The following is a 144,179-nucleotide window of genomic DNA, read 5'->3' on the forward strand; positions in this document are numbered from 1 at the left end:
TAGATAGTACATACATTTGAGTATTTTTCGACATAATCTCCTATCTAACACTTCTTGCATCCTGGGATCAGTTTGAAGATTTCCTCTTGGTAAAAATCCTGTCCCTGCGTGTTCAGCCACGTTGTCATAAAGTGTTTTCACCTCCTCGTCTGAAGCGAAGCGACGGCCTCCTAGATGTTCTTTCAAGTGCGGGAACAGGTGAAAGTCGTTTGGAGCGAGATCTGAACTGTAGGGAGGGTGTTCAGTGATATCTCAGCTGTGTTCAGATTCGTTGATGACGTGCTGGGTCGGCCACTACGCTCCTCGTCGCCGCAAACTTTCGACACCATTCTGCGACATGCTGACCAGGCATTACAGTTTCTCCGTAAATCTCTACTAGCTGCCGGATGAATTTCAACCGCGGTTACATGTTTCGCCCACAGAAATCGAATAAACTTTTAGAAACTTCTTAAAAACCTTGGGGGGAGGTATAGAAAATTGACCTATTAACCTTCTCCTCCTACTACATGGACTGAAACCGATATTTTCTCCGAAATCCGATGTTGCCAAGGAATTCAAGCTAGCTGACAATTTCTCGACCAGAGGAGTGAGTATTCTTCTCCTTCATTTGAGAAAGGTTTTGGCGAAAAAGAAAAAAAAAGTAGCGTAGAAACTCCGAATGGTTTGTGTTGTTTTGTTATTTGACACTTTGAGTGGAAGAATCTTCCTCCTTCCTTTGGAGAGGAACAAAATTCGAACTGGACGGCAGCTCTCAGCAAAAATAGGGGGTGAGCAAAAGCTGATCTTCTCCGTCATATGAATATGGAATGGAATGTCTCAAATGTTTTGGCGAAGAAAAAAGTAGTCTAGAAACTCCGAGTGCTTGATGTTGCTTTGTTATTTGACACTTTCAACCTGCTTTCAACAGAATATTTCTTTTTCCATTGAGAAGGAATGATCTATATATGCAGGCAAATTGGTCAGTGTTTGTTTATTTCCCCCCTTCTCTATATAGAAAGAAAGAACCCACATGTGTAAGCCATTAATCACAGTGTAATGGGGACCAAAGCTATGGCAACGTCGTTGAACATAAGTTAAGTTACAATGTCACTAGTAAGAGAATATGATTATTCGGACAGTTCCGATTACCACCCACTAAGGTTTTTAAGATCCTACCAGTTCTATAACAGCGGACTTCTTCGGGAGAGCAGTTTTCCAGACGAGTCCCATTTGTGTTTATGGCAGATTCTGAAACTACACAGTTGCCAACTCCATGTATTAAAATTACCGCACATTCCTCATTCCACTATAATTCCCGTATATCGGTCTTGTAACCTTATTTCTTATCCTACCTCGTAGCACATTAGTTACTTTTTCCCCCTTAGCTTGTAGGAATAATATTTAAATTTTTACCAAGGTCATTTCCCTCAAGAGACGCAACTAGTTGTATTAGGAAAACCATGAGGGGTATGGGTATAGTAAGAAGTCCCTTTACTATAAAAACCGTTCTTCCTTATCTTGACGCCTTTTTGAATATAGTAACGTTAACTGTTAAAAGCTTTCGGTAAATTGAAGCAAACATAAGGGGAATAAGGAAGGAAGAAAAAACTAAGAAAAGTACAATAATTTTTTAAAAAAATAAAGGGAAAAAATGACCCACAACCTCTTTGGTAACACATCTCTTGCATTTCCAAAACGCAGAACCACTGGTAGCTCTGAAAATAGGCAACACCAGAGGAAAATATTGAAACAAAGTCTTTGTCAAAACGTTTTTCAGTAAAATTACCTATACGTGGGACGAGCAGGTTTTCCTTTTAATTTTGATGTTGATACTAGTTCCTTTTTTCTTCCATATTCCTTCAGAACCCAAAGGCGGACCCAGTGTAGATTCGAAACGGTTATTTTTTGCAAAAATTTGCAAACGTTAAATGTAAAAATAATTTTTTAGTCGATTACAAATACTAGTCATACCTAATACAATAAAAATGTGTTATTACTCATTTAATATTTCGTACATACGTATGTAGTGATTATTTTGTAGTTAATAATATTATATACCCAAGTATTTCGTTGGAATATGAATGTCATTAAATAAATTAACTATGAAATGCTTTCTTATAGACAGAAATCTGTTACGTGTTTTATGATGCCACAATTGCAAAGTCCTGAAAGGAAGGCTATGAATAAGCCATAAAAGTTTATTTAATGACACCATAATTATCGAGTCCCGAAAGAAAGGCTATCGTAAGTCATGAAACTCGACTCCGTGTAAAAATCAATTATTGTATCTCGAGAGTCTGTAGTAAAAGAAAAAGCACATTGCTTATTTGATGAAAAATCATTTGCCTAAATTTTTTACACAAGTATGAAAATAGCTTGGACAGTAAATCACAGGGATGCAATTGGTCAGTAAAGTCAGTATTTTAGGCTCTTTGGGAAGTTAAACAAAAATTTTCAAATTTTAAAAGCAATTTAAATGTTTTGTGTATGTTGAAGCTTTGCCTATTCCTTACAGAGAAGCACCATAGCAGAACATGCCGCGATCTGCGATGTAATCGCAGAAAATTTGCCGCGCCTGTGCAGAAAAATTGTCAGGAAAAAAAAAAAAAAAAGATAGCCAACAGAAAAGTATAAAAACATGCCTTCTATGTGTAGATGTCTTAAATGCACGGACGATTCGCATAAATATAGTTTTTAACTGTTTTTTTTTTTTTTTTTACGTCTTGTATAGCGTATTTTTAACCATCACAAGTGTTTCTTCTGCAGAGTTTCTGCAGAAAATTTTTGACTTACAAAAGCTCATCGCAGAAAGATAAAAGAAGTTCTGCCATCGGGCAGAGAAGATACACTTGTGGATGAGTGGAGACTATTAAGGTTAGAAGACGATGAGATAACAACTAGTGGAAAAAGAACAGATGTGTACTGGAACCAATTTTTCCAAAAGACTAACATGTTAGGACAGCATAAATTTCCAACGGTGTTAAAAATAGTGAAATCAGCCCTCTCACTTTCACATGGCTCAGCTGAAGGAAAGAGGGTTTTCAATGCTCATTTCCACATTAAGAGAGCTCTGCATGAGATATATATATACTATGGGAAGGCACATCTTGTATATGTATCTAAAGAGCTGTCAGATCTGGCACATACTGCTTACAAGAGTTATAGAGAGTTCTGTGAGCACCAGAGGAAATTGAAGAAGAAAGAGAATATAAAAACAAAAATAACGGGCAGCTGAAGAAGAATTGAAAAAAAAAAAACTTAATTGAGAAAGGAACAACTGAAGGAAAAGAACGTACTTTAAAACGTCTAAGGGATGAAGAACATCTGATAGGTTACAGAAGGAAGAAAATGAACGGTTGAGAGAGGCCATTAAGAACACGGATCTTGTTGGAGCCGATGTAGCACAAGTAATGCGTAACAGTCCCACAAAGATGAAGAAAGAAGCTGATGAAAAGAAATTAAAGGCTAATAAAATTCAGAAAAGTGTAGAAAAACGAGTCTTCATTAATTACTATATTTTTCAACCAAAAAAAAAAAAAAAACAGTGATCATCATAAGAAAGTTCTTAAGTTTGTATGAGTAAACGGAGGCAAGGGAAATTGGCCTGAGCAGCTGTAATTATTTTTCATCTTATTAAAATGAGTTTACTACAATTCAATTGGTTTTGGTAAAACTGTTGCTTGGTTTTGCTTAGTTTTACAAAGAAAATCGTGATATTTTTTCATCTCTTGAATTTAATATACTTATCATATTATATTGCAAGATTTGGTAATAACTGAATTAACATATGCTTACAGCTGTTCAGTGGAGAGTAGAATGGCCAATTTAACATAATATATATATAACTCTCCACTGAACAGGTGTAAGCATATGTTAATTCAGTTATTAACAAATCTTGCAATATAATATGATAATAAGTATATTAAATTATATATAGTTAGTAAATATATATAGTTAGTAAATATATATAGTTAGTTAGTGTTTTCAGTATTTAGTCAGTATTTTCAGATTTAAAGTCAGTAATTTTGACCTCAAAAGTAGTTTGCATCCCTGAAATCAAGACTTTATACGGTATTTGTAAGCAGTAACCTACTATCATGAACATTTTCAAACTGCCGAGTAAGATTGCTGTAATCTAAAAAATCTTCATTGTTCACTTTGCAAAAGCTTCAAAACAACCTCATCTTATCGTCGTGACTAAGATTTGAGATTTTCAGCCGAAATATTAAAGCAATTACATTTACTCACACACAGAGGGTATAGTGTAGTAAAACTATTTTATTGTTTTGCATCCTGAGCGTATATATTGAAGATATAGTTCACTCTTGAAGTACAAGATAACCAAAAATGTTCTTGCCGCTTTTGATGTTCCATTTAATAAAGCGCTCACAGAGAGGAAACAAAAGTGACGCCCGGAAAAGCATGACGGGTTAGTGTGATGCACAGCTCGTTTATTGTGGGTGGTGTTGAAGGAACTCACCCACGGTTGTTTCCTGTAAAGTGCATCTGTCAGGAGCTGCATCAAGTCGAACGCGTCACGCATTTGGGAAGGATGCCGTGAACGAACGCATCGCCAGGAATTGGTTCCAGCAATTGAGGTCGGGAGATCTGACCCTTTATGATAAACCTTACAGTGGGCGACGGCATATGTTGGATGTGCAGAGGGAGCCCTGATGTGTTTATTTGATGATTAGGGCCTAAACGCAGCCATAGAGGAGGACAGCACTCAAACATGTGGTGAACTTGCCCATTGCTTTTAGGTTTCCGAGTAAACCGTCAGACTTCACCTGCACTGCACACGAAAGGTGTACAAGTTGAGCAAGTACGTAGCCTACACACTGTTGGAAGCCACTACGAACAATGAGGGACAGCTTGATTGTTACAGTGCTGTCGCGGCACCATAACACACCCGTATTTGGTCGAGTGCTCACGAGTGATGAAAATGGATCCAATATGACAAACCAAACCAGACATGCGTTATCACAACGTGATCCTGTGCCTAATACCTTACGACCACCTCTGTGTCTGGTGATTAGTCGCCAAGTGGTGCATTACGAGCTCCTATCACCAGCCCACACCATCACTACAGATCTGTACTCGCAGCAGTTGCAACTGATGCAACATGCATTGCAGTCGGAGCCAGCATTGGTGAATCGGAAGGATGTGCTCCACGACAATGCGAGACCATGAATGTACAGGACGACCAAGGATGATATTCAGAATCTTGAGTGGGAGAAACTGCCATCCATCATACTCGCCGCACCTAGCCCCATCAGATTACCATCTATTCCATTTCCTGGACAACCATCTCAGAAAATGAGGCAGGCCTGCGCGCGCATTCACAATCTTCTTTGCGTCCAAGGCTTCCGAATTTTATCACCAGGACGTTGCGCAGCTACAGGAATATTGGCAAAGGGTGCTGGATGCTAATGAAGATTACTTCGAGACCTACGGTAAGTATCATGCACTGTCTGTTTCTGACGACTACGAACCGGTCCAATCAATCAGCGAACGTTGGAAAATTCGTACTCCAGATCTTATCTAGGACCTTACCTTTGCAATCAATACTGTCTTGCGAAGGAAATGATTCTTGTAAGCGTTATTGGAACCTCCTTCACACTTCCATCCACTCCCCGTCTATCGTCAACCAATCAGGAGCATGGGAAATTTTGCACGTAGAACCGACCTTTTCTATGAACCGGCGTATAGACTACGGGTACCTAATTCCTTATGTGTTCTGACGTCATAGGTCACCTAACTTTAAAAAATGGTGAAAGTGGCAGAATTCGTCCGAAAAAGTGGCCTAGAACTGCCCTTTTCCGCTTACTTCCCTCTTTAAAAATTCAATCGTTGATTTTCCTCATAAATGACTTTGTTTTCTCTGTTATTGAAATCTATAGATGAAACATCATCTTGTATTTTTTTTTTACATAGATTTATTTTTTATAATTTATTGATTTCTTTCCTTTATGTACTACATAATGAAATCAGCTGGTAACTTTTCGAATAGTTTTTTATAAGTGTTAAACAGACTATTTTCCAAATTTATCGCATTATTCACTATTATTTTCTTATTAATAAAACTTCTGAGAAAGAATTGTAGAGTGTAACGAAGAAATTTTAGAGTTCCCGACATGAACAAGTGTATGATAACCACTGCTGCAGGGATTTCCTAAACAATAGCATATTTTTATAGTGTATTTTGTAATACATATAAAATTCGTAAATTGCATAATAAAACAACTTAATGTCTTTATCATTTCAGGTGCGTGATACTCTTGAATGTGTAATTGCTATAGCTGCTTCCTCGAAAGCACCATCAAAAACATTAGCATTGTCTGTTCTCAGGAATATAGCCTTTAATACAGTGAATCGAGCAAGACTTTTATCGTCAGGTAAATATTCTTTTCTTTCTGTCTGCCTTGATTTAGTGACAAAATAAACGAGTGTCCAGTAAAGTCACTTTACTATATATACAGTGAAATTCATAAGTTTTAAGACTAAGTTGATTGAAACAAGGTAAGCTTGATTAGCTTAGTTCAGGACCCGACAACAGATGTCGCTGTTTCGGTTAAATCTAGTTAGAAAGCCGTACAGTTTACATATATCAAAATAATGGACACTTGTAGTTTACAACACACAAGTTGTGTAGCACCTGACGATATGTGTTCAGTGATCATGTGTTGTATGTCAGGCAGGGTAGAACAGAGGCGTGTATCGAAGCGGCAGACAGTTGTGATATAGAATTAGAGCTCTTTGTGCGTTTCAAAGAGGTCAAATTGTGGATGCACAGTTACCTGGCGAACATGTTAAGATGCCTACTGTCTTATGTGTGTCGCGAGTTTCATGGTTCCACGCTCAAAACTTTCAGACATTTTTTGTTAATGAAAAAAAGGTCTGTTTTTAAGGATAGCACTTCTCAAAACCTCGTCTTAAATACAGCGTAGGGTGCAAAGAAAAGATTTATACAGAACTTCGAGGGTTTTCACCTAATAGCTTCGGAGATACGGAGGACGGCAGAAAAAAATCATTCAAGCCTTTCGCTTCCTAGAGCTCCATTTCGTAAAACCCCATCGCATCTACAGCCTAAAGTGCATGAGGTCCTGGGTTCGATCCCAGATCGCGCCAAGTGAGCTGTGTGGTGGGCAAACACCGTGTGCGTGGGTTTTCTCGGGGTTCTCCCACTTTCTTCATTCCACCATTTCATTCATTTCTCATCATCAGCGTCTTCTTTAGCCTAGCTGACATAACTGTGGGACATAAAACTTAAAGATTCATTTCATCTCATTTCCTAAGGAGCAAGAAAAACATTTATATAAAATTTTTGGAGGTCTGGAGAACGAAAAAAAAAAAAAAAAACATTCAAGCCCCTTATCCTTCTTGGGGCTCTCATATTGCAAAAACCCGTCTGATTTACAGCGTAGGCTGCAAGCATATTTATACAAAATTTTAAGGATCTACGCTTAATACTTTCGGAAATCTGTTGATGACTGAATCAATGGAGTCATTCTTTTATAAAGATTATTTTCACTTAGCAAGTGTCGTGATTCTTGTATAGCATCAATTTTCGTGTTTACAAAAAAAGTAGTTTTTTGTGTATTTTCTCGAAAACTACGCATGAGAATTCACTCTCAGACATGTAATTTTGTTCAGCTTAATGAGATCTATTCATTGATGTGTGTTTGTCACCTTTGGACAATATCAGTGACTTATAGAAGGGGGTGTTTCAGAGGTTTTGATCCATTTCCTTGCGCAAGATATGAAAAAATAGGAACATTTACGTTTTAAGATATACTAAAAAACGGGACAATGGAAAGCTTTTAGGGTTAGATGGTCTTCAATCTAAAATGGGGGAATCCTTTCAGTCCACCAGTCATTCCGAGTCCACACTGGTAAGGTGCGTTATAATAATAAAACGCTTCCAGCTGAGCAAGCTGTTCGAACGGATCATAAGGACACGGGGAACGCGCATATTGTTATGTGAAAGAATATCTCGTATCCGTTTTCCAAACATTGTCTTGGTATGACGTGGGTCCAAGAGGACAGCTTGCAGAAGTGACAACGTTGCTGTTTCATTTAACATCTGGCGCCTTAAGGGGACTTACATCCGCGTGGTCCCGAGTTCGATTCCCGGTTAGTCCTTCCCGATTTTCGGCGTCCTTCCAGCGTCGTGAGCCAAACTGGAGAGTGAGGTGAATGAAAGACGTGACGACCACCAGGTCCAGGAAGCTCCTGAATACGCCTGTTATAGACAGAACGACGCAGCGCGTTGACCACGTGTTCGTTGCTAGATTGGACGTAGTTCAGCCAGTCGCTAACAGATGGCGTTGGAGCGGCTTACGCCCACAAAAGAGCTGTTACGCCAAGGTATTTTTTTTTCATATGACGCCTTACCAATTTGGAGAACAAACGGCAGACTTGATGGGAGAGATTCCACCATTTTAGATTGAAAGACCACAAATTTTCAACAACTTTTCTTTTTCCTTTCCACATCTGTTCTCATAGTAGAGTTGGCCTATGACCTCGGACTTTTGATACACCCGGTATATATATACGAAAATCACACGGTATCCTGAAAGGACGTTAAGATTGGTTGAATACCTCCTTGATGAAATCCTGCATACGCCACTGGACACTATTATAGTTTTTAAATACAAAAGTTCGAGTTACTCATAATTGTATGCTATATCTGGGTAGCCATAAAGAAAAGCTTGACGAGAATAGTATCGATTTCATTTCAACAGATGGCGTGATTATCATATAGTGTCAATTGTTAAGTTCGTATAAGAATCCTTTTTCTCGAAAACTAGACATCTTACATAACTTTGCTCAACTAAATGAAGTATCAATTGGTATGTCTGATCTTTTAAACATTTATATAGCCTTTCATTTATTGGTTCTCATTGTATTTTTCAGCTCCATTTATGAACTTAATAGGCCAGACATTGGAGGATGGAACAATTGACGATAAAATAATTGTAACAACAGCGATTTGGTCGTTGATAGCGAACAATCAAAAAGCAAAATTTACAGTGAAGTCATTTGGTCTCGACACGAAACTTCAAGACTGCTTGAACCATTTGATTATAATGTCCGAAGTTGAAGAGACAAAACTACATGTATTGAGTTACGTTTGTAGTATATTAGGAACAGGGGACAAATCGAAACCTCAACTTCCTATTTAACGTTGTTTCTTAATTTTGTAATGAAAGACTGTTTTAACTGTGATTTCAGGATAATTTTTAGTTTGTAATATATATTACTATTTATTGTCAAGAAATGAATTTGTGTTCACAAAGAAGCATTCCTGTGTACAAATGTTGGTTGTATTTATTGTTAAGTGTTCATATTGAACGTTTTGTATTATTTCTTGTAATTAAAATATGTCAGGTAATGACTCTAAATAAATATAAACTAAGATTCTATATTTTTAAAAGTCGTTTGCTTCAATGAAGTTAGTTGTTCCGCTCGCTGTACATTTAACAGGTTTTTAGTTTACTCAGCAATTACCCTAAACTCGACACTAGTTTTAAGCAATTATTCAAGAACTGTTATCGCCCTTCGATTCCCGGTAATGTCAACATGTCGACCATTCGGTAGAAAAGGTTTAACCAGGGTGTCTACTAAAATTTCAAAATGAAATTTCGTGACTTTTTCTTTACCAAATCATAAAATTTTCTAACATTTTGAAGAGCGAATTTGGGTACGAATTAGGCCGAATTTTCATCCATGCGATAGAAACGTACTTTGCTTGCGATTTGGTAGCGTCTAAACCCGACCATAGACATTTTTGGTGGTGAATTTTGACGTTTTATAGAACAAAATTTTCCAATCTGTACTTACATTTGTACAGTTTTAAAAAATCGTGACCCAAAAGCTAAATTTCGTGACTTTTTCGTGACTTTCATGACCGTTTTCTGATTTCGTGACTTTTTCGTGACTTTCGTGACCGATAGACACCCTGGTTTAACAGTTTTTTTCAGGCCAGGCATCCTGAGTGAGGATTCTTGGGTTTTCCTCATTCACACCAGGCAAATGCCGAGATGATACCTAACATACCGTAATAGTTCCAGGTCACTTCCTTCCTTCCTTTTCCTCGGAGAGTGTGATCGCCGAAGGATGTCATCCCTCATATGTGAGACGGGCTACTACGACCATAGATCCCAAAATCGTAGAAATCTAATTCGTAATCCTAATCAAGGACTGTTATAGAAAACAACCACATAGGTAGCGACATCCCTTAGTGTGACGCACTGAAGTGTTTGCCATTTATTCTCAGGAATTGCCATTGTCTTGACTCCATGATCGGATACGTGTAACAATAATTGTATTGTACGTCCTTAAATTAGTGCAAAAAGCATAAGTAGAAATTTATCCAAGGGTGGACACTTATCATTACCCGTTTTTTTTTTTTTTTTTTTTTTTTTTTTTTTTTTTTTTTTTTTTTTTTTTTAATGAATTTTTTCCCTGCCAATCTCAACCAACAGAGGTTAATTATTTACTCACAAAGAAAACACACACTTTCATGAAAATCAAGTACTTTTTTTTTAACGAAATTTATTGTGGATCTTTTCCTTTTAAGGTAAGGTACATTTACCCCTTTACTTTAAACTGACGCCAGCTCCAGACCAATTGTCAAACAAAGCACACACCAAGCTTCATTAAAATCAAATCAATTCTACAAAAGCTATCGCAGAACAATGACCTACCGTAGCAATAGAATTACTTCTTTTTTTAGGGTTCAGATAAGATTGTAGTATGAATATGTCCGTTACTCCACAGGACGCGATAATTCTTGAACAAAAGCGAATTTTCAAATTCTGTAGTTTGCAATAGACAGCTTGAGCGATTATTTCGACCAAGTTTTTAGTGGAATCAATGTGTTAACATTTTCACAGGTAGTTGTGGCTATCCATGGCATGATCCTCTTTACTCTCCTTATTTAGTCTACATTGGATTAAAAAATTGAAAGGAAGCTAACGTAACAGCCTAACCAACTCAAACTCGTGGCATTAGAATCCGTAAAGAGCTATGTCCGGCATGGATTTTAGTTTGAGTTCGATTCCGTCGTCTGCGAAGACCAGTGTTCCACAATTGGTGCAAAGTCAAATGCGAACTTTAACCCAATATTATTATTATTAAATAGTCTGCCTCTTGGCATTTCCTGGGACTAATGAGTTTTTTTAAAATATCAGGTTGGGTCTTCCACATTTTTCGACCTTTAGCTTCCTCTTTTAACTCCCAATATTTTTTCCTATTTTTTAAATCATCGATAAGTTGTGTCCTTCTTCCTACTCCTCATTTTCCTTCCATCTATCTTTCCTCCTAAATGGTATTGAAGAAGACAGTTTTTTTCCGCAAGATGTGTCCAATCCAATTGGTCTTCCTACCAAGAATGCTGGCTAAATGCGTCCTCTTCTCTCCTATTCGTTTTAAAACACCTTCGTTTGTAGCTCTCTCTGTCCATTTTATCTTCTTCATCTTTCTCCAACGCCACATTTCGATGTTCTCTAAATATTTTTTCTCTAACTTCCGTAATATTCAAGTCTCTGAACCATAAAGTTCAATACTCCATATATAGCACTTGACCAATTTCTTCCTTAGTCCAATATTAAGCCTGCTTAGTTAAAAGTGATCTTTTCTTGAATGCTTCTTTGGCTATGTCTATTTTTGACCTGATCTCTGGTGCAATTAGCATCTGTCGTCAAAATATTTCTCAGATACTTGAAATGATCGATCTCTTCAAGCTCTCTGTGTTCTTCTGTATTGTAAGAAAATAATTGTCGAGCTTTTACTATTATTACTTATGCTTATAAAGTATATTACTCCCTATACAGTATTTTCGTTAGCTGCAGGGACAAAAACGAAAATCGGACACCACGAACGTCCATGAGTGTTAGACTATTAGTTTCAAGAAAAGTACAGGAAGTTAGTTATAAAGTAACTGCATTTGCCGTTAAGGTTAAGGAACCATAACAATAACTCAAACGTTCTTAATGCCTGTTTGTAAAAAGATTGTGAAATAAGTCCTGGGTTCAAATAATGATAATGAAGTTTCAAAAATTCTCTCACTGCTGATACAATCAGTCGCCGAATTAATTTTCAACTGCATGTGTATGTGAACTCTGCTTCTTGATATTGACTGACAAAACATGAACAGGGATAGACTCAAGCCCGTTGGTGAAGAAATTACTTTCATTGCTAAGGCTCCTTCCATGGCTCAACTATCTGTGTGCAGTTAAGCAGACGTATCACATTGAAAATATGAATAATGGTAATAGAAAAGTGTACTTTTTTGTAAGCTTAAATCCATTGCACTTTTCTGCATATATAAAGAAATTAACACTTGGCAATCCAAGGGCAGGAATAGATCATTTCTATTGTGTGTTGTGTTTTGATACTATTCTGATTTCCTACTTTGGCTGCACTGTTTCGACATTGTCTTTGTCCGTTATCTTGGTTCACCTATCAGTGAGTATATTCTTGCGTATGTATTTTGGTTTCAATGAGTCCAAATAGTGCACTGTACTTATTTTTATAAACCGGAGATTTAGTACCTTTGTAATTCATATATCTTTCAAAGTTAGCAACATTGTGCATCGGATTTCACACATTAGTTTGTAATTGAAAATAGGTTCTCTGTACGTTATATAATTCGCACCTCGTGCAATTTAACGACTTTCCTGTGTGTTTAGTTGGCAACATTGCGTTATATACGGCGACGTTGAGCACGTTTGGGGGTACAGTGTATGCTTATTATACTGTTGTACAAGTTTCCTTTTGATCACTTCAACCATTTTGAAAATATTCCTGCGTAAATGTATATTTTGCAGTGCTCTTTTGACGTGATTATTTATCCTTCTTTCCTCTCTATCTTCTGTCGTCAGCACAAAAAAAAAAAAAAAATCCTCTTTTTAACTTCATCTTTCTGTCTATCGATTGTAAGCTGTTTGCGAAATGCCACTATCAATATCAGATGTTCCCTTGTGAGTCATATTTCTTACATAGTTATTTTTATCATTCTATGATTCCCTTTACAGGGTGTCTACTAAAACTCCAAAATGAAATTTCGTGACCTTATCTTTACCAAACCATAAAATTTCCTAACATTCTCAAGAGCGAATTAAGCCGAATTTTCATGCATGCGACAGAAGCGTGCTTTGCTTGTTTGGTAGCGTCTAAAGCTGACCATAAACATTTTTGGTGGTGAATTTTGATGTTTTATAGAACAAAATTTTACAGTCTGTACTTAATATCTGTACAGATAAAAAAAAAAAAAAAAAAAAAAAAAAAATCGTGACTCAAAAGCTAAATTTCGTGACCGATAGACATCCTGCTTTAGTATGCCAAAGCCTGTCTCAGACAGGACTGAAGTAAGGATTCGATTCACGATCTAAAACTCATGAGCTCACTTAATAATCGTGTGAGAAATGACTTGCCTTTATTCCAGGTTGAAATTTTCTGCTGTCCTTATTTGGATCCTGACTTGGAAGAAGTAGAAGCTGTTTCTATTTTCTCCTGAACTTGCATACCACTACCAATCTGAAAATAATAGCGCCTTACGACATTCAACTTTATTTCTCGCTGTCATTTCAAAACATGGCTACCTGGACAAGAGAAGCATTAATGGTATTAATAGAGTCATACGAAAAATATGATTTTTTTGTATAACGTGAAGCACTATTTGTATTATTTTAAAAAAAAAATACTGCAAGAATAGAGGCCTTAGAGAAGGTATGCAGTGAAGTAAGTAGTATCCGCCTGAACACTACAGGTGTGAAGAAATGTAATTAAATATTTTAAAAGATTAAAAATAGGTGATTTAAGTATATTGTGTAATTTGTATACCAAAAGATAGTGTAACGTTAAAAAAAAAGAAACAATGAGAGAGAATTATCATCAGTGTTGTGTGGCCTTCGTGCAATTTTAGGGAAGAGTTCTAGAATGATGGCGCAATACAAAAAGTCCGGGTGTAGTGCATGAGAAGGCCCCCGGCGCGGTATAGATTTACTTTATGGGGTATGTGGGTATCTTTTGAGGGTAGTGAGCTGAGCGCATACCCTTATTATCTATACTAGAAAATTGCTCTTCCTCCTTTATTTTAGCTTTCCGCGCCTGATAACAGCCCTCATTTACATATTTGGCCAAGTCCTTTGATTTTCAGTTCTACAGTCTGGCGGATGCAAGAATCTACAAACCTTTTTTCAGCTGGTTGAGACTCCCTCATGTTCGTATCTTGCTTCCGAATTTTCGGAGATACTATTTCCAGTAGCGTATGGAATTCTGAATAGTCCATTCTATATTTTTTTTATTTAAAGGAACGGGGATCTTCTGCAAGTAGTTCATTATCCACTATTGAAAATACGGAGCTTTCCTGTGCATTATTGCGGCGAAGAATCCACTCCCTGGCCCAGCACTCCTATTTTTTCTCTATTTCTCTTTTTTTTAGGGGAGGGGGGAACTTTTGTGGCACCAACGTCTGAGATCCCTACATCACATCAGGATAAAAGAGATTGCAGGAAGTTTGAGTTAAGCAACACTGTCAAATTGTAACCTGGGGTTGAGGCTTCGGTTCAGGTCCATTGGAGAAGGGCTTAATAAACACCTCCGCCAGGCCCTTAATGCAGAGTCGTTTTGACGTATGATTAACGTCATACTAAATGCCCGACTGCTGCAGGAAACAAATGTTAGTCGAACTCTTTAGTATGGCACTAATCTCGCTTCAGAACGACTCTGCATAAGGCCCCCAGTGATTTCTGAAAGTAGCCCTTCATTAAAAAAAAAAAAAAAAAAAAAAAAAAAAAAAAAAAATGACCATCCCTGTCTTATATGGTCAGCATTATTTGTTTTTCAAAATATTTACAACTTACAATCGAAACGAAAGTTTCAGTACTGATTTGGTAGAGCGCTGCCTTAAACAAGCTTTATTGCTTTAAATGCATCTCAAATTGGAGTATGTATATTTTAAATAGTGGTTCTGTATTAAGAAGTAAATTATTCATCACAGCTTTGGAAAATTCAAGATTACTAATAAAACTCCAACTGACCAAAGCAATATATATATTTTAAGATTATGTATTTGTGTTACAGTTTCGGCTATGTAACATAGTCTTCCTCAGACACATTATCCTCTAAAAAGTAAATTTTTAATTAGTGTGGTCACTTTCTTTTTTTGCGTACCTATTATGAAAATCTTAATTAGGTGTTTGTCGCTTACATTTTCTATTCGCTATTGCCCATCTGCCGTTCTCCAACAGCTTGTGTTGATCCTTTCTTTCTATTTTGTCTATAGTCTTTTTCCATAATTCATGCATTACAAGTCCACTAGACCAATTCATCAACTTGTTCTTCCCATATATCTTAATCCACTGGGTTTCTTTCCACTTTCTCATCACACTCCTTTTCTCCCTTTGTAATCCTTTTATTCCTTCCCAATCTATCTCATGTCCCGTTTCTTTAATGTATTTATATATTACGTTGTTCTCTCTTTTTAGTCTGACATCCTCCTTATGTTGTTTTATCCTTTGTTCTAATCTCTTTCCTGTTTCCCCTATGTACTTCTTGGTACACTACTCCTTCCTCTTCTGATCTTATCTCATTTTCTTTCTTCTTTATTTTCTCTCTCACTAAGTCTATTATTCTCTTTCCTCCTTTCGTGTAGGTTTTAATCCCTTCCTTCCTCAACAGGTTCTTCAGGATCTCCGTTTTCTCTCCTAAACTTTCAATACCAAACCATCCTTTTCCTTCTTTCTCTGTTTTTCACTCTTTTCCTTTCTTCTAAATCTTCTCTTCTCTATCCGTTTCCCTTTAATAACTTGCACAGTTTTTCTATCTTCTGTCTTTTTTTCTTCGTTGCTATCTATCATTTCTATTCTCTTTTTCATGTTCTGTATAAAATTCTTAGTTCCCCTGTTTACTTCTTTCCTGCACCATCTCGTTTCGAATTTTCCTCCTATTTTCTCTATAATCATGTCCATAAAATTGATTTTCCTCTCTTCTTCTATTCCCATTTCTAGCCCAATCCCTTTTTCTTCGTCCTCAATTATTTTAACAAATTTCTCCAACTGTCTCTTAGTTCCTTTCCATATTCCAAGGCAATCATCTACATATCTACAAAACATTATAAGCTTTTGTCATTCTTCCTTTCAATATTCCAATGCAATCATCTACATATCTACAAAACATTATAAGCTTTTGTCATTCTTCTTCTTTTACTTTCTGTTCCCATCTGTTCATTACAATTTCTGCTAGTCTCGAACCTATACTTAACCCCTCTTTTTATAATGTGTCTGAGGAAGGCTATGTTACCTGACCAAAACTGTAATACCAATATATAATCTTAAAATATATATACTGATTTGGTCAGTTGGAGTTTTATTAGCAATGTATCAAGAAACTATGTGTTCAGCAAAATGGAAATGTCGGTTGGAAAACAGTGAAACTAAGACAGAAAACATGAACGGAATATCAATGCAGCAGGTGATAAAAGGTCAAGAGTAAAATGCGATACAGAGTGAGACGCAAATTAGTTATAGTGCATTTTTGTTGTGATGGGTGTTTGGTCGTGAGAATTTCATTTTCATCACTTTGGTAATCAATTTATTCTTCTAAATTCTCAATATAATCCTCATTAGCTGAAGAATCACATGCAAGAAGTTCAGATTCTATTTCTTGTTCGGTCAGGGCTACACAATTCATTTTGAAGCTTCAGCTAGCTGTTACATAATGATATTCAATGCCAAAACAAGTTCAATGTTTACATCATTCTTCTCAGAATGTATTATGTTGTTACGAAGCAGTAGTGCCAGCCCAAAGGTAAGAGAATGCGCATTGCAATTATTTCTACGGCATGGCGAGTGGAATACATTTTGGACCCTTATCTTATTTTTCGTTATTAAAAATATATATACCAAAATTATTTCATTGCTATATTCATCATTTATGTAAAGTCAGCTAAGAAAGAAATGGAAAACTAACAGTCATTATTTACAGACTATCATGGAAAATATAAGTCGGATACAATTTCCTCGTAGGGTAAATAAAAATAATAATAATAATGAACCACAAAAGATAAAATCTGTCGTACATGACGGATAAAACTCATCGCATCTTAACTAACCTTGACTTATAGGTCGACCTTAGCGAAGCATGTATGTAAAATGGCGAGCAAGCAAATTGTCCAGACAATGGGATAATCAAATCTCGTAACACTGTATATACAGTGACGTGAATACATTTTTGCCACTTTGTAATGAATATGAGAAGTACCTAATATTTTTGAAAATACGTATGCAATTACCTTATGTTTCCCTTTTTCTCTGAAATAATACCAATAAAGTGTGGTATAAAGGAAAAATAACTTGATTCCTTTTATTTCATATAAATTTTTGTAGAGATTTCTTTGTTTGTACCATCTCTTATCCAAGCACTCAAATACGGTGCGAAAATTTCCAGACCACGTGAGTTTGTAAGTGAATCGCTTCAAGAAATAATACGTTAAATGTAAGTTCAACACCCGAGTAACAATCCAATCATAGACGTTTCAGCAATAAATTCTCGCCATCATTCGTACGTTTTTTTTTTTCTTTCTTAAAAAAAAAACACACTTGTGACAAATCATTCTCTAGACACAATAATTATGGGTTAGTAAAGGATTGCTCTTGAGTGTCTTTACTTCATAACAGTCTGGAGTTATTCATGTGGGCGCGCCGCGCGTGTATAATGAAAGTGACTTCAGTATATGTGTCAATAGTATGGGAACAGTTAGATATACGCCATTAAGGTCTAAAATTGATTTTTGTATAGTATATATATATATATATATATATATATATATATATTAGGGTGGGCCTTATTTTACAACATTGTAATTTTTTTCGGGACACCCCTTCATTTGGTGTCACTTGTTAAAATACTATCCTGTGCAAAATTTCATTCCAATCGAATGAGGATAAATGGTGCCGCAAAGAGCCTAAAGTTTTTGTTCATTTCTTGGGAGCTTTTGAATTATTCAATAGATGGCAGCACCTATAAAGATATAATTACAAGCACTTACAAGCGACATTTTCAATATTTCCTGTGATTTTCCAAAAAAAAAAAAAAAAAAATTGGTAAGTTAAGATGTGCTACGGTAATAAATTAATTTTATTGGATACATGTCATATTTAATATGTTTTCTGGCATAAAGTTTATTTAATCATATGCGCTTGTTTCTGCTTAGTTCCTCCCAGTTCTGTTTTTAGTTGAAGGCCAGTGAAGTAAAAGCGAATATCTTAGATCAATGGTTATCTTTTAGAGATGACAATTGCCAAATTATTGGTTCCAAGTTACCATCAAATGTGCAAGCGCTTAGGGTGTTATTTTACAACCTTAGAAAATTTATTTATTTGCCATCAACACAACAGGCATAAGCCCAATTATAGTGTTGGTGTATTACATAATACATTTACAATAGTTTTCTTAAACATAGAGTTCATATTGCAGATGTCAATTTCTTTGTGTTTGATACATATTTTGTTATAAGTAGAACACATTCTCCAAATTGGTGATTTCAATAATACGTTGGTCCTTGCTTTTTTGCAATAAAACAGACCAGAGTTATTAGCACGAGTTTTAAGTGTTGGGACATGAAAATTTAATGTTGATATGAGATCTGTACAATTAAATTCGTTTTGTACTATTTTATGGAGAAAAATCAAATCTGTCACATTTCGCCTTTGTTCAAGTGTAGGGATACAGAAGTTGTCTATTAATGTTAGATAATTTTCATAATATGGATAGATTCCAGTTGTCTTGTACGTCAAGTATTTGATAAATTTAGATTGGACCTTTTCCAGTTGGTGTCTGTATTGCTGTTGTGATGGGTTCCAAATCACAGCAGCATATTCCAGTTTTGATCGCACATAGGCATAATACATTTTTGTTAGTGTAGTACTATTGTTAAATTCCTTTCCAATTCTAATTATGAACCCTAACATCTTGAAAGATTCGTTAACTATGTTCTCTATATGGTTATTAAATGTCAGTTTCGTATCAAATATAACTCCAAGATCTCTGACTGAATTTAATCTATTTAGTAAGATCTGATTCATTGAGTAATCAAACTCTATTTGACTTTTGAAAAGTAAAGTTTACGTCATAGTGCATCTTTAGTGATGATCTCCTGTTCGGCGAACTGAATTACAAAAAGAAAAAGGAAGATTTTCTGGAAAAAATGAATGACCTCTTCGACATTACTCATTCTTCTGCTTTGGATCTCATTAACAATGAGGAAGATAAAATTTCCTTCTTAGTCAAAGGAAAGAAGGACGACCTAGATGCATGATTGGAGCTGACATTGTCCTACCGGAAAAAGAGAGATCGAAACTTGTTGCAGTTTTGGATAAATGCAAAGTTAGTGACAGAGATGTGGTTCATATTTTAACTGCTGTTGCAGAAGCATTGAATCAAGATGCAGATGCCTTGCTTATAAATAGATTATCTATTCGCCTTTATCGTCAACATTTGTGTCAGAAGTTGCAACTTGCAAGAATTTTTTAGGGGTGAAATTGAAAAAATAAATACTGTTACCGTGCATTGAGATGAAAAGACGCTACATGCATTATAGTCTGGTCTGTTAAGGCTAGGATCGTGACAGACCGGACACAAGTATGAAACTTGGCAGACTGAAAGAACTTCGGTATTCAATTCGTTTTAGGGTCGGGTGCCAACATTTTCTGGCCGCCATTTTGAAATATGCCGCCATATTGGATTTTATGTAATGTTCTCTTAAAAGATCATTATCTCGGTAACCAATGGCCCGATTTTGATGATTCTTTTTCTAAATTATAAGTTAAGCCCGAATTTAATCGATTATAACAGTAATAAAGTCAAGGCAATATGATAAAAACGAGAAAAATAGAAATATTTAAGATTTTATGAAACATATTTACATATGAATGAGTTTTTCTCCAAAATGGTCCATTTTATGAAAGCATGCACCCTATAACGTTTGAAAGAGCATACAAAGAGCTTTAGTTTGATGTATAATACGTTAAAATGCAATGAGAAATAGTCGAAACATAAGTCTTGAAAACAAACTCAATGCAAATAGGAAATCTGCGTAATCGGTCAACTTTGTGAAATTTAGCGGTGTCTGGCAGAAATTTTTTATCATTAAATTATCTAGTTATTATTCTTGTCATAATTACTTAATAATAACTGCATTTAATCATTACTTAGTATTGTTATGAGAGTTTTCATTGCAGCAATTCTATGTAAACATGAACATTTTTTTCATAATATTGGTTATTATAATGTAACCGTGAACACATTAAAAGTGTATTGTGCCTTTTAAGTTGAAAAATATCATTCCTTGCAGTACTTGAAATAATATGTTTATTAAGTCTTTTTCTATGCGATTCGTGTTCAGAATTCCTGAGGATCTATAAAGATTTCGATAACTTAGAAGGAATCTGTGAAACTTGTCACTGGAAAAGAAGAATTAGTAAAAACACTAATTGACAATGCAGCGAAGTGGCATAAACAGTGCAGGCTGAAGTTTGTTGTCTCAAAACTAAAAAGGGAAATCGCAAAAGAATAGAAAACAAAAAGTAAACAGAAATCAACAGAAAATAATGAACCAAAGCGTAAGAGGCGAAATGAAAGTAGAGGAAAATTAATTCCAACGTTTTATATTTTTTTGTAATTCTGGGAAAGGGGTTAGAAGAAACTTACGTTTGACAAAAAACTTAAGGAAATGGTTTAATAATTACAGGATATATTTCTGCTTTCAAAAATTTCCGGAGGAGACTTGGTAGCAATGAAGGCTACATACCACATACATACCACACATAGAAGATGTTCATTTCATTTTCAATTTGTCAGAGCTGCACAGTCTATATGAAAACAAGTTGAGAGCGGTAGGTTTATCAAAAGCAGTGAATAAAACAAGACTAAAGAACAAAATTCTCGTTCATTTTAGTTCTGATTGTACTAAACAGTGATGGCAAAATATGTTATTGGCATTTAAAGAAAGGACGCTAGAAATTACTCAAGGATTTCATGTCTAAACGATCAAATGAAGAGAGAGTTTTGCCTTCTCAATGTGTTCAAAGCCTTTAAGAAGAAATATGATAAACTGGGAGTGCCAAACATTTTCAGGATACTTTACAGAAAACTGTCAAGATGAAAGTGTTCCAGAAAGTCTAAAGAATTTCGTCCAATTGCTGCTGTATGGATCTAACATAGAAAAAAATCTATAACATATTCTCAAACTGCCCGAACAATAAGACAATTAATATATTTTAATTTTAAGAACAGAAGATTAGCACCACGAAAAAAAGGCACAACATATTTCATGAACCGCCGCTTCCACTGTATGTAGGTTTACAGGTGCACACTCTTACTTGCTAGAAAAAAAGATTGTCAGTAATTTACATAACTTAGACATTTTTGTAACATATAATCGTGTGATCCAAATTGAAGATCAAATAGCAGCAGTGACATGCAGACGTTACAAATTAGAGGGTCTTGTGTGCCCCTTTCCATTAATGACTAATGTGTACACCATCGGTGCATTGGACAACTTAGACCACAACACATCATCAACTTCTTCGACAGGATCTTTCCATGGAACAAATATTAGCGTATTCCAATTGCCTTCCGATTCCAACCCTGGTTTACCCCCAATGCTAATTGAAGTTTCTTCATCAGTATAAGATTACTTATTACCAGATATCTATGTTATTGTGCCATCAGTATCATCATGTGATTTTGACAAACTGCAAGTTCCTATTACTGTTCAAGAACAAATACGGTCAGGGCTCGAAGAAGCACTTTAGACAGAGAAGCGGTGGATTGAAAGAAATTCTCCGCTAGGTGAAAATAAATGCTTGTGGGCAGAGTATCATTTCACTCAATCAGGAAGTGTACGTTCTACTAAAGGTACCAATGTCATGTTGCCAATTTTTACTGAAAAGCGGAATCTCTTTCAATGGTGAAGCATGGTATGTCTATCATAAAGAAAATTACTGATCGATGTAATCCTAATCAAATACGGGTTATTTTCCTTGAGCAACCTCTCTTTGCAATAGCAAAACAAATAAAGTGGAGATGTTCCGATTCATACTATGGAGAAGTTCTATCGTTATGTTTGGTGGACTACAAATAGAAATGGCCCTTTGAAGAGTGTTAGGCTACATACTAAATGGTACTGGATGGACATCGTCCTTAGCTGAGGCAGGAGTAGCAGGTTCAGAGTCAGCTGATTCATTCCTTGACTGCTCACACTTAATCAGAACCAGAAGAGCACAGCAGAAACCAGCTGAAGTTCTAGGCTTTCTTCAAATGGCAGAGTTTCATACAGAACAAGAGTCCAGAAACTGTAAACAAGAATTCCAACAGTGGCGGAAAGGAATGATTTAGAAAAGATCTATGTTTTCATATTGTGATCTTGTACTGGAATTGGCACTTCTAATTTTGATATTTGTTAGAACTCACCGACAAAGTAACTTCCTATTATATGTAACTGTGTTGGAGCGTCTTCTGCCTCTATCTGTGCATCTCAGGGACATGAAGAGTTTAAATGAAGAAAAGGCAGAATTTAAGAGAACTGGGTGTTTTCAAAAACTAACCAAAAGTTTTGTTTCATGCCGTTCGACCAAAATAACACAAGTGTTAGAGACTCCAGTGGACCATTGCTAAAAATCCACGTGCTTTTCAATGATGGATGCTCACTGCTCCTGAGTTATGCAAACCCACAAAAGAATCTGAAGATACTGCACACATTGAGGAAATAATTAACGAAAATTATGTTGGAAGTGATGTAATTTTTAAGAATCTTTGTCAAAGATTGCATGACACAATTTCCTATTTTAGATACGTAACAGGTAATGAATCTATCATCACATGCGTATGCCTTACAAGATCTTCAGAAACTGTTGCAGAAAGAGAAGTGATTAGTAAAAGCCAATATGAAGAGTATGTTCACTCGGTGTTTGTAAAACGAAGCAAGTCAATTTAGTCTCCTATAAAAAGGAATAGTTTTTTGTCTTGAGAAAACTTATAGAAGGGTAGGAAATCATCCTAACAGAAGATAAATGAATTGAGAAATGATTACAGTTTGTTCAGTGGGCTGTATATGTCATGCAAACCGCGTGAGGATGATCTGCAAGACTGTTTTCTCATGAAAATCGTAGTTGGCTATCATCATTGATCACGAGAAACTTTTACTGTCGTCAAACAAGTCTGAACTACTGAATATTTTCAAGTCCAGGAAACTTCGGCTGGGTGAAAAAAGGTGGATCGTGGAAGCCCTTACGGATGACCAAACCAGAAGTTTCTAAAAGTTCAAGAGAATTTATAAAGTATGGCTGCAAAGCTCTTCCTCTTTGCACAAAACAGTGCGTTTGTTCAACGAATGGAGTTCAATATACAGATCTTTGTTGCTGCGGAAGTTCCTGTGATGAACAGCGATGTGACTAAGAAGTATTTTTTCTTTGTGGAATAGGCGATTGGATGTTATCAATTTTTGGTCTTTGTTAGCATTTTGATTTGGAATATTCAGTTTTTCAGTAGCTATTTATTATATTTGAAAGAGATAAATTTAAAAATTGACATACATGCAAAGACGTATTTATGATGTGGTTTTTTTAGTGTCTTACATAATATAATTTATATGAATAGTATAATGTTCATTTAATAACAATAGCAATAATGCAAACAATATTGATTTGAATAACAATTTACAAAAGTGGAGAAAAAATATTAATTTGCCAGGTTCCGAGCATGCTTATTATCACATAGCATCAAGATTCGTCTAGTTGATTCTCTGCACACTCTTTGTATTCTATTGTACTGATTTCTTAATTTAACTATATTTCGGTTATTTTGCATCGCACTTTAACGTATTATACATCAAATTGAAGGTCTTTATATGCTCTTTCAAATGTTGTAGGGTACATGCTTTCATAAAATGGACCATTTTGGAGAAAAATTCATATGTAAATATGTTTCATAAAATCTTAAATATTTCTATTTTTCTCGTTTTTATCACACTTTCTTGTCTTCATTACTGTTATAATCGATTACATTCGAGCTTAACTTATAATTTAGAAAAAGAATCATCAAAATCGGACTATTGGTTACCGAGATAATGATCTTTTAAGAAAACATTACATAAAATCCAATATGGCGGCATATTTCAAAATGGCGGCCAGAAAATTTTGGCACCCGACCCTAAAATTAATTGAATACCGAGGTACTTTCAGTCTGCCAAGTTTCATACTTGTGTCCGGTCTGTCACGATCCGAGCCTTTTTTGTTGTTAAGAGACCAGACTATTAACAAAGACCGAGTTCGTTGGCAGATTACCGGTTATTGTTTCTTTCAATGAGAGAGAACGATTACTAACATTTCCGAAATTACCATCTGCCACAGAAGAACATCAAGTGATTGCTGTGCATAATACTCTGAAAAATGTGGTCTTGTTGATAAAGTCCAAGATCTTTGCTGTGACCAACCTTCGCAAATACTGGATAAATAAAACATGCCTGCATCTAGTGGGAACAATATTTGGGAAAAGATATTTTATATTTGTTATGCAAGCATCACATTTATGAACTTGTTTTAAAACCTGTTTTCGAGTCAAATATAAATTATCGTTCCGGACCAAACATTTCTATTTTCAATCGTTTTCAACAAGCTTAGAGTGATATTGGGTGATATCAATAAAACGGAGAAGTTACTCATTATTCCCAATTTTGTAGTAGTTACTCTCACTGGTATCAATAAAAAGAGAACTGAGCGCTACTCGTCTCGGCAGACCTTGGAGAAGCCCCGCCCTTTTGAAGTAACCACACCTCCATTCTCGAGCCGAGTAACTACTCCGCGTTTGATATCAATAAAAATCAAAGACTCCTCTGTGGTGCTAGTAACTTCTCCAAATTTGTGGAGCAAGCTAAATAGGTGACTCCGTGCGAAATATGGCAAAGTATATGATTGTTTTGCTTCGTAGAAAGACTTATAAACTGCATAGAATTGTTGCAAACTGAGATTACAAAAACATTATAGGTTCATGAAAGAAAATGTAGAGTGGTTGGCACAACATTTTTTAGGAGAATCAACCGATATTCGGGGTGGTGCACTATGTAATGACGAAAACATGCGGGTTTTCTTGCGTTACGTGAGTGATCCGGGATTCCAGGTCGGAATGTCAGGGGATTCTGGTATGGCTCAAAGTACTGTGTCTATGACTACTACAAGTTTAATGGATGCGTTTATTGCGAAATCTGAAAATGGATTGTTTCCGAAAGTGTGCGTAATATGCAAACAGAAAAGCAGAGTACCAAGAACAATATACATTTCCGGGTGTTATCGGAGCACTTGATTATACACACGTGGCAATAAAGAAACCTAGTATTTTGGAGACGAATACGCTAATAGGAAGAGCTCCTTCGTGGCTAAGCGGTTAGCGTACATGCTTTGGCATGAGAGACCCGTGTTCGATTCCCGGTGGGAGCTCATGTCGTTCAGATTCCACGTTAATCAGTGGGTCCCGTCTCATATAGCCTCGCTACTGAAATGGACTTAAAATCAACTCAACTCAATGTTGATAGGAAGGGTGTATACAAGAGAATGTATTTTGTTTATGTCGAGGCGAAAGGAGACACGTATGGTGTGGGAAAAGGCAATCAGATGGACATGCTTTATGATGTGACTGGCTGGACTTTTATTAAAAGAAAACAAAGGGGCCAAGTGTCTGATTTCGTTCTTAAAGCCAAACAATATACAAAGACCTTGGACAACACGTGATATGTGCTTGTTGTCAGGGACGTAGCTAGGGAGGGGCACGGGAGGGCACCGCCCCCCCAAATCTTGGTTTGGCCCTCTCAAATATGTATTTAAAATTATGTTACAAATTGTTTTTATCCAACAATAAATGAAAAAATTATCCATAGTAAACTGAAATTATTCGTACTTCTAAGAAAAGATTATTTTTTAAACCCATTTATAGGCTATTTCTTAAACATTAAGTGAACGGTAATGTGAGTATACAATCAGTAGCTTTGGGGCTGGGAGTCGTCATTTTTAACATTGCTACGTTCCTCCAGCCCATAATGATTCCAGCCTTATAGTCGCCTTGAGGTACCAAGGACTAAAACTCTATGCAAAGCACTTTTTATAACCGACTAACAAGTAAAGGGTCCAAATGGATGAGGTGAGATGCAGGATGAGACATAGTGCACCTGATAGAGTATGTGAAAATATTTTAATGTGCAAAATTATAGCGGCTGAGCGCCACAAGGAACGGAGGGGGAGGGGGTCAAATTTGGTATGAGAAGGGCTATGTTATATTATAGAAATATATCAAATAAACTGTTGAATCGTAATAAATAGTGAAAGATAGACAATTCAAACAGTGGTAGTTTCACATATTGACAAGAGAAAAATTGGCAAAGTAGATCAGGAACCTCCGCCGCTAGTTTGAAATCCGTCATTTTGAAATATGTGATATCTTTTAAAATGGAAAGGTACTCACGTGATATATCAGTTAGACAGACTACATATTCTTAAACAGTCAATTATGAACTTTAGTGATCGTTATCTGTACTTGTTTGCAAAATTTAGGACCATCTTTATAGTTATTTACGAAAATTTAGGAGAATGATGACAACATTGTGAACGAGTTTGTCAGAAGATTCTGCAAGGAAAATATATCTGTGATTGGTGGCATTCAAGCATGTCATCCTAAAACAAAACTGATCTTGATGAAGGAGGCAATGGAAGAGTTTGCTACGCAATTCGAAATAGATTTTCCTGAATATTAATTCGTTATTGTAAAAATTACGTAGAATCTCTTACGGAGAAATAAATTAAAAATATCTCGGACCTGCGAATTGTTCTGCTCAAGGCAATTTTCCCCAAATTACGAATTTGCTGGAAATAGTCTTGACGCTACCTGTGTTATCAGCTTCTTGTGAGTGTTCTTTCAGCTTGCATAAGACTCTCTCAAATCCAGTGGCGTATTTACGATTTTGTTTCGGGGGCTAACTTTAGTCCTGGAAATATGAAAATTCTGCAAGATATGTCATTTACTTTAATATAGTAAATACATTTTTGGGGGAAGGGCTTAAGCCCGGAGCCCCCCTAAATACGCCACTGATCAAATCATATCTTCGTTGTAAGTCTGTTCAGTACAGAACATCAGCATTAACCGCACTTGAAATAGAACAAGAGATAGCCTCTAAGCTTGAAGAAGATAAAATTTTTGGCATAGGCCTATTCAGAAAGTCGTCGCAGATGCGCTACAGTTTGTGTCCGGCAAGTAATTTGTAAATGCAATGTGGCAGAACCTTGTCAGATGGATGCAAGAACAGCATAAAAAGTGGTGGTGTAATATTATAAAATAATAATTGGTAAAATATTGTCTATGTACTTCGTTGATTAGATTTTTTATGCCTACGGACGTTCAAGTATTGTAGGCCTCTTTAATATTCATATGTTTGAGACGCATGGAAGACGTTAACGATTTTGTGAACAATAAAAATGTATATGAAGGAACTCAAGATCTTTAATAAATGCTAACCAGCGGCGTGCCGTCAAGGGGACTAGGGGACTAGGCTAGTCCCCTGGCGTTTTAATTAAAGTATTTTGTGATAAATATATACCAAAGAAAACGAAAACATTGTTTGTATTTCTCTATTTTCGTAAAATAACACTATTTCAATTGTTCTGACACAACTATAGTCAGCGCCCGTGTGCTGGGTGCGACAGCGAAGTGGAGATCGGAAACGCTCGGGTTTTAATCGGCTCTTCTCGGGGAAGGGAACAGGGTCCAGCCAGCTAGTCCTCATATTATGTTGTCTAAGCTCTAAGCACGGGCGTTCTGTCGTAAGCGAATTTAATGCTCGTTTGCTTTTTACAGTTAATAGTTTTAACGCAATTAAATTTACAGTATTAACCTTGACACTTTAAGAGATCTAATGAAGTGTGAACTTTTTAGATTATCAATATATTTTGAAAATGACTCAAAGAATAAAATATGGAAGGGGACTCGTTTGAGAAACCGAGTCCCTTGCAGCAAAGCGATGGCGCAAGCAGTGATATTACTTCAATTGGTATAGGGGACAGTAGGGGTGGGAATCGGCCGTTTCAGTGTTGTATTCTGGACCAATTATTCATGGTATCATTTGGATTCCTTAATTTTCAAGAAAAGCAACAAATAATAACCAGTGGTAGAACAACTCCAAGCATTTCCATTTAGACAAAAATGAAAGATTATATACATAATATCAAAACGGATTATTTTGCTTGTTCGAAATAGTTAACTGCATGTAAGACAAGAAACAAACTGTATTGCTGGCCTTGTATTCTGTTCTACATAGAAAAGGACGTGTGGAAGAATGATGGCTTTTGTGACATGAACAATTTTCACAAACCCAAGTTGCGCCAAGAAAAATGTTATTCATACCTGTCCACAATAACTAAATTGAAAACTTTCGGGAAACCAGAATTGATTTTCAATTGAGCAAGCAATGCAGAAGTTGATTCAAACCGGGAACTAATGAACCGATTGATTTATTCCTCTTGTTTTATGGCTAAACAAGAGCTGTCATTTAGAAGTCATAACAAACAGGAAGATTCTATCAATTAGGGAAATTATATTGAAGTAATTCAGTTACTTACTAAGTACGACACTAAATGGACTTGCAGGGGCGCCTGAAGAAATTTTTCTAGGGAGGGGCCCATCTCCATGGTTGCTATGTTGCGTCTGGTGTTTCTGGTATTTAATGTACGTGGTTTGCCGTATTACGTATACATTTTCGTGAGCCAGAGGAAGGTCCGGGCCCCACCCTGCCCTTTCGTTGGGGCGCCCATGTTGACTTGTCATCTTCACAGCATGGGAGTGTTTAAAGGAACATCAAGCAGAATTCAGAATTATATTATTAAATGTGTTGGTGAGTAATTCTGGATAAAATTAAGTCAGAAATAAACAATACACTTCTTACAGCAATAACGTTGGACAAAACTACGGACATTGCAAAGATCTCTCAACATTCAATCGGTACGTGAAAGACGGCAATTCATGAAAGATTTATTTGTTTTGCAGGTGTTGATGATTGCACTGCGACTGCACTAAGTGAGCATGCTTTCCAAGTTCTCTCTCACTTTAATTGTAAGCAAAAGCTTGTAGCACTAGGTTATGGATGGGGCTGCCACATTTTCTGGACATTTGAACGGTTTGCAATCTTATGTGAAAAGGTGTTTGAGTGCACTCACCATACACTGGTATGCTCACAGTCTAAATCTCGCTGTTCCACAGTCTCTTAATCACATCAAGGAATGTAAAATATATTTTAGAATAAGTGGCATTCCAAATTTCTTTTCATATTCATCGAAACGCTGTAACGCGCTTGCTGAATCAGAAGTAACTAAGCGATTTCCAACGGTTGCCACTACAAGATGGAATTACAATTCCAAAATTGTGAATGCAGTAAATGAAAATCAAATAGAACTCTTACGGTGTTCTAAGAACATTGTAGAAGATTCAGATAATTGCGACACCGAAGCTTTCAAGACTACAAAAAAGAAAAAAATGTGTGAGTTATCATTGAAGGATTTCGATTTTGCATTTCTACTAAAAGTTTTGTCATTTTTTTTTCGCACACGGATATACTATTCAACATTGTTTAAAGTAAAACCTTGGATGTGAAATATTGTATCCAGAAAGTACAAAAGATGGTATCACAATTTAGAAATGCAAGAAACGATTTTTAAGATTTATAGAAAAGTAGAATTGGATGACAATGGGAACCTTCTAATAAAAGACGTAAAGTAGATGACTCAACAGATTCAGAAATTAAATACGTGCGTCTCTTCAATGACATTATTGATACTGTGATTTCAAGATCTCAGTGAGTTACAATTTCTTGAGCTGTTAGATTTAAAGAATTTTCAGTGCTTGAAATCTCGATTTCCTGATTGCTTGTTTTTGGCCCTTAAATCAATTTAGGGGAGTTCTTTTTATTTTAATTTTAACAATTTGCGGAGTGAATTAATATAGGTTTACAGACTTAGATTTTTCAAATAAAACTGTGACTGAAATTATCAATTTCTTGAAAGAAAGAGCCTTGGTTCAAGAAGCGTTTACAGAAACATATAAATTGTGTTATTTGGTGTCAACAATATTACTCAGGACCTCCACTCTACAGCACACATTCTCTTCGAACCTAGTCCCCTGTGAGAAAAGTTACGGCACGCCACTGATGCTAACGTTTGTTAATGCTTATTAAATTTACACGATAGTCAGTTGAAATTATATTGAAGTTTATTAGTCTAGTATAGGCTATAATGTTTCTTTAACTATGTAGAATAAGCTTATTACATTTTAACGCAAAAATATGTCTTGAGAGCTTGTGTGCTCAGGTTAGGTAACCTCTTGGAAATCATGTCACTTTTTAGGGTAGTTACTGTATTACCTGTTACCTATTACTTACTATATTATTTGTAACTATTTTCTCAAGCTACAAAGCATATAAAGGTACAAGGCAAAAATGTACAGTATATACAAGGTGTTTCAAAACAACACCGACAACATTTGGGAGGTGACACCAAGATAAGACAAAAAAGTATAGACCAACCTGGGTGCACAAATGCTTCCTTTCGGAGTTATAGGCTGCCGAAAATGAATTTTGAAGGTCCATAGTTCAAAAACTATGCGACCTACCGTAGTCGGCTCAAGACTTTACTTAGGAACTAGTATGTGCCCTGACCAAATATCCAAGTTTCAGAATCCTACGGTGCTTCCACAACAATTTTTATATAGGGAGTTTGGCTACGTGCATATAATCTGAAGTACTCACGAACTACATCTATAAAAATTGGATTCTGAAACTTGGGCATATAGTAGTTCCTCAGTGAAGTCTTGACCCGACAATGGTAGCTCCCATAGCATTGGAGCTATGGACCTTCAAAGTTCTTTTTTTTTTATGTTTTCGGCAGCCTATAACTCCGAAAGAAAGCATTTGTGCACCCAGGTTGATCTATACTTTTTGTCTTATCTTGGTGTCAGGAATCACCTCCCAAACGTTATCGGTACTGTTTTGAAACACCCTGTATAAATGTATCAAAAAGTATTTATATGAAGTATTGAGGTTTTTTAATGTTCTAGTTGTATGTCCTTGCATAAGTAAACCACACTATTAATACATAGTTTTTAAATTATTGTTTCATTATCGCAGTTCGTAGGAGAGGTTCACTTTTCTCTTCTAACCCCCGAAAGACTAGTTAAAGTTTAATTTAAAAACATTATTGGTGAGTTCTCCATACGATGTTTTCGTGTTGATTATCCGCGGTTGCCGCGCCACCCGATTCAGCGAATTATCGTGAGTACACAATATAATACACACACACACGCACACATTATATATATATATATATAAATGGGTTATTTCATTTGCAAATATGGCCCCCGCAAACTCAGAACTCTGGCTACGTCCCTGCTTGTCGTATTAATCTTGATATTGCTAGATTCGAATCGACATCCATCAGCTCCAATAGATTCGTTCCCATGGTTTCAGTGTTACTTTCTTATTTCCCGTTTTTTTTTCTTTTTCTTTTTTAATTTTGTTTTATTCTCGCTCGAATATTAAAGATTCTCTTTTGGATTTGTGTCTCAGTCGTAGATGTATTTCATATTTCGTTGCATTTCACTGTAATTACCTTCAAAGTTTCGGCTTTCCTTCGTTTACTTTCTGGTAGCTGTGAGTTTGAAATTACCACTGGAAACTTTTATAACATCCACAAATGCACTTTGATTGAAACTGTCGTTGCTACTTGCCCGTTCCATGGCGTTTAGGACACTACACCGTAAGTTAAAAACGACGAAATGACCACGCGACGGATGGGAGAAATGAGTAATCACTTCTTTTATTGATACGACTCACTGCTACGCGCAGAGAAAACGCGAGTGAACGTTCATAAAGTTGGAGCAGTCTAGACCTGAGTAGTGGCTTGTTTTATTGATACGGGAGGAGATTACTCCAGATGTAGTTACTCCGATTCTTAAGCAGGACTTCTCACGAGTAGTTACTTATTTTTATTGATATCACCCATTGACAAAACTAAATTCAAGCCCGGTATACAAGACAAACTACACGACACTGCGAATTACGTTCTTCAGATTGCTATACAGAATATCTAGAATAACTTACCCACATAAGACTGCCTTGAACTTGTTATTTTCTCGGAGAAGTTCCACCCAGAACAATATCATAATGTTTCCCAGGAGCTTATCATCATCATGCCAGATGAATGGCAAAAGCCTAGAAGAGTTTACTCTTCGGTGATACATTTTCACTGAAGTAAAAGCCTGATTCACTTTCAATTATTATTTTTTCTTGAAAATCACAGGAAAGTTTGAAAATGTCGCTTGCAAGTACTTGTTATTTTATCTTTATAGGTGCTGCCATCTATTGAATAATTCAAAAGCTTCCAATAAATGATCAAAACCTTTAGGCTCTATGCGGCACTATTTATCCTCATTCGATTGGATTGAAATTTTGCACAGGATAGTATTTCGACAAATGGCACCAAATGAAGGGGTGTCCCGAAAAAAGATTACGTTGTAAAATAAGGACCACCCTATATATATATATATGTGTGTGTGTGTGTGTGTAATACGTTGACGTTTATTCACCTCTAATTACAGGCGGGACTCGGCACAAGTTCTAAACGGCACTAGACCTAAAAAATATCTTGTGGCGCTACCATCGCGTCCGTGCCAAGAATACTATCACAATTTGTTAGTCAAAGTTTCAGACATACTGTTTCATATTACAGAACCAGGTCCTAGCTTAGTTCTTACAAGTAATTTGTATAAATACATGTTCTCTCGTTCTGAAATATAAAAATAACTAAATAAAGCCTGTTGTCCTTTCTTGCTCTTTGCATGATAGCATTTGTGTGGTGACAAAATTTTAACTGCCTATCAAATCTGATTCCCAGATCTTTCAATTTTTTTTTTCACACCATTTATCTCGCATTAGTAACATAATATTGTGATTTAGTTATATACGTCATAAAGTGTGCTTTCTTTGAAATAAATTATTTTTACATATATATTTATTGTATTCAAGTCTTTCTATAGTTGTCATACTCGTAGTTAACTACTCCTTACTCGTTGCCCTTATTAATAATAGTTTTAGTATTACTAACATAGCTGTTACTGTTGAACTATTATTAGTAGTAATAATAGTAGTATATTTCAGACATGCTACATTTTTGAGACCTGAGCCTTGATTGTACGTCAAGTTAAAATCAAAGCTTATGTCACGGACGGCAAATGATTACTTAACACCGAAAACAAACCCCTCCCCCCCAAATGGGGGGTTAGTCTGTATGTTTATTAAACATGTGTAATAATTACACCAAATTAAGAATGCTTATAATAGAATGTGAAAGAAAACACTTTTTAAAAAATAAAAAATAAACTCCGTCAACATGTTAAAATAATTAAAAGAACCTAATTAATCATCCACTTTGTACTCTCATTTGCTGAACCGGATGAACCGAGACCTGAAGGAAGAGTTTTCTGCCCAAATCTCATAAGTGGGAAATTTTAATATTATAGAAATTGACTCTCCTTCCCTCTTAGAAGTGAATTTTCAAGACACTGAAACATATATTTTATTACTTCTAGTTAAAAGTACAAATACCGAGTTTCACGCATCCAGCTTAAGCAAATCCCTCCTTATAAATATTTTCTAAGTAAGTAATGGGGAATTCGAATATTAAAGAAAGTGCCCTTTTGTTATTTCTCTTTTGTGTTGTGTAAATAATTTTCAGTTATTTAAAGTTTACGTCAAGTTTCATTTTACCAGCATCAGTGCTTTGCGAGATACAGTAACAAATTGGAAATGTAATAATAATATATGTATTTATGTACGTGTGTAATATGCATATATTTGTCTTATTGAAGCTTTCGTAATTTGGAAATACACTTTTGGTTTGCTTTGGAGAAAAAAAAAAAAAAAAAAAACCTGCTCATCTAGAAAAGTTTGCAGGCTACGCCCCTAAATGACTACGTATTGGTTTCTGCAAACGTATTGTGTTGCATATTACATTAGTAATTTAGCGGTATTTGTTGATTTTTTCTTGTTTATACATATCAAGTCTATCAAAACACACTGTGAAACATACCAACTGTATCGCATAATAAATGTTCTTTGTTCAATTTTAAATTTACTGTTCTTAATGTATGCAGTCGGTATTTAATGTTCACTTGTGAAACATCTAGTGGGCTTTTGTCCTACTCTTAATAAAATATACACTCCACAGAGTATATGTAGCAACTCTGAATGTTTGCCTGGTTTCAGAAAAGTCTGGTAAAATATGCTTTTTAAACATTTTTATTTAATTCTCTTTCAGGAATTTGTCATGGGATTCTCGTATCTCCATTTGAAAGAAACGAATTTCTTAACCAATTATACAATGAATTCTTGCAATAAAATACGTTATATTATGTAATTCATGTATAACTGCAGAACAGATACTGATGATAATTTCAGTAGTACAAATATAGCTGTTACCGTTGGAATTACCTACGTTCGTAACATTATTGCCAACCAGTTACTACATCGTCGCAATCTCAGGTGGTGGTGGCGAATTTCAGAACTAGGCAAGTGAATGAAAAAGGTACAAGACCTAAAATTTAAGTCTTATGCCGTTTAGAACTTATGAATGTTATCCATTACAGGTAATGGAAAGACAATACAGGTTATAAATTAACGCAATATTATACCCTGTTCGGTGTAAGCTCTAAACTGCGATAAACAAAGCCACGTAAAACTAAATCTCGCTGATTTGCTGTTGGCCTCCTCCACAAAATAGTTCATGTGATTTGATTATTACTTTTACTATGAAGCTCCATATAAAACTGCTACATTATTATAAATGACAAAAAATATAATCCGGATTAACTAATAATACTGCAATCGAGTGTAGTTAACGAAACAATAGAAATAAACACTAAGCATGCGCAGTAATTATGGCGCTGATTCAACTATGAATGCGTGTTCTGCTTTTAAAGTCTGCAAGATGGATGGCATGTATTCCGATTCCGCGAATGTTGTGGTGAAACATTAACAAGGTAAACCTTTACTCACTAAGGAACAATTGTTTACCTGCGAAATTCAAATATACTTTTTTTTTAATCTTTCCAGTGTTTTTTCTTTCTTTTCTGCTGCTGCTGTATCTGGATAACACGAGACAGTATTATCGAAATTAACGTGTATAATTTAATCCTCCTCGTGGGGAGTGATACATCACTAGCCAATCGTATTTGCGACAAGCGGAAGGATACAAATATTTTGTTTATCGGAGTTTAGAACTTACTCTGAACAGGGAATAAGCTTGTGTTCCAGCAATTGTGATGAGCAATATCTAAAACTTAGTCAATATTTCAAGCGTAAATACTGAACATCTTTCATCGGGATGTATGCTATACGCTAAATTCACACATTATTATTGTTATTCACATTTTATATATACTGTACACTACTGAAATGTTACATATAAAGCAGGAATGTGAGAAATTACTGTACATCATCTTGCTTAAGAGGGCACGGTGGCTCAGTGATAGAACGCTTACATCTGGTGCGTGGGGTTCCTGGTTCCATCTCCGGGCAAGTTTGTGGGTTATCTCGATGTACTCCCGTTTCCTCCCACTTCATCATTCACTTACTTTAATCATAGTCTCCCTTAACCTCAAGGGCTTTTTTAACATTCCGAGAATTGACATTCGGTATTTACACCTGAAATATTGATGAGAATTCAAAAGTAGGTACTTTTCATTACTGTCGGAACACATGAGGTTAGTACTGTGCTAATCAAAAGCAAGGTCTTAGTAATCCACAATCAGAGATTTATCAAAAATTTAGTTCTCCCACTAAGCTAAGATTATTAAAAATAAATACACACTGACGAAGGCGAAAATTTACCCCTGAAACGTCTGTGATTTGATTGTTATTAGGACAAAGTTGGCACTGAAGCGGAAAAAGTTATTGAATTTTAAGTACGGACTTTTACTTTGCAGAACCATTTTTTCTTTTTAGCCTTTCCCAGCTATTTGGTAGGGGTTATTTTATAAAATTAATTTGTTTTGCAAAACTTCTCTACCTATACATATACAAACTGTACATGTGTAGCGATGAGGAACATCCCGGTCATTTTTTTTTTTTTTTCATTCATTATATACAGAGACCTGGAAATTTGTAAATCATACCTAGAAAAGTCAGGGAATTCGTGCTCGCCAAACCAGTGGAAACCCTATAAGAAGGCGTTGAACTTTTTACTATTGTAAGGGAACTTTCCCATTTTTCTATCATTCACTTGCATCTATCAGTCCCCTTTAGCCTTTAAGAAGTTTAAGGTTAAACTCCCATTTCATATTTACGAATATTGAAGTTTTGGTTTGTTTACATACTTACCTTTCGATGTAAATACTTACCTAAGTGACCACAGAGGCAGTGACCTAAGTGACTACTGCCTTATTTCCATAGACACTAGATGCAGTCAGAAAATTCCACTTCTCAAATTCGAATGCCCACTCAGAAGAATCGCTTCTTGCAGATAGTTAAGGGTCAGAGCACTTGAGTTATCCAGCAAAGAAAACTATCAAAACTGTGCTACTCAATCAATCAACGTTAACTGAAGAAGTTATTTTCAAAATGGAACTATTTCACTTCTCTTTGTAATTTACTTTTAACGGTTCCTGAATCTCTGGCCTCTCACTACTTTCACAGCAGAAGTCAATGAACGAGGCGTGTATCCCCTTTTGATAGAAACTACCAACTACATTGTGATTTATATCGAAAACTTTCCCGTTTGCATAATCCGACAGAGCTCACCCCAAAGATTCACAAACTGTGAATTTCGAATAAAATTGGAAATGTACCTTTTTGAAAATAAATTTCTGAATTCGCTATTAAAGAGATATAAAAGTGAAACTGGAATCTTCATCCTGTAATTATGAATTCGTTTCTCCAATGAGCTTTCAAGGTAATTCTTCAGTATAACTGATAGAAATTGATCCTATTGTCTCAGTGATTAGCCCATCTATTTGGGTAAACCACCTCTAAACTTTTCTCTCGACAGAATTCTGATGTACGTCAATAACAGCCTTACACAATGCCAACAGTATCTCGTACAACCAGCAGAATTACTAGTATGAGTTCTCGCAAACAATTATTGATACTAACTACGATTTATTAACATAACTGCCGGAATTTTCGATGGATTCTCCACTTAACAGCGATATTCTCTTCTCAAACATCTACTGTTGTATTAATCGTATCTCGTTGCTCTGATCGTGTTTTTATAACTTTACCGGTAGCACAGAGAGAATTGTCTGAATGGCTGATATCTGTATCTTAAGAATCTTAATTTCACGGTGTTTTACATCAATTGACCAAGCGCTATCTTACGATTTTCGACAATGAGTAAGAAACAATATATATATATATATATATATAAAACTACTTATTTATACGTTCAGGAAAAGCCATTCGACCAAGCGCCAAGTACCGGATCGTAATGGCAACATGTTTTTATTTCCTTCAATATCTCAGAACCGTGTTTTGGCGGTTGGTCAACTGATGCATAACAATGTCCAATTATAATTCGTCGATGCTAATAAGAGCTCTCAAAATGACTGGCCTGAGTTTTAATATCCCTTTCAGCAGTGAGGATATACGGGCCAGTTCCTTAACGGGGGTACGAACCACACGGGTTCGCACCGGAAATCGAACCCCGATTTCCTGTGGAAATAATAATAACCATCACCATTAGCACCAGAAAATGTGATTAATATAACAGTATAAGTTTTGAGAAGAAAACCGCTGCTGACAACGGGAGTTCCCACAGCAATCTGTTTCCATTGTACTAGAATAAGTACTAGTATGTTGTTTACTAGAATACTGCAAGACTTATGACTACATGGCATGAATAATTACAAGATGATGATATGATTCCAAAATATCCGTCTCATCGAGAATCTTAACGTAGATCTATGGTTAAGATTCGAAGCGTAGACAAAGGAACCATGATTAATGAAAGGAACCAATGGAATGTAAATTTGGAGGAATTGTCTATTACACTCATGGCCTGGGATCGAACAGGAACTCTCAGACCTGAGATGAGCGCTCTACCATTAAGCCATTGCCCCAGTTCCTGAGAAGAACACTGTCCTCAGTGGTAGAGCGCTCACTTCTGGTGCGAGGCGTCCCTGCTTCGACCCTCAGCCACATGAGTGGTGAACGTGACCGTGGATTTTCTCAGAGTTCTCCATATCCGCCTTCCACTAATTATACCATAATCATTGTTTCCTTTTTTTTTTTTAAAGTTATTTTTAACAAATATTCCATCAGGAAACAGCTCCCTCGTTAACTTTGTGGGAAATAATGAAAATAGTAATAACACATTAAAGCAACTGTCCCTTGTCCCGCAAGAAAGTGAATACTTAAAAAATCATCCCTGCGTGCACCTTGTATTATATGGGCACAAGCTCCAAAGTCTTGTTTGTTCACCGTGTGGTGGTAGGTGACTGACTAGAAGATAATTAGACCTTAGCTTGTACCAGTCACATTTATTTTAAGACGGTATACTATACTGAATATTAAGAATTTCATAATCCTAGTTTCGAGAAAACTAAAATGAGAAATTTTATTCACTTTTCCACTTTGTTGCTCTTAGCAACTTTCCGAATGGCTATACTGTGTTGATAAAAGTTGCTAACATGTAAAAGGATTTTTTTTTTTTGGTTCTTTCTGTGGAGCCATTACAAGAGAAATAAGTATATATAATCCTCACATTAAAAATAGTCTTAACCGCGCATTGTACAGATCGAGAGAATTGCCAAACGGCAATGAAACTGTCTGCAGTAAGGTCTATTTACCTCCTAGTTATACAGTATGTATCATATAGTCACTACCAGCGAAGTCATGTAGTAGGTGGTTGCGCCACATTCAAAAGTCACAATATTTAATGTATTCTCTATATAATAAACTGTGCCTCTTGGTTTAAGCTGTCCGAAAAATATTTAATTTCATCTAATCTTACTGGAAACTGACCTCGGAATTCACGGCAGGGTTCTAAAACATTGGACCGCAACGTCATTGAGTCGTAATAAAAGATATAATCAACCTGGCTACTAACTGGCCTGCATTCACTATCGCTCGCTCGGTATTACTATATGAATAGAGTATTGAGCTTCGATAAAGAAAGGAACCATCCTGGCTAGTAATCCACCTTTACCCATGTGTGCGGACCAGCATTCTAGAACATTCCGAGAATTCACTCATCAGTTGTAATATAGATTCACATCACATATGAACGGGATAGAAATTTCAACAGAAGCAAAATCACGTCTCAACACATAGTTCCATCAATACTTTTACAAATTCCTAAATCATATATGGGGAATTAACGAAGTATGCTCCCAGTTCAACTCTTGCAACACACGAACAACGGTAATATACTTAACCATGCGATCATACAGTCGGATTAGCAAGTGTTGAAAGAAATACTTTGTGCATACCCACCTTTGCTAATGTGTCCGGTCCTAACGGCCTCTCACGCGCTTCTCCCTAGCTTAACGTGCACCAAATGCAATACTAGCTTGTACTGCCTACCTAGCACATGTTCTTGAATGTTTCGCACGATAACAACATGCATTATTTGTCGCATTAGAGTAAATTTAACCCAAAACAAATATTGAAGCACCGTGACCATAAGGCCCTTAGTCAAGCGTTACGTCTTCTTAACACACTCAAACTTTATATATATATATATATATATATATATATATATATATATATATATATATATATAAAAATAAAAAATAATAATAAAAAAAAAGACAATCCTTTGAGCTTTTTGGTTCAGTGGCGGAGAGTTCCATAAATATATATAAAATGTGAAATTTAAATGAAAAAATGATAACTCCTATCTTTTGTAAAATGCTTACTAAATAAAAAGTTACTTTGAAATATTAAAAGCTGGGACCTCTTAGATTTTTTTTATTTTAATGGAGCACTGGGTTAACTTTACAATGCCCGCCCCAGCTGGTATACTCAAACGAGAAATTACACTCTACTATTCTATGAAAATGGATCAAAACTTCCCTAGCTTAAGCTAACCCGTACCTATCCCACGTATTACTTATCTTGCTCCACTCTAAGGACCGTACTATACTTTTTAAAAGCGGTCCTATTTACCGATGCGCAGCTGAGGCGTGTATTGTACAGTTTACCCAGGAATGCTGAAATCAAGCTGTGTAATGACGTAATTAAGTCTCACGTATTGAAGAGATTACAATTTCATGTGACATTTCGTTCTGTTTTAACTTACGGACAGGATAAAGATTTTCAGTTTAATATATCTTTCAGCAGCAATGCTATATGAGACGTGGATCCACGGCTTAATAAGTGTTCCAAACCACATGAGCTTCCGTTGGGAATGAAATTCGAGTCTCCCATGCGAAAAGCACGTACGCTAATCGCTAAACATCATGAGAGACAAGAGTTAATACGCTTTGTGCAGAGAGACAGCAGAAAGTATGGTAAATGAAGGAAGGCCTTAAAAATAAACAGAAGTTTAAATGTGAACAGTACAGTGCTGGTGAATGTAACTGCAATAAACTATATTATGAAACCACCTAACCTAATGCCTTATATATCGTTGTTTTACGCGTACACTCACTGTCGACAACACACACTCCCTAGGAACGCGCTCCAGTGTGGACCGTCCAGCTTCGCCCTGACAGACAGCATTCGTGCTTTTTAGTGGGCACCTAGCACAGACTTTACACGTTGGTTTTTATACCGTAAATCAGGAGGAATATTCATTTGAAAAACGGTAAAGCACTCCTAAAGTGAATCTGCACCGAGAAATGCAACTTCTTTCTTGAGAAAAGTAAGCAACAGTTGTGATGTTTTCAAAACTGAACATGTTGGACATACTTTGCGTCAGAAAGGCCGCGATTTTAAGCAGATGGATGTTTCGTTGAATTTACATACCTTTTCAAAGGGCGAATCACTATCCTCTCCAGCTAGTGACAACAAGTAAAAGTGTAATAGTCCGCAAACCCTAGTTTATCCCCACTTCAGTTGCACTCAATGTCAAAGAAATTAGTCCATCTACGTAACTAAAGGTTTGAAGTGAAATTCACACATTCCGGTAACGACCTTGTACACTTTTCTAAAAACTATGAACCTATAATTTCTTCTACGACATACGTTCTAACTAGCAATAACTTGAAATACGTTGCATGCAAATTAAACACGCATATGTTCTCCATATTCTTAACATACATTACCTAATAATGAGGTGAATTTGTATTGCTTGAATTTAAAACATATGCTCCAATTTTTACATATCTTTACTTGAATTCAATTTACATTACAACTCGTATTTAACACCTTACTTTTCATCAGGCTTATTGAACACTAGAGTGTAGCCACATTTTCCACAGTAATGCCTATCCTCCATCGCAGCCATAAACACTCCGGCACCACACTGTTCCGAAGGGCACTCACGTCGGAGACGATGAATCTTGCCGTTTTCATCCACCTTGTAGTACTTCAAAACTGCCAACTTGACCTTCTTCTTCTTATGCTTGATCTTTTTGGGAGTGGTGTAGTTCTTCTTCTTTCGCTTCTTAGCACCACCACGCAGTCTTAATACCAAATGAAGCGTGGATTCCTTCTGTATATTGTAATCAGAGAGGGTACGGCCATCTTCCAACTGCTTGCCAGCAAAGATGAGTCGCTGCTGGTCAGGTGGGATACCCTCCTTATCTTGAATTTTTGCTTTTACATTTTCGATAGTGTCGGAAGGTTCTACTTCCAACGTTATAGTTTTTCCAGTTAGTGTCTTTACGAAAATCTGCATTTTCTAGCACAAATCAGTCCACAAACATCAACACCACACGTAACAACTCACAACGTGGTTTCCACCATGGATGAACGATAAGAAGAGGAAGTGGTTATGGGTAAATGCTATGTTGCCAGGTCAAAACTGCAACGTCGTGATACACGTGTAGAATTTCCCCTTTATTCAACATGTGCTCACTAAATTCCCTTTTATTTTCATTTCACCACATTTTTTAAAAAAGTATTTTTAAAGCCAATGTCAGAAACCACTTAAAAGTAATTAGAAATATTGGTAGCACTAGCGTAAGAGCCAAATAGTATGTGTCCAAGACTGAATGTTGACACCCCACACACTAGGGGTAATACCCCCAAGCAAAAGGCCCCCCCGGGAATTAATGAGGAGTTCCCCGGGATTTTTTTTTAACGCTTTAAAATAGCATTTCACAGCTATTTGGACCTAAAATTAAAGTGAAATAATACCGCAAATTTTCGTATTTTATAGCCTAATATTTTTTTTCAATATATAAGTATAAAAGGTCTACTCCTTAGTCCTTGGAGTAGTACTAAAATGTAATTTATTTTTGGTATTTTGTTAATAACTTTATTTAAAATATTTGACTATAATTACACTCTAAAATTCAGTCATAGCTCACTGCAATATATATTGTGTTGAAAATAAAGTAAATAAATTATTTACCGTTGAAATGTTTTACATTTTTCCTGTGGTAGAAAATAAAACTGCCAAATACATCCTACTGCTGCAGCATTTGTTACTTGTATCAAAGAACACTGTTACGTAATCTGAATATGCAGAAAATATATTGAATATAGTTAAAAATAGGGTCATATGCAACCAGAGGCGTCCGTAGAAAATTTCGCAGGGGGTCAAAAAGATTAGCTTGCTTTTATATGATTTTTGTCTTGTTGGAATTCAGATTACACAAACTCAAAGCCCTCTAAAGATTAATATGTAGCATACATTCCAGGAGATTATTATTATTATTATTATTATTATTATTATTATTATTATTATTATTATTATTATTATTATTATTATTATTATTATTATTATTATTATTATTAAATAAAAATCGAAGTAATTGTGGTCTGGAAGATTGAGAAAGATATCTAACCGTTTAATGTGCTCCCGTACTTTCGAAAAAGAAGTCACGATCTCCTTTCAGGGGTGTTGTTTAGGAAGCAGAGGGCAATTTCCCCTCCCTGAGTTTGAGAAACAATATACTTTACTCACCTGTCTACTAATATACTAGTAAAACCAATGAAAATCTTATATTGGAGGGGGCCTTCCCCTTCTCCCAAGTAGGGGCGGATAGGGCCACCGTGCTACCGGGTGGTGCCCGGTGCGCGCCCCTTCTCAAGCGTCCCCTGGAAGCAGCATATAAAAGAAATTTTTGAACTGAACGGGACAACCTTTAAATACAGAAAATCGGTGCAGTGGAAACCAAGGAACATATTATTTTTAAATGAGTCGCATACATACAAAACCGGTTGAATTTCCGATTTTCTGAAAATATAATCAGCTTTCCCCATTCCGACCATAAACACAAACACTTCCGACGTCTCAGTGTAAGCATAACTTGTTATATTATTTTGCATTTGAAATTAGGGTTAGGTTGTATAATTATTCCAGGTATCTTAATTTTTTGATACCAGAGAATAGACAATGAACCAGGCCTTCATTGTTTCTATAGGGTGGCCCGTAAGTTCCTTCCTATTCATGTATTTCATGAATGGGGTTTTCTGCTGCATGTTGTTGTGCCTTTTCGTTCATAACAATATGTGATACCGTGTTCTGTAAAGTTTTTCTTCCGACTTTGCTTCTACTTTCTTGCGATATAATGCTGCTTCTACTTTTGAGTAAGGCCTACTTATCTTCCCTTAAACATGGCCTCCTACCCCCTAGATTTTAAACTGATTACGGGCCTGGTGTACTGTCTGAAAAACTGTTCAACCGACCATGTGTAACAAGGTAACCAAAGTATTTGCCAATCTAGAGCAGTAATAAAAAAAAAAAAAAAGAGCAAAACAGTGGTCGTACGAACTTTTAGGTTTCGAAGTAATTCCCATGAGCATCCAATGCCTTTTGTCAATGTTCCTGCAACGCACAATAAACTGGTGATAAAACTTCGCGGCCATGGATGCAAAGAAGTCCTAAAGTGCATTCCGCAGGTCTACCTAATTTGCGATGGATTTTCCACCAAGGTGGTTGTCGAAGAAATGAAACAGGTAGTAATCTGTTGACGCAAGTTCCAGCGAATATGAAGAACAGGGTCACGTGGTGACAACCAATGTCTGGTACTCTTGAGAGTGTCATAGATGACTCAGTTTTCGTCATCAGTGAGCAAGCGATCAAAGATGGGTGTGTTCAGGTGCCGAGTGAGCAAGGTCAAACAGGAAGTCACTCGTTTTTCCTTGTTGGCTGCCGATAATGTGTGGGGTACCCACTTTGTTGTGTGACTTCCCTATCCCATGCAGGTGCGATCTTACTGTTTCAGTGGAGACATGGAACCTTTCTGCAAGTTCATCGCATGTTAAATCACTATCCTCCTCCATGGCTGCTTTCTGGCCTCATCATCCAACACTTGTGGTCGTCCATTGCATGGCTCATATCTCCCGAACGGAATTTCTGGAACCAACGCCTAGTGGTACGTTCGTTCACGGCGTTCTTCCCAAGTGCCTGGTATATGCAGGGACCTGATGCGGTAACTGACAGTCCTACTTTAAAGTCATACAACAATCACACAAAACAAGCTGCTCAGTATCTGCATTTCTCTTCGACACTGGACGAGCTATGAGTGCTCTGTGTATGCAACGTGCCTGTGTTACTGAAGGTCGATAGTCAGTCAGAGTTCCGATCGCTTGACAGATATACATATGCCATTTTGTTTCCTCTCTGTGAGCGCATGATTAGTGAGAAGTCAATGCTTTGGATGCGGTGGACGGATTAATGGGATGTCAATATTGGATACGGTAATTCCGAGTATATCTTCAAGATTCAAAAGCAAGATAGATACATTATGGGTTGATTTGTCGTGTTAGGATCCTGGAAACTTCAACAAAGAACGGAACTTCCAGACACGGCTTTCAATAAACTTGCACACCTTCTGAAGAAATTCAGTAAATAGGCTTCTATGGATACTATGAAAGAAGAACTATCGAAATTGTCAAGCAAATGGGAATCCTTGAAAGTCAGTCTTGCTGACGAGTACAACCGAGAAAAAACGACTGATTATGCTGATAGCGCAAGTGATTCAAGATTGGAAAGAAGTTCTGCAGAAAGAATGCGAGGGCAAAACGTGTTGCAAAAGTTATCTAACGTGCTGCTTTTTTAATTTTGCAGAATTATAACGTGAACGGTTTGCTACTAGCATACAAACTTCTGTTGACTTTGCAAGTAAGCCAGATAACATATGAAAGAAGTTTTTCAAAACTGAAATATATTAAAAATAGGTTAAGGAGTGCCATGTCTCAGAAACATTTGGAAACATTTATTTGATGTCTATTGAAAAGGTCTTGTTAAGAGAATGTTTCGAATGAAAAGGTGATAGACCTTGTAGATCAAAAAGTAGTAAATCTGCTAATTTTGTGATCTAGTATATTCCTACGTATTCCTTGAAATTTGTATAATACTTTGAATAATTGAGAATGATATGCTGATAAAAGAAGATAAGGTTTTAATTGTTAATACCGGTACTATTGATTTACTGTAGAAGAAAACTGCGCAACTTGATTTGTGACATTGAGGGGTTAGTGGCCTTGTGGGAAAAAGTGCCCGCGCCCCCTAATGATACCTATCCGCCCCTGCCCCAAGCCAAATCTGAAATGATCTAAAATGACACCTCTGCTTCCTTTCAGTAGCATTTTCCCTTTTCTATTACTACAAAACATGAAAATGTTATTTATTTTGATGACACATTATTATTGTAAAACTACGAAAGAAAGAGCGTCAGGTTGTGAACCAGAGTTTAGAAAATGTTTATGAGGGTTAGGTCAAATTTAGCACTAAATTTTGAGAAAGATTGGGGCACGAGCTAATTTTTTTAAAAAAATATCGGGCCGGGGTCGGGCCAAAAACTTTTTAAATTTATCGGGCCCGGGCCGGGCTTGGGCCAAGAATTTTAAAAAACTTATCGGGCAGGGTCGGGCTCGGGCCGAAAATCTCTGAAACTTTTCGGGCCCGGGCTGGGCCGGGCCTAGGTACGTTCGGGCCGGATTGGGCTCGGGCCGAAAAATTCGGCCCGTGCAGGTCTCTACGGGGTAGAACAAATGGGTTCAATACTACCTTGACGTTGCATCATAGCTGGATTAAAGGAAGGACTTAGGAGGGTTGTAGCCCCGGGCCACCAGATGGACGAGGGCCCTTACTCTGATCAAAATCTCAACTGACTGTCTAAAAAGAATCATACAAGATACAATTATCATCATAAGATAATATATGACAAAAAATATAAAACATATTCCCTTAATTTTCCTGCTGAACTTTCACAGAAATGTTTTTAACGAAGTCAGCAAGGGCCACATATTTTTGTATAGCCTCGAGGCTCCAGATGGGTTAATCCGGTCCTGTGTTGCATCCAGTAGTATTATACCCCCTAAACTTTGGAATCCTCCCAGTAAAAAATTCTGGGTGCCCCCGCTAAAGGTCATTCATAATACTAGTTCTGTAGCCCAAGGTTCGTCGACCCTCCTGTTCCTTTCCTCTTTTAAAGTCTCGTCATAACTACACTTCTTTGAAAACCGAAGATGCAGTAAAATCGTGACGTCACGGCGACAGCAGAGACAGCTTTCACCCAAGGTCCTTGTCATTCACCCTTGCTTGTTTGATTGATTTTTGCAGGGAAGTGAGTGATTCTTCTTTTCCTGTATTGAGAACAATTAATTACTGTACTGTTCATGTTAGCCTATAAACAAGTCGAATTGTACGGAAAGTACTTGTCGCAATCATAGTAGAAATACTAAGGGTTTCGAAGTTATTTATCATGTATTTCCCTCGGATCCTCTGCGGAAAGTTTGGCAAAAAGAAATGTCGGAAAGACACCTTTAAAGTTGAAAACCCCAGCGCCTATTCCGATAATTTAGTCCCGAAGCTTATGAACGTGATTTAAAATGTGAGCTTCTAAACCCAAGAAAAATTTAAATGAGATGTTATCACTTCACTGAACTTATCAGTGTCATACAGAACCATGTTCATGTAAATAATAAAAGAAATAAGTGTACGGAAGCTAGGTGTTTAAAGAAAACACAAATCAGACATTGGGGTGCAGTCAGATGAAATAATTATTGTGGTCCAAACAAAACCACAAAAACAAACAAACAAACAAACAACTATGTCTATGTTATAACTAGAGAAAGAGTCTTTCTTTTTGCGTGAAAAAATGAAAACTGAAGTCTGATAGTATGTAAAGACAAAATAATAATTTACAAACCAAGATAAATGAATTGGAAAGCAAATGTAATAAAGAATTAATTTCAAAGGCCAGTTTTAAAATATAATATTGTGATCATTTCAATAGAGTGGTTAATAACCGGGTGATCGATATATTACGAAAAAGTTTTATACCTGGCCAAGTAAATATGCTAATTAATGGCAAGAAAAATTAAGATGGACTGATTAAGATATGATTTGTGCATTAACACAACGCACCTCAGTCATCAATTACACAATCATCTTGGGGGCCATGGTGGTTCAGTGGTATAGCGTTCACCTCTGGTGCATGGAGTCCCGGCTTCAAACCCTGCTCCCACCAAGTGAATTTTGTGGTGGACAAACACCGCGTGCGTGGGTTTCCTCGCGGTTCTCCGTTTCCACCCAGTTTCTTCATTCCATCATTTCATTCATTGCTCATCATCACCGTCTCGTTTAGCCTAGCCGACATAATCGTGGGACGTAAAAAACAAAGATTTCATTTTTTATACAATTATCTGCGGTCACAAGTTCGAATCCCGGCACCCAGCGAGTCAACACTTTCGACGTTGTATGCAAAAATTACCGTTTTCCTCTGGTATTCATATCCAGTTTTGTAAATTTTGACGGAGCACGGGTGTTGCTTAAAGAGTGCGAAGAAATTTTCAGTGCTTATATTTGATTAAATGAACAGTAATGAGCGCGTGTGCTATAACGAAGAGGTTTATTTAATTTTGGGACCATACAATAATGTCCAGGTGGCAATGATTCGAGACCTAATAGATGTTTGGAAACAGCCAGTGTATTATGATTTCGATACGACTGAGTAAAAAGTTACTTTTCGAAATCATATCTAAAGTTGAAGTCTCAGGATTCAAGATAGTTTCAATTCTTTCCAAGTTGAATAGTGGCAATATGAGGCTATGTGGTGGGTTCGTTGGAAGCAATAGAAAAGTATGAAGTTCTATTTCGAAACTTTCACCAAAAAAGTTAATTAAAAAACTGTTAATCCAAAAAAAAAAAAAAAAAGAAAAAAGTCACTGGCCGACAATTTGATATCATAAGAAAGACTCTTCTATATTGAAACTATACGACAAGGCTAGGACATTCTTCAGAATTTGGTTCTTGAATATAAAAACACGGGAACTTCGGAGAAGGAATGCTCTTAAGATAGTGAATGCAAAGCTATTATTTTCAAATGCTGAACAATGCTAAAGTGAGTACATATTTTATCTGTATGTAGTCTTTATTTTTATCGCATTTTAAAATTTGTTTTCTTTGCAAATCGCTAGGGCGGAACATTGACTTAGCACATGATAGTTGTCCCTGCTTCATCGCGGTGACGTCACACTACAGCTGGAGAAATTGGCTACGCAGAAACAGCGAAAAGCGCGGAACAGTAGAAGTAAAGTCGACGGACCTTGGCTGTAGCCTGTAATTTGGCATGTGCATTATTAAAATCTTGTGATACAAATTGTTTGTTTTGATCAGTTCTGAACAAATCAGTTCAAATATTACAAGTCTATGAGCCACATTCCGCAATGGTTTGAGTCAACGCACCGGCATAGCAGTTATATTTGATTATTGCTTTTTACGTTCCGTTACTCTCAGTAATTTTTGCAAAGGCTGGTACGAAATGGGTATCCATGGGGTTGATTTTGTAGCTTTTTGTGTCAACATAACCTTACGCAAAACTTACATATTGGATTGAGATAATATATAGCATTTATAAGTGATTTTTTCATGTTTTTTCTGGGTTATGCACCACAATATTTCCGATGGTTGGTATGGAATAAGGCTACATTCGTGTAACAAACCCGTGGGAATAAACATAATCGTTACTCGTCATGATTTCCCAATAATTTCCCGTAGGAAGTGCAACACTGGAAATTGAATGCAATGGCCGAATTCGTAAGACATCGTGAACCCGAAATTCAACGAACGCCTTTGTGTTCTCGCTATGCTGTTCAATTTGTTCACTGTTCCCCCTTTTTGAAATTTATTAAGTTATAAGTTTGAAGATTTTCTGCGATAATTGCATTTATGATAGAAATACAGGTTAAAATTTGTATAGAGATTAAGTATTACATATGAATAATTGTAAAAAAATTGTATTTTTAAACAATGAAAGATTAAGTATTTAAAGAAGTTAAATGTAACAGCCCCACACACCATACCACGGTTTTGGTGTGTTTGGGAAAGGTGTATTATTAATATTTTTACTTTTAATATTTGTGTGAAATTGGGACGGGCGAGGGAGGGAGGTGAGTTGTTACTATTTACATACAAAGTAAATATTATTGTTATTTATTGCTTCGCGGGTTTCAATGTAATGCGCGGTAAGTATTTGCTATTAACAGCAAATCAGTGTTCTGTGTGAAGAACGTGATAAGCCTAATAAGGCTTAAAGAGAAGGTGCTTACCGGTAAACAAACTAAAATTGAATTTTATGGATCTATACGTAAAAACAACAATAAAACTAAGTTTTATTATATTGAAATTAAGGATATATAAAGAAGTTAAGGGTACAAAGCGCGAGTAAATTCATTTTTATAAAAAAGATAAGTGTGTGTGTGTTTGTGGTGTTCGTGACCTGAGGCCGTAAGTACTTGTAGTCGATCGAAATTAGACGAAAATTAATGCGTTAATTAAGCTGCAAATATGATTATTTTTGTTTCCATTTGAAAGCGCAGTGTAATGTTTTATAAATGTATTCGGAAATGGATCAAAATGGCGGTTATTTATGCATGGTGTCCATTGAAAACTTGAAATGGAGATTCCTTAAATAAAAATCGAGGTCTCGTGGAAATTGAAGGTTTATACGTGTATTCATTATAGTAATCAACACTTAGTGGAAGGTGTATTATGTAATTAAATTTGCTTATATAGGTTTTTAATTCCATTCAAGCGATGCGAGTTGGGAGTACGGGGGTGTGTTTCCACCAGATCAATCGTACGACGTAGTTCGTTTATTATTAGTATTATTGTTTATAAAGGCTATGTGTGGATATTTCGCATTGCAAGAATATCTATTGTATTTTATGTGAAGATTGAGTCTTACTGGAGTAAGAATGTTTACTTACTTTTAGTTGACCTTGGCTTGTATAATTGTGCTGTTCAGAAGAAAAGAAAAAAACTTGGCGACATTTTAAGCCTGTTTCAATTGATTTTTCACATGGATGAATTTTTCTATTATAAGATGATATAAATTAAAATAATGAATTGTTATGAAGTATAATACAGTGCTCATGTTCTGTAGTAAGTTATAAAGATTATGGCACTGTTGAAATGATTTAGATGTTTTTAAATACTCTTTATGTAGGGTAAATGTAAAATTCCCAATTATTTTGACAATATAGGTAAAAACAAAACAAAAAAAAAAAAAAAGTATAACCTAAAACAACACAAGGTTGAGGCTTCTTTAGGTAGTGCTGAATGCTATTTGTAAATATTTCGATTTTCATAAGTCACAGGGCATACGAAATAATTCGAGAGAGCAAAAGTATGAAGAGAGTGGACTTATTACTAACTTCGTGCTTTAGTATTCAGTGACTTTGAAGAACTGGCAAATTATTGTTAGTGAGATGCAGGAAATGTAGTACATGATTCATAACAGTGTACGATTATGAAACGCAACTTTTAATGGTCGATTGACAGTATGCAAGAAAATGAGACATCCCCACGGACTCGATATTGTTCACCACAAACTTCGGTAGGCAAGGTTCTAGGTCACAGGTACTCCTTCCCATTTAGCTGTACTTAAGACAGAAAACAACGTGGTCTGCGGGGCTCTAACCTGCCTTCACTCGCTGACGCTCGCTCAACAATACTATTTGAATTAAGTACTAAACTTGGTAAATGTTTAGCAGACCGGGTCCAGAAGTACGTAAAAAATATTAAGTTTACGGGAGAAATGGAAGATGCAGGTGATTAGACCTAATATAAGGTAACCAAATCTCAACTTACTTAAACTAACCCAATATTAATAGAAATAAACGAAATTGTATCACTTTTTCCGAAAATTATGCCGGACTCATTTTTTCGAACATTATGTTAATATAATCTTACAGAAAGTAATCCAACCTAAACTAATGTGAACAGAAACAACCGAAGTTCACATTTTTTTTTTTAAAGAAAAAATAGCTGGAACCCTTCTGCTAAACATTGTACTTAAACTTTGGTAGAAAAAGGAACCAACCTAGCTACAAAATTATATTTGGGACCTGTGTTTTAGAACCTTCCCTCGGACGGAACCAGGGACCTCTTATACTAGAGATGAGCGCTCGTGTCGCAGAATCATCGTTCTTCAATAGCTAAGGCTTCCAGACGTCTCAATTAATCCCTCAAAAATAGTTCAAAACTCGAAATGTAACTGTTTTTTTCTTTTCTTTATTAGGCAGTCATCGATACCCAATTGACAGAAGTGATCTTTTTTTTTTTTTTTTTTTTTTTAAATCAAGGAAATGGGGTGGCTCAGTGTTACCTCTGCTGCATGGGGTCCTTGGTTCGATTCCAGGTCAAGCAAGTGGACAACGTCATGTCCACAGGTTTTCTCGGGGTACTTCCGTTTCCTCCCATTTTGTCATTCAACGAATTCTACCATCATCAGTTACTTGCTTTAACCATCGTTTCCCTTAGCCTAAAGGGCATATCGTGGGACGTTAAACAAATATTTCGTTTTATCTTTTGGATCACTTTTGGTGAGTGATGACTTATTTAATTAGTTCTGCATTTCACCAGAAAAGCAAGGGCGTGATTAGGAATGTAGTTACTATGAATCGTCGATTTAAATCAAATTCCAAAATATATTAATTTGACCTATAAATGAATGAACCGTGTCATTAACTTGACGTAAGGTGTGGGTAATGGAATTCAGAGTGGGAAAAGTATGAATTGTTCAGCTTACAATAGAGTCATTCCATGTCGAGTGAACCAATTTTGAAGAAAGTTCTCACTCCGCCGTCTCGAGTTTGTTTCAAATTTTGTACGAATGTCACCTGAAACTATCAGTAAAGAATAGGCAGATCTGTATTGTTTGTGGAAGTAGGGCGTTTTCAAAATGGCTCCTGTCTCAGCAACAACTAGCAGCAAATCTCGTCTCCCATTTTGAACTGGAAGCTCGGACAACCTTCAAAATTTTTAGACTAGATGAAAGTCAGTTGGTCATAAATTCCCTTGAGGGTTTAGAATTTTCACAATAAATTAACAAAGTTGGTTAAAAAGTGTGTGCGCGTTTAATGTGTGCCATATTTAGATACCTATAAAGTTGTATGAAGTCAGTCAGTAGATTGATATTTGAAAGAGAGAAACCATTACATACGTACTTTGAAACAGATAAAACATTAGCGTTTAGTACATATGGTTTAAGGGATATGTGGCCTTGGAAATGGGAAAAATTAAAAGTATGCGTAAAATGGACCTTTTTGTTACCCAAAATCCAAACCAACTTGTAATCATAACCAATGCAGTGTCTTGATATAATGAAAGAATTTTGGTGTTGGTGCCTTGCTGGGTTTTTGGTTAACACCCAATTTTACTAGTATGTGTTTGAGACAGGGTTGGCAAAAACCATGGTTTCTATTGAGAAAACAAAAAGAAAAAACTTTTTTTTTTTTTGGTTTAAATAATTTGCTCTATGTATTTATATCACATATGGACAGGAATAGTTTGTTTCGCCTTGGTGTTATTACGCAACAACAGGGTTATGCTAAAAGGGGTCAAGTAAGCTTAAAGCGGAATCCAAATTGCTTCTCGGCTCACATTCGAGAGAAATTGTCCTCCATTTGGACTCGAAACCGGAACTATTGGCCACAAATGTGATACATCTGCCGACTCACTTACGAAGGACTCCTGATAAAAATAAGTTGTACTGATCTTTATGTACTTGTTAGGCAAGGTTCTAGAACACATGTCCCCCTTCCCATTTAGCTGTAATAAAGACCGAAAACAACGTGCCCTGCGGGACTCTAACCCGCCTTCATTCGCTGGCGCTCGCTCGTCAATACTATTTAATTTAAATATTAAACTTTGGTACAGAAAGGATCAACCTAGGTACTAACCTAAATGGGGGGGGGACCTGTGTTCTAGAACCTTCCTTACTTGTTAATATAATTGTCACGAATCATTTCAGAAGGACAAAAAGATAAACAGTTGCAGAAGTGAAGCCGTTATACAGCATTACATATAGACAATTTCAAAATACTGCAGAGTACAGAAGAACTAATTTAGTCCAAGTTAATTCATTGTGACTTTTGTTAGTCCAAGTTAACCCTTAATAGCACTACCCTTTTCTTATCGTAGTTTGCACTTTCCGGGCCTGCGAGACCCACGTAGGCTGTAGTATGTACGTGTGAACATAATTTAGTGGAGATCGTTTTCTGAATGTGTAACAAATTAATATTTATTTTGTATAATATGTTAACTTCTACAATATATATATATATATATATATATATATATATATATATATATATATATATGTGTGTGTGTGTGTGTGTGTTTAATTCGTAAATTATATAAAGAGCACAATATAAGCTATAATGATAATATTTATTTCGAACATGAAGGGATGCAAATTTTCACGTTAAATTTGCACTTTGAACTTGTATATAGAGTGTGCATATTTAACGTAAGAAATTTTAAGTTTATTGTTCAAAATATATATGATTTTGTTATTTGTGCTCACTGTTACCTTGAAATATTTCTGCACATACTGCATATTACATACACTGTTCCCACAGAAATAACATATGCTCACTGCACACATTATTGTAATTTGATAACGAAGAGCAAATATTCAATAAAAATACTACTTGCATAGTTATACCATAGAAATTATGTCTGTGGTGATTTTGTGAAGTGACCTGGAATATAACTTACAACCATCCAAAACCAAACAAGGTACCAGTACCAAAATTCATTCCTAATTATATCAAGACATGATTACAATTTAGTGCAGTTCTTTTTTTCTAGGTATACAGAGATAAATCAAATTGTGATCTGCATTTACTTAATATAAGTATATTCAGAATGCTGAAATTCATACCAGTGTTTCACTGTATTGCAAATACAGAAATTTTAACTCCTATTTCCCTAATCGTAACCCAAAATGATGGTGTGCAGATCGATGTTGTCAGTTTCTGTACGTCAGATTACCAAAACCAAACTTAAGACGTTGGGGATTTAGAACTGACAAGCTGTCCCGGGATTTTGCTAGCTGAAACTTGTAATGAGATCTGGACCTGGGTAGCTTTATAAATGAAACAGTGCACATTTAAATTGGAAGCAGATTGTGATGTGAACCGGAAAGAAAAAGGGTTGGTTATATTTATATAGGATAGGAGTAATCTGCGCAGCACTTGCCTGACGTTCTCGGCGGTCCTCAAGCGATGACTCCTCTGATGGATTGTTGTCCTCCCTCATGTTCATCTCCCGATAATCAGTAGTCAGATGGTTCGAAAAGAAGTCCTGCGCGGATATGTAGGAAAACTGGCGTTTCAGCGACAATGAACATCAAATTAAGAACGCTCTTTTAAGTGTCGCGACATTCTCGTCAGATATTCAACAAGGTAACAAATAGATATTACCCTTCTTGTCGAAGGTAAGATTCGGACTTCAGCACTCGAAAACCGTGGTCCGTGGGATTACATCTTAATTATTACATTAGTAATTACGTAGTACAGTCAAACCAAAGACCGAACGGACTCAAGGTATACTCTTGTGTACACACAATAACAATTCATTCATGTTGGCTTTGTACATTATTTGCTGTGGAGAGTTGATAGTATAGTGTGGTTTAAGTGTATACTGTCGACAAGGTACTTCATTAAGTGAAAAGTCTCGGGACTAGTAGTGAGAACTTCCCAATCTCCAGCCTCCTTTTTTCTTTTCAGCTGTCCTCTTAACATATGAGTACCTTGTACGATGCTTGAACGACTCCAAAATATGCAAATCCCAGTTTCGCATTCGACATCGTAATTTGATGCATATTTCTTCCCTTGAATTCATCTTTAAAGTTAAAAAAACAAATAATATTCGCTAAGGACCAGATTTGGAGCATACGTGACTGGTGGGGCAATTCGTACTATATTCAATTTTGCCATTACTTTCATGGATGTGTGAACGGTATATTGTCTTGGTGTAAGAGCATTTTTATCTGCGTCTTTTTCTCAAGAGACCAAGACCTTTCCAACCGATTGCTTGGTCTTTTACTACTACGGTGTCTTTCACTCTGAGTCACTGTAGATTGCCTATTAGACTGATGTTTCTATGATTGATCCATTACGAATCGGTGCGAAAACTAATTTGAATTACACTGAAATAGCTTCAAACCACTCCCTAAATCGTCAGTACGTTGCTGTTTTTGGTCGGTTGTGAGAAAACGCGGCTTCGATCTCTCACAAAGCTTTTTCAGATGCAAATGTTCATTTAAAATATCTCTCACTTTTAGTTTGCGGTCATCCAAAAATAACACGCGGTTTTTTTTTTTTTTTTTCTGGAGTTTATTCCGCAATTGGATGTCTAGAATGTGCAGCATCATTGATGCTTGTACAGTCATATTTAAATTCAATGAATAATCGACAAAGTTGTTTTGGACGGAGCGTATGTTCCGTAACTCTGTTCCACGTATTCTTAAGTTTAGACATTTTTTCTGATAATTAGCAATGTTTAATCAGTGCAGAATATCATTATTTTTGGTCCATTGTTTCCACAAAAGCACAAGTAGCGCTATATAAACGAGTGCAATTCGTAAAGAAATGACCAAAATGTCGTGAATATTTGAAGGTTAGTACTTGCTAAAAATGTACGGATACTTGGTTGCTGATGCTATCTAGTAGCGAGTCCCGGGACTTTTCATTCCATGTAGTACCTGAACCATAGTGAAATCACTAATAAATACATACTAGTTCGTGTGATTTGTTACTACAGGAGGGTTGCAAATTAAGGTTTGATTTTCATCAATACTTGATCTTAGTGTCATTGGGGAGAGGGAAGTTTGTATTTTTATTCTAACCTGGATGTACTCCGTGTGAGTCCCATGTTACGGCAGATATCCAGGCGGTGAATCCCATTATTGCTTAACTTTTTCAAGATGTCTGCTGCGATGTTCTCGATGGCGCTGGTAACGCGCCTTCCCGATTCTGGTAGTGTAACTAGAAGTGAAGAAATGTAAACACTGTTCTTAACGATACTCCACAAGAAGAAATCATACACTGTGAGGTTCAGTGAATTTGGTAGTCATATGCAGATTACCGTTGCTCAACCAATCTGGTCTTTTTGGCAGGTTCCGGAACCTACATGATATTGTACTCGAAAAAAGAACCGCCAAACACACGTCTCCTACAAGCAGCACAAAACATGTTCACTTCCGGGGATGCCTCGTTCTACCTCGATGTCAATAAAATTTCAAACCTCCCTCTTTCCATTTTTGTCCAGTATTAGTGAAAAATAGCCTTCTTAAATTGTTCAATAATTTAACCACCCTGTATTATAAAAGTTTTATTATATATATATATATATATATATATATATATATATATATATATATATATATATATATATATATATATCAGTATGAAGGAAGTCTTGATTATTTCTTCAAGTTACAATAACCAACATCGTCAAATACTTCATTTCTTGTCTTTCAGTGAAGAGGTACTGTGTTGCTTTTAAACTAATTGCCGGGTATGTAAGCCTTCAACACTTTTTAAGAGATACTTCATTTAAATGTTGAACACCGGGGACTATGGTGAGTTTCTAAAATGTCTAATCCATTTCTTTTGTAGCCTCATGTCAGGGGCGGGGTCTAGTGGAACTGGGCGTGGCCGTGGCACGTCCTCTTTGACTGATAACAAGACTGAAAACAAGGAGACTAAACCAAATCCTAAGATGTCAAAGGCACTTAGTACTTCTGCTAAAAGGTGAGTGGGATCCTGCTATAGGTAATAATACAGGTAATTGGATTCAAAAATCTTATATATCTTTCCAAAGTATTACATGTGCAATAGTATATGAAAACAACCAGGAATTTTCCAAGTGTTGATGCACTACAAATGTTTTATATGTGCTCCGTTTGTCATTAGAGTTCAGATCGTACGTTTTGTATTATTCCCCTTTAATGTGCGTTCTTCGGATATACCAATGTTGTTGGCAGTAAAGGTACACTTAATACTCGTACTCCCCTAAAGGTTTGTCTTGTAACTGACATCGTAAAATGTTCTATACGTTTTGTTATGGAATTCCTGGGTTCATGGCTTGCGGTGAGTTGTATTTTGTGGTCTCTCTTCATATCGTGTCTTCCCTTTTATCATTTTCTTCTCTCTCCCATCCTCTACATCTTTCTCCGTTTCGTTCCTCTTCACTTATCTTACTTTTATATTCTTCCTCTTTTCCTTTCTCCCTGTTCTTTTTCGTATCTCCCTTTTCTTTAGTGTACGGAATCCAGGGTTCGATTCCCGGTGGGAGAGCACAGAACATTTAATTCTGCAGTCATTCATTCATTAGTCTAAAGGATATAACCGTAGGACATTAAACTAAAATATTTCATTTTCTCTTTTCCTGTCCCTCTCTTTATCCTTTGTCTCTTCCCCAATCATTTTACTGTGTGACAAGGGTCTTGTTTATCCCGCGCAGTTCCATTTACGTAGACAATCGGTGTCGTACCGCTGCAAAGTATTCTGCTGATCGGAAATGTTCTTTTTGGTCTGTTCTGAATGCGCTACAGCAACAGATGAACTTACAACGTTTTGTACCCACTGCATTCGTGCTACCAACTGGTATATCATAATGAAAACTTCAAGGGTTTCTGCTTCGTTTCATTTCATGTTTCAAACATTATTATGTGTGTTATTCCTCGAAATAACAAGTGTGTTAAAATCCGATGAACCATCCTGTGCAGTGTACTGTTAATTTTCAAAGAATAAACTCGTACAACGGGATGAGAGAAAGGGAGGGAGTAAGAAGAGACAGATCTGTCTTGTGATATGTGAACACTTAGCTGGAATACTTTAGTCTTTTTGACTTAGAAATAACACTCAAGACTTACAGAAGTAAGTGATTGGGTTTATTATTCAAGTAAAATATATATAAAAGCATTAACTTGTTTACTTCCTATTGATGCCTCTGCTAGAATAATTTCAGCAAACAATTCCGTAGCTGTCTTCAGCAAGTTTTAAATTGCAGAACGTCAGCTTCCAAAATTCAATTTATAATTGGTTGAAGATAGCAATGAATTAGTTTCTGAAATTTTTCCAGTAAAGGATCCTAGGGGTACGCAAACAAGTTAGTGGTTAACTGAGTTTGTGTTCAACTAAGTTTCCGACGATAAACAATAGTAATTGTGGCCGTAGGCGTTTTAGTAACAACATGTTGTTACTTCATTCCTCAGATTCGTCTATCATCATTTACTTGCCTTAATCATCCTAAGCCTATAGGGCATAATCGTTGGACGTTAAACTGGAAGATTTCATTTTTGCAAAATCTTGCCGTTTTATATTTCCAAGTTATGAGTTACTGTGTGTAGGTGATAACATTTTAAAAAGTTATTACTCACTTTGTTTCTTCGAAGGAAAAATGACTAAATTGAATAATACGAGGTTGGACAATAAAGCAATTAAGACATTGTTTCCCTGCCTATAGTGCCAGTCCGGCAGCCTGCTACCACAGGCAGTCTGTAATCATGGTCTTTCCACAGCCACAAATTGCACGCACCTGCAATACTTCGATCATGAGTATCAGCTTGAAGAGTGAAGTCGTGTGTTCGCTCCGAGTCACAAAAATCGAATCACGAAATATTGTGCGGCGGTATGCCATCTCTGTGAAGCTTCAGTATACTTTTGGAAACGAGATTTTATCAAGGGCACAAGTGTTTCATTAGCACTTTTTTTTCCCTGAAGGCAGAACCAATGTTGAAGATGAACACTGCAGTGCGTGACCATCAACAGCACGAACAGATGACAATACAGCCGGGTTGAGTGAACTTGTGCGAACTGATCGAAGATTAACTGTGAAAATGATTGCGAACGAACTGAACATTAATCGGGAAACTGTTTACTTGATGTACGGTATCTGGAAATCTGAGAATGAGAAAAATTTGTTCCAAAATAGTTCCCAATACAGCAACAAAAATATCAACGGAGAACTTTGGCTGCTGATCCGTTGGAATAAGTGGAATTGAAGAACCGACTTATCCTGCTGATGAATGTTGGCTCTGTCAGTGTGATCCCGAGACGAAACGTCAAAGTTCGCATTGGTGTTCGAAGGAATCGCCAAGACCAAACAAAGCGCACATGTCGAAGTCAAAGGTGAAATGCATGTGCTTGTTTGCTTCTTTGGCTAAATGGATATTCTGCACAAAGAGTGGTTAACTTCAAGCCAGACAGTAAGCCATCATTATTATAAACAAGTTCTCGACTTCGAAAATGGGTTCGTCGTGTTTTTCCAGACATTGCTGACAACTGGATCCTGCATCATGATTACGCACCATCCCATACTGCATTGTCTATTGGGCAGATTTGACGTCAAAGTTCATTGCAGAGCTACCACAAACTCCTTATTCAACCGACGGGTTGATTTTTTTTAGTCCCAAAAGTGAAATTAGTCGTTAAAGGACACCATTTTGCAATAGTACAGGACGTCTAAACATTTCTAACAAGGTGTTCGCTAGCATATCAGAAGATGAGTTCCAGAGACTCTACCAACGATGGAAGCGCCAATGGAGTAATTGTGTGGAAAATTATACCTTTGTAGAGTGCGTTTGTTTTATCTTGGCACACTTCCCGCCACTGCACTTGGTTGGCTTTTAAAGTACTTTCTGCTAGCACTCACGTGAATGTTTTAATTCAATAGACGTCTTATTGGCTTTGTCGTGTGGTGACGTTAATTGTCAACCAGCCCATTAAATGAGGTCATTGTTGTTTGGCGGGTTATGAAGTGCTTAGTTATCATATACAAACAAGTGTGTTACAGTGATTTGTGAATGGTGTGGCATTTTGCTATGTTTCATAGCGTATTCTAACTCTCAACTTAACCGTGGCATGGCAAGAACGCGTTGCAAACAGATCCATCCTTTAGGCGGGAAGCGTGCCAAGAAAGAACAAACATACTCTAGTTGGTTAAAAATGAAAGTATTTTTTTTTATAACAAGTTTCATTACTTTATTGTCCAACTTCGTATATAAAAACCTTTGTGAAACTGAAACTCTTCATTTAGTGTTGTCGGTTAAAGACAACAGAATTGGTTACAGAAATCATACAGGAAAATTCCGAGGGCACATAAAACGTGAGTGGTCGTAATTGCTACTAATTGTTCGAATCGGATCTTGGCTACATGATGTTGCAAAAACGGGACAAGTGTGCTGGGTGTTGCCAGTACTTTGCTGATACTTTTTTTTTTTAATTTCTATAAAATTGATTTCTATGAAACTTGCTCAACATTGTTTTGTATAGTGGACCAATATTTTGTTTTATTATTTCTCACAAATATCAATTTCTTTTCATTACAGGATCCAGAAGGAATTGGCAGAGATTACACTGGATCCCCCACCCAATTGCAGGTAATCGACAGTTTAGTGCATTATGATAATTGAGGTAAACATTTTAGTTACGCACACGAAGATAAATAGTTCATACATATAAAGGATTCCATGTCATTCTGTAGGAAAGGCAATTTGTGAAAAATAAGAATTAACAGATATGACAGTCTTTTGTAAGTACAGTAAACCCGTGGTTTAACGGATCTCGAACCAGTGGACTTCGAATTTAATGGACAAATTTTACTAGAGTAACAGTTGTAGTTGAGTGAAAGAAACTGTTTAGTCAAGCCACATTTTTAAAAGACGCGGTGATAGGTACGATTGTAATATGACAGCAGAACAAAGTGCCATTACTACTGCTTGTTCGAATCAAAGCTTTGCTACATTCGTGATGAAATGTGGAGAAATGTCAGTGAAAGATGAAATTAAACAATGGCTCAACATGAACGAAGTATATTCTCAGTCACGAAGCCTTATGGACAACATTGCGTATGTAGAGGGATCTTCAGAACCGGAAATGTTGGTTTGTGAATATTTCAGTCAGGTTAGATCTTTAATCATTAAGAAAGAACATCCAACGGGTAACAAGCTTCGGGGCTTTTTTCACTCTTCTAATACACAGCTGTAAAGAGTTTCTTGTTTTTAATATGGTATTAACACTAAATATTAGAGAGTTCCCTTGTGGCTATATGGTTTGCGTACTTGTCTTGGGCCTCGGAGAACCTAGTACGATTCTTGGTGGGAATCATGTGGTTCGGATCTCTCATTAAACTATAGGTCCAAGTCTCGTATAGCTTTGGTGCTGAAAGAGACACTAAATTCGAACCAACTCATTAAATATTCGCGATTTTACGATTACAATTTAGCTCCAATTAGTCCTTTAAATGGGAAGTTTACTGTATGGTCTTATTTGACTGAATTTCTGTGCCAGCTGGTCACTTAAGTGATTATACACTCGAGAACCTGAAAAGAGTTGTCTAGAACTGAGACAACTGCATTATTACTGTGAAAGCTATGATGACATATTCACGTGTCATAAGAGATGCTGAATATGGTCCCTGTTCATTTCAGCGTAGGGGCCGCGGTGGCTCAGTGGTAGAGCGTTCACCTCTGGTGCTTGGGGTCCTGGGTTCGATCCCAGCCCCCGCCAAGTGAACTTTCTGGTGGACAAACACCGTGTGCGTGGGTTTTCTCGGGGTTCTCCCGTTTCCTCCCACTTTCTTCATTCCACCATTTCATTCATTACTCATCATCACCGTCTCCTTTAGCCTAACCGGCATAATCGTGGGACGTAAAACTCAAAGATTTCATTTCTTTTTCATTTCAGTGTACTTCTTTGGGCCTGGGATGGGATGTTGATTGATATTGTCCGCAGTTATCTTAACGATGATAATATAGATTAAGTCGGTTACTGGTTACCTGGTTTGAATGACAGAGTAAATATCAGTTACTTCTTTCAGTGTTATCTCTCGCCTCTATATCCATAACCTGCCACACCTGGTTCTGTATTACAAGACTTGATTGCCGTTTAAACTTCACTCTTCGTAATCCTTATTATTTTGGAATATTTTAAATTTCGCTCAGTTTCAAAGAGTGAAGATATATGACTGGGGCGCGGATCACATCCGGACATTCGAACAACCGTGCCAGTGTATTAATCGTTACGCTACCCAATCATCTTGAGTCTTTAAGTAAACTGGGCAGCCTTTGACGGAATGCAAACGTATGGGTGGGTGGTGCGAAGAAGGGCTGGGTGAGTAACATAATAGGTTAACAACCAGCATGATAAAAATCGGAGATTTTGCTTCTCCCACCCAATCGCACAAATTTATTTTCTAAAAATCGAATTACTTACCTAAGAGTAGACATTACTAACAAATCAAGCTTCCAGATACACATTTTCACTGGGGTAATCAACACATAACACAACAATGAAAATGGAGAGAAAGTTTGTCAAAGCCCTATGTAAATTCAGTATTATCCCCACATGCGCCCTATGGAACTGAAAATAAAAACCTTGGGGAAAACTCAGAATTGCAGACCATCAGATTTGAACTCGGGACCTCCCAATTATGAGACAATAAATCAGTTCATATACTGGAGCGTTAATAAACTAAAAGTTTAATTTCATTGGTTTCAAATCACTTATCGCCACTCGCTCTACAGTTCTGATTTTGGAAAATCAAGGTTTTTAAACAATAATAATAATAGTAATATAAAACCTGGATTACAGCGTAGGAAGTTTTGTGAAATACAGTGCTAAGATTTTCGTATATTTATAGTTCGGAAATATGTTTTGATGATAGTAACTAAATTGTACTCTTGAGTACATAGTTCAAAACTTAGAATCGTTTTAGGACATTATTCTACCGTTCTTGGTTCTTCATTCTTCTCATCAGATGGCCATATCACTGTAGTTATTTTCTTGCATCTTAGATATCTTTACAACTTTTTTTTTTCATTTCTCATTCGTGTATCATGTTATCCCACACATTTATCGTAGCATTCTCAATTCACTAACATTCAATCAGTTTTCATTTGCTTTCTTTATTAGCTGTGGTTTCTGATCGGTAAATCGTTGCTGACGTAACCACTTTTTTTTTTTTTTTCTAAACCATCCCTTTATTCGTTACCCTGATTCTGCGGTCACACATTCTTCCAATTTCACCATCCCTCTTGCATTCTGTGTTATTTCCACTCCCAAATCGCCATTCTTGGCAACACAGAATTTGCCAATAATAATCGGTCTTATTTATTCTGTCGGATCAGATTATTTATATATTATGTAGAAAAACATGGTGCTAACGCAGCAGGTTTTATATATATGTATTCAAGCGATTTCAACCACTGGCTTACACTGGCAAGTAGTTCGGCGTCAGTATTAAAGCGTTGTGTAGCAAGTCATGTCTTCATCGCTGAGAAGAGGTGGTAGTCGCTAGGCGCCAAATACGAGCTGTATGGTGAGTGATCGAACACCTCTCATCCATAATCATCAAAGAGCTCACGTGTCGTGCGTTATCGTGAAAAAACAACATATTCGCGCTAAGTTTTTCTTGGCGTACATTTCACATAGTTGGCGATGGATTTCAACTTTTTTTTTTCATCTCGACAAAAACCTAATCACAGAACGCACCTCAGAAGAAGCGGGATTTTCTATTGCAGCACACATTGTAACACGTCACAGAAAGCACAGTATAAGTATAAGCTCAAGCTACCACAGCTGGATGTGTGCTGAGTGTGGCAACGTTCTGACACCAAGATGGCGACTCTAGCCCCGTCCACTGCCGCGATAGGCCAAAATGTCTGGTACTTTCTGGACAGCCTCGTAAATTTTAGGCACTTACATATCAAATCATGTGCTAGTTAGTTCTGAAAAAATGTGCGAATTATATTTTGTATTATTTTGTAATTTTTTCTAAAAAGGTTTTGTAGAATGTGGAATTTTCATTGTCTTATGTGATATTCTCTCTTTTTCAGTGCTGGTCCAAAAGGTGACAATTTGTATGAATGGGTATCAACTATATTGGGACCTCCAGGGTCTGTGTATGAAGGTGGAGTGTTTTTCCTAGATATTCACTTTTCTCCAGAATATCCTTTTAAACCACCTAAGGTACGTTTAGTAGTAAAGTTCATTCATTAGTTAATTGCCTTCTGTATCATACTATCCGTGCTTGTAAGTAGGTACCAGGTTTTGAGGCACTAAAAGCATCAATAGTAGACAGGCAAATAGGCGCTAAAGTCTTAAAACATCATTCTATGGTGTGTGGAATGCAGCGTCAACTAAAGTTGACGTGTGTCCTGAGCCACATGGATCTAGTTTCTGCTTTGTATTTCTATTTCTGCGAGATCCATATTAATGTTGTTTATCGGGTCTCATCCTAAACGAAGGGAAAATCCCAACCTACACCTCCTCGCGGGGGAAAGCGGGCAACGTTTTTGGCGGCTAACGTAGGTGGGGACCGACCGACTTCCGGGATAAGGAGTCAGCTTCTACCATGTGCCAACGGCCTTCTCGGAGGGCGGTTGAGCGGGTGGAGGTCAGGGCACCTTCTTGTCCTTAGGAGGGGAAACTGTCCTAAAAGGCGGATGAACCACTAGATGGTCAACAGCATGGAGATGTGGATAGGAAATGGGAATACTATCACATTATCTTTTTCCCAGAAGGGACGAAGGAGGAGAATAAATAAATATGATGGTTCTTCCTGAGGTAAAAAATTCCGGAGGTAGAATAGTCCCCCGTTCGGATCTCTGGGTAGGGACTACTCCGGGAAGAATCATCAGAGGAGAAAATAATAACTTTCATTTCAGCATGGGAACCTGGAAGGTACGAACTCTACGACGTGAGGGAAAACTTGAAAATTTAAAAATGGAAATGGACAAATGTAAAGTGGACAATAGTGGGCTTGAGTGAAGTGAGATGGCCAGGGAAAGATGAGATAGTATCGGGAAATTACAGAATTATCGGCCTTATCGCCTCCTTTCCCATCCCTCTTGAATATTATTCTAAATGTGCCTCAGAATTTTATTTTCGAATACTTTCAGTCTGCGTTGTTCAAAGTACTGGTACGTGATCATGTTTCACAACCATACAGCAGGTATATAATTATCGTTTTATATATATTCTATCGCTCGGATTTTGTAGCCAATGCAATTTTACCTGTTTTCTCTTCTCCGTTTAGTCGGTAATAGAGCGTTCACCTCCGGTTCATAGGATCCCTGGCTCGGGGTTGGTCCTTAAAACTTAATTTCATTTTCATTTTTTTTTTTTTTTTTTTTTTTAGAACAATTCGAAGAGAAAAATTAATTGGCATTTTGGAATGAGTAGATAAATCATTAAATATATTTTAACATATTTTGGTGATCCACTATAACGAATCGTTAATTTGATATTGCACATTTCTTCAAGGTGTAGATTACAAAATTATGTTTGCCAATGGATGCTACATCATACAAGCGTGACTATTATGCTACATAAGATTTATATATAATATAAGGTTAGTGGTATTTGATTCTACGATATTCTAATTCCTTTTTAAAACTTCAAAGTTATCCTTTTATTTCTAGGGATGTAGTCGGGCATATTTAAAGCATATGGATCAAATTCACGTGGAACATTTTTACCTTTGACCGCTTATCCAGTTGTTTTTAGTTTATTCAAGTTGTTTACTAGCCGCAGTAACTTGATCACCTTATTCGTGGCTGCGTTCTTCACGTGTATTGGGGTGAAACTTCACCTGGACGCAGAAGATAGTTTATGTAATACTTGAATATATATGTTTGAACTGATAGAAGGTTCTGTCGAAACGAGGGATTTATGTAGATATCTAATTGAAGTCCTGATTTTCACAAAATGCAAAGAATAGACAATATTCGGCTTTTAAGCAATGTTTAGTGAAATAGACGAAATAAATTTTGCTGAAATAGGAGCAAAGACTCCTAAATGAACCTGAGTGTTCATTATTAGTATATATTTAACATACACATTTTGCCATTTGTACATATCGATCCAAATAATAAATGTGTTAATCAAGGTATTACTATAATTTGAAATAAAGGGTCATATAAAATGTCTCCGCAGTTTTTTAGTACATTTTTGAACAAAAACTTTATTGAAACTTAGTTTTTATCAAGTACATGTTGACCATCAAGAGAGTTTTGCAGAGGCCGAAACAAATGGTATTCTGATGGTGCAATGTCCGGGCAATACGGTGGATGCATTAAAACTTCCCAACCAAGTTCCGTCAGTTTGTTCCGAGTCATCATAGATCATCCGATAATTGGCCAACAGAAAGGGAGTTGTGTTCCATCATGATAGTGTGCGGCCACACACATCTTTGATAACTAGGAACAAATTGACGAAACTTGGTTGGGAAGCTTTCATGCGTATACTGTATAGCCCGGACCTTGCACCGTCTGACTACCCTTTGTTTCGGTCTCTGCAAAACTCTCTTAATGGAAAAAGATTGAGCGATAGAAGCGCCGCTGAAAAATCACTTAGCCAAGTTTTTCGACGATAAGCCACAGAAGTTGTGCACCAATGGAATTATGAAGCTACCCAAAAAATGGTAAAAAGTCATAGATAATAATGGATATGTACTTCATTAAAATTGATTTTCAATAAAGATATATTTTGTTCAAAATGTACCAAATGACCACGGAGACTTTTTATATGACCCTTTATATCTTGATTTGATAGTGACCTTGGTGAAATTCCTATGCTCTTATTTTTCTCTCATTTCCCTCCTTTACTCTTACTTCATTGTCTTGGTAACTTTCTCAGAATTATATCAAAGTTGGACGGATAACACGTATATTTTATTTGAAACAGAATATGATTGATTGTTAAAACTTAAACGCCTTACTGTTCAACATGTTCACCAGATAATCATTTATACATTCGGTGATTTATGTATTTAGTGCTACTTGAATTTGCGTAATATGGATGAAAAACAGGCCAGAAATATGTAATCGTAGAATAAAATAACCTTGAATTACTTTTGAAATATTACTTTTGAATGATGTGATAACAGTATTGTTTCTAATATTTAGCAATGACTTAAAATACAAATATATTTTAATTTAAGCTTGCCATTAGTTTCAACAAAACCTCTTGCGTTTTTCGGTAATTACTTAATACTTAGAATGTATTAATATTTAACAATGACTTATCTGTGAGAAGTCTTAATTTTAAAATTAGCAGTGACTTACAAGATTATTTCTTCTTTTGACAGGTTACTTTCCGAACTCGTATCTATCACTGCAATATCAATAGCCAAGGAGTAATTTGTTTGGATATCTTGAAGGATAACTGGTCTCCAGCTCTAACAATATCCAAGGTGCTTTTATCCATTTGTTCCCTGCTTACAGACTGTAATCCAGGTAAGTATTGATCCTATTTGGTACATTGTTAATGTCATGTTCTTCGAAAAATTTTGCTGTAAACAATTTCTAAGTAGTTTGGTTTATCAAAAACTTTATGTATATATACAGGGTAGCCCAAAAGTAGGTATACAGTCCCGTGCTGATCAGCTCACTGTATTTCATTGTTATCAAACCGGTAGACCTAGTTTCTTTATTATTTGTTCTGAGTGTATTTTGCTTTATACACCCTCCATTCCAAAAGAAACCGAACTTTTGGAAACAAATAGTACCACTAGTGCCGTCTGTTGTAATATTTTACCGGTAGATGGCGTAGTCCCTCATTGACAACTGGTATAAATGTCATGACATTTGGATGCACGGCAACAAAGTTATTGCGTTTCAACTGCCAGTGTGTTGTGTACATCGGTCGGAAAATGAGTTTCAAACAACGAGCTGCAATTGAGTTTTGTGTTAAACTGGGTAAAACTTCTAGTGAAACGCACCAAATGCTAAAAAATGCATATGGTGATGAGTGTCTATCCCGTACGCAAGTTTACGAGTGGTTCAGGCGATTCAAATCGGGTAGAGAGACGCTGGATGATGACGAAAGATCAGGCCGTCCCAAACCGGATTATCGGAAGAAAACATCGAAAAAGTGCGTGAATTCATCAAACATAACAAAAAATCGTCGGTGAAAGTTATTGAAATGGAATTAGGCATTCCTCAAACAACCGCATACCGCATTTTGACCGAAGTTTTGGGCCTTAAGAAGGTTAATTCGCGGTTTGTACCACACAAACTCACCGAAGACCAAAAAGTTGATCGAATTGCGCATTGCAAAGACATCGTTAAAAGTGCTCGGCAGGATCGAAACTTCTTGAAATCGATTGTAACTGGTGACGAGACGTGGTGTTTTGAATATGAGCCCGAAACAAAGCGGCAAAGTGCTGAATGGAGAGCGCCGGATGAAGGAACACCCAAAAAAAGTCGCTTGGTGAAGTTAAAAGTTAAGGTGATGCTGATTTGTTTTTACGATTCAAAAGGAATTATCCACAAAGAATTTGTTCAGCCCGGCCAGACAGTCACTGGAGAGTTTTACTTGGGCGTCATGAAGCGTTTGCTGGCAAGAATTCGTCCTATTCGGCCCGAATATCGCGAAATCGGCAGTTGGACTCTTTTGGACGATAATGCACCATCACATCGTTCGCGACTCGTAACTGAATTTTTGGTCAAAAATCACATTATTCGGTTGCATCATCCGCCCTATTCACCAGATCTCGCTCCGTGCGATTTCTATCTGTTCCCGAAACTGCATTTGGCGATGAAAGGAAAGTGGCACGCATCGATTGATGCCATTGAGAAGGCGACGACCGCCGTCCTAAAGACCATTCCAATAAAGGACATGGAGAAGTCGTTTGACAACTTGTTGGAGCGTGCAAATATGTGTATCGATGCAGAAGGGGAATACATTGATTAATAAAAATGATTTGTTCCAAAATGTACATTGCTTTTTTGTTTTTTTTAAAACGTTCGGTTTCTTTTGGAATGGAGGGTGTACATTAAGCCCGGAACAGCCGAAGGAAATAAAACTATAAGATAAAACGTTACAATGCAAAGGTGTATACCTACTTTTAGGCCACCCTGTATAGTATTTACTCCGTCCATATGTCTGTCCGGGAGACATCTGAAGAGCTAGTGGATGGACCACCATCAGTTTCGGCCAAAATATCGACGGTCAAAAAAATTTGTAGTCGAGTTCGTTCATGGAGGTTATATTCAAACCGAAAGTGAAGGGGGGGCACGTGGCTCAGTGGTAGAGGGCTCATCTCTAGTGCGTAGGGTCCCTGATTCGATTCCCGGACAAGTGGTGAACATAGTGTCATCACCATTCACTTGCCTTCATCATCGTCTCCCTTAGTTTAAAAGCCATATTCGTGGGACGTTAAACTGAAAGATTTCATTTCATTTAAACTGTTAACAGTATACACACAACATGCAATGAAGCAAATTATTAAAACAGTATCGGAAGTTCTTGAATTACGAACTCTTTGTCGAAAACTAGTTACCTATTCCATTTTCTCCCGTCCTACTTCTATATTTGACACCGAACCCTTTCTTCAAATCACCATGGCTTTTGTCTTTCTAACATTTATTTTCATCCAATATTCTTCACTGCCCTTCCTCACGTTTTCTAACATTTTATTGATTTTTCTCTTCAGATTCTGTAACAAGCATGGGGTCGATGGTTCGATCCCAACTCGCGCATAGTGAACTTGGTGGTAGACAAACACCGTATGCATGGGTTTCTCGGAGATCTCCCATTTCCTCCCACTTTCTTTATTCCACGATTCATTTCTCATAATCACGGTCTCCTTTAGCCTAGCCGGCATAAACGTGCGACGTAAAACTCAAAGATTTCATTTCATTTCCTATTCTAACACTTACTTGTTGGTTCATATACAGGGTGTTTCAAAACAACACCGACAACGTTTGGGAGATGATTCCTGTCACCAAGATAAGACAAAAAGTATAGACCAACCTTGGTGCGCAAATGCTTCATTTCGGAGTTATACGCTGCCGAAAACATGGAAAAGTGAACTTTAAAGGCCCATAGCTCCAAAACTATGGAACCTACCGTAGTCGGGTCAAGACTTCATTTAGGAACTAGTATGTGTCCTATTCAAGTTTCAGAATCCTGTGGTACTTCCGCAACAATTCTTATAGAGGTAATTGGTGAGTACTTCAAATTATATGCCCATAGCCAAACTTCCTCTATAAAAATTGTTGCGTGAGTACCGCAGGGTTCTGAAACATGTATTTTTTGGATAGGGCAATATTAGTTCCTAAGTGAAGTCTTGACCCGATTACGGTAGGCCCCACAGTTTAGGAGCTACGGACCTTTCAAGTTCGTTTTTTCATATTTTCGGCAGCCTATGACTCCGAAAAGAAGCATTTGTGTACCCAGGTTGGTCTATACTTTTCGTCTTGTCTTGGTGTCAGGAATCATCTTCCAAACGTCGGTGTTGTTTTGAAACGCCTTGTATAAATTTCTGAGGAGTCTTCCATCTTTCCATTCCAACCTAACCTTCGTCAGAACTTACAACAATTCACACGGTCAAAAGCCTTTCGTATATTAATAAATACCAGATGCACCTCTTTCCTCTTTCTATAAACCTTTTACCGATTACTCTTAATTCAATTACATCTTTGGTTCGATCCCAGCCCCCACCAAGTGAACTTTGTGGTGGACAAACACCGTGTGCGGTGTTTTTTTCGGGGTTCTCCCGTTTCCTCCCATTTTATTCATTACTCATCATCACCGTCTCCTTTAGCCCAACCGGCATAACCGTGGGACGTAAAACTCAAAGATTTCATTTCATTTTCAATTACATCTTTTGTGCCTTTACGTCTCCTGAACCAGAAAGATAGAAAATCCCTTTTCCACAAAATGACTATTGTGAATCTACTTGTAGAGCCGTCATAGAGAACAGTTGCAAACTAAAATTGAACTTCTTGTCTTTGTCCAAAATAGCTTGTTTATGATAGGAATTCTAGAAAACCTCACTCACTCACTCTCTATGGGACGCGGAGTTCAATGCCACATTCACAAAAGCTCTCCAAGACTTCTGTCTTTAGCTAACTGAATCCAGTTTCTACTTTGTATTTCTATTTCTGCGAGATCCATCTTAATGTCTTTCCACCTGTTTCTAGGTCTTCCTAATAGTGATTTTCCGATTGGTCTTCCAGTTAAGACTTTGAAAGTGTTCCAACTAAGGATGGCCAGTTCCGGAATTTTCCCGGAAAGTAAAATCGTAAAAATTCCGGATTTTTTCCGAAATCCAGAATTTTCTAAATTCCGGATTTTTTCCGAAATCCGGAAAGTAAAATTTCCGATTCCGGAAAATTTTGGCCATGCCTCGTTCCTACTTTTTTCCATTCTGGCTACGTGACCTGCCTGCCTGAGGCCATTCCCATTCCTCTTGTGTCCGAATATTCGCCTCAGGATTTTACTCTCAAATACTTTGTCTACGTTCGTCCGTCAGAATAAAGCGACGATGTTTCGCAACCAGTTCAGCACAACCAGCATGATTATCGTTTTATAGATCTTAAGCTTCAAATTCTTCGACAGAAATTCGCGAGGACGAAAGATTTTGAACTGAATAGTAACATGGATTCTTTGCTTTCAGTCGATATTTAATTCCTTCGTGTATATTTTTTTGGTCTATTAAATATTAATCTTAGATATTTGAAAGTATACACTTTTTAGAAAACCTTCAGTGAGTAAAATCAGTCGTATTGCCATTAATTGTATATGGAACATCTTCCCTTTTCTGACAGATTCCCTTCCCTTTCCCTTGGAACTTGAAACTTCAACGATAAATGATCAAATGTTGTTTGTTTTACTCAAAATTTCAACGACGAATAATTCCCCTCTTATCCTTTTTCGAAAATGCACCCAGTAATTGAAATATTGAGTACATCTCTGCTAACCAAACTAGAGTTAAAGAGCACATCCTGTTTTGAACTCTAAGCGTTTCATCCAAAATACGATTAGATGTTTTCAAGCTGTAACACTTTGAAATCGGATTATGTCTTTACAGACACCGTGTACTTTAAACCTTTTAAGTTTTTTCGGTCGTTTTCGACCGATATTGTAGTGTCTTAAAGATTCGATTAAAAGAGAACCAACAATGCTATTTAGTTCCGCTTTTTAATTTTCCAAGAGGGGAGGCATTCAAGAAAGCCTTGGAAGGGTGTATATGCTTCCGAGCGTCAGAACATAGGGGGGTATGATGTCATCAATTTACAAATTCCCTTTTTTTAGGGAGGTCTAATTTCAACATTTTTTGGTGAGCTTCTCTTTAATCCTAGAATCCTAATATTTTCCATAAACAATCAGTGGACCCATTAGTTTTTATGAGAATTTTTTCGGATCTCTTCGTCAACATAGAAGGGGGGTTCAGAGGGACAAAATGGTAAAAAAAGGGATATTTTTGACAAAAAATCCCACTTTCGCGATTCTTGCTCCACTCGGCTACATGATAGGGACATTTGAGGGTAATTTCTGAAAGCCTACTCGATTCTGAAGAGAACGACGTATGAATCATCATCCTACGATAATTTGGGACGCGTCAGGAAAATTTTTGAAGTTTGCATAGTATGTTTGGGAAATTTCGGAAATATTCGCAGAAGAGGAAAATATTTTTCCCGCCCTTAGTATTGAAGATAGGAGATTGGTATTTGGCACACGTAATTAGTACCATAAGTAACATTTTTTAAAGTGATTTCCAGATCTCTATGTTAACACAGGGTCGCACCAGAGGGCCCCTGAAAAAATCCCTATTTTCCTCACTTGTAACCTCCTTAGGAACGTCCTAGGGACATGCTGGTGATACCATCTAAAAGCCTACTCTATTCTAAAGAGAACGACGTATATATCATCATCCTGCGATAATTAGGGACGTTTTAGGAAATATTTGAAGTTTGCATAGTATCCTTGGGAAATTTCGGAAATATTCGCAGAAGAGGAAAATATCCTGAATTTTTCCCGTCCTTAGTATTGAAGATAGGAAATTGGTATCTGGCACAAGTAATTAGTACACTACGTAGTATTTTTGAAAGTAATTTCCATATCTCTATGTTTACCCGGGGCCGCACCAGAGGGCCTCAAATCGTGAAAAAAAGGATTTTTAAGCAAAAATCCCTATTTTACTCAATTTTTCCCTCCTTAGGGACGTCCGAGGGACATGAATGTAATACAATCTGGAAGCCTACTCTATTCTGAAGAGAATGGCGTATGAATCGTGATCCTACGATAATTAGGGACGTGTCAAGAAATTTTTGAAATTTATATAGGGTATTCTGGGACATTCTGGGAATATTCGCAGAAGAGGAAAATATTTTTCCCGTCCTTAGTGTTGAAGATAGGAGATTGGTATTTGGCACAAGCAATTAGTACACTACGTAGTATTTTTGAAAGTGATTCCTGGATCTCTATGTTTACCCAGGGCTGCGCCAAAGGGCTCCAAACCGGGGAAAAAGGAATTTTTTCAACAAAAATCCCTATTTTATTCAATTTTTCCCTCCTTAGGGATGTCCGAGTGACATTCGAGTGATACCGTCTGAAAGTCTACTCCATTCTGAAAAAAATGACGTATGAACCATAATTTTACGATCATTAGGGACGTGTCATAATTTTTTTAAAATTTGTAGGGTGCGATGTATGGAATTTTTGGGCGTTTTTTTAATGCTCTCTCAACATGGGTAAAAAATTTTCCTGCCCTTACTATTCAAGACAGGAAATTCGAATTTGTCACAAGTAATTAGTACACTACGTAGTATTTTTCCAAATTTTTGGAGGTTTGTTCGCAGACCCGGTAGAGCCTCAGGGGTTCCCAAACTTTGAAGAAGATTTTTTTGGGCAAAATATCCCGATTTTTCCCTCAAATAATTCCCTTCTGGTACATCATAGAGACATGTAAGTGGTACCATTTGAAAGGCTGTTCCATTCTGAGAAAAACGAGGTATGAACCATGATCCTAGGGTAAATAGGGATGACACTGTCGCTGCTTATCTGACAAGGGAACCTTCCGAAAATGATAGTTGCAGTGAAAGATGTGACCTATGCCAATTGAAAGAGCTGTAACTAAGATGAGCATTCCCAAAAACTTAGCTGCCCATAGCAATAGGTTTAAGAAATATAAGGGGTGGAAGTTCGGGAAACAGCAAGGTTGGACAAGGGGGGAAAAGTGCAAATTCCGCAAAAAAAAAGGGGGGCCACGGCAAAATACAATGGTGACAAGTGATGTATAGAAAGAGATTTGTCACAATAGGAACAAATGAAGGCCACCAGTGGGGTTAACAGTGTTGCCAACTGCAATGAAAAGTACATGTTTTGCAAAGAGCACTATATGAAACGAGTGCAATATTCAGTGTCAATCTGTCATGTAGAACATAAGATATGACGTGTATAATCAGTGGTACAATCTAACAAAAGAGAATAGAAAAAACAGAAGTACGAAAAATACGGAAAAGACGAAGTTGGCCATAATGCGCCACATTTGACCACGAGCTGTGCATATTAGAATGAACAAAACAAGAAAGCACCGAATATGCAGGAAACCGACGTACCTAGAGTCGAAAAGAAAAACGAGTTCCGAAGTTGGCAACACTGGCCATGAAAATCCAGACAATTCTAATATAGTTAGGCCACTCGCTTCACAAAAAGAGAATTCTGGCAACAGGCATTAGCCTTCGCATCATTTGTACATGCTCGTCCACATTGTACGTGCAATTGTTTGGTGAGACAATGGTTCAAACACAAGATACATTTGCAGTGAGCACAGCGGAATACTGCCAATCCCTCACACATGTACAATGATAGCCTGTGAATGTCTCGAAACAGTACTCTAGAGGTGTCGGAACCTTTGGTGGTCTTTCTATCACATATCCACACCTGTAGAAAGCAAACATAATCAAAGGCTTGATCTGCTGTGTGTTGCTGTCTGCAGTACTATCACCGCCTATATATCCAGAGTATCCCACCTAACTCTGCGACTGAAATAGTTTCAAAGCGAAAAAAAAGTGACACATCCAGTTGTGCAGGAATGTACCCATGTCAGCGGGCGACATACTTCTGTGAGACGCAAGTGCCCCCAAGTCCCCCATCATAGGGTCCCAGGGGCCAACTTCAAAATTTCAAATAGCACCATCGGTCGAGTTATATTTCTTTCGATAAATCTTGGAATATGCAACAACGCATATCAGAAATATTTATTATATGGGATTTCAAAATGGCCGCCAAAAATATCTGCTCAGTGACAAGAACAACGTCCATTTTTGGCGGCCATTTTGAAACCCGTGCTTCATATAGCAAATGTTTCTTATAGGCGGTGTTGTATCTATTCAGAGAAATATCATCCGCCCCCTGTTCCCATTTGAAATGTTGCGGTTGACCCCTCGAACCTTATGATGGGGGCCCTGGGGGACTTGCTTCTTACAAAGTTTTCTTGGCCCTTGACATGAGTACATTCCTGTGCAATTGGATTTGCAACATCTCTTTTCGCTTCGCAGCAATTTGAGATCACAATATTCGATGCCATGTTAAGACACAACATATATTTGTGGCGGCCATTTTGAAAAACATGCTTCATATAGCAAATGTTTCCTATAGATGTTGTTTCACATTCCATGATCTATCGAGAGAGAGGTACCACTCGGTCCCTGTTGCCATTTGAAAATTCGAAGTTGGCTCCTGGGGCCCTATGATGGGGATCCTGGGGACACTTGCTTTTCACAGACTTTTATCACCCCCTGACATTGGTACATTCCTGCACAACTGGATCCGTCGCATTTTTGTTCGTTTCGCAAATCTTTCAGGTCACTAAGTTTGGTGGGACACCCTGTATATTCTCACATACGACCCAACCATGACACAATGTTCACTACTTCTATTATCGGTTGTTGGCTCAACCCAACCATTTCATGTTCCCCGACTTGACATTGCCTCAATCACTCTAGCATTGATGCATTCCGAGTGATGCCTGTTGCCGGAATTTTCTTTTTATGAAGCGAGTGGCTTAACTATATTAGACTTGTCTGGATGTTCATGGCCAGTGTTGCCAACTTCGGAACTCGTTTTTCTTTTCGACTCTAGGTACGTCGGTTTCCTGCATATTCGGTGCTTCTTGTTTTGTTCATTCTAATATGCACAGCTCGTGATCAAATGCGGCGCACTATGGCCAACTCCGTCTTTTCCGTATTTTTCGTACTTCTGTTTTTTCTATTCTCTTTTGTTAGATTGTACCACTGATTATACACGTCATATCTTATGTTCTAGATGACAGGTTGACACTGAATATTGCACTCATTCATATAGTGCTCTTTGCAAAACATGTACTTTTCATTGCAGTTGGCAACACTGTTAACCCTACTGGTGGCCTTCATTTGTTCCCTATTCTGGAAAATGTCTTTCTATACATCACTTGTCACCATTGTATTTTGCCGTGCTCCCCTTTTTTTTCGGAATTTGCACTTTTCTCCCTTGTCCAATCTTGCTGTTTCCCGAACTTCCACCCCTTATATTTCCTGAACCTATTGCTATGGGCAGCTAAGTTTTTGGGAATGCTCATCTTAGTTACAGCTCTTTCAATTGGCATAGGTCACATCTTTCACTGCAACTATCATTTTCGGAAGGTTCCCTTGTGAGACTCAAGAAAAACGCCGAAAAAGGCAAGAATTTATAAGGGTTAACACTCAAGCACACGCGTTTTTTTTTTTTTTTTTTTTCTAAACACACGCAGTACGGGATTCCCTCACTCTAAATAACTGCACATAGATTTCTACTTTAAAGGTATTTTATTTATAAATTTTTACTACAGTATAACTATGTATCTTGTTTCTTAAAAACACCGAGAAATGTTTGTAATTGTTTTTTGTGCAAGCAAAAAAAAAAAAAAAAAAAAAAAAAGCTAAAATAAGCATACGCGGTGGGGGATTGCCCACACTTTAGGAATTTATTCTTCTCGTAATCTCTATAATACTGTTTTCCAAAAGCTGTCTTTATTCTTACTTGAAACTACGTATGCAAAAGTAGATTATACTAAATGAAAACACATGAAACATTTCAATGTAAACATATTTGGAAAGATAATATATTTGTAAGTTCATCCACATTACTACACATGGAATTTGCATCACCTTCACGATCTAGCATAGGAAATTATGGTTGTGGTGGTTCAGCTATCTTCACCTTCAGCTTCTTTATTGAGTTAAACAGCTCCAAGACCCTTATATACTCCATTTTGATCACAGATATAAGTAACACGATTATAGAATGATCATCAAAAAATAGAAACGCATGCACACGCGGTGAAGGCTTTTCGCCGCAAAATTTTTGTTTTTCCACAACGAAAGTTCACAGAAAACTAAGCGTGCCATCTGCACACAGAAGGAAACAAATTAGGAAGATACAAGGCGCTTCAGCTACGAGCATAAAGCTATTGCAAAACAATCACTTTTCCCCTTCAAATGCGAGGAATCCCCGATAGCGTGTGTGCTTAAGTGTTAACAATAGTATGTGTTCGTCAATATAGGTTAGTTGGATAAATGATTACTCTAATAGAATAATATATATTACACTGCAGTATTAGGGCAGAATGAGAATTTGAGTTGAGGACAGGGTTTGAAAAAACCCGGGTTTTTCTGAAAAACAACCCACCTGGGCCCAAATGTGTTTTTACGGGTTTAATTCTTTTTCTTTTTAAATATTTTAATGTCTATGGGGTAGAAGTGTTAAAATGTGATTTATATTTCAAGATTGTCATTGTCGTATCTTGCAACAATTTTCTGTTCACTGCTGTTTTGAAAAAATGGCCGCCATTTCGAAATTTTACATGGGACTGACGAAAAAATCTACACAGCAAACTTAGAATGTCTCGTGTTTGTACACTCAAAATTTGAACTTAAAAATACTAAAATTGCACTCTGTAGCGTGGATACCCGCTATTTTGAAAAATGGCTGCCATTTTGAAATTTTACGTTGGATCGCCGCCAAAATATATATACAACTAATTTAGAATGTATCATGCTTCTACTCTGAAAATTTCTACTTGAAAGATTGAAAATTACTCTTTGTACCATGGGTACCCATAACTTTGGAAGAAAGAAAAAAAGGAGGATGCCGTTTTGAAGTTTTACGTTGGTATGCCACCAAAATCTATAGGAAATTTAGTGTGTCTCCTGCTTGTACCCTGAAAATTTAAACTTAAAAAAGAAAGTTGTACCCTGTAGTGTGTGTGTGGTACAGGCAGATAAACGAACAAATGTAGATCGAGTCATCCGAGAGGAGCTTCAGTGGTGTTCACCAAATATGAATACCAAATGTATTGATTTAAAACAAAGATATACGTAATTTCTGTTTTATAAAATAAATGTTTCAAAATGTCTTAAATGAAATTAAATATCTTCCAGCGTAAAATAAATAGTTTGTGTTGAAGTATTCACTTCCGATGCTTTGTGCGTTTAGTTACAGAAATTTCCCGAGCACCTCTTTCACGACGGGTTTTTCCCGAGAGTGTAGCTTTCTTTACTGTACAGTGAAACGTCCACTAGTACGGAAGTTTGAATTCTGCACTTAGCGTTACGTAGTCTTCGGAACTCTGAGCATTAAGTTCAAACTTGACAATAATTTTTAGGCTATTGCTGGTATTGATTCTGCAGAATACTTATTCGAAGAGTAGCAACAAATGATTGAACTAAACTGTTGTTGTTGGAAAACCAACTTTTACTGAATAATACTTGTGTTACCACCAAAGGTAAGAAATAATACTAATAGTTTTACTAATGTATTTACATATTTACTGGTGGTACAGGCATCTATGGCCTTAAACTCGTCAAATGTATGAGGAATAACGTCCCCCGGCGTCATCGAGTCGGCGAGTACACTATTCACGGAAGGTATTTTCTAAAATATAAAATTGCATATTTTACTTCAAGTAGGCTACAAGCATAATCCATACATTATTTGTTCTACAATTATTTCAAGCTAAAATAAGTTTTCGTAATTAATTCATTGCATTCAGAACTTCATAAAGGTCTTACGTTGAATGTTGTATACTTTAACGAGAAAGCATCTAATTCGCCCAAGGAAAGTCCAGAATCTGTTAAAAGTCACTTTCAATGTGATCACCTTAGTTGTACCAATAATATACTAACAAAAAGCTCAAAAACCCAGGTGGGTCTAACCCTGGTTGAGGACCTGTACGTTCTTGTTTCAATGGAATAGCATAATTGATATTTCAATTGAACTCCTTCGTGATTCATGATCACACAGGTCTTCGGTGTGGGATATGCAAATACAATTTCCTTTGGGAGCTTATGTGACTTACGGTGGCATAGATACACACACTTGCATGAAAGATTTGTTTCATAATACATGTTGGAAGAATTTTTTTGCCTACACACGTACCAACTTGCTGTCCAATTTATTAGAAGAGTGACCTTGGCATTACGGAGGAAAGTCACGTAATTTCTTTCGCTGTCGTGATTGATGAACCGAAATATAAACCAACTTGCATAAACGAGTACATACACGGTAAACATGCATGAAGAATGGCAAAACTATCATGCTTGTTTACAGAAGACTTTGAAAACTTTCAACATGCATGAACGAGACCATACACGATCAACTTGTCTGTGGTTTTTATCATTTTTCATGCATGTTGGAATGTTTCTTCATGCATGTGTCTGCGTGTAGGTGAAACTTGGATTAAGATTACAATCATCTCTTTCGTTAAATTCCCCTTTCATGAGAATCTGTCTGGTTTGTCGTTTCGCCAGTAGTTAGTGGTAGGTAAATGGTGTTTAGGTGTTTTATGCCTCTGGGCCCAAGAAAGTTTTGCCCCCATGTCCCACTTTTGTTTGTTCACATTCAGTTGTGTGTAGGCAGGAACAACCCAAAAACTGAAAGATAAAATAATTGTAGTCTCTCTAAGATACAGTATAAAAGCAAAAGTTACTAAAATTACGAAATACTAACCGACAGAAAGTACAACACATTATCTCAGTAAGTTAACCAGCTCAGCAATACCTGCAATTCCATTAGGGTGAAGAATTTTTTCCCCACATACTGTACTTGTGTCGAGCTTCCTCGTTGATATGTGGTTAGCGTACACGCTTTTGGGTTGAATTTCCGGCGGGAGCTTATGTAGTTCATATTCCATGGTAAGCTGTAGTCTCGTGCTGTACATAACTGCACTGATAGGGACTTGAAAATCCAATTCAGCCATCAGGAAACAGTTTTTATCTCATTTTTTGTAAATATACCGTCCCTGTATTCTGTGCGTAAATACGGGGCTGCTGATAAGGTTTTCTTATAGTTTTTTCAGAGAATGTTTTGTAATGCCTTTTCTTTTCTTTGTTTCCTTGCAGCTGATCCATTGGTAGGAAGCATAGCCACTCAATATTTGCAAAATCGAGAAGAGCATGATCGTATTGCACGCCTGTGGACCAAGAGGTACGCAACATGATGTGTTTTCTCTATCCATGGCATTTCTCCAGGTGGATTTCATTTGTGGGATTCTAGACCAGACTGTTGCTTTTACACGTTGGGCATCCCACGAATGCTCCCCACCCCATCCATAATAATATGCTTAAACACAGTGGGTATCCAAACAATGAGTTTGTATATTTAAAACAACCAAAATTAGTGTGAGACAGTGTGGGTGTTCATGTGATAAAGAAATAAGAAACTTATTTACACCCAGCCAATAAAAGTTCTGCTAACAAAAAATACATATAAATGATATATTGTATGAGTTTTTTTTTTAATCCGATCGTATTATATATTTTCTCTCCTGTGTCTGTGATGCTGACGAAACAATGATTGTGAGCGTGGTATATATCTATATATATATGAATGGTGACGAAAGTGTATTATGATTGAAAGTATGTTTTTTTTTCTTCTCCTCATAAGTTGATTGATAGTAATCACAAAAGAAGTTGGCTGAAATTTGAACTTTCCTTGGCTGGTAGTTTTTATTTTTCACATTGTGATTCGGAGAAAATGGAGTAGTTATTATACATTTAAAGAAAAGGGAAGAAAATAGTAAATAAATATATGTATACCATTGGAATTCTATCTACATAAATATTATATATATTATATAAATAGGTATTTAAAAATGTCCAAAAATACAGCTGCATAATTCAATTGCTTATGAACTACTGCTTTTTTTGTTTATTTGTAATTGTCTCAGTTTTTTTTAATATAATTTATTTAATTTCATTTTTTCTTCACCTCATCTACATAGAAAATAAGGTATATCTCACTTATGTAGCATCTAGTGGACGTTGTATCATGAAATTATTTCCATTTATTTGAGATGAAGCAATGTATATGAGTTGTAACATGTCATTACGGAAAGAAAGGGCGAAGTAAGTTGGTGTGTTACTGTTGTATGCGATATATATATATTTTCTTTGTTCATAAATACAAAAGAAATCGCATTTCTTTTTCCCTAAGTAATTGACACTAATTCCTGTTCAGCGCAAGTTTGAAGTTTAAACAAAAACAATGCGGTTTACAAGAGTTCGGATTGGCTAACGTATGTTAGAAGAGAGAGAGTTTTACATGCTTAATGTTTGAGGCTTGTAAATTGCAGTTGAATGAAAAAAAAATGTCAGTGCGAGCGTAATGATTTTTTTTTTTTTTAATTAAATTAATACTTCGGGAAATGTTTTCATTTACTTCAAACGTTTGTTGAACAGAGTGAGTAGCATCAAAAAGAAATGAATACTATGCAGTCATTGAACTTGGTGTATGTGTTCTTGTATAATTAAAGGAAGAAAAAAGAAATTTCTTGTTGTGTGTATTGCTAGTGTTACAGAAGTGCTTCGTAGAATGTATGTTGAATGAACTGCAATTAGATTGAAAGTATTGCGCGCGTCTTTTTTTCCTTTTTTCTTTATTTTCATGACAGTCAATGATTTTTGTTTTACGGTGCTCTGTTCCCAAAACATTAGTGAAAAAGAAAAGAAAGAAAAAAAAAACTATAGCTATTGTTCTGTGTTTATGTAATATTGTGCCGTGTTGTGAACAAGTGCTGAGTCCTTGTAGAGAAAGATATCTACTATCACTATTTCTGTTAGTGTGTAATAATAATGATTAATAAAGTGCGTAATTACAAACAAGAAATTAGACTGTTGTTTATAGTTTAAGCCGGGGTTTCTCAACCTGTCGCGTAGGAAGGTAAAACAGATAAACGTAATTAGTATGTTTAAAGATTATTTGAATTTCTTATTGTATTTCCATAAGCAAATAACAATGAAAAATGTTATTACAAACCGGGAGTTACTTACGTGTTCACTGGCAAGACGATGTGATAAAAGGGGACTCGTGACATGAAGTAGGTTGGGAAACCCTGGTTTAAGATATTAATGTGACACTTGTGTTTTTGTAAGTGTTTATTGTTGACTACACTGAGGTTTACCTAACATTATTTTACTCGGAAAGGTCATAAACCTTTGGAAGGAAGAGTTTTTTTTTTTTTTTTTTTTTTCCTGTGAATATTCTTTCGTATTAACCTGAGGAAAGGGATTTACCCGTAATTTATCCAGGTCTCTGTCATATTTCTTGGCTTAAGCTTTCGATAGTGTGTTTTATTCCTTTCACGGACGATCTCTTCAGTTCAAATTTTAATTTTTAAGAATCGTATTTAAATGAAAAATATTTGTTGCCTCTTTATTGTAAAGAACATTCTGATAAAAATCATCACGACACACAAATCCAATTATATACAATTTGGCAACGCTGTGTTCAGGACCTTGAAACACTGTGGCAGTGTGTTTGTAGGAAGTTGAAGTGGGCAAAGGAAAATGGAGAAAGTATGGTTCTCCATTTTGACTGCTAAGGGGAAACGAAGGACGCACAATTTTCCGTCGCATGGCTGTTATGTACGGCGAACACAGTATGTCACGTTTACAAACACTGGAGTGGTATAAAAGATTCCGAGAGGGACGCGTGTGTTTAAGGGTCTTCACTACTGCGCAATTAAACTACCGCTGATTTTAGAGTTTTTCTGTAATATCCTCAAAACAAATAAAAATATTCGAAAAGCAGAAACGTAGTGAACTAAACAATACGATTTTGTGTGTGATACCGTTATCACAACTCCTCTATCTGCTTTCGATTTGCAGCTGTAGATAGATTTAACATTTTTTTTGCGGTTTCTGTAAATAGCGGCATACCAAAAGCAGATAGGTGAATTGTGGTAAAGGTATCACATGCAGAATCGTATTGTCCAGTTCACTACGTTTCTGCTTTTCGAATATTTTTATTAGTTTTGAAGATATTACAGAAAAACTCTAAAATTAGCGGTAGTTTAATTTCGCTGTAATGAAGATCCTTAAGACGATGCTTGGCTAGGACAAGACAATCATGTTGTTACTCCTGATGTTGATATTCGAGTGGATGCTGTCATCCGATAAATCAGACTGATCACTAGAAGAATAAGCCACTGTGAGAAACTGCGAGGAGTAATCAGAAAGTAAGATTACAAATTCTGCGGTGAAACGTCTATATATTATTTCATTCTGCGGTGAAACGTCTATATATTATTTCACACAACTAATATAGCCAACAGAAAGTATATACATTAGGTTATTTTTAGACATAGTTTCCATGTTGGTTGAGGCACTTGTCGCATCGTGGGATTCCCTCCTGGTAAAAATTCTGTCGTTCCGTGTTCAGCCACGTTGTCACGAAGTGTTTCACTTCCTCGTCTGAAGCGAATATCGTGCACAATGTGACGAACGCTTCTGAACGACAGTCCCAATTCTGCCATCAGATGCCGCAACGGGATCCTCTGTTGTCCTGAATCGGATCCTCTACACGAGCTGGGTTCAAATCTGTTGATACTGTGCTGGGTCGCCCATTGCGCTCCTCGTTGGTGACGTTTTTCAAACTTTCGACACCATTCTGCGACATGCTGACGAGACATTAGTCTTTCCGTAAACCTCGACTAGCTGCCGGTGAATTTCAGCCGCGGTTACATGTTTCACGCACAGAAATCGAATAACCCTCGTATCTGCAGTGCCGAAAAGTTTCGGGTAAATTCTACGACGGAGGATCAAAGAATTTAAAAGAATGGCTGCATATCTGTCACTTGCATCGGCACCACGAGTTTTTTTTTTTTTTTTTTTTTTTTTTTTTTTTTTTTTTTTTGTCTGTCTGTCCCGTATTGTTACCAGGGACGAAATGTGGTCCAACCATTTTGAACCCAAGATCTAACTACAGAACCAACAGTTGAAAACATTAGGATTCTCTCCAGCCGACAAAAAATCCAAAGTACACATAAGTTCTGGAAAGGTGGGGAAGGCATTATGGCATAGTAATAGACCGCTCATCTGTGGCACGGAGGTATTCTTGGACAGCGTTCTGTCTGAGGGTTTTCTCGGAGTTGTCCGCCAGTTTCATTCCACCAATTTCCTTTATAAACACTCACCTTCGTTAACGTTTATAGTGCAGGGCCATATGTAAATATAACAAAGTGTGTGGGATTTTGAAAGAAGCAATTATATGATTGGTGGCAATGGATAGGTATGAGCTATAAAACCGTGTACTACCGGGTGTTTTATCTAAGTGTGGCCGAGCCAGTGTATGATGTCATACTTCTAAGATGGCCGCTAACGCCGACATCGATGTCTTTTTAGCGCTACACAGACTAAAGTTCTCAACCGATTTTCATGCGAAGTGGCTCATTTTATTTCTTCTGGTTGCTGCATGTGCCTTTTGCATAGATATTTGCCAAATAAATAGTTTCATTACTTCAAAAATTAAGAAAACAACCAAAACTGAGGTAAAATTAAATCGCTTTTTCTAACTTCAATGGGCATATCCACCAAACTACCGAAAGTGTCTTTATTTTTCTCCATCGCTGTTATTTATACATATCGAATAAGTATTTGACAAATAGATATTTTTTTTTAAGACCAACATGAACTTTTATCAACGCTGAACAGAAAATTTAAAAGAAAAAAGATTATTTACATTTCGTTTTAGCGCCTAGACTACATACAATGGAGTTACAGTTAACATAAAATACGAACCAAATGAGCTTTCTATAAATCATTGTTTAGTTAAGGACAGTAAGCATCTTTAAATTGGAACATATTTGATGTGATTTTTTTTTTTCTTTTTACAGAAAGATAAACAGCAAATTCTGAACAGTTAGTTATAAAAGAAAAACTAATAATTTTCCAGGAGGTAATGTACCTAACATGGAAGCCATATTTCCTCGCTGAACTGCTATGCTAATACGTTGTATCAGAAAAGTAGTAGCCCGCTTGTCACCAGTAAGGTGTGCAATACGTTGGGCTACTTCTTTGATGAAATGGAGCCCTTCGAGGCCCCAGATGCCGCTCGATTCAATGGCTATCGGCACGAACATGTATCTATCAAGCAGATCTTTATATTTTCTTCTTTTCTCGCATTCTCTGCGGGCTGCAATAGCTCATCCTCGAGATGAAGAAAGAGCGAGATTAGATGACGCGAAAGTGTCAAAGCAGGTGAAATCCCAGAGAAGAATCCTTCCCCTCTTCCATGGTACCAGCATCATGCTATCTGGTCTTTTGCCATCAGATCTGTTACACCCCACAGGTTCACGAACAAATGGAACTTCCGCCGATGTGAGTACTCTCCAGATAATGTCATTCACGTTCGAATGCCTCTCGTGTCTTCCGGAGCTAATTATACAAGACAGACCGTGTAGACCATTCTGCTTGACTGATGCATCACATTTAGAGCAGTTGTGTGATTCACAGATGTCTACTCCTACGCGAAGTGCAACTGCAATACGAAAACTTTCGTTTGGAAGGTGCAGTCGTAGTGTGTGTGAAGGCAATGAATAGATAATTATATTTATTTACAAATTTAATAAAAAGTCGGCAAAATGATATAAAATTGAGTGTGTTTGAAAGATATGCAATCAAATATCGACAATGAAAATGGCGTGGGCTATAAAATGTTAACAAATCATTATGCTGATATATACCTTTTAAATTAAACAAAAGCTTCCGATTATAGGGTAATTTATTCTCGTATTGTAGTGGACTACTTCCTTATTACTGTTAATAAAAAGATACACATCCAATTAAACAAAAATAAAAATTAGTAAACATGCTGGTTTGTAAAATCAAAACAAATAGTAAAATACTTCAAATATACAAATAAACCCTTTTTATTATTACAGAATTGTTTAGAAAAGAAACTAATAATAGAAATTCGTCTTATGAGTCATTATCTGTATCCGATAGTTGAATTTGATCGTCATTTTCACAATTGTCACAATGCTTTTCCTCTGCTCCACATTTGCTCAATTCTGTACATCTAAGTATTTGAACACGGCATTTGTAATTGACACAATTGAAAGCACATCGTCCTTTGACAATCGCAACGCACCAATTTTAAAGTAGCTTCTGGAGAGCATGGTACATGACTCATGGTAGGAAAATACTCATTTCCCCTCCTTTCCTATCTAAACGTAAATGGTCAGGGAGATCCGGTTGTCGAAGATTAGCCTATCATCACTCCATGACTTGGTAGTGAGTTCTTAAGATGTGTTAGTGTAAAACTGGCTTTGTTGGCGGCAAAGTTTCACGTTGGACATGTTTTTCGGTAAACAGCCACCATTGGAACTTACCAATATCTGAAAATTGTTTACCTTGTAAATATGCGCGACAAATGTACCTTTCTAACAATTTTTCATCTTCAGATGTAAAACTTTCTTGTCAGTTTAACTATCAAATGCCTCTAGAACTTTTTTCTGTGGAAGATTCAAAAATTTGCTAGAAAGATGATTTTGCCCTGTTCTTGAAGCAATTTGCTGTATCACACCCAGATAGAGAATGAAGTTTTAATAGTGCCTTAACTTCCTTGGGATTTAGGCAAGTGTAAGTACGATAAGTTCTATTAACCTTCTATTACTTCCAATTCCAGTCACAAGCACATTGCCTGGTGGAAGCAACTGTAGCCACCACAATAACATCTGATCTGAGTTTACATCGTTTAATGTCTTTATATTCTTTAATATGGCAAAGCAGCTTTTAATTTCTGAAGTGAACATCTGAATATGGACTACGATTTTCACTAGTTTTGATATCTGCTGGATGCGACGATACACTAATAGCATTTGCATTACACTTCGAAATGTCTGTTGTCTCGTATACTACTTGAAGTGCTGTTTTTTAAACTGTTAATAGAAGCTCCGTGGCTAAGCGGTTAGCGTACGCGTCTTTGGCGTGGGAGACCCGGATTCGATTCCGGACAGGAGCTCGTGGTTTGGATTCCACGTTAAGCAATAGGTCCAAGTCTCATAGCCTCGCTGCTCAACGGGACGTTAAACTCAAAATCAACTCAACTCAAACTGTTAACGGTGTAGTTTGTGGTGGACAACATCGTGTTCGTGGATTTTCTCGGAGTACTTCGGCTTCCTCCCACTTTCTCATTCCACCAATTCTATCATCATTCACGTGCTATAATCATCCATCTCCCTTAGCCTAAAGAGCATAATCGTGGTGCGTGGATTTCATTTCATTTTATTTTGTTAACAGTGTACACGCGACATGCAATGTAGAAAATTAAAACAGTTGTATGCTGTTTTGCTGCTTTGATTACGAATGCTTTGTGCATTGTTGTTGCAAGACACTTCATGATCGTTCATTTTGTATTTGTTTTCTGTCAGAGATTAGGCTGTATACGACGAGATTTGGTTTAAAGTCTGATTACTTTAATGTGTTCGCTGCTTTTTGTCGTGCACCAGTATCATCGGAAATTGAATCTGGGACTTTGGTATTAGAGGCATATCGTCGTCGACAATTCAAAACCCGCTATGTGCATTTTGCAGGAGAAGCGGAAAAACAGTATCCTGGTTAGATTTTTCGCTTTATAAAAGTGATGTTATAAGTAATATTTGATGCTGCACGTAACTTGATATATCTTCTCAGTTATAAGTTACTTGAGAAGGTATCAACTGACGTGCAGCATCAAATATTACTTATAACATCACTTTTATAAAGCGAAAAATCTAACCAGGATACTGTTTTTCCGCTTCTCCTGCAAAATGCACATAGCAGGTTTTGAATTGCCGACGACGATATACTAGTTACCAAACAAGTGAGGAGGGCGGGATATTTCATAAAGTGAACCAATCAGAGTTACTTGGATCTTTGAACTCGTAATGGAGACATACAGCCCAAACTTCGATCCAATTAATCCCCAATGTGCGTGTGTGTTGGGATGGATTTTTTTTTTTTGGGGGGGGGGGCGAGGAAGGGTCCAATACTACAAGGCACTACGTAAATGAAAATGAGTTTTACGTTTCGCGATTATGCCGGCTAGGCTAAAAGTGACAGTCATAAGAAATGAATAAAGTGGGAGAACCTCGAGAAAATCCACGCACAGTGTCCACTACAAAGTACACTTGTGCGAGCTGGGATCGAACAAGGGATCCCACGCACGAGAGGTGAACGCTCTACCAGTGAGCCATCGTGGCCCCAAAGGCACTACGTCTATGTAGTATTGACCTGGGAAACGGTAAGTAATTGTTAAGTTGTGCCATCTGCACTCTCAAAGAAAGAATACAGATGAAGAGCAACATGAAATCTTTCTCATTACCCTGGAGGGTATCTAGGTTACATCAATCATTTCTCTACTAAACCACTTTGTATAGGGTGGCCCAAAGGTAGATATATATACCCCTGGATTCATCAAGTATAACATTCTAGTTTATGGGTTTATTTGCTTCGGCTCTTCCCAGCTTAAAATGTAAGTAAAAACACATTAAGAAGAAATAAACTAAGTCTACCTGATGGATAACGATAAGAATGCAATGAGCTGACCAGTACGGTATTATATACCTACTTTTGGGCCACTCTGTACTATGAAAGTGTGCAAACCTATGCCGAGTTTTGAAGTTTTGAGAGGAAATTCGGATCCGATCGACCCCCTGCGTAGGTGCTTCCGTGGCGCTCATACTAGTTTAGTTTAAGTTCAGTAATGTAATGTGTTTCGTACAGTTAATTTCGCTTTCTTACTTTTTCAGGCAAATGTTGCAAAGTATATTACACGTTTCAGGTCCCCCGCTAATTCCCTTCAAATAGGCAAAGAAAGCAAAAGAACAATAATTTCATTTCATAATCTATCAACCATTTAGAGCTTTAAATCAAGTTGGAAATTTCGTCACAGATCGATTGTGTCCTAACTTCCTTTCTAATGTTTCACAATCCGTCAATGCACTAAATTATACAGGCTGGCGCAAAAGTAAGTATACACCCCTGCATTGATCAAGTATAACATTGTAGTTTACTATTCGCTTCGGCTCTTCCGAGTTTAAGATATAAGTAAAAACACATTAAGAACAATTAATAAAGAAACTAAGTCTACCTGATGGATAACGATAAGAAATATAAAATGCAATGAGCTGATCAGTACGATACCGTATATCTACTTTTGGGCCATCCTGTATACTGAATCGTTCAACATAATGGTCTACACAACAACGTAATGATAAGGTTTTCGCTAAGAAATCTTCCGAAAATTGGTTCCATGTCAAATAGGCCTTAGATTCACTAGTATTGAGAGGAAGGGGGCATACGGCGTATACCCAGCCAATATTTTTGTAGTTCAGTATACATTCAGGGATATAATGGAGTTATAAGGGTGGGTGTAACCTTCATTTTTGAAAATGGTTGAATATATGTCCAGGAAAAGTTTTAGCAATACATAACTGAAACCTATGGAAAAGAAACAATGAAAACTATAAGAAATACATTTATAAATCAATCGGTATACTACCAAATACATTTTCACTTTTACCACGTTGAAATACATTGAAAGAATAATGTACAATCTCCGAACTGAAGTAAGTTATATATATAAAAAAAATCCGTTACTTCAAATAACATTCCTCTTTTTCTATTTCTCATGTGTTAAAAAAAATTGAAACAGGAAAAGCAGTTCTAAAATTTCCTTCAGGTTCTCACAGTACAGAAGGCGAGATTTGTATCAAGACTACAAGTACAGTATGTTTTCGTAAGCATTTCTTTTTTGTGATAAATATTCAATTTATTTACGCAGGAAAGCAGTACCCGAAAGAAAAATCGGAAATTGTATATATCCAATTTTTTCTGCATGAATTTAAGCAACCTCTTAGTGATTGACATAATGAATTGTATAGTACTAAATTCTTTTGTTTTTAATTAGAAAATTTTGATTCTATTTAAAGCGTCATACCGGAAATCAGTCAACAACTGTGAACAGTGCACGTTCAACCCCATCCATCCACCTCGCTGCATCCACTTCCTTTCTGTAATACACACACGGCACCTTGTGAACGTGGTGTGCTGATAGAATGCATATAAGCAAAGAGAAGAGCAAGCGAACAGTGAAATTTAAAGAGAAAGAAAAGAAAGCAACGTAGTGATAATACAATACTCTAAATAGTAAATATCTTAATAAACAACGCACAACATTTAATGGTTCACGTGCTCTTGTGAACTGCATAAGGCAACGCCACTGCTTTCTGGGGCCCTCGCACGTCCTGCCTCTGTAAAAGTAGGATGGTTCTGAAACTGATAAGACGTAGATGTCACATTCAGGGTGTTCTTTTATTAAACCTACAACTAGCACCCAGAAGATAAACCCGTTTGGAGTTGTTTTTTTAACAACAAAACACTCTTACTCCTCCCACTTCCCCATTATATACGCCTACACATAAGAAGAAGGATGTTGTTACAAGTAAACGTGATCGATAACATAAACTTTCAAAGAGAAATTTTTTAAAAAATATTAATAATAATTGAATTTAAACCAAAGTATGTTTTGGTTTCTGAGATAGTACATGAGAGTATATTTTATAAAGTTACTTGGTATCGTAAATGGTTAATAATCGGTCTCCTTTAGCCTGAACACCATACACATGGGATCAATTTCCTCCCATATTATCATTCCACTAATTCTCTCATCATTCACTTGCCTTAATCATTCGTCTCCCTTAGAATAAAGGACATAATCGTCGTGGAACGTTACACAAAGATTTCATTTAATTTGAGAACAGAAGAAATTACGCTAAAATGCAAATTCAAAGAAAAGTTACCTCCTTCCAACATTATTCAATAACCTACGTAGTATAGTAGCATTCACAGAGGGAAGAAGGTATTTTGCAAAAGGATCAGGTGTATGTAGGTGATATGTCTCCTTTAGCAGAATGTTTTTTTTTTTTTTTTCAAGGAAAACCTCTTGAGGAATGTGGCATGACAACAAAGATTAAAAAGAAACGAAAAAGAAAAACAACTGTAATTGAAAGGAAGAAACTATGTCAAACTTGAAATTGAAGAAAAGAGAGAGAGAGAAAGTAGAACAGCTGATTACGTTTTTAAGTAGCCCCATCAAAACATTATTGAAGTTTTGAAATGGAAGTTAATAGTCTATGAAGCTTGAGAAAAGCTTCAAATGGAATGACATTTCTAGTTTGGGTTGTACTCTGTAGGCAAAAAGAGACGGATGGTTAATGAAAGTAAATAATCATGGAATGAAAAGGTGGGAGAACATTAACAAAAAACCCTTCGGGTACAACGCTGCTGGGATCCAACGTAGATCCCTTGCACAAAACGTGAGTGCTTTACATCTGAGTCACTTCCCCCGAGTAAAGATTTAAGCTTCGTGTAGAGGAGAGTTTCTTAAACGTTTCTCAAGAAGCACTTTTATTAGAATTTTCTACGAACCACATTTTTTTTCCCACTCGAAAGCAAATTTAACATGTGTTAACACCTTTCGAGCATACATTAGTTATTATTAAGCAGGTCCTGGGACTAATTAGCATTTATTTTTTGAAACTTGGGCCAGGATTTTTTCTTTCTTTTTTTTTATCACCTTTCTCGATCTTCCGTTTCCTCTTTTAACTAAATATTTTCAATTTTTCAAATCATTGATCAGTTGTGTTCTTCCTTTTCCTACTCTTCGCTTTCCTTGCATCTTCCTTTCCATGGCAGTATGAATAACATTACTTCGCAAAATTTATTCAATCCAATTTACCTTCCTACGATCAGTACATTTTTATCTTTAAAAGTTAGTATTAATGAAATTCTTTCTAATTCATATTGATACCAATAAAACAAAATGCACAATTTCATTTTTTATTACGCAAAAGAGTGGAGAAGGTCAGTCCTGTGAGAGAAAGACCCTTGCTTACTGTAAGTGATTTTCAAACTGTTCGAAATTCTTAATTATAGCACGTAATATTACGTAGACTTTAATATTATTTTGTCTGTCTCTTTCGTACTAACGTTCAATGTAAGCGGACCAAAAGGGTAGACCTCGAGAGCCACAGTTACAGAAACACTGGTGTAAAGTATTGTACAACACAGGGTAGGGTTACCGGACGTCCGTATGTAGCAGCACAAGTGTTTATTATAAGGTCATACTTACTTTTGAAAATGTGTAATATGTCCGTATTAAATACAAAGCACTATTCTAGAACTGCATCTCCATTGCAAAGCAAGCAAAATTCATGCTACAACTTGATTACGTGCATGTGTAATACACACGTAACATTCATGATGCCATATGCGTGCAATGGACATTCAATGCTCATTGCATAAATGTTCGACGTGTGTGAAATGGACATGTAGTCCACCTATTACATGCATGTCCCATGTATGTTAGAGGTGCATGTAATCTACCTGCAGCAGACATGTCCCATGTATGTAACTAGTAAGTGTAATCCACCTGTAACACGTATGTTACAGGTACATGTAATCCACCTGTAACACGTATGTTACAGGTACATGTAATCCATCTGTATCGCGTATATTACAGGTACATGTAATCCACCTGTAACACGTATGTTACAGGTATATGTAATCCACCTGTAACACGTATGTTACAGGTACATGTAATCCACCTGTAACATACATTTCCCACATATGTCACAGTTAGAAGTAAGTCGCCTGTAACACGCAGGTCTCATGTATGTTACATGTACATGTGATCAACGTTTAACATGCATATTACATGTGGCTCCCATGTACATGTTACCTACATGTCTATTCTGCCGTATATACATGGAACGTACATGTCTTATGCGCGTCCAACACCTGTTACACGCAAATTTCATGTACAATTAATGCGATGTACTTTACATGTATAATTCGCTAACACGCCCACTAATTTGCTAACACCTGTATTTCACGTGTATTTAACATGTTAATTACATTTTTATCAAATGAAAAGCAGCTGTCGTCAGATCCTCATGAGGTAACGTATATGTGAACTACATGGAATATGCCGGTTACGTACATGTCTTTCCACTCTCTACATGTTGTTTACACGCAGTTTTCACGTTGCAAGGTTGCAACTCTATCAACATGAAAACTACCTGTTTCCGTGAAATGAACATGCAATGATCGTGAAAAAAATACATACCTGTCTCATGTGTTTAAAAGTGTTCCATTTTCAGGCGCATGTACAGGCGCCTGTAAAAATATGCCTGTTTATGCATGTTTCACAGGCGCCTGTAAACCACCTGTATTTTCTGTCTGGAAAGCCAAAAGAAAGTTAAACTGTATACCTCACCGATCCTAGCCTACAGACGCGAATTGTACTATGCCGACGCAGTAAAGAACCTTAGACTAATCCACCAATCCATCAACTCTCTCCAGATGGCAGTTGAAATGTATAGGCGTTGACACTAGCACCACCTATTAACGTAAAAATCGATGTAACTGATTGATAGAGCAATGCTAATATCTCCAGGCTACAACGCTATAGCGAACTTATACCAGATATTTTTAGGTAGTAAATATGGCCGTTTGTATGAAGTCTATATATATAGGTTCGCATACGTTCGTCGTAGAGAAGCCGTAACCATCCATTCACTTTTATTTCTAATTTCACGCAATGCGAACTAGGAGAGACGGCTGATTAATGAAGGAATCGGTTGAGGGGGAGGAGGCTGCTAGATAGCATTTACAATAAATTGCGATACGCGTACCTATATTAAAATTGAATAAATTCTGTTTTTTTTACTTGAAAGAAAATCTCGTCCTCAGATACAGACATAATCTTTCATTCATTTCTATTTTCTTTAAGAATAATTGTAAATTTAGGATCACTAACGCTAACTTAAATGCCTCATAGGATGTCATCACGTCCTGAAATGTTTCTCCCACAACACATTCCGTAACATGCTATTTCGGCCTTGTGAATCAAGGGAAAATCGGCACGTTTACACATATCATTTATCCTAAAATACAGAACACTTCCCAGTGCTACAATGCGATTTTATTTTTAAGAATGTTACGGAAGTCTGACCTACTGATACGGTTGTCGTTTCAACTTTTTTCTCTTAAGAGGGGGATGAAAGATACAGGTACATAAATAAAAATGAAAACGTCACATGGTTATACTGTGTAGGCTAGAGGACACGGTGCTCATAAGAAACTAAGATAGTGAGACGAAACGGGAGAACACCGAGAAAATCCACACACGCAGTGATTATCCACCACAAATTCCATTTGGCCCAAGCTAGGATCGAACAAGATACTTCACGGGGAACGTCTACCAATAAGCCACCGCGGCCCGATATAGAAGAGTGAAAGGTATATGGCAAGCACTTATTTCAGGCCTAGGACTCTAAAAATGAAGGTCTATACCTGCATGAGCAAGATCAAGAATAATTATTTACGTAACAAGCTCCCGAAGCCAGCTTACAACAAAATAATTAACTAAAATGAACACGGTAACAAGAACAACACTGAAGAAAAACGATTAGGGCCTATATTTAATAGTGGCATCGCGGTATTCTGCTGGTGAACCTGAGAAAAAAAACTGTGATGGCTTGCCAACGGATATGAACAAGAGTCATCTCGACTGCGAAATAAGTAGCAAAACCTATTTTTGTTTGTTTGCTTCTAGCTACAACTTCCTGACACTCTTCATTATCATCCGTTACCATTGTTGGTAACCATCGGAATCGAACTGTCAAGGAGTTCGTTCTGCTTCATACTTCGAACGGCTCGATGTACACTATTATGAAAATATCGCTCTGAACCTAATTCACAGGTACTGCCCAATCATTTGTTTCGCAGGGCGTTCACCTTTAGTATATAGGGTCCCTGGTTCGATCCAAGCTCGCGCCAAGTGAACTTAGTGGTGGACAAACACTGTGTGGGTTTTCTCGAGTTTTCACGTTTCCTCCCATTTCCTCAGTTCCACCGCTTCATTCATCTTTCATCATCATCATCTTTAACCTAGCCGGCATAACCGTGGGACATCGAAATTAAAAGAATTTATTTCATTTCCATCATAACGTAAAACTAAAAATTTAATAACATTTCACAGAAGTTTCGGGAATTACGTTGCTCTTCGATTACAAGGTCTTCTCTATGTTCTCGAGTGAGGTCACACTGTCCACACTTTCAACTTGGTGAGGAATACACTTTAGCAATTTGGTTGGAAATCTTTCAGTATCCTTCACACAGCCTAGATCTTTCACCATGTGATTTCCATATTCGAGAGTGTTGGAGAAAGGTTTCGGTATCTGCTTACATCGAAAGTTGAGATGTGTAAATGGGTGAAGATGTACCGTCAATAGCCCGCAAGTTTCTTCAAAAATGAGATTGATTGTCCCATCTCCAAATAGAATTAGTATATTTGTGGAGATTACCTTTGAGATAATAAATTTTTAGTATTTTTTTTTTTTCGTTTACCTGTTTTCATGACTTGTCATGTAGTTCGTAACTACTGCGTGAGGTAACGTATAACAGTAAAAATTTAATCCATTTTCCTCCTTTTCCATAGCTGGAAACACCCCTATAAAAAATAAATGCTGATCAATACCATGGCCAAACCTTGGACAAGTTGAACCTTATACCACGATGAACTGTAGTGTGTTGTGGTAGGCCTGGGGATTACATAAAGCCTTAAAAAAAAAGTTTAAAAGAATGCTTTTTCTATTATGATATTCAAGATTTTTTTACGGATTCGAAATTCCAAAGAACCGAAGGACTCTGTAGTGAAAATTTGAAGAGGAAAACTTATCAAAGAAAAACAAAATTATCAAAACAAGTCTTTATTTAAATCTCATAATTACAAAGAATAGCACAGTTTTTACTGTACACATATATGTATATAATAAATACAGATGGAACTTACAAAGCACGCTACCCCAGGCGACCACGTTATATCAAAGACTACTTTGTCTCTAACGTTAAAAAAAGATTTACAGGAGGCAATCACATTTATACGGCTCGATTCAGATTTTTTTTTCCTCAATGTGTTGTTGAACCAAACCGTATAAATTTGATCCTACCATGGTTGTTGGGATAGCATGAATAGGTGTGATTATAAAATATCTGAACTTTTGAACTCGGAACACACACTATAAGAAAGGAAAATATACACTTAAATCATGTTTATATATAAAATAACATTGGCACAATGTACCACACATTACTTTCAAAAAGTGAGAAATATGTACCATAAATTATTTTATTAGTACTCACGTCATCTTCTGCACTGTTATGTAGTTTGACATAACCAGATCTACATATGGATGAGATTTCCGTTTTAAAAAAATCTTCCAAATTACTAAGCTTCCTCGCCAAATATGGACTCCGCAACAAAACATCACGTTGGTACAATTGCCATATTGGAAATTTCACATTTTATACATACATACATACATATATATCGTGTTACGAAAATGTGTATTTTGAGAACAGATTCCTTAAATTAAAATAAGGAAAAAAAAAATAATTATATGGGCTTGTGCTCGAAAGTAGATAGCTTCTGATTTATAGAGTGCTGAAAACGTGAAACAAGCGCACTTAAGTTTATAGCTCCACTACTATGGGACCTATCATAGTAGGGTCAAGATATCACTGAGGAACTATCTAAATATCCATGTTTAAGAATGCATACCAATTTTTCGTGAGGTAGGGAGAGAATGATCAAATACTCCCAAACAGCCTCTCTAAAAAATGATTGTGGAAGTACCGGAAGTTCTGAATGATGGATAATTCATATACTAGTTCCTCAGTGAGGTCTTGATATGACAACGATTGGCCCTACCTTTAAAGTTCATTTTTTCAAGTTTTTGGCACCGCTTAACTACGAAACTATGCACTTCCGACTACAGGTCCATATGAGTTGTTTTTTTTCATTTTTTTAATTATTCTGATTTCAGGAATCTATCCCCAAAATAATGTGACAAATTTTTGTAACTGTGTATATACACAAAATTGAGAATACTATATATTTACAAATTTCCATCAGAGAATAATGAAAAGAAATACTTTGACTCGATCGGTAACGAAATTTTTCTCGACGTTTTATATAAAGAAAGAAATTTAACGTATAGAATTACATGTGAATTTCTTAACTGTTGCCTCATTTGAGAATATTACTGGCTGATTTTTATACGTAAACGAAACGACACTTAATTTTCATAATACGCAAGAAAGATTTCTTATGTTTATTTTGTATGTAGTATGTTTTTAAGGATTTAAAAAAAATGACAAAGAAACTGATACATTTACAAACCACTGAATTTTTATAAAATAATTCCCGACATCACGTCTGTAGGTCGCAACCATACAATAATAATTCGGAATTTGAGATCGTACGCGAGGAACCTATTTTATTAAGAAGTACTCAGCACTTCATAGTTTATACTATCCTTTCAACGAATCTTTTTTTTTTTTTTTTAAATCCTCCAATAAAGTGTGAACAAATCGGACTTTACTACTCACAATAGAGCATAGAAACTATTACTAAAAAGTTAAAAATACAAACTGAATTCATGATGGGTGTTTATATTCAATTTTTATTAATGACTGTACCAGTACAATCGGCATCAAACACGACCGTACCTCTTGTAACTATTTCTTCCGTCACTTCTTTCGTAACGAGTAGACATACTTCACTAAAATTACAGAAAACTGCACCAAAATCATTGTAGCCATTTCGAAGAGGCATGTCGACAGGAACTATTCATTTTTGCTGGCGATTGACTGACTGCAAAGGAGAAAGAGCTGCCACATCCAATTTCATGACCAGCACTTATTTTTTTCTTTCTTTATTGACGGCAATATGCAATTAGGATTATATGAACCATTCAGTACAGAGATACGAGATTTTCGTCAGCCACTTTGTTAGATATTTCTCTTTACCCGAATACTGTGCTACCATTATACCTAGCTGTCTACAGAACAATTTAATTTTTCTAATTTTGTGTCTGTAGAAGAAAGAACTTAACAGATAAATCACAAGTTGCATTTTGGGATAACAGTTTTATTTTCACATTTTGTAACCCATCCATAAAGCTGTACAACCACTAGGGAAAGTGTAGAAGGAATCCCACACTCAAACTCACTAGGTTATGCTCTATTTACAATATTTGTTGCTAACAATATTTTCTTTTCTCAGTCGCCTGTCTTACAACACTTACAATGAAATTCTTTTGCCTTCTACAGGAATAGCAATCTTGTGCCATGTTGGTTCCTGTACCTTCAAATTTGTTTCACAATATTTAAATTTCCATCGGTGTTGCCAAATTATCAACTGTTGAAAACTTAAAATTACTTATTCCTTCGGAAAGACTCTTGATGAAAATGGAAGAGAAATTCGCCAAAATTGTCACAACAAACCTTAGGTGATTTTATTGTACGTTTAAGAGAATATATTCTTTTCGTATGTCAATTCTTTCGTTAGTAACTTCGGAATTAACAAATTAGGATACGTGTAACGTCCCATTAACCGACAGTAGGTGGCAGTACTTTCGCCTAATTCTTCAATAATTCAGACAGTTTCAAGAGAGAGGTACTAATAGTTCGTACAAAAACAAAAATTCAATCCATAATGAAACAATTTGTCCAGTTTTTCGACGTTCTGTTGAGTTGAAAACATGTTTCCTGGGATGTAAAATGAAATTCCTTCTACAATAAAGAAGTAAAATAATTCAGTGAAGATGATCGATCCAATTTGTTTAGACTAACATTTCAACATATACTTTATGAACTGGACTTGAATTATTACAAACACTATTGCTCTGTAAAATTAATAAAGGTAAGTGACACGTACTGCCACCTACGGGCAACTTTTTTTTCCCCCTACAACCTTAATTTCAACTACAGTGAAAAACTATACTTTGATACATTCGGTAAGTTTATTTACTATTTAAAGTAAGCACACATTTGTTGGGTGTCCATTGTAGGACATGAATGGTATCATCCTAACCTACTACAATCCCAAAGCTGAAAAAAAAAAAAAAAAAAATAAAATAAATAAATAAATAATAAAAAAAAAAAACCTCACTTTCATGAACTTAGCACATATAGTGCATTATTCGACAATTTGTACTATCAATCGCTTGGTAGTCACCAGCAGAAGTGTCTACCTCCCTTCTACGTGTTCATACTTAAAACTTCAGAACGAATTAACCAATTCGAGTAGTTTAGGGTAAGGTAAAGGAAAGTAACTTCTCTTCACGATACGTATATAGTGATTTTTCTGGCAGTACTCAGTACCGGTACTCTTTCTGAAGTTTTTTTACTTTCTTTTGCATGCGACTTCTCTAGATGTTTTTACTTTCGTATTTATGAAATTATTTTTTTAAATCTATTCGATTGGGATGAATGAAACAACAGCTAATATGTATTCAAAATCTAATACAATGAACAGATGGCAACACCTGCTTTCTTCCAGTTACTTATAGATTCTGACATGTGTTTTCACAACCAATCAAAACGCTAAAAGTAAAATATAGTGAGTACTGGAACCTTGTAAAACACTACATTATATATATTTTACTCAAATTCGAAAATTTGCTCTGAAGTTTCGATAAGAGACTGGTAGAGGGAGGTGTGCACTTTTGCTGCCTACTGTACAAACAACCCTAACTATTTAGAATAAAACCTTAACTGGTCCAACTGCACAAACCAGTGTATGAAACAGAACTTGTTTATAAAAAGAAAAAAAAAACTACAGAACAGTGCTACGTCTCATTAAGAAGTTCACGATATTTTATATATATACAGAGATATTAAAAAACATCTATTACTTATATATATTTATATGTATCATAATAACCGATGAAGGAATGAATATATGGATGTATATAATATATATAACATCTTGCAAGAATACATACAACCATTCACTTACATTTTATTTATAGTTTTTCCTTCACTCTTCTAAGCTTGAACCTTCACTTCAACTTCATGAATTAAGCAATTCACTTTCAGATCTTTCCTGTAAGTTCCAACTGAACACTTTATGATACAACAAATCACATTTTCAATGGTGGTTCGACAGTAAAATTACTGGACAAGTGTAGTCACATATGGACAAAAAGCAACATTATTTTTTTTTTCTTTCTTGGTTAAAATAACACAGAAATATACAGAGGATTCGAAAAAAAGCATCACAATCCTGCATTTAACAGATAACTTTCAAACTAGTGCCAAGGATAAGACGTACTGACGCCATTTTGTTCCTTTCATATATGCTAGCTCGATTTTTGTAGGGGATAGCTACACAATGACAGAAAATAAGAACAAATATTTAAAGTATTGGAATATTGGTCTACCCTGGAGTATATGTTAATGAAAACGAAACAACAATACGACATTATTCCATTTGCGATTCTTTTTCGTGACTTTTTTTGTTCAATTCTGCGTGACTCTTATCAGATTTTTTTTTTAACCTACGAAGTAATGTGTGAAAAATCTCATTTACACTTACCGTTTATGTTGAATATTATTTCCATTTTTTTTCTTTCTTTCATATTTTTAATTGACGTTTTATATCTTCTGGTGCAGACCCAGGTCCCAGTCACCTACACCACTAAGTAGTGTCACTAACAACGTTTTTTGTGGAGTAGTAATTTAAACGTAAAAACTGACGGAAATACGGGCGATGATGGAAGATAGCGAATGAATCTCAGAGAGATTATGGGAGAGAAAAAGTCAAATTTGTAAATTAAAAATTACATTTTAGAGTTGTTTATTTTCATATTCTTGTATAAAATTCTACGACATACATAAGGGAACAGAATGGTATCAGTGGCACTGGTTCTCAGCTATTTCCGCGATGTAAGGCATAGCTGCATCTCTTCGAACACTCTGTACATATGAATATGTAAGTACACACACTCTCTCTCTTAGCTTTCCCAAGTATTTCCATCAACTTCTTACGCCAACAACACACACACAACATTTTTTTTTCTTCTTTATAAATCAGTTCTCGTCCAATTTGTGTTTAAATTCACACAAATCAACAGGGTTACTTCTTCTGTTTTCTTTTAAAAGCACTTTTTTCTTCTTTATTTTTAGGTATCGTCGTCCAGAGTCTAAACCGTCTCGTATTCTTTTCTAATTGACTTCGCAAGGCAGCACGCAAATATCACACCAACAAGCTGCAAATGGAAACAACGAAGAAATTAGAGTATGCTAAGATGACACACACAAAATATTTATAAAACAATTAAGCTGTGTACAGTCAGCGACAAAAGTTCTCTTCGTTTCATGAAATCAGTTACATAAACAACTTCAAAATGGAAGGACAATTTGAGTACAGTTTTCAGTAAATTAAAAACAATGTAATCTCCTGTACCTTCCAGCCATACCACCGGTACTCCCAAAACAATTTCACTCTTGTAAAAGATCACAAACATCAACGCGTGTGTTCTATATGCAATAAGAATTATTGATTCAATACTTGTAATCCCGTGCACATCCTCTTGCACGCGCAAGTAGTATTCTCAAATCATCTTATGCTTATTTAACTAATATATGTACACTCATGTCCAAAATGATTGTCGCGCATCTACAACTGTCTTCTTGTATGAATATTATTTGATAATGATTTTGCAGAGTACTTTTAATACTGATACTATGTGTATAATCGGGAAATGCATATTTGTGGTAAATTTCATAGGAAAAGAATTATAAATACGAAAATTAGAATGAGTAAAACAAAATGTTACTAAATGGATAAGGAAGTTTTATTGTTCTGATTTACTGCTCTTTTGACATGAAATTTTCCACATACATGTCTTTGCCGATTATACACATACTAACATCATAAGAAATACCGGACCAATTAGTTATCAAATATATTCCTACAACATATTTATAGACATGCGACAATTTTGGACATGAGTGTACATGGATTTCATAAAACTGAAGAAGTTCTTCATTTTGACGTATGAAACTTTTATATTAAAATAAAATATACTATTTTCACTTTCATAAAAAAGCACTAAAAATGAATTTGGATTAATAATTACAGGGTGGCCCAATGATGTTTCAAAGACTCCGATAAATAAATTAGGAACACAAATTTAACATAAACAACTCACTCTCATACCTTACCTTACAAGAATTTTAATCTGTTCTCCATGTCATAGTTCATCAATGCCTCACCCAAATCGATACATACCTGGAGACGAGAGTAACGTTGTCACAAGAAGCTTGAGAGACCCATACTGGTATCTTGTAGAACTCTTCTGTGATAGCTTTCCGTAATTCGGCCAAATTGCGTATGTGATGGTGATACACTTTGTCCTTTAAAAACACCCCATAAGGTAAAGTCAAGTGGTGTCAAATCAGAAGATCCAGCTGGCCACTCCATAGACCCACGTTCGGGAATGTTTCGTTCAGCCACTCTTAACACTGGTATGCCCTAACGGTTCTAGGTCCAGTAACAGTTATTCTCACTCTCAGCCTACAGAGTGTTGCCATATCGAAACTTTTTGTTCAGAATTACAAATACCAGTGACTTTTCGTCCAGTCAGTCAAACATCATACATAATTATGGGCCACTCCGTATTTAACACTTCAGGCGCGAAGCCTCATAATCAGATATTTTATTTTAGAGCCAGCAGCATTTATTGGCCTATTGAATAATACGTCAAGTATGCATAATATACATGCACATTGTGCTTAAAGTATTGAATAACTTGGCAGTACATGTATTAATACCAGAATAAATAATAATAATAATAATAATAACAATGCTATTACATTGGCATCGTTACTTTTGGTTCGTTGATTGATTTGGAGTTTACTGTCATTTCCAACACCGAGGCAATATGAGACGTACGAACCTACAGTTGAAGATGGAATCTGATCCACCGTAATGAGTTCAAATCTTAAAGAGTCTCCTCCGGGAATCGAACTTGTGATCTCGTGCGCGCTTTAGGTAATAGATGATCGTATTTATTTTCATTTATCTATTTTTCATTTGCCTGTCTCCCAAGTATGGTTCTTATTTTGTCCTAGCCTACCACGTTATAAATAGGTTATTACTGTTTCACACAATCGATTCCTTGAACGAATGGTACCTTATAAACTGGCCACTACCATTACTACTCTAAAGAATCTAATCTTTTGTCAAATGCAAAGCGACAAGTCCTGAAGTTCAAAAATGAAAAAAAAATATTTGTAATATTAGTTAATTTAGCCGCGTACTTTCGTCTCCTAGCATTCTCCTATAAAAGAATCCTAAATATTTCCTCTCATAAATCCACCCTAAGTAGGATAGGTTGGTTGTTCCCCCTGTTTCCTTCCCAGCAGTCACAATAAAGGTTACGAACTATTGATCAATCTTTATATATATTTATAATAAAGCCAATTGGATTCTTACGTGCGAACAAATAAACTTAATAAAATGGAATTTGTACTTGACCATATCCAATTTCACGTGACGCTACATACTCAACGTTACTTTTAGAATTACATTCATGTACATTAATCAGATTTCATTAAAATGTAAAGAGTCAACATCGAAGTTTTTACAACTGGATACCAAGAGACCAGAGCGAATGCAGTCCGAGTAGCAGGAAAGCTTTAGTGGAAACTGATGAGACATCACACGGAGTAATAATAATAATAATAATAATAATAATAATAATAATAATAATAATAATAATAATAATAATAAATAGTAGTGATGAGTTAAGAAACGGGTAGTGTACCAAGTATCAAGGAAATTGGATACAGTTACAGTCAATGTACTGACATGTCGCAGGGCACAAAATTTCCGGTTGCCAGATCGCCATTGGCGACTAGAAATTTAGAGCTGGCGACCATGTTCAATAGGAATGGTGTCTGCCTAAACTCACAGGGCTGCGCAGTATGTTTCGCACGAAAATAGTTGTCCCTGAGTGAGAGAAGACAGGAAATGTGAAGACTTTCTTTGTCAAAACAAAGGCCCTCGGAGGAGGGAGGACTTCCCATAATTTGTACGTGAAAAATACTGGCAACCGTCATTTTAGGATTGGCGAGTGCGTCTGAGTTTGAAATTTTGTGCCCTGCATGTCGAATCCTATAGAGTAATGAAAGGTACAGATTATATACAAGAACTTAGTGGAAGAATAAGAAGTAACAAGATAGTTGAACTTGACTGCATGAAGCGGACTGATAGAAAGGCAGACTACTGATAGGCATGGAGATTTAAAAAAAAACAGGCAAAGGTTAAAAAATATTCGAAGGTCATTACGCATTTTGTGCCCATATTTTAATGGTCTGTTTGGTGACCCAGGCAGGATATCTCGTAGTTTCATAACATGAACTCATACAGATTGAAATTAATTGATTGGTTAAGTTTAGCCCCCCTTTTGAGCACCCAGAGCGCTGTTTCCCCATAGGTGCAAATTATTTTTTTCTCAATTTGATGTTAGAAATTACCTCTTTTAGTTCGTCGGTATAGTTCAGTAACACCCTATATACATATATAAAAAACTTACCTGTACAAACGCAATACCGATGCCAACTCCTCCAATTATCAATGCATTGCCTTCAATTTCATTTTGAAATTTTTGCAAGCAGCCTTCCTGATAAACAGTTGAATTATCCTTGGAGAATTGGCAGAATTCTGCGGTATCGTTTACACAGCAAGAACCAGGAACGGAGCTGTTGTGGAATACGTTAGTCCAATCCTCTGGTTCCGTAACGCCACAGCATTTCAACTGCAAAAGAAAAATACACAAATCCATATATTAAGGGAAAAATCATACAAAATTTGAGGCGAATGAAAAACAACGACACTGCTCTTCGTTACCTTTACTATTTACATCTTTTGTCTCATTATGAATGCTAATTTTACTTTATAAAAGTAAAAAGTCTCATACTTCAGAATAGTTCCCAACGGAACTATATTATGCTCCAGGGCCAAATTACTTTCGAATTCGATACATACAGATCAAAACTAAAGTAAAATAAGACCAGAAGCAACATAATATATTGAGCTAGAGATACATCTTGAAAATGTTAAGTTTTCCGTTCTTGTTAGACTTAAATTATATCAGATTGATTAATTATTTGAAATTGAAGATAACAATTCTCTCTAATAAAATAACAATTCTGTCTAATGAAATTTTAAGTGAGCTTGTTGCTTTTGTTAAGAGAAACTGAATAGCTACTCTCTCTCTTTAAAAGGATGTATTTTTTTCAACTATACTGAAATTAAGAAATTATGATACTTTGGCATGGAATAAAGTCCTCAGTTGAGCGAAGATATATTTAACTAACTCTAATCTGTGTCTTCGGAGTCCTAAGCGGACTGTCATATTCCTTGAAATTTCGGCAAACAATATGGTTATAGCTAGACACAAATGAATAGTTTCGGCTTCACAAATATTTTGACATTTTATTCAACTTAGTATGTAGAGTGATCATAAACATTTCAATTACTTATTGCTGCTGTTAGTGTTTTGTGCGAAGATAAAACTAAGTAGAAGAAAATATTGCGAGTTTTAAATTGCATAAAAACGTGTGCAAATAAGTATCATATTTTTATTTATTTATCTATTTATTTATATTTTACACTGGTTCTGTTGACTTGTGATTTAGTGTGTGTGCTCATTTTACTGCTGACTGCGACAAGAGAATTAAGATGTTAAAAAGACCAAAATTGATTAATATTTTATATATTTGTGAAGTCGGAGCTCTTCATTAGTGTCCAGCTATCGAAATAATTCTGATTAGGATCCCTATGGAATATAATGTTAATTGATCTTAAAATGTGTGTTGGATTGTATCTGTTTGGTTCAGTTCAGTTTATGTTAACTAAAAAAAAAAAAAAAAAAAAAAAAAAAAAAAAAAAAAAAGTTTTTTTAAAAAGAGGTAGTTCAAGGCAATAACTTCCAAAGTATTTCTGTCGTTAGTAACTGATAATAATGAGAAGAGAACTCAAAATTCAGCCCTTCAGGCACGTGATCATGGCAATCTTTCTCGTAGTGGGCCCTTTATTAACTTCACCTTTATATATATTGCCAAGTTTACCGGAAGGCTGGGCTTAGATCCATGCTTTAACTTGTTTCTTGACGTGTTACAAACCTTTTTGCGTATCACATATGCGACAATATTACATGGACCACTGCTCGACTGTTTTCATTTTCCTATATTTTAGTCTATTACACAATGTAATACGAAAAAAAAACAAACTTATTCTAAACTTACATCGTGCTGCAAGACGTTCCATGACTTTTTATACTCGGGCAAATCATATTCGTACATTGTCTCATTCAATCTTCTTTCCAACATACTTTTAACATCGTCACGAAGGACATAGCCAGCGATTCCACCTGCCAGCTCCAGGATAAATATCAACACCAACAGCACTGAAAACTAAACAGAACAACAATTACTCACAGAAACTAAGGAGATACATTGCATTATTATAATAACTTTAGTTTCTTATACAGTGTCGATGAACACCGTGTGATTGGGCATACCAAAATACGAAATTTCCTTACAAGACGCAAACAAGCATAGATGCCGAGCGAGAAGCTGCCGGAAACGAGATGAGCTACACATATTTTAGAACGTTCTTCGACGCCTGGGAGTCACGAAAAATAAAATCTAATTTCTTAATTCAGTTTTAAAGTCCCATGACTATGCACTACAGGCAAAAACCAGACGGATGATTAATGAAAGTGAATGATTGTAAAATTATTGTTTTCTGCTTTCTTCTAAAAGGAATCGAACCAGGGACGTCTACCAAAGGCACACGCTCTACCTACCAGACCAACAGGGAAGGCTGGTGGTGATCCAAGAGTTCGTCACAAAAAGCTACTCTGATATATACAAACATCGTAGATGGTCAACATGTTCAATGACTGTGCAAAGGATTCCACAAAGGATGGAAACAATTTCCAAACGTTTGAAGTAAACGTGGGACGAAATAAGCATGGAGGAAAGGGCATATCACTAGGAAATGGCAACCTTGTTGACTAGTCTATACTGCCATCAGATTTACCATGGCATAAGTTTTAAATGTTATACGCGATTGCATAACTAAAGACGAGAAGTGACTGACACTATATAGACACACAACAGGTAGGGGTCGTTTGTGTTGCGCAATACAACTGCGTGGGTTGTTAAGTATTTGTGGCATATGTTGTCAAACAGCGGAGGTATGACATCTTTAGTCGACCAATAATCTGGATGAAAATGGACTCAATAATAACTAGGACTAAGTGAATGTACACTCTATTCCAATAAGAATAAGCGCATTGATTATGGTTGTTTTGAGCTAAAATATTTTAAAGTACACCTTCAGGGTATATCACTAGGATCCCCATTTCGAAAACAGTATCAAACACGCCAAGTTCGAACCCCCAAGCCAATCTTTGCAATCGGAAACAATTCTGCAAATGTGTTTCTTTCTTTATGGGTAACCAAGAAAGTTCTGTCGCTCTTTCACCCACCAACTTTGAACATCGATAGGTCACGTAAGACGTACCTCGAAGATCAAAAAATATTGTTTCCTTCAGCGTCGACGACTTTGTCAACATTCTGGAACGCCATGGATTCCATCGCAGTAGAACTTGGTGGGTCGTGAAGTGAACAAGGTATCAAATGCATTTTGCACCTCTACTAGGGATTGAACTGGCGTCCTCTAAAGTGATTGTCCAAGGAATGGAACAGGTGATAATCGGACAGTGCAATGTCTGGAGGTATGGTAGATGCAATAGTGTTTCCCATCCAACGGATAGAATGGTGTCCCGGGTTATCCTAGCCATGTGGGACTTAGAGTCGTCCTGTAACAGGAGGACCCCTTTGCGATTCAGAAGCGCTGGCTACACACTTTTGAGTTTTTCTTGAACACGGTTCATCTGCTGACAGTATACAGCTGCACTGATGCTATGACCAGCTGGTAGCAGTTCCCGATGCACAATGCCTCGAGCAGTCCACCTAATGCAGGAGAACCTTCTTGTGGTGCAGTGTTGCTTTCGGCTCTTTTGGAACTTGTTTCACGGGATGCTACGCAATGACGACGGCACCGTGGAGCTACGTACATAACCCACTTCTCATCACATGTCAACACCCTGTCCAGAAATGGCTCCTTCCTCAGACGAGAAAGCAAAGAAACACTAGCGTGTGGTGCCTGCTCGCGTTGCCTTCTGGCTCGGAGTCAAATCATGTGTGACCCATCGACCCAACTTGTAGTGCTTCCCAAGTTGATGAAGGTCCTGCCAAATGGTTTCTCTACTCACACTGAATTGTAGTCCCAGTTCCTAACATGTCTGGCCACTCTTCGCCTCAATTGCTGCCTGAAGATCTTTATTTTGTACATGTGTTCGTCTTCCGGCACGTGGTGCGTCTTCGACTGTTTCGTCACCGTCCTTAATCTTGTTAAACCACCGCTGCACTGTCCGCGTAGTCACGACACCCTCACCAAAGGCCTGGCATATCTTCCGCCCCGTTGCAGCGGCGTTTGACTCCAGTTTAAACTCTTACAGTATACACGCCCTTATGACGCTCTGTGGAGGTCCCATGTTCACTGTGTCCTTAGGCAAGTTGACGGTGCAACTGAACTGCCACAACCAGGTAGTATGTTGGATATATCCACACCAACAACTGAACTTCGCCTTATCTCCGTTCGGATTCAATTCACGGTGTGAGGGCCAATTGAGCACACATTTTGACAGAAAGCGACAGAACTTTCTTGGTTACCTTTATATTTATGGCAAGCATGCACAAGGGATTCCCTAACATACGTGGGATCGTCAAATGGATCTGAAACAGAGGTGCAAAAAGAAGCCAAATTTGATTTGAGGATGAAGTTTTTTCCTCATAAAAAGCAGTTTTCGAAGGAAAAGAAACTAACATTTTGGTCTCCTGTTATTTTCTCACTCAACTACCACGTTTGTTTCCTTGTTACAACAAAGTGCATTTGCAATATTATATACTTGAAGAGTCCTGTGTTCAATCCAGGATTGACATTCTTGACTGATTCTCAAGCTGCCATTAGATTCTTCCCACCCAGCGTGTTATGTAACCACCTATTACGCTAGTGTCATGGTGGTTGCCTAACTCTATTACCTAGTGCCTAAAAGTTTTACTGGGGAAACAGAATTTAATAAAGAAGAGGGTTTTCGTGAATGTCTTAAGTCACTATACAACTGACCAGACCTTTTAGGGAATCTCTCACGTACATTTTAGAATTCCTTGTGCAGTCATTATGCGTACTAGAAAGAACAGAGTTGCCAGGCATAGGTTACTGCTTCTTGAGGAAATCTAAAGTTACTCTTCTCTCAATTTCCGCAGCCTCTCGTTCGGAAATTATACCATCTACGACATATGTTTACATGAATATATTTTCATATTTTGGTCGAAAAATTCTAAAACGCTTTTTGAGGCCAGCCACTCTGAATCAGTTTTCCTTATTCACACCAGGTAAATGCCGGGGCGGTACCTAACATAGGTTCCAGGCCGCTTCCTTCTTTCCCTTTCCCCAGATTGTGTGCTTGCCCAGGGACGTCATCCCTCAAACGTAAAGGGCTAACATGGCCATTGATGCCGTAAGCCCAGAAACCTAAAATCCTAATTTTCATAATTTGATATGTAGAATCACTTAACAAATTTACGACACAATATCCATTAACATGTACGTCCACACGATTAAAATTGCAAAGAACGAAGTTAATTCTGCCATTGTTATTTGTGTGCTTACTTAATTTGCATATGGAAGTTTACCAATTCATCATTAGAATTTTACTTAGTATTTTTTTTTAATACTTTCATTTAGCGAAGTAGTTCAAGTGGTAGAGCGTTGGCTTCGCATTCGATTCCCGCTGCCGACCATCGTGACTGAAGTTTTCCAGGGTTTTCCTCAAGTCCTACGATGCAAATGCCAGGATGGTACCTACTAAACAGGCTCTGGCTGATACCTTCTCAAATCCTTTATATTGTTTTTGTTGTTAAAAGATCTAGTATAAAATGGCCTCTGAGCCGTATCTGGTGATTGTTAGTGCTATTGTTAGGGAAAATATAATACATATATCAGAGCTCCAAAAATCCTGGTTGCAAGATCGTCATGGTGACTGGAAATGCGAGTCTGGCTCCTAGCTTTTTTTTTTTTTTTTTTTTTTTTTTTTGACTCGTCAGTATTCGCAATTTTTGTGTCAGTAGTTCTGATTCTTATGTGCTTCGATGCATTAGAAACAAATTATAATAAATTACAAATATTAATGAAAGAGGAAACAACTGATTTTTTTTTTCACACACCAGATTCTCTGTAGATGTGAATTCTATAACGCACAAAGAAAATGAAATGAAATCTTTAAAGTTTTACGTCCCACGGATATGCCGGTTAGGCTAAAGGAGACGGTGATTATGAGAAATGAATGAAATGGTGGAATGAAGAAAGTGGGAGGAAACTGGAGAACCCCGAGAAAACCCACAAGCAAGGTGTTTGTCCACCACAAAGTCCACACGGCAAGCGCTGGGATAGAACCAGGAACCCCAAGCACTGGAGGTGAACGCTTTATAACGCACAAAGAGTGAAAGTGACTGCAGGACCGGGACTTCCGTCATATCGTGCTGATGCGTTAACCACTACAACACCCAGAAGAGCTTTGTGCGTTGCAGAATTCACATTCATGTCCCGGTAAAAGTCAGTCACTTTTTCCCCTCTTTGTGCGTTAGGATATAATAAATTAGTTTATAAAATCCTAAGTTTCTAATTTATCTTGAACCTCAAATATTTATATCTAATTCGGAGCAAGTTCTACCACAGACTTTGAAAAAGTAAAACAAACCATTTTTCACGAATGATTTCAAATTGTATTACTTCCCAGGGGGAGGAAGTTAAGCGAGACTTTGAGGAAAGTTTTGTCAAACAAAGACTGACTTGATTTTGAGGAATGTGTTTTGTATCATGTCAGTGTTACTTAAGACATGTGCTTCTTGTAGCAGAGGTTTTAGTTTAATGAACCTAATAAAGAACAATTTAATGTTTATTAACATGAACGGCTCATCATTAGAGGCTTTTGATCTCTACTGGAAAATTAGTATTCAAACTGCAAGACACACTGCAACATGGACATAAAACGCACTGGCATTTTGTAAAATTTCTCTTCCAGTGCTTTCAATTGCTGTTAGATTGTTCATATACCAGTAACCAAATACCAGTACACCAGGAATTTTAAGTCGTAACATATAGGTCTATGTATCAAAGTACATTTGTATTATTGAGGCACCTAAGTTACAATGAAATTTTTCGAGCGAGCTCTGACATAATTTACAAAAATTTACTCTCCTCAAAAACCAGGAAATAAAATTTCGAATTATGAATCGACAACTAGGATATGTAAGTTAAATAAGCACAAAAAACAATGGCAACTTCATTCTTTATAATCAACAATGCTATACTCTAGTTTAAACAACAGGTTTCACATATAAACAGTTGTTTGTGCTGTATGGAACGTGGTTATTTACTTCGGTGCAATACTAATAGCTAGTTATAAGCTACCTAAGCTGGGAACGTCGAACCTCCAAGTCTTATAGATATGAAAGAGTCATTCGGATGATGGAGCTTCCTGTAGAGTTTAGTACAGAATCCCGCCAAGACAGTTCTGATGCGTCTTGAAAAAAAGAATGAACAGAAAATCAGTTCTGAAATTCTGATATAGAATTATCCGTATTTCCGTGACTAAGTAAAATTTTCCTGACCCAAGATACCGCGAATAGTATCTTTTTTTTTTTTTTTTCTTTCTTCAAAACCGGCCTCCACTATCTCTATAGCCCCCAATGCTCTCCTTTTTCATTTTTTAAATGCACTATAAAATTACTTTCTTACCGTAAATACTTGTGAGTCAATTGTATTTGGAATACTAAACAATAATTATCCAACTTGACATTCTGAATGCACTCAAATATAAACAAGTAAACATATTTATCAATTTGGCCTATTTTTAATTATCTACAACCAACATTTGTTTTCTTCTTCCGTAGTATTTGAAGTTTTTTTTTTTTTTTATTTCTGAAGATAATTATATTTTGACAGCATTTTTATCAACTTTTTGAATTTGCATTCATTCTTTGAGATGTTTATCATCTGAGTACTAGGAATTTTCCGAATACCTTCCATTTCTGTCTCTCAACATATTTCGCAGGATTTTTTTCACTTTCAAGGTCAATGTGAACATTATTATATTTCCATCTGCACTGTCAAAAATACATCTGAAAGGTGAGATCCTCAAATAATAGCAATGTAATGGTAATTTGGAATTAATTTGTCCATAGGAATAAAAAAATAAATAAATACGAGGAATGATCAAAAAAACAAGTTACAAAGTCCATTATGGCTTAGAGACAACTGGAAGATCAACACAACCTGATAGAGGGCAATCAACAACAGTCCTCGATGCAATTACAGTTTTTGTTCAACAGCTTATCACAACGGCAAATTAAGTTTTCTATGCAATCTGCATGGAAATCCGCGGGCAGGAGTTTTAACAATCACAGGGTTCATAGTGGTCTGGTCTCTTGTAAATAGTTGAAAAGTGACCAAAAGCACACGAAAAAGTTACCAAAATCTCATCATGCCCTTTTTTTTTCCTTTGTCAATTTCTCCATCACCTCTCTCTCTGTTTGTTGTTTTGTTTCATATTTTCTTCTTTACTTCTTTTTGAGCTTCCTCCTTTCTTAGGTTTTCTAAGTATGCTTTGTAGTTACGGTAAGCAGACTTAGCAGATGTAAGAAGCTTCTGAGTAAATGGAACCAGTTCTGGCCTATTTCTGAATTTCTCCATCCCAGGCATTATATTTAACTTAGCACTGAGAGTTCTCAAAGTCATGAAATATTCAAATTCATCACCTACTCTTAAGCATAACACAAGACGAACATGATAAACTACACAAACACACACACACACAATGTTGAGCGAAGCGTTAACTACTACGAGAGAAAATTAAAAGACTATTATGATAGAAGAAAGAATAGACACAGAAGGGTTCTCAACCCCACCTTGAGAGCTTAAGCATCCACCAATCATCCACTCTGCTTTCGAATGAATAAAAGTTGAAATGAGAATAAAGCTGACTGTTTCACATGTGGCAGCAAGTACTAAAGCTTTCAGAAAAGTAATGAGTAACAAGTTTCTGCCTTTTTCCAATTATTTTTACATTTTTTTAGAAAACAATGCAAAACATAAATCAGACGATAAAGTCGCTTTACCTCCCAAAAAAGTAACTTTTAGTGACCAACTTGAAAAAAAGTAACTTTTAGTTATAAAAAAAAAAATAAAGTGGCTCGCTATGAGCCCTGTGATCACTGCCAGATAATGGTGACCGACCATTTTTTCCTTTAGAACAGGGAAAATGTCAAGGTCACTGGAGCTAGGTCAGGAATGTAAAAGAGATGCTGTAATCGTCCCAAGCGTACCGTTATTGGTGAAAGTACTGGGTCTCTGTCCAGGGTTATCCTTAACGATATTGGTCAGTCTTTATTTTTGGCGGCATGACATCACTTTCCTACATGTTGCTTTGAAATTTGGTTCTGCCCATACATTTCTAATATCTGCCTACGAATGTCAGCAAGTGACGTACTTCTGAACCACAAGAATCACACCATTGGCCTCACTAGAAGTTATTTCTAACGAAATAAAATAGGTACTTACTGTGACTATCATGCAATGGTTCTCCTTTGCGGCCCCACAGCAACCGAAGAATGCTACCACAAACACAATCCCACCAACCACCATTAGTAGCAACGGTGCCGAGAACACCCGGTCATCTAAGAAGTGTGTGTAGTCATAATATGCACTCTGGATTATCGCTCCAACTGTAAGGACTGCAATACCAGATATCTAGAAAAATAAATACATACATAAATGAAAATTCTAACGTAACACTAAGTATCTGACACAATTAAAAAGTTACTTGAACTAGGAGTGAACTTGTGCATCACGCTATATTTATTTATTTAAAGAAAGAAAAGTTAATACATTGGATGTATCCAATATATTAAAGCATATACATAAACATACTAAATTATAAAATAACAATATACAAAATATTAATGGAATAAAATAAAAGAATAAGGAAAAATTAACTGCTACAGAAATAATCAGTCAAATTTCCAACTCGTGTGTGCTATTACTTCTCCAAAGGAAATCGGACTTCCTACATTCCCTTTATTAATAGAGGTTAACGTACCCGGTATTCAGAGATGTCAGGACTTCGGACTTCCAGAAGTCATGTTTATCTTCCGCTGTTGGCAGATTAATTCAATGCACTTATTTCTATATTGCGAAATTTTTGTATTTCTTATGTAAAGAATAAGGAAAAGATAGAAAATTACCCACAATCATTACAATAATCTTAAATGCTAGAAGTGGGGAATTAAAAGGAAAAAAAGTAGAAGTTTATTTCGGAGTAAATTAATTATTTTACACTGAAACAGCACTACAAAATGAAAGTATGAAACAAAAGAGAGTAGTTGGAAACATAGTAAATGAAGTGTTACGTGCTTAATGAACATATAATTACAATAAAATTTAATTATGGTGTTTTGTACAGACTAAAAAACATGGGACATCGAATATTTTGTTCTTTTCGAAACTGGATAATCGCCATTAATCGTGCATACAGTTATCCTAGGTTAGAACCAAGGGTATGGAGTGTCGACATGCCGAACTTGACCACCCACGTGAAAATGCGCATCTGACCAGTGAAAACCCACCTCTAAAAAGTTTAATTTCTTTTAAATACAAGATAATACCTGATCTCAGAACTTTTTAATTTTTCGGCAAGTTTCAGATATTAAACGTTACTATATTTGCAAATGATACGCTTCTAAATCCCAGCAATAATATACTTTTCCACTGTGATCAGGAACCCCATTCCGTAACGGTTTGTATGAAAGCAACACAAAAATTGGCGGTTTAGTTTACGATAATAGGCACAGCAGTTATAACTGAATTTTGCATTGCAATTTTTGGAAAGACACCCCAGGATACCTTACTTTAAGAAGAAGCCTTATTCGGGTGAATCCTTTGCCAGGCTATTGTTCAACTAAGGAACTAAGGACACCATACTCCCTTACGTAATAGACCAACCCAAGAGAACCTTCATTTCTAATTTCGCAGAATTCCCTTATATTTCCCCGCAATTTCTTAATCATCTCATGTAACACTTGATTCCACGTATTTTTCCGAGTAACTATTTGCGTATTATTTACTTTTGTCCCCTAAATCACCTGGTAGCGACTCGATCACTTGTAAGCTCGTCATTTGTAACTGTTATGTAGTCATGAGTATAAATACAGTGTCAATGTATGGCATAAAAACTACATTGCATAAAACACGAACCAATTTGCGTTACGTGATAGCTAGAAAGCACCAATGCTATCCAACCGAGTCAGGGTAGAAGCGCAATAACGTTAACGAAGGAGTGCGTCCATAGAATGGGCGCGTTAGCAACAGTGGGTATACGCATAAAAGAGGTCATTTACAACAGCTCACTGTAAGTCAAAGTACCAGCTGCGGAGCCGTCGATGGATTTGTGGGAGATACTAAACGAAAATCTTAACTTTTTTTTTTTTTTTTTTTTTTTTTGCCCTGTCTTGTCCACTGGTCTAGCGGCTAGCGCGCAAACCTTTGTGCACGTGGTCTTGAGTTCTTGAAATTTGGACGCCTTACGGTAGTTTACACTGCATCTTGAACTATTGATCTACGTCTCGTACAGTCCCGGCGCTTAGCTCCAACCAACCCCATTTGTCCGTGGTCTTACTTCAACTTTTAATCGTTAGAAAAATAAAGAACGATCCCACGAAAACTGTTCTTAACCCCGATGGCAGAACTTTGTCTTTCTGCGATGAGCTTCTTTAAGTCAATAATTTTCTGCAGGAATTCTGCAAAAATTTTCTGCAGAAGAAACACTTGGGACTGTTAAAAATAACGCTTTACGCGACATAAAAAGAGACTATATTTATGCAAGTCGTTCGCGCATTTAAGACATCTACACATAGCAGGCATGTTTTTATACTTTTATGATGGCTATTTTTTTTTCCTCGGGCAATTTTTCTGCACAGGCGTGGCAAATTTTCTGCGATCGCGGCATGTTCTGCTATGGGGTTCTTAACACGTGTTCAATATCCAGTAGGTCACGCACACACATTTGGTTCACCTAGCACCACAACGTAACTGGGAAGTTACATTAAACAAGGAGAGAATTCCAATCCAGAAAGCCACAATGAACGAAGACGGGGGCCAAATGCTGATCACACAACTTCTTAACCCTTTAACGCACCATTTTTCCGATCAAACTGATTTTTTAAAATTTGGAGTGGTTTTTGTATAGGAAACAAGGGATTTAAAAAAAAAAAAAACATTTAATGCAAATAATATGTGGTCTATGGGATATTTTATGCAAAGGGTCTATAGGGTCTATGCAAAGTTGCGCGTTGACATCTGCGAAGTCCACTAAAACTAGCTAGAACCAATAAAACGCGACGAATGTCCGCGTACTTACACTTTTGCACTTATTACACTTCTAACATAGAAAAAAAATCAACAGTTCAAAACGTGTCCAGCTAAACGAGCAAAGAAAGTTCAAAGATAAGGTGACAACTCCGCGTGGAGCAAGTAATACAAAAAGACCAACGCTAGCTTACTATGACATCTAGCGGGAAATTCAGAACTTCATTAGTGAAAGGACATAAAAGCTGCTTTTCTATGTCCGAACTAGAAACTACATGGTGCAATACAATCTCAAAGTTAACTTTGCATATATGCAAAGCTGCGCGCTAAAGGGTTAAAAGCCAAGTAGCCAAACAACGATACTTTACTTTTTTTCAAGGAAGGGACAAATTCAACTGGTCAGAGGGTTTGAATATTGATCCTCAAAAGTTGTGTTAATTGAATGGACAGGTAATACTGTCACTGTCCTGGTTGCACTATGACATCATCGAAGCCACACAGCGATGGGTCTGGCCAGTAAATATACGGGTAACTGTTGAGGAAAACTTGATGGCAATCGACGTGCACCGACACTAGTGATGCGCACAGAAATCGATATTTAGTAATACTGAAATAAGCTTTTCAAAAAAAAACTTTATACATGTATATTTTTTTAAAAGTTTTAAACGATTTTTTTATTATTAAATAAAAAAAACTGGTCTTCGTCAATTCCTAATCGACACGACAATTGAGAACCTACTTGGTACTACTTATTTACATATGGAAGCTATTGGATGCAGATTTAGGATTAGCAAAAATCGCTCCCAACTTGCATCTCGGATATCAGTACCATAATGTTTCGGGATTTCCGTGGTCCCATCTTCAATGTATCTTGCCTACAATTCCTATGTCTAGGATGCAAGGCAGAGACTGTGACGGTAAGCGACCCGCATATATGCATAAATACATGTGGAAGCTAAAATTGGGTTGGGATTACAAAAATTGTAGCTCGTAAACAAATGTGTGGATATACATACGAATCTACGGGTTGAATCAAAACAGAAGAAAGGGGGCACGGTGTCTCAATGGTACAACGCTTACATCTGGTTCTTGAGGTCCCTGGTTTGATCCCCGATTAAGTAAGTTTGTGTCGCGGGCTTTCTCGGAATATTACTCATTTCAGAACATAACAGAATAACTGACATTAAAATGTAAATTTAAAGAAAAGTTACCTCCTTCCAACATTATTCAACAGCCTACGTAGTATAGTAGCATTCACAGAGGGAAAAAGGTATATTGTAAAAGGATCAGGTGTATTAACTATGTAGGTGATGTGTCTCTTTTAGCACAATCCGAAGCAGAATTTTTTTTCTCTTCAAGGAAAACCTCTTGAGGAATGTGGCATGACAACAAAGATTAAAAAGAAACGAAAAAGAAAACTGTAATTGAAAGGAAGAAACTATGTCAAACTTGGAAATTGAAGGAGAGAGAGAAAGTAGAACAGCTGATTACGTTTTTAAGTAGCTCCATCACAAAATTAGTGAAGTTTTGAAATGGAAGTTAATAGTCTATGAAGCTTAAGGAGAAAAGCCCCAAATGGAATGAAATTTCTAGTTTTGCGTTCAATGGTTGTGCTCTCTAGGCAAAAGGAGACGGATGATTGATGGAAGTAAATAATCATGGAATGAAAAGGTGGGAGAACACTAACAAAAAAAAAAAAACCCTTTGGGTACAACCTTGCTGGGATCCAGCATAGATCCCTTGCACAAGACAAGAGCGCTTTATCTCTGAGTCATTTCCCCCGAGTAAAGATTTATGTTTCGTGTAGTAGAGGAGAGTTTCTTGAACGTTTCTCAAGAAGCACTATTATTAGTCAGAATTTTCTACAAACCACATCCTTTTTCCCACTCGAAAGCAAATTTCACATGTGTTAACTCCTTTTCAGCATATACTAGTTATTATTAAGCAGGTCCTGGGACTAATTAGCATTTATTTTTTGAAACTTGGGTCTGGATTTTTTAAAAATCATTTTTCTCTATCTTTCGTTTCCTCTTTTAACTCAATATTTTCTTCAATTTTTCAAATCTTTGATCAGTTGTGATCTTCCTTTTCCTACTCCTCGCTTTCCTTGCATCTTCCTTTCCATGGCAGTATGAAAAACATTACTTCGCAAAATGTATCCAATCCAATTGGCCTTCCCACGATCAGTACATTTTTTATCTTCAAAAGATAGTATTAATGAAATTCCCTCTAATTCACATTGGTACTAATACAAGAAAATGCACAATTTCATTTTTTTATTACGCAAAAGAGTGGAGAAGGTCAGTCCTGTGAGAGAAAGACCCTTGCTTACTGTAAGTGATTTTCAAACTGTTCGAAATTCTTAATTACAGTGCGTGATATTTTGTCTGTATTTTCCATACTAACGTTCAATGTAAGCGGCCCGAAAGGGTAGATTTCGAGAGCCACATAGTTTAAGAAACCTTGGTGTAAAGTATTGTACTGCATTGGGTAGGGTTACCGGACGTCCGTATTCAGCAGCACAAGTACATATTTACAAGGCTTGTCCTAATAGCCATACTTACTTTTGAAAACGTGTAATATGTCCGCATTAAATACAAAGCACTATTCTAGAAGCCAAAATAAAGTTAAACTGTATACCTCACCGATCGTAGCCTGGAGACGCGAATTGTACTATGTGGCGACGTAGCAGATAAAGAACAGACTAGATTCACCAACCCATCAAATAGTTACATCGATTATCTCCAGATGGCAATTGAAATGTATAGACGTTGACACTAGCACCACCTATTAAAGTAAAAATCGATGTTAATGATTGATAGAGCAATGCTAATGTCTCCAGGCTACGACGTTGCCATATAGCGAACTTATACGAGATAATTTTAGGTAGTAAATATGGCCGTTTGTATGAAGTCTAGATATATAGGTACGTCGTCATACATACGTCGTAGAGAAGCCGCAACCATACATTTACTTTTGTTTCACACAACGCGAGCTAGATGAGACGGCTGTGTAATGAAGAAATCGGTGAGAAAAAAAAAAAAAAAAAAACTGCCGAGTCGCTTATACAACAATAAATTGCGATACGCATACATATAGTAAATTTGAATAAATTCTGTCTCTTACTTCAAAGAAAATAAATCTTGTGCTCAGATAGGGCCATCATTCTTCACTCGCTTCTATTTTCTTTAAGAATAGTTGTAAATTTTACAATCACTAACGCTAAGTCATAAATGCCTCATAGGATGTCATCACGTCCTGAAATGTTTCTTCCACAACCCATTCCGTAACATGCTATTTTTGCCTTGTGAATCACGGGAAAATCGGCACGTTTACACATACCATTTATCCTAAAATACAGAACACTTCCCAGTGCTACATTGTAATATATGTGCGAATTTAAATGAGATTCCATATTTTAACAATGTTACGGATGTCTGACCTACATACACGGTTGTCTACTTTTAACTTTTTTTTCTTTTAAGAGGGGGATAAAAGATACGGATACATAAATAAAAATGAAAACTTTTAGTTCTACGTCACTCGGTTATACTGTGTAGGCTAGAGGAGACAGTGATAATGAGAAATGAAGATAGTGAGACGAAACGGAAGAACCTCGAGAAAACCCACGCACACTGCGATTGTCCACCACAAATCCCACTTGGCCCGAGCTGGAATCGAATGAGAGACTCCACGGGAGAACTCTCTACCAATGAGCTACCGCGGCCCGATAAGGGAGAGTGAATGGAATGTGACAAGCACTTGTCATTTCAGGATTAGGACTCTAAAAATTAAGGTCTATGCCTGCATGAGCAAGATCAGGAATATTTATTGTGTAACAAGCTCCCGAAGCCAGCTTACAACAAAATAATTAACTAAAATGAATACGGTAACACTGGAGGAAAACTATTAGGGCCTATATTTAATAGTGGCATCGCGGTATTCTGCTGGTGAACCTGAGAAAAAAACGCAGATGGCTTGCCAGCGGATTCGAACAAGGGTTACCTCGACTGCGAAATAAGTAGCAAAACCTATTTTTGTTTGCTTCTACAACTTCCTAACACTCTTCATTTTCATCCCCACTATTGTTGGTAACCATCGGAATCGAACCGCGGAGTTCGTTCTGCTTCATACTTCAAACCGCTCGATGTACACTATTATGAAAATATCGCTCTGAACCAATTTACAGGTACCACCCCATTATTTGCTTCGTAGAGCTCTGTTGTGTGGGGTTCCTGGTTCGATTCCAGCTCGCGCCAAGTGAACTTTGTGGTGGACAAACACCGTGAGGGTGGGTTTACTCGGGGTTCTCACGTTTTCTCCCACTTTAATCATCCCAGCATTTCATTGATTTCTCGTCATCACAGCGTTCTTTAGCTTAGCCGGCATAATCGTCGGACGTTAAAGATCTCATAATTCATTTCCATCATTCGCTCGTTGGCACTGTAGAAATCCCTTGCTCGATAGCTTTACCCTGGGATTGAATCTAGGACTTCTCATAACGAAGATAACTTTTTGTCTTTCTTTCATATCATTAAATTAAAGTAAGCAACAATGAGACTTCGGAATGAAATTCTGCATTTATAATAAATTATTGAAAATTAGATCAAGACTATAAAAGTTTTAGAAAGCAAACCGACGGACATCTAACACTGACATGAGCTTACTTTTCCTTTTATGATTCAAATTTTGTCCAAATGAAGACACACTACGAAAAGTATTTCCTTATATCTTTTAAATCTATCAATTGATATTTCAGAATAAACATATAGGCCTATACTATTATAATTTAAAAATAATTATTACAGTTTAGTGAATGCTTATTAATAATATTAAATTTAAAATTATGCAACAAATTTCATACACTTCATTTCACTTCGCATAATGGCGTCTAGTGCTATTTGAAAACATAACACTCTGTACCAACACTGACATCCCAAACAACGTCAAATGTTCATTAATTTCATTCTCTATGTTGGTGTAAATGTATTTGCCCAGGCATAATTCCACTTGATTGTACTTTTCCTGTAATATTGAACACTTCCATTCACTTTCCCACAGTGAGTCATTGGAGGGACTCGACAGTGTAACACCCTGTATCTCGGAAACGTATCAGCATCGGACCCATGTTTATAGGAACATTTTTGCTTATTTGGATGTCCGCAATCATCTCGTCGCTTTTGGCTATGCATTTACGTTACACCCTGTATATATATATATATATATATATATATATATATATATATATATATATATATATATATATATATATATATATATATATATATATATATATATATATATATATATATATATATATATATATATATATAAGGGTGTATATATATGTTGAAAAGTACCGAAAAATCTATGTCAATTTTTAAATTACTTAAAGATCTACATTTCAATGAGTTGTAAACAGAAGTACAGGACTCAAAATCTTGCAGTGTGACAGCGAAACAAACGAGGTGCAATCAAAGTGACATTTTAAGTCTCTTTCGAAAAAGAAAGAAAACCTGGTTAGTAAAAAAAAAAAAAAAAAAAAATCAACCCTATCTACAAACCCGAACTGCGGAAGAAGGATTTGAGGGCATTTAAAGCAAAGAAAAACTCAGGGGAAAATATAGCGACCACACAAAACAAGCTGAATTTGCTGACACAAAGTTATGACGGATGGAATCTACTATTAGCGGGCCTAGCAGTATAAGCAGTTTCCCATCATACCACCTAGTCTTCAAAACAGCTGGATTACACAAGCACGCCACCTTGCCCAGCTTTTCCTTTAGTACTAATTTTTAAAATTATTTCGTCTAGATGTAACTTGATAAAAATATACCCATTCTTATATTCCCTCGTAACACGGCATGCATTAAATAAATAAGACGGAAAACTAAATTGAATCGAAATATCCACTAAATGAACAGCTTTCAAAGACGACAAACATATCACCTTGCAAACAAAGATATAGAATGATTCATCGTCAAAACTTTTACGTGAAATATCATTCCGCCCATCAGAACGGTGCCCGCGTTTCTCAGCTCCCTAAATTTGAAGTCCAGCAACTTCCACGAATATCAGCCCCTTCGTGAATAATGATCAAAATTTTTGTATTTATCTCCGCCACTGGTTGCAATTTCCAACTACATTATAATTTACGGAAGAGAAATTTCTATCAAGCGCTCTACTTGTCTTTCGGATGCTAATCATGAGGTTCCGCTACAAAAGGCCACCTTCCTAAGATATAAAAATAGCTTTGTTTACCGTTCACTTTATTATTTGCAGATTATTACGGGCTGAGTTGAAAAAAAAAAAAAAAAAATCCGAACTTGGTCGTCCGGTGGTTTTCGACAAAATAACCATAGCTACGAAAATTTAAAAATGATCAATTTTTACGACCGCTTTAAAAGGGTATAAGAGAGTAGGGTACGATATAATAGAATAAGGTACGGGTAAGTAGGATAGAGTACGGTTGAGTTCGGGAATTTTGACCCATTCGTTAAAATGAATAGTGTGTCACTTCGTCTCTGCGTTAAGGGCACCAACTGGATCGTCTCTATATACCTGCAGCCATTTTCAGAATACCATTGCTCTTTACTTTCCCCACAATCCAACCGAGCGGTAACCTTGCGCGAAGTAGTCTCCTCCACTTACCAAACAGCTCCATGTTTATAACCGCTTACAATAAATAAATAAATAAAAACACAACTTTCGCTCTCCTTACATTTCATCCAGCACACAAATGAGCAACATATCCATTTCTTCCCAGTAAACTTTTAAAATTTCGCTAGAAACGAACAACCAACTTTGGAACTTAAAACAAAAATGATCAAATATTAATACGTTTTCAATTTAGTTAACACACTCAAATACAATGAACACTACGGTAACACTGTGTTCTATATTTATACTTCATAAGAAAGAAGCAATTTACGTTCTAGAACACAGGTCCTCGCATGTAAGTTAGTAGCTAGGTTGGTTCCTTTCTGTACCAAAATTTAATATTTAATTCACATAGTATTACCGAGCGAGCGGTAGCGAGTGAAGGCGGGTTAGAGCCCGGAGGGCACGTTGGTTTCTGTCTTTATTATAGCTAAATGAGAAGGAAGACACGTGTTCTACAACTCTACCTCCGTATATGCATGTAAATCCGGTCACTAATAATTATAATATTTTTAAAAAATCCCATCCCAAATGAAATAACTTTTAGTTTAATGACCAACGGTTATGTTCCTTAGGCTAAAGGAGACGAATGATTAGCAAATTAAGTGATTGTGAAATTAACATTTTTTTTGTGATCTCCCATTCGGATCGAACCCGGGATCACGTGCACCGAAGGCTCACTGCCTAACCACTAGACCAGCGCGGTGAGGGGTTATTTTCCCATTCGAATCGGAACAATCTCTGTAATCGAAATAAAAAGAAAAGTATTATCCCAAATACTAGTAGGAGAAAATGTTACAGTGAGAAGCAGGAGGGCACAGCACTAAACCTTCGTTCGAGAACTCCCTTGTTCGATCTTTGGCTACGCGAGTCTGTGGTAGACAAAACAGGAATTCTCGGAGTTCTCCCACATTTTCATTCTATCAATAATTTCACTTCCATTAACCATTCGTCTCTTCTGGGTTAAAGGTACTGTGGGTCGTAAAACTAGAAAATTCATAATTACATGAGAAAACGATATCACGTTAATATGCGTAAAATGCAAGTAAGCTACGTTACTCGAAATTTCATAACATAAAATCATTTTCCCGTCATTAAAATGAAATGAAATCTTAGTTTTACGTCCCACAGTTATGCCGGCTAGGCTAAAGGAGCCGGTGATGATGAAATGGATGATGGAGCCGGACTAATGATTGAAATGGTGGAATGAACAAAGTGGGAGGAAACGGGATAACCCGAGGAAACCCACACACACGGTGTTTGTCCACCACAAAGTTCACTTGGCGGGGACTGGGATCGAACCCGGGACCCCAAGCACCAGAGGTGAACACTACCACTCAGCCACCGCGGCCCCCTTCCCACCATTAAATCCGAGTAGGAACGAACGCATACGAAAATCGAAATACAAGCCTGTTTCCGTAAATACTAGTGGATATATATATATATACGGTATCAAATGTTTCCCAAATGCTAGGTTGGAGCGGCGATTTTCATACCCACTTACTAATTTATTTGTATATTTACCTTTTACGCCCCACAGATTTATCCTTGAAGCTAAAGAATGCGGCGATAAGAATAATAATATTAATAATGAACGGATAATATACGTGACATCCGTGTCTGACCCAATCCGAATCCAACACGCAATCTTGTGATCAACAGATAGATAGTCCGGCTATACCAAGCGCTCTATTCATTTCAAACCAAGTTCATACGCATACAAATTCCTCCACTCTTACGTAATCTTAATCACACATATAGGCCTAACAATGCGTACTGAAGAGCTTCGAAATTGTATATCGGCTGCAAACTAAGTATACTGACACTATTACCGAAACTCAATTAAAATGTTTGGTGCAGTTTTACTACACACATACATAGATTGTACAATGTACAGAAAAAATTGGGCAAGTTTTTAATTTGCTCCTTTCATGTCGAGAACAAGACTTAACCAACTCCTGCGCGGCTTCTAATCCGTTCCTAGTACTACCACCTATACTATGGATCCGTATAGTAAAATGAAACTGAACGAAATATTCCATGACAATTACAAGTTGAATCAATACCTAATCCACCAATATTATTTTACGTAGCTAAATATTACGCTTCATCCGGCGTTCGGATACACTTTACAATATACGCTCCAACTGCGCATCAATAAGTACGACCGCTTTAAAAGGGGATAGCAAAGTAGGGTACGGTTGGGTTAGTGACGTTTGGATCAATTTTGGTTAAATTAATCAAATATAATTTCCTATGTATGTGCGAAGATACCAACTGGAAGCGACACTGTAAAGGTCACCCCAAATCTTCAAAAATTAAGGTTCTTCCAACCGCATGCATACTTGTTTCTCAGCGATAAGCTGCACTGGTACCCTTATCCTTATGAATATTAGGTCAAATTAGGCAAGCTTCGTAGTTGCATTTTTACTGTTTTCCATGAGATTCATTAAATTACTGTTTTCGGAACTCAATCCCATCTGGTACCTGAGCTCCTATGAGATTCTTGCGATAATACACAGGTTAGTTTCCTGACATAAAATCAGTATCATAGGATTTAAAATAATTCCTTATTCAAGTCATAAATTACGGCAATATCAGGTGACCTCGAATCGCAGAAGACCTGATTTAACGTAGTTGTACAGTATACGGATTTTTAAACTATATTAATATAGCAAATGTTAATGGATTTATTTATTTATTTTTTTATATATAACATTTCGGTCCTCCTACTTGCCTGTTGCGTTTGGGTGGTAACTGTCCGCACGCTACACCTATGGGAAGTTTCCCATTATAATAATTAGTATTCTGCATGATAAAGATCTAATATTTTTAGCGAACCGCACTATGATATATCTGTTTTCGTAGAAAATGTGATACTTTTGCTATTCTGTACGTGACAGTTCAAATTCCAGGTTCTGATACTGCAAAGGAAAGTTACACAATATTGCGGGCTATTCAGTGCTATAACTATTCATGGTTTTCATTGGGTGAACGAAGAATACTTTAAATTCACCCAGAACTACAATTACAAATTAATTATTGTACATTCTGGAAATCTGGGTTAATGGTAGGAAGCATCTCTTAGTAACACTATTTATCGTAAATTTTAATTACTACTGTAAATTTAATTCATGGAGATGAAAATATTTTAAATGTAAACCCACCATGATTACACAATCATATTCGGTAATACTTTTGCATTTAGTTACGTGATGACAGTATTTTTGTGATAAGTTGTCACTTGTCACCATCTGTAACAGAAATACTCACCGCAAAAATTAAATTGAAGAAGAACAGCAGGTATTTGACACAATTCATTCCACCAGACACCATTTTTGAACACTAAATTTGATTTCACTACACGTTCACAGACACACAACAGAATTCACTGCACTTATCAAGCGTTGTTAACTGTTTATCTACAAACAACTGTCTACATTCGATTCTTTCGTTCTATGCGTCCTAAGCTATGTTTTCCTCTACCTACTGCTTACAGCGCCGCACTACGGATAAAATGAGATTAAGTAGTTTCGAATGTCTCATGTATTACGCCGCGCATGTATTATAAAATTTGTTATTGATTTAATGGTTGAAGTAGCACAATAAAGATGTCCTATTTACTGTAACTATTTCTTTATATGCCTTCAAAGATTATAACAAATAATGGATTTCTTTTTAACGTAGTGAAAGCAAGGAATTAACTTGTTACGTCACAGTGTCGAATCATTTATAGGTGTGTGGAATGAGGATGACTGTAGCTTCTAATCTGTCACGTGAAAGTGAATTTGCGCTCCAAGGTTCTGAGAAAGCATACGTAATTTAAATGAATGACCGCCCACTTATGATAAACAAGATTACCAATTTTTTTCTCTTTTTCTTTTCTTTTCGTGATCAGCTAATACACTCTGCGCTCATTCATATCTTTATACACGTTTTAGCAAATTCTGTCAAAAATTAAATTCCTTCAGTCACAGCTATATAAAACCACGTACGTTACGTAGAGACAGGGGCGTCAATTGGGGTGTCTCCTGCGAATTCAAGCAAAATCTGAAATAATGTTGTTGCATGGGATTTGGGGGGGGGGAGAGGATAGCAAATAAGGAAATTGGGATTTTAAGGGGAAGAAAGTTTGTATACAATAGGCCTATTACAAAGCGTATAATGTATTCAAGAAAATATTTTAACCAAGGGTCCTGAGCAGTGGCGTAGCGATAGTGTAGGCGGGGTTGGCATTGCCTACGGGCGCAGGGCATTCCGGTATATTTGGGGGCGCCCCAGGTTTTTAATTAAAAAAAGAAGCAAGTTATATTAATGGAGCCCCAAGTTTTCGCGGTCTTCTTTTCCGAACATGGCAAGAATAAAAATTCCTGTTCACTTCGTAGTTTATTACATTTGCGTATCAAATTATTGGCATTACCGTAAACTCGTCGAGGTTATAGCACTGTATGATTAAGAAATTAATCATCCTGTATTAATAGGATATCAGTCCTATATTACATATATTGAGCTTACTAACTTCAAATAAAATCCATCTGCACAACAGGCTTTCAATAATAGTGACAAATTCTATGACCTATAAGATCTGGATTAAAACGGGTTAAAAAGTGTAGTCATGATTATGAAGCACAGCAAAATTGCCACTTACCGCGGCTACACAGGACCAAGAACAAGCAGCAAGGGTCGGGCAAACCGGATAACTGCCAGGGGCGCCAACGTCAGGGGACACTCAAACGAGCACCCCTCCAAAAAAAATCCAACATATTTTCTAATCTATCTATCTATCTATCTACCTATCTATCTATCTATCTATATATATATATATATATATATATATATATATATATATATATATATATATATATATATATATATATATATATATATATATATATATATATATATATATATATATGCCAGGACTAGGTGTGTGGGGGGGGGAAGACATTTTGGCCGGGTGAAAATTTTACCTTCGTTCGCTCCTGATACTGACTAAGATGTAATGTTAAGTGGATGAGGAAGATACTGATCTATTTTGGCTCTACTTTCAACATTATTGCTAATGTTTCTTTTTTTTTAAAATACCAATTGTAATATTACGTACAGTATTTTTGTAGAGGTGAAGATAGAGATACTACCCATCTGGATTGACAAATATTATTCTTAAAAAGCAGATTTTAGAGGTCTGCATGGGCTCGGGCCGAGCCCATAGGCCAGACCCGGGCTACAAAGCATATATCACTTCGGGGCCGGGCCGGGCTCGGGCCATAAATTTTTAAATATAAGCCTACAACTATATTTCTCGGGCCTAACTTTGTAAATGTACTGTACAAGGATATTTACTGGACCGTTCGTTGTGGAGAACATCTAAAACACAAATGCAAAATTCAACCTGTATTATACAGTAAAACCTGTCTTCAATGGATCCTTTATTAAACGGAAAACTGTCTTAAACGGAAATATATCACGGTCCCATGAATTTTGGAGAACAACACGTGTAAAAAGTCCCTTCATTAAGCGGAAACTGTGTTACGCGGACAACGGAAAGAAAAATAAACATTTAATGGAAAATTCTGAGTTCCGGACTACAGCGTTTAGAAGATGTTTAGACATTTTGTGAGACATATATATTACACTGTCTGCGATAAAATGTTCGTTCTTTTGTTAAATATTTCTGGACAGTGTTGACCTTCCCCAAACACTACTCATATTCACCCCACAAATTGTCCTTAATCCCCGCAACTTAATCAAGAATCATACGGAATGTCGGAAAGAAGAAAACGAGATAGAGGAAGAAGAGGAATACGATACCGAGTTCGAAGAAGAGTGTAGAATAAATACATATCAAGATCTCAGAAGTTTAAAGTAACTGCAAAAATTTGCTTTACGGAAAAATGATTCTGATTCACTTAGTATAATTTCTCAGGCTAAAGTGTATGTGGAAAGTCAAGCAGGCAAGCAGCAATGTACACAGAAAACCCTGCTTGGCTATTCGAAAAATAAAGAAAACGTGCATAGTATATTTTGTATTCATTTTAATTTTTTTGTGTATTTATTCGTAGAAGAAAGAAGTACTGTAATCGAACAATGTACGCACAGCAATATATTTTCTCAGTATGCTCCTTTATAAGCATGTATTATTATTATTATTTTTTTTTTAAAAAAAAAGGTCTACCTCCGCTAAGCGGAAACCTGACTTTAACGGAAATTTTTGCAAGTCCCGCTCGATTACGCTAAAGACAGGTTTCACTGTATAAATAAAAATACAATCTTACATTAATTATTAAACTTCTGTAATTCGGGCTCATTTAATTATTATCTGAGCTCGGGCCTAAAGGCTAAAACTCAATTCTCTCCATTCTTCTCCGCACCTACATTTCGAAATCTTCCAGTCGTTTTTATCATTTTAGCGCAATATCCACGTTTCTGATCCATACAGTACAACACTCCACACAAAGCATTTTATGAGTCTTTATTCAAGGTCCTACAAAGTAGTCTTTTCTTCCTCCTAAAGGCTTCTTTCACCATTCCTATTCTTGCTTTTATTTCACGTTCGAACTTCATATCATTACTAATAATATTACCCAGATGTCGAAAACTAGTCACTTCTTCTATTTTCTCTCTCCCATTTTTATATTTGACACTGACTGCTTCGTTCCAATTAGGGATGCGCACGAGACAAGATTTGAGGCTGTCGTCTCGAAAATGTGCTGTAAAAGTGACGTCTCGACTCGAAAAATGTATATTTATCTATTGGAAGACCCGTGTCTCGACTCGAATTTTTTCAGGAAAACTCCGTCTCGACTCGTCTCGTGCGCATCCCTAGTTCCAATCACCATGGCTTTTGTCATTCTAACATTTATTTTCATCCCATATTCTTCACAGGCCTTCCTCAGGTTCTCTAGCATTTTATTGATTTTTTCTTCAGATTTTGCAACAAGAGCCATATCATCTGCAAATCTTATGCATCTAATCATTCTACCTCCTACTGAAATGTCGTCTTCATTTTCTAGGCTCTTTTTCACTACCTCTTCTAGATAAATATTAAATATTGTTGACGTGAGACAGCATGCCCGTCGAACTCCCCTTCCAATTGCACTCTTCTCTGTCATTTCATCCTCTATTCTAACACATGTGTATAGAGGGAGGGGTAAATCAAATTCAAACTTGAAACTCAGTTATGTATTTGTGTATTCTTAGGTATCTTAAAAAGCTACAACTAAATATAAAGTTTCAATTCAATTTTAACCCAAAAACGTACCCTTTGCACAAGCATCTGAGATATTATACCAATAATCTGCTTTCAACTTTATTGTTAATACAAACTATCCGGTTTTCCCAATTGTTACAGGAGGTAATATTTTGCGCTCCCTCCGAACCTTTTTTTTTTTTTTTTTTTTTTTTTTTTTTTTGAGCATGAACAAAGACATATTAAGTCTGTGACGGATCCAGAAAGGAATGAAAGCTCCCTTCGAGCGAAAATATAATACGGCCATTCCATTGTAACGGGTGTTACATTTGGACGAATAGAAATTGTTATAGAAATGTCCTTACTGGGTCAAGATATATCAAACTGCCTCGAAACATCACCGTTTGTCTGTGTATTTTAGTAAACACTTAATTTGTTACATATACATGATACCACAACTCAGTGAGAGTGAAAAATGTGGCGTAACGGGTGTTACAGAATTGGACATGCACTTATGCAAAGTTATGCCAAACTCTGCGAATGTCCAGATCAGAATTTGTTTTCACTTATGTGTGCACTTTTCTGAAAGTATGATGTTGTGAATATTAGAATCAGAAATTCCATAAGTGTAATGGGTTTTATTTTAAAAAAATGTTCAATACCGTAACGGGTGTTACACAGTGCGAATGAACTTAAAACAACTTCACTTTTAATGAACATATTATGTAAAGAACAAAATATTACAATGTTAATAGATAAAAAAATACACATGTAGTACAGTGTAGGAAATAAAAACACAAAATAATAAACATATAAATCAGAAGAATTTAGGAAGTTTCAGTATTAAATATGTACCGGTATGTCTGTTGATACACTGATCATCAACAAAAGTCTTATTTTTCTTATGCTTCAGTGACATTAACTCTGGAACTAAACTGCTACATAACTTTGTTATTCTTTAATTTTCATAATCGGATTTGGCAGTTTACCAATCACGTCATGAAAATTAATTATATTGTGCCGTGGTGGGAAAATCAGCGCCCGGGGCGAGAGTATACGACGGTGCTCCCGTACATATTAGTCAGGTCGACAGACCAGCCACGAAGCGACACTATGGTTGGGACAAACGATAAGAAACTTCTCCAAAATAAACCCTGCTTTTCCTTGATTTCAAGGATTTTTTTATTACTTTTTTCCTTCCATTTTATATATGTACACATGCATTTTCCTAACATGAGTAACATTATAGGACCAATTCTAAAACAGGAAGAGGATTTAAGTCCATACTAATTTGTACTGATATGTTAAGTATTTTTTTCTCTTTCTTCTTTCCTTTTCCTTCCCTACCGAATTTTTTGCCCCCTTACTTCGGCGCCCGGGGCCGTCGCCCCGCTAAACCCCCTTTACGGCACGTCACTAGTATACTTTCTAAACTTCGGCGTAGTTCGAATTCCTTTTCGTCACAAGATTTCAAGAACATAACTCTAATATCACAATTTTCGTCCGAAAATCCTTGACGATAATCTGTGTTACTTATTTCATCTTTCATTGCCAGCAAGACAACATTCCAACACAAACATCTTTCCGCAAAGGGCTGATCACAACTTCATTCAGAGTCTGCGTACACACCATTGTAGTGTAGGGTTTTTCTGGTTTCTTAATGAAAATCTGTCGTGCTGCAGCCTCTAATGATTTGCTAAACGAAGACTTCCAAAGCAGTGTATTGGGCTTCCGATAAAGAAGTAGACTTCTGGTATGTAATGAGTACTCAATTAAAATACGGCACTTTTATGCTATTTAATCACTACCCTGAGTATGCGACTTAACGGGGAAATGAGAGGGAGTCCGCCATCGTACGATATATCCTAGATATTATATTCTCTGGAGTGCATTTCATCACCTCCGGTATAATGTCCCTTAATTTCGCCCACTGCTCATCCTTACCATAATTTATGTCTTCAGAAGAGGACCCTCTATAACTTTACTAACTTCAAATTCCCTATTTAGAGCCTTAGAGCTAGTCTAAGTGCACAAAATATCACTTTTAAACCAAGTTAACAATTCACGTGTAACACCCGTTACATTGGCAATGTAACACCCGTTACGCAGTTTTTGCCTATTAAATTATAAATATAATGATTTTCATTTTCCTGTTGTATTGCCCATGTGCTCATTTTTACTTTTGCAAAAGATAGACTACTTCTGACTTTTAGTACAAGTTGTATAGAAAAAATATATCTTTTTTTGTAACGGGCGTTACATAATTACATTGGTACCAAAAGTAGTCAAATAGTAGACTACGTAATATACTAACAGCCTTAAAACTCCTTAGCTTCAGTTCCTAAGGTGTACGTGCTTGTCTATACCGCAGTGCAACTGAATCAAATGCTTATCATGTGTTGTTTAGGGGTGTCCAATATTGTTCGTAAATTCTCTCTTCGACTGGCTTCGTACAGCATGGAATTTCAAATCGCTCAAAAAGACAAAAACTAAAACTTTTTAACAAGAAATCGATCTGTATAGTAAATTTCAAACCTTTCTGATCATTTTTATACAAATAACGAGCAAAATATATTTAAAACAATTTTCTGTCCTTAGGCTCATATTTACGTGGAATGGCCGAATATTTTTGTGTTTTTGCAACAGCATAAGACAGGTTTTCTCTAAAAATAGATTACACTAATAATCTGCTCTAAGTTTATTGTTAGTAGAAACTAATATCCCCAAGTGTTACAGCGGGTAATATTTTTCACCCTCTCCGAACCTACCATAATTCTGTAGAGTAATAAAGAGATATGAACTTTCTAAGGCCGAAGGTCTAACTTACAGGAAAAATGCACGAATTATTTGAGACGGTTTTTGTGATGATACGCCCCGTCATCCTTTACACCAAAATGAATACAGTAAAAGCTCTTTATTCGCGCACTTCCTTCATTCGCGTTTTCACTATCGCGGATTAAAAACAATGCGACCCAATTCCTATATTCGCGGCTAAAGATTTCTTTATTCGCGGATCTAATCAGTACGTACATACATAATAATAAAAATGATTCCAATAGGTATCCAACCCAATATCTTTTGTAAACGCCGTCAAATGGACTAATAAAATGTAAAACAGACCTTATTACAACTTTGCCTAAAGTATGTTGTTAAATGATATCGCCGCTGTATTGGGTCGGACTTTGACATAAGCCGCCTTTGCCGCGATCAGTGTTTTTGAGAATGTAAACAAACAGAATGAAAGCAACCATATTACTCAATGAATAAAGTATATTTTTAAATGCCGCCACATTATTAGACGTTCCGTCCTTTGGTAAGAGCCGCTTTGCGCGTTTTATTGTTTCGTCTTTCTATTCGTTATAAAAATTGTGATCGAGTAACACGTCTCTACCGCTTTCTTCCTAATTTATACAGTAATGTCAACTAAAAAAAATGAGAAACGAGTTTCGACAAGAAAAAAATCTGTGTTACCGCTCAAAGTGAAAATAGATATGCTTGATCGTTTACGCCTTAAAGGGTCGTTTGCATCCATATCACGCTCATTCAGTGTCAACGAATCAACTGTACGGTCGATAAAAAAAATCCGAAGATAAAATAAGGTCGTCTGTAGCTTCAACTTCACTGTCAGCGAAAATTATTCGTGATCCAGCAATAGAAAAAATGGAAGTGGCGTTGTCATTATAGATCGAAGACCGCAACCAAAAAAGGGTGCCCCTGAGTGGTCCAATGGTCCGGGAGAAGGCAAAGCGTCTTTACGCTAATTTTAAAGAACCTGATGGTAGTTGTAGTGGTGAATGTACAGATGGAGGATTTCAAGCATCGGAAGGTTGGTTCAATAAATTTAAGGTGAGACAATCATTGCATAACATTAAAATCGTTGGAGAAGCTGCATCTGCAGACACTGCTGCAGCAGAACGATATCCAGAAGAATTTGCAAACTTGGTAGCTGATGGAGGATACAAACCTGAGCAAGTATTCAATGCAGACGAAACTGCACTGTGTTGAAAGAGAATGCCAAACAAAACATTCATTTCTAAAAGCGAAAAGTCTGCTCCTGGATTTAAGGCAGCAAAGGATAGAGTTACACTGCTGCTATGTTCTAATGCATCTGGAGATTGTGTCATTAAACTACTGATGCTTTACAGATCGTTAAATCCTCGGGCTTTAAAAAATGAAAACAAGGACGACCTGCCAGTGTTTTGGCGTGCTAATAAGAAAGCGTGGTTTATAAGCCCTGTTTTTTGTGACTGGTTCCGGAATTGTTTTGTCTCTGAAGTTGAAACGTATTAAAAAAAAAAAAAAAAAAAAAACAGAATTTAGGCTTTAAAGCAGTTCTAGTTTTGGACAATTCACCAGGTCATCCTCGCGAACTTGAAACTATGCATCCAAATATAAAAGTGACATTTTTACCTCCCAACACGACGGCTTTGCTTCAACCTATGGACCAAGGAATAATCCAGGCCTTTAAGCTCTATTACATTAGACGAACCTTCAAAATCGTATTGGATAATGTGGAATGTAATCCTGATATGAATGTTATGGAATGCTGGAAGAAATTTGACATAGCAAAATGCATCGTAAACATAAAAGAATCATTGGAAGAACTGAAGCCACACACATTGAAGTCATGCTGGAAAAAACTGTGGCCTGTTCTGACTGCAGAAAATGAAGAATGTATGCAAATTCAAACTTTGACTGCAAACATAGCCGAAATTGCGAATGGAATAGGACGAGATGGGTTCGAACAGATAGAATCAAGTGACATTCAGGAATTGCTTGAATCGCAAGATGAAGATTTGATTGAAACCGACTAGGAGGAAATGTTAAATTCACAGCCCATTGAAGAAGAGGCTTCAACAAGCACTGGAAACGTCACATTAATTTAAAAAATCTTAGTGAAGGTTTAAGAATGGCAAATGAGCTTTGTGATTTCTTTATGAAAATTGATCCGTCTATGGAACGAAGTCTTATTTTTAAGAGGCAAATTGCTAATGCCACTGCTAAATATCAGTCTGAATTAAAGGAGCTTTTAAAAACTGCCAAGCAAGAAAAAAATACAAAATTCTTCAAACCATTGCCTAAGCCTGAAGATAATAATTAATCAATATGGTCAAAAACTTCAATTACAGTAAATTGATTTTTTTATATATGTATTTGTTTTTTTGTTTTGTCACCTAGGAACGTATCCCCTATAATCCCATATAAATTACCATTCGTATTCACGGTTTCTGTATTCGCGGCATATTTATGAAACATATATCTCGCGAATAAAGAGCTTTTACTGTATAAACCTTTCCAGACTGGCCAAAGATATATATTTAAAAATTAAAAAGCTAGTGATTTCAAATTGAATTATACCGAGATCTCTAACAAGCTGTAGAACGGAAATTATGTCCGTGTGTTATAAAAACATTCAATACTAGTTATGTCCTTTCAAAATTTCTGACGCCCCTCCTCTTCCAGCAGGAACATACACTGATTAGTCCGAACCTTATGACCACTCACCTAATTGTCGGTGTGTCTACTTTTGGCACGGATAACAGTGGCGACACGTCTTGGCATGGAAGCAATCAGGTCTTGGTAGGTCGCTGGAGGGAGTTGGCACGCATATTTTCGAAATACACTCAGTCCTAGCCAGAAGGCCTTACGCTTGGCAACATCGCACGGAAACAAATGAATGCTGAATTTCATTCTAACCCGTTCCTACTACTACTATTACTTTTACTACTACTATTACTACTACTACTACTACTACTACTACTACTACTAATTTTGCTATGGATCTATAGTATAAGGGCAAACTTATTTTAATGAAAGAAGTTTAATGAAAATTTTAAAAATGATCGTTAAATCACTTTTTGAATATTATTTTTAATCTTATTTTAACGAAAGAAGTGTTATAAAATATTTTTTAAAAAACTTTCCTTAGGCAGGGTTTGAACCCACGCCAAAAACGATTTCCCTTATTATTGTGTTGAGCTAGCTCACTTGCCTACGAGGGCCGACGACATTTGGCGTTTACTTTGTGCTATATATAGGTCAGGATTCGTGATGTCACCAACAGGATCGCGATATAGACGTCATTCATTTTTCCTACATTGTTGCCAAGCGTAACCCCATTCACAATGCCTTATGGCTAGAGTTCAGTGTATTTCGAAAATACGCAGTTGGCACCACATTTGCACACATAGGCCACCTAATTCCCGTAAATTCCGGTGAGGGGGCGATGCGCTCTGACGGCACGTTCAATCACATCCCAGAAGTGTTCGATTGGGTTAATATTCGGCGGGTTGGAGGGCCAGCACATCAATTGGAACTCGTCACTGTGTTCCTTGAACCATTCCATCACACTTCTGACCTTGTGGAATGGTGCATCATTGTTGAAAAATGCCACTGCGGTTGGGAAACATGGTCATCATGAAGGGGTGTATGTGGTCTGCAACCAGAGTACGATACCCCTCGGTCGTCATGGTACCTTGCACGAGCTTCAGTGAACCCATGGATGCAAACATGAATGTTCCCTAAAGCATAATTGAGCCGACGCCAGCTTGTCTCCGTCCCGCAGTGCAAGTGTCAAGGAGCTATTCCTCTGGAATACGACGGATTCGCACCCTTCAATCGACATGATAAAGAAGGTATCGGGACTCATCAGATCTTGCAACACTCTGCCAGTGCGTCAAGGTCCAAGGCACAGACTATATGGTAGTCTGTGGTCCAAGGTGATGGTCACGTGCCCATTTCAATCGTAGTTGGCGATGTCTTTGTGTTAACATTGTTACATGGATTGGATCGTCGGCTTCGGAGGCCCATCATTAAAAGTGTTCGGTGCACTGTGTGTTCAGACACACTTGTACTTTGCCCAGCATTAAAGTCTGATGTTAGTTCCGTCACAGTTCGCCGCCTCTCCTGTTTTACCAGTCTGCTCAGCCTACTTTGTCCGACATCTGTAATGAGGGGAGGTCACCCAACCTCTCGACGCTTGGACGTCGCTTCACCTTGGTTTCACCACTTGTTGAAGACACTCACCACAGCACTCCTCAACACCCGACAAGTCATGCAGTTTCAGTTTCCGAAATACTCATGCCAAGCCCCCGGGCCGTTATAATCTGCCCTCGGTCAAACTCCGATAGATCGCGCACCTTCCCCATTCTACATACGGCCAGCACGCAAGTTGTGTGCCAAGAAGAAACACTGCACAGCTAAACAATTTAATGTTTGTCCCGCTCTTTTTCATTCATAGAGCAGAACTTATGAGGGAACAAAATACAAAATCCATATGAAACGCAAATACTTCCTTTTATCCTTGAAGTTGTATAAAAAATACAACTTATTTTCATTCCATTTCCTAACTTAAATTTTGGAATGTAGGAAGCTTCAACTCATCTGCAGAATGCGTCGTTCTTTTTCCTTTTCAAATGGATTTATTGTAATGTAGAAATGTCGAATGTTCGAATGTAGGAATACGAGAAACCCCCAATATATATATATATATATATATATATATATATATATATATATATATATATATATATATATATATCAGCGTTTCCCAACCGGTGTGCCGCGAATGGGCCGCTGGTGTGCCGCGAGGAAATGAAAACAAAATTATTAATTATATAGGAACCTAATTGCAAGACAGGAAATGTGTGTATTTAAATTTCACATTACTATGAACCTCTACAATAAAAATACTGTAATTGTAATATATTATTTTACATACATTATTACTACATAGATTGTATTTCGAAAACAGAATTTTATTAATATTTAAAATTGTGACGTATATTAACCATGTTAATAAATTATAAGTTTCACACTGTGTTACTTATCTGTTCATTTTTAATGTTGAAAAAAGTATTAATTATCACTGTTATGACCATTATTGTTTCTTTATTGTTACAGATTATTTCGTAGCTTGAAATTTTAAAATCTCATTCTATCCTTTCGACAAAGCAAACACATACAAATTTACCGCAATTCTGTTTTAAAGTACAAGAGATTTGTTTGTTCGTTCGTAATTTAGTGATCTTCCTTGTGAAAGGTTGGATACATTCTTCGAAAAAGAAAGTGTATTTTTTAAAAGACTGAGTTCTATATTTCATTGGAATTGTTTTCTATTTTTTAATTTGAATGAAAAGTAAGTATAATGATTTACGATGGAGGAAAACCAGTGATCGAGCTTTCTTCTTTGTGAGAAGGAGGTCAGTGATCAAAGAAAACAAATATGACGGTATTTTCTATTTACAAATAATAATAATAATAATAATAATAATAATAATAATAATAATAATAATAATAATAATAATAATAATAATAATAATAATAATAATAATAATAATAATAATAATAATAATAATAATACCTATGAGTGTGCCGCGAGAATTCAAGTTAGACCCGTAGTGTGCCGCAAGTTGAAAAAGGTTGGGAAACGCTGATATATATATACATACGAGGGTAAGTCAAAAATTATACGCCATGTAACCACAACTTTTTTACATTGTTCACACTGACCTCTGTCCTCGTTTATTTTATTGTTATGCAGTTATAGTAATGCTATGAAAAGTTTGATCCTAATTTCTCCATTTGTCTCCCTTTTATTGCAGGTGGATCATGGCTGCTCCATTAGAAGTTTGCACCAAAGAGGAACAACGAGCAGTGATATGTCCCCAATCTATCACGTTTGAAAATTCAGTTTCTAAGGGAAAGGGGAAGGGGTTTCCCACTATTAACATTTCCCACTGTTTAGTTAGAAAATAACAAATGTAAGGATTCGCTTATGTTGGAGACGTGAAATTGTGGGTGTAAACTCTTAACTGAAAAATAATTGAATACATGTATCAGCGTTTTCGAAAATTATACTTTCATGTGGTCGTGGGGGGGGGGGTGATATCTATATATTATTTTTATCGACATTCAAATTGACGTTGTTTATCTCACGATCACGGGAAAACGACTGAACTGAACCGTTTGTAATGAATTTTTGAACCTAGTAATTTGCTCCCGCCTGTTTTTTTCTAATTATGTCATTTTCATTAAAACGCATACCCTAAGAGGCAGCGGCGCAAATCTTTCTTCAACATGGGGGAGGGGGACAAGTAAGACCGTTCCTTTTTTGTTATTATTATTATTATTATTATTATTATTATTATTATTATTATTATTATTATTATTATTATTATTATTATTATTATTATTATTAAGTGATGCTCAAAATAATTGTGAAGTTGAAAAGCAATCCTGTGGAGGATCAGGGAGCAGAGTTGTCTTCAACATTGGGAGGCGAGCAGATTTGAGACTTATTTTGGGGGGGGGGGGCATCAATTTAATCTCACTTTCCTTTGTGGTAATCGAAGACAAATCATAACATTTTTTTTCCAAAAAAACAGATTTCAAATCTGATTATTGGGGGGACAGTCCCCTCCAGTTTTAAGATTAGAGGGGACATGTCTCCCTTATCCCCCCGGGATTTGCGCCAGTACTAAGAGGGAGGGTTTAAAGTATATATAAAACTAGAGTATCTCACGAGGGTCTCATGTTAAGGAGATAAAATTTAGTATAGGGATAGGCCTATAAACATCTTAGGCAAAACGAGTTGAAATGTGATCCAGCGCTTTCCGATAATCCGCTTCTAAGAAAAAAAAGGGGGGAAATTTCAGTATATATTTTTCTCAGCGTCTATTTATTAAAATGTTAGGTTTATACTGTATGTTTGTGGTGAGAAAAGTCTATGTTTTCTCCAATCTCGAAAATCACAATTGCTAGAAGCGTGCCTTTTTCGCTGGTCGATTCCAAATTTTGTGTAGATTGTCCAGCTCTAATTTAATATTTTTAAAAAAAGTGGCCCTTATTTCTTTATTACAATTTTAGGAGTACATTGGAAATATTGAAATTTTAAAACAGTTATGCATCATATCCTATGGGTTATACATTCCAATACAACATAGTTGTAAATATGGGATGTATATCTCTCAAGCGTTTGTTTTATGGCCAAACGATAATGAAAAACGGATAACCATTTCTCCAGGCTAAGATGAATCTTTATTGTTTGGAGTGTTTTGCCCAAAGAACACATATATCACTGACACCATAATTAATTGTGTATGTAATGTATTTGCTTATTACATACTTCATGCAAGAAGAAAGAAAACACTGATTATACATGAATTAGAAACTCCAACCGGAAATCTTGCAAATGGTGCGAGATATTGAAAAAAAAATAGTCGAAAAATCTCACCACTTGCAAATTTTTATGAAGTCGTCTTTTACTTGTATCTGTACATACGTTGTAAGGAATGACAAGGATATTCATGCTCGTATGTAGGGTTGCCAGATTTGTAAAAATCGAAAAGGAAGACATTTTGACTTTAAAAAATCACTAAAAAAAATTGCGTTTACCGAAACTTAAGCTTACTTCCAGATTATATCAAACACGTTTTAAAGAAAAAGAAAAAAAACGAATAGAAAATAACATATTATTAAAGTAAACTAATACAAAAAATACAACTGCAAAATGATGAGTGACTAGCAGGCAGCAATACTAATAATATTTTAAGCCGTGGTATTTAATGAAGTCATGGTACTAATAACTTATTTAACCTATTTCCATTCTGGCAATATTTTAAGCATGAGAATCTATTTTATTGATTCATCTCCTGAATCATCCCTGTTTCATTAATTAGTCTCCAAACCTGAAAAGGATAAAAGCGTCCGGCTTGAGTACAAACCCGGACATCAATTTTTATGTCCTAAAGCCGGACGTCTGACAACCCTACTCGTATGTGAATGATGCGCTGTGTAGAGAGCACAAGTTCAGCTATTATTATACCACATTGACTTGATCCCTAGTCTTTCGTTGCAAGCGCTGCTATCGTCTGAAAGAATTTCACTCACTTTCTCTCGATTAGCAACAGCTGAATCCTTATTGGCTCAACGCGAGGGTGTGAGCTTTAGTTCGCATTTTTGCCACGGCTCAAGACATTTTGGCAGCACTATAGTATTATAGAAAAATGACATCGACATTTTCTGTCTCATCATCTTGAGATAGCATATCTCTTCTCTTAAAATTGTATTAAAACGCTGAGAATGTTGACAGGTCAACATGGCTTTCATGAGTTCTTCATTTTTATCACGTGACAGTAACAAGTCAACTTCCGTTTATAGATTCTATCGGAGATTCGGTGAAGATGAAAACAAATCACAGAATGAATATGTTCCGTACCATAATCCACAGGTTGAAGACTATACAGTTCGCGTGTTTGAGAAGTTTGTGTTTAGTGTAATCAGCTGATGTCATGCCATTGTAACACATTCATAAAATGTAAATAACATTGTTTCTTTCTTTAATTTTTACATGCGTTAGTAACGCTAGCAGTAATTGAAAAAAAAAAGAAGAAAAAAAACAATACCTTGTAGGTGTAGAGTAAAATAAACATCAATTCTATTAGCTTAATTATCTATGAATAACAGGAATTAATTTATGATTTTGTTTACGAAAAAAACACTCAGCGTGTAAAATAATCTTGAGGTTGTGTGAGAAAACATTTAATATTCATGAATGCAAAATTCAGTTTTTATTTGGTACAAAGATTTTTAAATGATACATTTGAAACGCTTTTTATTATTATTATTTCTTCTTTCGTTCCGAGACTATAGACAATCCAGAATACAAAAATGGAACATCTTAGACAAATTACATTTGGTCACGAAAATAACTTTTTTTTTTTTTTTTTGTCTGTGGTATTTCTATTTCGCTCACTACTGTTATTTTTTCTTCGAGAATGGTTTGTTTTCAGAAATGTTGAGCGCGTTCGCTCTCTCTCTTTTTTTTTTTTTCGGATATCTGAATATAGCCTAGGATTAAAGCTTTTGTTAGTTTGTGAATCCGAGCGTAGGTTTGAGATGTATGATATTCGTGTCATGAGTTTCTGTGCTCCCACCCACCTACACTCCTCCAACCCCTTCCCGTTCCCTGCTGAAAACCCATCTCACTCTATTCTGTCACGCAAACTATATTGATTTCCTTAATGCTGTCAGCTACAGGTGCTTTAACTTCGGCACATGTTATCGAACGGTTGTGTCTGTACTTTTTTTCTTTCTTTCTTTTCTTTTTTTAGTACAACGTACGTTTGTTGCATTTCCATACTCCATTTTGCTAACAAAGCATTCACGACGCCATTATATTTGCTTTGTTCTTTTCTACTGAATAGCTTTTGTGTATAAGCCCTGTTTTGAACAAATATAGCAAAATTGCTCTGTCAGACAACACAGTTGAAAGTGATTGTCTAGCTTCTAATATGTAACGAAAATTGCAATATCTTTTACCTCTAAGCATATTCGTGTTTCAAACCTTCGATTTTTGCAATGTATAATGGTAACCAAGAAAGTTCTGCCACTTTTTGTGGAGGTCTGTGTTCAATTGGCCCTCACACTGTGAGTTGAATGCAAATACAGATAAGACAAAGGTCTGTTGTTGGTATGCGTATATCCAACATAAAATCTGGTTGTGGCAGTTCAGTTACACCGTGAACTTGTGTAAGGACATGGAACCTCCACAGAGCATCATAAGGGCGTGTATGTTGTACAAGTTAAAACTGGGGTCAAACGTCGCTGCAGCGAGGCGAAAGATAGACGTGAGGGTGTCGTGACTACGCGGACAATGCAGCGGTGGTTTAACAAGTTCAAGAACGGTGATGAAACACTCAAAGACGCACCACGTGTCGGAAGACCAACAAAATGAAGATCTTCAGGCAGCAATTAAAACAAACAGTGGCCAGACATGTGACGAATTGGAACTACAATTCAATGTGAGTGGAGAAACCATTTGACAGCACCTCCATCAACTTCGGAAGCACTACAAGTTGGACCGATGGGTCCCACATGATTTGACTCCAGACCACAAGACAACGCGAGCAGGGGAGCAGACACCTGTGTTTCTTTGCTGTCTTGTCTGAGGAAGTCATTTCTGTACAGGGTGTGTACATGTGATAAAAAGTGGGTCCTGTACGAAGCTCCACAGCGCCGTCATCATTGGTTAGCATCTTATGATCCAGTTCCAAAACAGCCGAAACCAGCACTGCATACAAGAAGGTTCTCCTGTGTGTTTGGTAGACTGCTCGCGGCATCGTGCATCGAGAACTGCTACCAGCTGGTCAGAGCATCAATGCAACTGTGTACTGTCAGCAGTTGAGCCGTGTTTAAGAAAAAACTCAAAACTCTGGAGCCAGCACTTCTGAATCGAAAAGGGTTCCTCCTGTTACAGGACAACGCTAAGCCCCACGTGGTTAGGATGACCCAGGTCATCATTCTACGCCTTGGATGGGAAACACTATTTCCTCCGCCATACTTCTCGGACATTGTACC

At 36.6% G+C, this 144,179-nt stretch overlaps 4 protein-coding genes across 5 annotated transcripts in view; 2 read left to right on the plus strand and 2 right to left on the minus strand.

Annotated features, from left to right (window-relative positions):
• The window catches only part of ana3 (rotatin homolog anastral spindle 3), a 105,561-nt gene extending 96,156 nt beyond the window's left edge, over positions 1-9,405 (plus strand). Inside the window, exons 23-24 of the mRNA XM_081745941.1 lie at positions 6,245-6,374; positions 8,896-9,405. Of these exons, the coding sequence (XP_081602067.1) occupies positions 6,245-6,374; positions 8,896-9,164 (399 nt within the window). The 3' untranslated portion in view covers positions 9,165-9,405. The remainder of the gene's footprint in view (positions 1-6,244; positions 6,375-8,895) is intronic.
• A 31,971-nt stretch (positions 9,406-41,376) lies between these two features.
• Positions 41,377-41,994, minus strand: RpS27A (ribosomal protein S27A). Its single transcript, XM_081746578.1, has one exon. It carries the CDS (start codon positions 41,904-41,906, stop codon positions 41,436-41,438), a length of 471 nt encoding a protein of 156 aa, XP_081602704.1. The 5' UTR covers positions 41,907-41,994; the 3' UTR covers positions 41,377-41,435.
• A 7,222-nt stretch (positions 41,995-49,216) lies between these two features.
• On the plus strand, positions 49,217-82,399 carry LOC145675478 (ubiquitin-conjugating enzyme E2-24 kDa-like). 2 transcript variants are annotated; one of them, XM_081745915.1, is made up of 6 exons: positions 49,217-49,370; positions 57,098-57,232; positions 60,814-60,864; positions 64,321-64,453; positions 67,575-67,722; positions 80,635-82,399. In XM_081745915.1, exons 2-6 carry the CDS (start codon positions 57,102-57,104, stop codon positions 80,730-80,732), a joined length of 561 nt encoding a protein of 186 aa, XP_081602041.1. In that variant the 5' UTR covers positions 49,217-49,370; positions 57,098-57,101; the 3' UTR covers positions 80,733-82,399. The 2 variants fall into 2 exon arrangements, with proteins under 2 accessions (XP_081602041.1, XP_081602039.1); XM_081745913.1 differs by lacking the exon at positions 49,217-49,370 and adding an exon at positions 49,423-49,576.
• Positions 82,400-96,313: 13,914 nt separating this feature from the next.
• On the minus strand, positions 96,314-127,327 carry LOC145674876 (CD63 antigen-like). The gene is made up of 5 exons (XM_081745118.1): positions 126,905-127,327; positions 114,170-114,358; positions 106,723-106,890; positions 105,009-105,230; positions 96,314-101,675 (listed from the first exon to the last, which is right to left on the minus strand). The coding sequence occupies exons 1-5, from the start codon at positions 126,965-126,967 to the stop codon at positions 101,610-101,612; spliced, it is 708 nt and encodes a 235-aa protein (XP_081601244.1). The 5' UTR covers positions 126,968-127,327; the 3' UTR covers positions 96,314-101,609.
• Positions 127,328-144,179: the final 16,852 nt, after the last annotated feature.

The sequence above is a fragment of the Thermobia domestica genome, chromosome 18 (assembly GCF_964235325.1).
Source record: "Thermobia domestica chromosome 18, izTheDome1.hap1.1, whole genome shotgun sequence".
Taxonomy (NCBI): Eukaryota; Metazoa; Arthropoda; class Insecta; order Zygentoma; family Lepismatidae; genus Thermobia; species Thermobia domestica.

Bases quoted from the DNA above. Each gene is read 5' to 3' on its own strand.
- LOC145674876 (XM_081745118.1), bottom strand. From the start codon at position 126,967: ATGGTGTCTGGTGGAATGAATTGTGTCAAATACCTGCTGTTCTTCTTC. The intron at 106,891-114,169 runs GTAAGTACCTAT...TGTTCTGTTTAG, and splicing joins ACCATTGCATGATAGTCACA to TTTTCAGTGCTGTTGGTGTT. The intron at 101,676-105,008 runs GTAAGTTTTTTA...TTCCATTTGCAG, and splicing joins TCGGTATTGCGTTTGTACAG to CTTGTTGGTGTGATATTTGC.
- RpS27A (XM_081746578.1), bottom strand. From the start codon at position 41,906: ATGCAGATTTTCGTAAAGACACTAACTGGAAAAACTATAACGTTGGAA.
- LOC145675478 (XM_081745915.1), top strand. From the start codon at position 57,102: ATGTCAGGGGCGGGGTCTAGTGGAACTGGGCGTGGCCGTGGCACGTCC. The intron at 64,454-67,574 runs GTACGTTTAGTA...TTCTTTTGACAG, and splicing joins ATCCTTTTAAACCACCTAAG to GTTACTTTCCGAACTCGTAT. The intron at 67,723-80,634 runs GTAAGTATTGAT...GTTTCCTTGCAG, and splicing joins GCTTACAGACTGTAATCCAG to CTGATCCATTGGTAGGAAGC.